Genomic DNA, 110,328 nt, shown 5'->3' with positions numbered 1-110,328 from the left:
TAAGTGCCATACAATTATTGGTGTGTGTTTGTGGTATTGGAGCAACTTCCCTTTAATTTCACTGATGCAGTGAGTAAGATTTGTCCTCAAAGCGATTAAGGAAGTGAAGAAAAATCAAGAACCTAAACCTGGAAAAAAGCAGAGTGTTTCATGATGTACCAATCTTAGATAGTTACAGTCTTAAATTAAAATTGCACTGATGAAAACACAAATTAACCAGGGATTTGGGGTGCCTCAGCTTCCGAATCTGCAGTTTGAATGCCATGAAAGGGGAGCTCATTTTCAACCAGTGTTGACTTCCCACGCTCTGGAAATAAATTTCCCATTAGGACCTCTAGCTGGGTACATAAAACTGAAGCATGTCCCTAACAGATGGCATTCTTATCACCTAAACTCATCAAAAATGGCCTGATATTTGGCACTTAGATAGCCTGGCGCTGTCACGTATCTAAAATGCATCACAAAGAAGTGCATGTATCTGCCACTATTTTATTCATGTAGTAACTGGAATGCACATTGGTCAAGTGACTTGCCTAATATGCCTGGAGTAGAGAGAAGCATACTTGGGAATAAACCTATGACTCTGTTCTTGATCCATTAAACCACAGCCTATAACAGTAGGTAGAAAATCCCAGTATGGCTGACAGAAGATTACTGCTTGGGACATATGAACTTCCTCTACAGTCAAGGGTTTTTTGTGGATCTTCTGTTGGACCAACTATGCAGTTGGGAGAGCTGTTGACGAACCCTTCAGGCATCAAGTGCCCTTGCTCAGAAACCTTCTCTAGTCATCTTTTCTCTTCTGATCAAAAACTGACTCACTTTGACTTTAACATGATAAAACTGGAAAGGGAGAAGAAAAAAAGTTCTCTGCTGCCCTCAACCCCGATCCATGTTGTTCTGAATCGCTAAAAATGCTCAACCAAGTCAGTAGCCTTACATCAGTGATCCCCAGCCCGGGTGCCCCAGCACTGTGGGGTGCCTTGAGAGCCATTCAAGAATGCTATGGGGTGCTATGTCATGTTAGCACTGTTAGATGTGCAAACATGATTCACAAGATAAATTCAGATTTCAGCAGGAAACTGTACTATAATCATTCTGACCTTTTGTGTTTTTTCTGAGTTTTCTGCAACAGAAGAATGGCTCTATTATTTTTCCACAGTCAAAAAATAAGTGTAAACTAAGACTTGGCACTTTCTAAGGGATACCCTTGAGCCTAACGAGGGGGGTTCTCAGGTCTAACAAAGCTGAGATCCACTTCCCTTACCTGTCCCCAGGCTCCAACTCCCAAGTGCTCGCTAATTTGGACAGTGATGTTGTGAGCTTGTCATATCCCCAGGAGGGTGCAAAATGTTTTAAAGGTGAAGCACAGATGAAGAAGATTCTCCATTCATTTCAATCTCACCCTTTGCTGATAGGTTGTCCCCAACATTGCCTCTCACACTGAGTGGGATAAGGGAGAACTGGAAGAATGCAATCCTCCTATTGGTCCAAAGATACAGCCACATCTACCTTTACTTTAAAAGAGGAGACAAAACGTCTGCAGGGGTAAAGTAAAAATTACGCTTGCATTTTCTGCCACTGAAACTGCATTACAAGCCTGGGCCAACATCTACTGACCACACGTAAAGGTATTTTGATTACCATTTGTAGGCTGTGTTAAAAATACATGTATTTCTCACTTAGAGTAGAACCACATTGCCTACTGCAGTGTAGTGCAGACACCTCAATACGGATAGCCGTTTATCTGTGGTAGTGCAGAGCAGCACATCAAGCCATTCGGCATGCTGAGAAGGGCACTCGGGTTGCTTCCCGTCTTTGAAGTTGTTTCGGTATCTCTATCATACATGGCAGTCTAGACATACTCTTTCCAGGTGTGATGGAAAGACAGAGGAGAAGCAGCAAGGGGTTTGCTCCTAAAGGGTTAGCACTCTTTTCTTGCTCAGGGAAGCATTATGAGCAGATAGACCATCTACTACTGTATTGAAGAAGAGTGCTCCTTTTGACCTAGTGAGCAAGAGGTGCCTAATGAAAATCTATGATCCCGGACAATGTGAAGATAGCTGTCTGATCAGATAATGGAATTGTTTTCAGTTGTAAGAATGAATCCATTACTAATGCAAATAACGCTAATAATTATAATTTGCAACACAGTAAAAGTCACCTAGTCTACCTCCTCCTCTGACAGGAAACTGCATAATAAATTATAGGCTGAGAAAAAAAATCAAAGGGATAAAGGTTAAAAGATTAAAAAAAATTGAAATTTAAATGCTTAACGCAGAAGTCAAGACCTGAAAGCAAAAATTGGTGCTATTAAATCATGCCATTGTAAAAAAAAGGAGATATTATGGAATTGATTAGCAAAGCTAAATTCAAACCTTCCTCCCATCACTCCCTCAGGTCAGAGTTTGATCATTGTGACAGAACAAACTAGTTTTACATATAATAAAGAAATGTAATTAGCTAGACACAGATGTATGCGCTAATATTGGTAGGGAAAAAAAAGGTCTCTCTTACCATATGAAGATAACAAAACCCCCAAGAAGGATAACAGCCTAACAAAACTGGGGAGCTGCAATGATCTGCTGCTGCTTTGGTTCGTTTTCCAAACACGTCCACTTCTCTGACGTGGTTCCAAGCAGGAAACGTACCAATAAATATTTGCAGACCACCCATTTTTAAGATCTAGATCCTTCTGGTCTTCTTGTCCCTCTTTAGGCGGTATCCTGATATTCTGATATTATTAACATAGCTGTTTCTGGCTGTGCAAGTGGTCAGGGGCAAGGGAAACGAGATGAAAAGGGGAAGAATTGTTGCATGTTCCCATGCGGCGCTCCAGGTCTGTGGCAGCAGCACAAAGGAGGTGGCCTGCTCCGTGGGTCACATTAGGGAAATTCACACAACCTGCCTCGCAGTTGCTAATATGGTTCAGATTCACGTGTGGGACGAAAGGTCAGGTGCAGATGTTGGTATGTGATCTCAGTATGTTGAGCTAACTTTACAAACCATATTCATTAGATCAGAACCAGACTGGTAGTGATGCCCTATAGGGCTATGTGAAGCTTTGGGTGATGATTTGATTCGGAGGCGATTCGGCCTGATTTGGTGGCTGAATCTCCAAATCCAAATTGAATCAGGGGAGCAATTAAAAGGTCCGAAACGATTCAAAGCTCTCTGAATCTCCGGAAAAGGCTCGGGGAGCTTTGATGAGTCGGGCAGTCCCCGGAGGCTGCAGCAGGGAGCTGGAGCTGGACTCGGAACTGGTAAGTAGGGGGGAGGGGACCATGGGGGGACCCCTGCCTGCTCCCCCAGCTCCCCCGACCCCTGCCTTGTCCTCCAGCCCCCCGCCCTTGAAAGAAAAGCCCTGGTGCTCACTGGGTGCTGCCGGGCATGGGGGCGATCCTCACTGCCCCACACTGCACGGGGGGCTCTGCACAAGTCCCCCAACCCCCCCACTCCCCCCATGGCTGTCCTGCCCATCTCAGTTACGGCCCTTTAAGACAAAAAAAAGGAGAAAAGCCCCTGAACTCACCCCTCCTGCAGTGGCCTTGGGGCTTCAGGGGGCTTGCGCAGAGGGGCAGCGGGGATCACCCCCCCCCCCCGCCAGCAGGAATGGTGAGTCCGGGGGTGGGGGTTGTTTTTCTTAAAGGGCTGGAACCATGGTGGGCCTGACAGCCATGGGGGGACTGGGGCAGTGGGGTGGGGGGCTCGTGCAGAGCCCCCCATGCAGTGTGCAGTGGGGAGCAGCAGGGATTGCCCCCTGCCCTGCAGCACCCACTGGGTCGGGGGGGTTTTAACAAGTGCCAGGAGCTGGGGTGGATGGGGCAGCCATTGCTGGCTGTAGGGGACGGGCCTGGGTGATTCGGAGATTTGGCCGAATTGATTCGGGACAGTGATTCAAGTCACCGAATTGAATCACTGTCCCCTGAATCAGCTGAATCTGAAGCAAATACTTGCCGCTTCGCACAGGCCTAATGCCCTGTGGCTATGAGCTGAGGAGAAAAGGAGTCTCTGATCTCTCCAAACCCACCAGTCCTGGAAATAATGACATCTACATGACTGGCTGTATCACAATCTGTTGATATCTTTTGCTTCAGCCTCCTTCTATACTCCAGCTTCCCAAAACATAGGATATGCCCACATCAAAGGACACAAAAAGTTAAGCCAGGAGGCAGGGGAACAAGTATGTGTCAATCCCATATAAATATAAATGAGGAGACTTTGATCACAAAGGGGGTGGTTGAATTACAGCAAGAATGATTCTATTTTTATGAAGTGGGGCTCAGTTGTCAGCAGTTTGGAAACGTTGGCTGAAGCAGTATTTTAAATGTTACTTGTTAAAATGCTTTAGCCCAACACACGATGCCTGCCCTCCTGTACTGAATCCCTGTCCACGGTGCAGATTTCTTGCTCTCTGGAATTTTTCGCCCTGGTAATTTTTTTACTGCAGTCCAAACACTCAGTGCCCTCCATTCAGGAAAACAGAAGTGAATTATAATGAACAAGTCTCTGAGTATTTCTGCTAAAGGACATTAAAAGAAAGCTGAGCGCTAAACGCTAGATGAGTTCATGACTCACAGAACCTGATTTTATGTTCGCCTCACAAGTGAAATTTGTCCAAAGCACGACACATCTCAAAATAATAAAGCATTAAAGGTTGGAATCAAGCCTAAAAGGCTTAGACACACGCATCACAGATAGTATTTAATTAGGTTTTTAATCAGCACTTGCCAAAGTCGAAAGCATTACGTGTCTCAGCTCTTCACGTCACATTCCCTGTTCTCCTGGTGATTCCATTCGGCACGATGTTTCTTAGTGAGATATGCGCCATAGCACGCCTCCTTGTGACTGCACGCAGAGCAGCTTCGGCACAAGTTTCCATAGGTTTTTCCAACAATAAGATGTTGATCTGCAAGAAACAAACGTCCATTGCTTAAATGCTGAATCCCCTACCCAATTTAGGGCCTCCTTGGAGTGCCTACAATGGATTCCCACTGACGTCAGAGAAAAGAGGGGTATTTGGCACAATATTCCCCATTAGTGTCTGAGACATTGGAGCTCACTTCTCTCCCTTGTTTGCTAGTCTTGAGGTTGAACTGCCAAGTTGGCCCTTTCTTCCTCCCCACTAAGGAGGTGGGTTAGCTGGTAAGCAACCGGTGAGGATTTTGTGGAAAGGCTAGTTGGTTTTTGTTACAATCGTCTTGACACAGGGTTATTTCTTACTGCTGTAAATCAACAATATTTAAACAGGTGCTTTTAAAATATTGTTAAGAGCAGCTAGAGTATTGGATGGGAAGCTTTTAATTCAAAAAGAGGGAACAACCAAAATAAATAAGTAGTAAATCAGTGCTGGAAAACAGTTTCGCAATAGTGAACTGTATGTTTTTAAAGGCAAGACATTCAAAGTCCTTACGTGGAACGTGACCAGTGTATTTTGGTATCATCCCTTCAGGCCTGTAGGATCTGTGGTACACCTTTGGAGTGTGGCTAACTTCAGCGTCGGGCTTCTCGCCTCTATAATAATATAAAATGACCATTCAGAATGAATCCTTTTAAAACCGGACTTGGATGCTTTTGGAATTTTCTTAGCCGGTACCACATTGCACATAGTTTTCAGATTTGAATTTCAACCGTCTCATCCATAGCTCGTGGAGATGTGTATTCTCCCATCTGGAAGTGCACTGCTCACCGAGCCTTCCTTGTATGTCCAAAACACACAAATGTTCCTCATATCTATTGCCCTTTATGGGAGCTTTGCAAAAGCACAGAATCAAGTGAGCAAAGGGAGAATGCTGCGGCATTGCTAGTGGAGTCATAAAATGAGTCTTAGATTGCATCTCCCATACATTTCAATGGACCAAGATTTCATTCTTTGGACCAAGGTCTGCTCTCTGACCTAAATACATGCAACTCCAATAATGCAGTGCATTTTCCTCTTTACTTTATTCCATAAAAGCTGTGTGGAAGGGGATCATGACCATAAGAAGTGTAGTATTTACTGCAGAGAAACATTCGACACACAGCGCATTAGCAGCCTCCCTAAAGCAAAACCTTAATTACAGCCTCGGCAAGGATTCACAAAGAGGCTATGGACATTGCTACACGTTCATTAAAGTGCCTTAGTTACTGAACATTTAGTCTAGTAATTGCCTAATGAAATATTAACTAAATGCACAGTAACTAAAGTTACTGCACAGTAATGCTGGTGCACGGTTATTCTGTGATGCTTGCTGTGCATTAGCCTAATGCCACTGCGCAGTAGCGTATGAGTATGGTTTTTGACCTGCCACACTACTGCTCAGTGTTATTAAGCTAAAGTGCAGTAAGTGTCTCGTGTAAATGCACCCCATGATGGCATATGTGGGGTGAGTTTGTGTTGATTGAGCACCAGTCTATGGGAAATGGATGTGCTGAATTTAATGTATTTCCTTATCAGCTGGAGGGAGAAGGAGCAGGAACTTCTACTCGGTGGCAGGAGGAAAGGAAGAACTCCCTTGCACCCGATTTAAGAATGGAGAACCTCACATCTGATGCCTTGCCACCTCTTCCAAACTGCCAAATGCTTTGCCTTTCTCAGCCATTAAATAGGAGGACCCCACTGTTAGGAGCCCTGGCCTCTTTGGCTGCTAGTCCTGTAAAGCGGCACCCTTGCCCTCCCCAGGACAAAAGACACAAATCACTTAGTTTACTCCTCTGGTTTCACTTTCCTGACAACTGCAAAGGCTTTGTTGACAGTAAGTTTTGCGCTGACTGAAGTTTTATGGCAATAAAAGTGCCAAATAAATAGAAAAAACCCTGACGTTTGAAATCATTGACAAAACAAATAAATGACATCTGTAGACATCCGACGAGTATTGCTGGATTAAAAAACCACTCTGTTCCCAGGAGTTTCTTCTCATCTCACCACTGAACTTTCAGTCTTCACCAGAGCTCACACGCAGGCACCACCAAGATCAGACTGTGCTCTTGGCTGTAAAAAAGGAGGCCCTTTCGAGACTGAGGATTCAGCTACTGCTATGTACTGTCCTGATGCGCACAACGCGCCGTGGGTGAACATCCATGAGAGAATTGTGCCAGGGTAGCAACACTGGTCATTTATTTATCCATTCATTGATTTGATTTATATGATGCCATTCCCAACAAAGGTTCAGGGAGGCTTGCAATAAGGGGACAGAATAACTTATAAAACAAGAGCACAACAACGGGACCAAAAAAACCCCCAAACCCCAAAGAACAAAACAAGCTTAAAACAGAACTAGAATAGCCACATAAAACAGAGACCCACTAAACCACATCTCAGCCAAGCTTTGGTGGCTACATGCCTGCCCATATAGGAAGGTCCTATATCCCTTCCAAATTGCTTGGATTTTGGAGGCCTCGAGAGGAAGGCAATTCTAGAGCTGAGGAGCAACTGCAGAGAAAAACCTGCCATGTTTTTGCCAAGTGGATTTGCAGTACTGGTTGTATCTGCAGGACCTTGCTCCTGGCTGACCTCAGGAATCACCATGTGGTGTAAGGGTGCTTTATGCAAGTAAGGTGTGGATCCAAGACAAGACCTTACATCCAACATGCAGCAGGAGATGCTGCAAATACTTTACAAGGGTCATCGGCAGGGTGCCCCCGGCAAGTAGGTCTTTAAGTGTCATGGTTCAAATTGACAGCAGAAAACATCAGCACATGCAAGACATGAGTTAACATGCTTCCATATACAGTGCTTCTTGTGTGCTCTTTATTGTAAGTATTAAGAACTAATAATAGAGAAGCAAGGTTTTAAAATACAAGTATTAAGGACATGCACCATGCTGCAATCTTCAGAAACCAACACAGGCTTATATGCTCTAGTGTATCAAGCCATTCATAAAATAATAACCTTATATAATGCTTTTCACCTGTATATTATCTAATATAATTCTATTGATCTAATATATATAATATAATTATTATATCTATAATATAATATAATTATATAACTCTAATATAAACTTACCTGTTTATTTTACTAGAAGGACCACACGTGACTTGATCTATTATGTTCTTAAAATCCTGGTAGCAATTCTTGGCCATCTCATGGTAGCGGACACCATCTCCAAGATCAGTGACCTTCGCCCTAGGCACAAACCCACTCCAGCCTGGAATTGGTGGCTCTAGCAAGGTTCTCCTAGTTTCCTTAGTCCCTGAAAAATCATAAGATAGCTTTTAAGTCCAAATTACATTGAGCAGCCTAAGAAAATTACCTGGTTCTGTTTTATCATAGGCAATAAGAAAATGCCTGCTTGAACAAAAAAAGTGCAGTTAATTCATATGCCAGGCCCTTACCAAGAGTAATCTCACTGGGCATCGTTACACATGCTTCGGGGTAGAGGGCACTTTAATTACAGAGGCTCCAAGAGTGACTGTAATTGAAGTGTTCACAGCATCAGATACATTTAGCATCCTGCGCTTCAAAATGGTGGCGGGGTGCTTTAACAAAAGTTCATTCAATGAGCTTTAGTTAAAGCGTGCCCACTGCCATTTTGAAGCTCAGGGACGCTGAATGCATGTTACACGGAGGCTGTTGGAGCATGCTAATTAGCACACTCTAGGAGACTCGATTAATCGAAACTGTTTAGACCTGTGCTAATTAGCACAACTTGGAGCAGACGTCCAGCGCATGTACAGGTGCCCATTATTCTGATATACACCTTAGTGGTACCTAGTTAACACTACTGTTTTCTAATGCGGGGCAGATTGTGAAGTCCTTGCTCACCTTTGAATAAGTCCTAAGTCAAAGTGTCCAATCAACCCAAGTTTTCTGGGACAGTCCTGATTTTCAGGGCAGTGCCCTGCTGACCCTGCAGATTCCCTAAAATGGGATGTTTGTCCCAAATTGGAAAAAAATTGCTCCCAGAAGGGAGGTAATGTAATACTGCTTGGCGCACACTCTCACGGGGTTCTACGAAATTCATTTCACTCAGGGCAGTGCTATTTAGGCCACCTGAAACACTGCACTAACCCAAACCAGAAGTCATATAAACGGTGTCAGAATTTACTTCACCAAGACTTGTTGCTTTACTAAAAAGAAAACACCCTCTAGACTTTGGCCAGTGGTCAATTAAACACACCCGAGTCAATAAGAGCTTTTTAATTGAACTCAGTTAGATCTAATCGGTGATCTCCAAATGCTTGTGCATGAACATTAGTACCTTAGCTCTATCCTGAGTCCAACACCAGAAATAGCATTCTGTCCCCTGCCGTTTTAATAGGAAACAACTGGAATTCCTGCTTTAAACTGCAGTGTTATATTTCTTTGCCCAGTTAAGCAGCTGCCATTTTTCAATCACTGGAGGCCGTTGCTGATCAGTGGTGGATGAAATGACATAGAGAGAAAAGCACTCATCCCAGACTGAGGAACTCCAAATTAGGAACAGTCTAGTGCATATAACGGCTGCCAAGGATCTGCAGGATCCTGTTGTGGCCATCTTTTGCAGCACGAAGGCCTTGGCAAATTATGACCCCATGCCAGAACTTTTGTGTTTCGAGATCATGGCTGAGTAGAGATATTCCAAAAGTCCTTTGGAGGAAGTGCTCTATGGCACTTAACTTAAAGTGCTGTAAGTTAGTGCAGGAATGAACCAAACAGACATTTGCCGTTCAGTGGTTGGGAGTGGGCTCAGTGCCTGCCCATACTGGCCAAGGCTAGCAGGTGGGGAGCACTCCTGCACACCTTCAAGGAGGCTGCCAGAGCTAGCCCCACTCCCTCTGCCAGCTGGCGACTATCTGCAGTGGCTTGAGGGGGATGGTTGGGGGAAGGGAGACCCCACTGCGAGGACCCCCCCACAACTTGCTGGTTGGGGTGTCAGGGGGAGGGCTAGGCTGGGTCTGCATGGCCAAGGGATCCCCTTATTCCCCCACCCCAGCCTCTTTGCAGCTGCAGCCAAGAACTATGGCACAGGGCTGCCCAGCTGGTTTTTTACCTCTTGACAACTGCAGCCAGGAGCTGCAGCGTGGGGCTGCCCGGCTGGCTTTTTGCTGTGCCAGGAATTGGGGTGGGGGGCAGCGAGGGAGCCCTCCTGCTGGACAGACACAACTTCCCTCCCAGAAGCCCCAGCCAGAAAGCTATGGTGGGTTCATTGCAGCAGGGGGCTCCCTTCTCCCCTCCCCCATCCCAGCCTGTTGACACCTCCAACCAGAAGCTACGGTGTTGCCCAGCTGGTTTTTTGGGAACTGGATCCAGTAGGGGTTGGAAACAGAGCCTCTCTGGCATGTGGACCTGGCTCAGCCCCCACCAAGACTCGAGCCTATAAGCTTGGGGGAGGGGGTCTGCACAGCGGAGGCTCCATTCTTCCCCCTTTTCCCCCCACCTGACTGTGCAGGGAGATGATAGAGAAGACAGGGCTGGGCCAGTGCTTACCCAGAGCAGATGAACCAATGCTAACAAGTGAGGGACCCCTGGGATGGCAGCAAAATGCAACTGACACTGAAGAGTGATGGGTGTGGTACAGATGTTCAAAAAGCACTTAACCTAAAGCACTTTAGTCTATTACCACATCCATCAAGGGTTAGCTTAGAGCAGGATCCACCCTTTTTAAAGTGCTTTAAGTGCTGTGAACATCTGTTTTGTTATGGCTTTGAAGTTCTTTCTATAATACACACAAAGGGTAAGATCTGCACCTAGCCTATGTTTCTCAAAGAAGAGAAGGTACTCAATAGTCTATGAATTGCGAAGTACTACAAAATAATAGGCTTGTGAGAAGTGGCTAGTATTCGCTTCTGATTCGGATTAGGCCAATTCAGGGAACAGTGATTCGATTTGCTGATTCAAGTCACTGCCCTGAATTAATTTGGCTGCTGCCGAATCAGACGAATCTCCCCATCAGACAGGCCCATCCTCCGCCCGCTCTCCTAGCCCTGTCAATAGATGCCCCACCCAGCCCCAGCTCCTGTTTCTTAAAAAAAAAAAAGACCCGAACTCACCAGCTCCTGCCAAGCAGTGGGACTGCCCCGCACTGTCCTATGCTGTGTGGGGGACTCTGCCATGAGCTCCCAGAAGCCGTGAGGCCACTGCAGGAGCCAGTGAGTGAGGGCTTTTTAAATATTTTTTAAAGAGCCAGGAGCTGAGGCCAGGCAGGGCAGCCAATGGGGCGGGGGGGAAGATTGGGGGGGGCTGGGAAAGCAGGCAGGGGTCAGGTGGCAGAGCCCGCCACACAGTGCAGGGCAGCAGGGATCATTCCCCCTCCTGGCAACAGCCAGTGAGCAGGGGCTTTTTTTTTTAAGACCTGGGAGCTAGCGCTGAGCAGGGCAGCCATGTGGGGGGCTGGGGGAGCAGGCAGGGAATGGGGCCTGGCAGGGGTCTCCCCATGGTCTCCTCTCCCCTCCTCCAGCCCCCCGTCCCCGCCCCCTACTTACCGGCATGGAGTCCAGGTCCAGCTCCCTGCAGCAGGAGTGAGGACTGCCCAAATCTCCAAAGCTCTGTGAATCTTTTCCAAATCAATTCAGAGAGCTTTGAATCAATCCAATGTGGACCTTTTTATTGGTCTCCTGATTCGATTCGGATTTGGAGATTCAGCTGCCAAATCAGGCCGAACCTACCTCCGAATTGAATCAGCACCCAAAGCTTCACACAGTCCTACAAAATAAGCTCCCTTATGCAAAGGAAGGAGTTGGAGGAAAAGGAGGTACGGCTGATGGGAGAACTGGAATCCCTGGAATACTCTGTGATCCTTACGAGAGTGAGAAGGACACGTTTTAAGGCGTTATGATGTGAGAGTAACTTCGTAGTTTCCTGTACATGTCAGAGAGGCTGGGTGATTCCCCAACCAAACCTGCAATGAAAGGTGACAATACGGTAGGACTAAAACTCTAACTATGGAACTTGTATTAACCATATCGGCACCGAACTAACACCGTTTATTATTAGAACAGAGAGTTAAATGTTTGGAAACTGAGAAACAGACGTTAGTACTTTCTGAATGAGGAAGAATTAGAAGGGACTCCTCGGCTAGAACGCAAACCTAGTGGTTCCTTTGGAAATATTTGGCGGGCTCCAGCCAGGTCAGAAGTCAGGTCCATGTAGCTGAAGACAAAAATCACAAACAGATGAGCTGAGCTATCTCCACAACTATCATTTGCTACCGGTACCATTTGGCATAGCTGGCTCAGGATTTCTATCATTTGATTTTACAAAATACCTCAGATATGCTCACATAGGATTCAGTTCCATGTGCCAAACTTCATCTGCCTAATAAAATAAATGAAGCCATTTACATGCTTAGAGGTAAGAAACTGGAAATGGGTGGCAACTACCATCACCTCTAAAAATCATAATTCACCCTAGCAGAAACAGCTTCTTGTCTCTAGTGGCTGTATGACACTCCTGCCACTGGCACTTTTAGTGTGGTAAAGCAAGACAGGTTTTGCTGCTGGAAAATGTTCTTATATACACAGTACAATTTGTGGACCAATACAGGGTCAAATGTACTTTTTTTTTTTTTGTGCTTTTACTCAAAACCTGTTTAAGTTTCCTCATTATTAAAGGGTTAAAGGCTCAGTTCTGCCCCCACGCCCCTCTGCATTTGAGTAATATTTTAGCACAGGATCACTTTCTCCACAAGGTACTTTGCTTGTGACACACAGATGGCAGGATCCAGTCCTAACGAAGCAGGCAAAAATGTCATAACTGAAATGTCTTAAGATTAGATACCAAAGTAAGAGACTCAATTTTCAGTGACAAGGAACTTCTGCAGATCCCATCACAGTTTATTTGAGCTGTCGGTGTGCAGCAGTTCAGAAACACGGGCCACTTTTCCACAAAATAAAGGAACTCCAACTCAGCCTCCCCCCGGCATTGCAGAGACGTTCAGATGAGGGTTAGGACGGTGGTTTGGAAAACAGGAGGGAGACCTCTGAGAAAGTCAGATCTCACATTCTGGAAACAGCTGTTCTTTTGGCTCATTTTATGCTTTTTTTCTGTGGTTATTAGCACCAGACTTGAAATGTCGGCTGTGGGTTTTAGAGAGTAGCTTGCTTTGTGGACATGTCGCAGGCTGAATCTGTTTGCAGTCCCATTTATGCAACACAATTAGAATTGGTGCAAGACCCATGGAAATCCTTTCACATCGAGCAGTGTGCACCTGTAAATGTACCGAATTAAGGCGACCCAAGGCTTAGAAAAGAAATAGAAGGTGAAAAGGCCAAATTTTGTCTCTGACTGGACACGTGTGCAATTCCCATTGAAATCAGGGCCATGCACTAGCAAGCCTGAAGGCAAAATCTGGTTCTTAAATGTGTCCTTGAAGACTGTAATTATATTTCACATTGTACTAGTAACATTAATTGAATGTTTAGCTGAAATCACGTTCTTTACAAGTTAAATACAGTACCTAGCATATAAGGATGGTGTTTATAATTATACTCATAAAGGGCTTGTAAAACATCTTCATTGCAGCTGATAGGTGGAAGTCGGGGTGTAGTGGCTGCTATGAGTCTTAGCTCATCCTTCTTGTCGTTGTTTCTTTGGACAGCATTGTACATGGAGGTCATACACACAAAAGAATCGTTTCCATAACTAGTGCCAACTCTATTGCATCTTTGAGGGATGTAGCCTGCAATGTTAGCAGATTTTTTTATAAATTTCCCAGGATCTAATAGAAAAGTATATAAGCATTTAAAATCAGAGGTAAATAATCAAACACTTAATTATCTGCCATGCTTAGCTCTTCAAATGATTTCTTGTATATTTATGTACTTGATAACAAGAACCGTGACCTCCTTAGTTTGGAAATATAACCTTAAGAATAAAACACATTTTGGCAAGGGCTATGTGTGTACAATCCCTTTATGACAAAGCACTTTATTATGTGAATTTCTCTAACAGTGAATAAGGCACATGTCCCATATATCAATGGGGTAAGCTGATACTATTCATTGTATTTTATAGCCCTTACTTATGATTATTTACAGATCTTTCATTCTGGACTTGCTGCAAATCAGGGTTGTATTAGAACAAAACTGCGGTATAACAATAGAAGCAATTATTTCATGCAGAAGTGCAAGTCCCAAAGCAAATTTTATCATGTACATACTTACTTTCATTATAAGGAATGGTTGTATAATGCATCAGGTAATATTTAACATTCAGCCCGAATGCTTTGACTATGTTAAACGCTAAGGAAATAGGGCTAACCTCCTGTGTGCGCGCTGCATGCTAACCCTTCAGGGGCTACGTACAATCCACAAGCTGTCAGTTGGACAGCCCTGGTCTAAACTGAAAAAATGTCTACAAAATCCTGGACCTAAACCAAAATGAACATTTGATAAAGTGGTTTGGGTCTTTATCAAACTGTTGTATATGTGTGTCCCCCATCAGCTAACTAATTAATGCAATTAAATGAATTCAAAACCAGCGCTGTCATTCTGTACCAGGTTCTCCCAACCAGCCATGCTGAGTGGTGATTTTAAACCATGCTTACGTTCCTCTCATCACAAACCCAGTCCCTGTGAAAGGAGTAGTATAGGGGTTGCTATTGCAGGTCTGTCATCAGAGGATTTCCCCTAATGCAGGCAGTTCTCCGCTGGACCGTTCAGTTGGATTTAGGGCTGAGAAAGGAGAGCCAAACAGTATTTACCTGTATATCCAGGTAGCAGAGGGTTGCACGCATCCACATATTTTCGGATTGGTTTCATGCTCCCCCTTAGTGAAACAAAAGGGACACGGATACCTAAACTCTCATCTCAAGTCATTCACTATACATCTCTTATAGCATGAAAAATAAGCAATAGCCTGTTTTAAGAGGAAGCTAATGGGCCAAAGTCAGCTTATGTATTACGTTAGTGTAAACTCAAAAGTTAATTCCACTGAAGCCACATGTCAGTAACGTCACTGCAATATAATCAAGAACAGAAATGCTGTCCTGCTGTTTTAATAGTGTTGTTTTGTATTGAACAGTCTCATGCACAAGAATATTAAAAACGTATAGAGAGCTACATAATAGATCCCCTGTTTTACGTGAAGTAATACTAGCACACATTGAACGGAGTTTTGCAGTATATCTTATGCATAAATAACATCAAGTGGGAGCAGACCAGCTAGGTAAACGTGTTATTTTTTGCACTATTCATATGTCCAAAAGTTTCTCTTACATCCAAGTCAAATATTTCAAATAATACCTTAGCTTAATAAAGTTAAGGTTTTAGATCTTGCCTCAGTACATAGATAGCACTACCTCTATACTTGTGCTATGCTTGGTACTGCCTACAAGCAACAGCTGCAAATATTGTAGTGACAGCTGTGTCTGTATAAAACACAAGTCAGCATTAAAGTGACCAGCATGCATCTGCTAGTTATGAAAATCTAGGCAGGAGTTAAATGTAATCAAATATCTGCCTATAAAACGATTCAAAGAAACTAGAGCAAATAAAATGCACTGATGTGCCACAAGACTGCATCTACGAGTATAAAGTCAGCCCTTAACGAACAAGTCGAAAATCTTGCAGGCACAAAAAGGCATGTTCTCCCAAAAAAGCAGCGAGTCTGCTGCTAAGGTGGACTGCGGTGAGGAAGCTGATATAAATGTGAGCTCGTACGGCAACAGCGTTCTCAAACCAAGCACACGCTGACAACCTTGGAAGTACTTCGAGGAAGAGCGATATGTAAAATGAAGGCTGCAATAGAGACACTCACTAGAGCAAGAGCCCTGAAAGGTAATAAATTTGCCGTAACCACTGGAGTGACAAAAGGAGCTCAAATGTTATTGCCTTGAAAACACAATTTCCAGTAGGGGGAGAAGGATATGATCACAAAGTAAAATTCAACCTTAAGGCAACGATGTGAGAGAGAAGGGAACGGCTCTAGGGAATGACAGTACGAACAGCAGCCTGAAAGTGAGGATGCTCAAGTGTCAGCTATGTATTAGGAATAAAGACAACAGGGTGAAGTATGGGCAAGGAAACTTCTGCACTGCAGTTGTTATAAAGAGCAGTTCCTACCCCCTTTACCTTTGCTGACACTTATGCCACACGCAACACTGGAGTGAAGAAAGAGGGTGCAACCAACACCACCAGCAGAACGATTTTCTTCTACAGATGCAGAAGCCAGTACTTAAGTGCAAGACCTGTGCTAGAATACTGATATCTTGGTCACACCGCTGCATTTTCACATTACATGTGTTACATACCCGACAGTGAATGCTCATAGCATAAAAATAAAAAACCCCTCACTCAAAGTACCATAAATCAGAAGTTTATTAACCCCAAAGGAAATACACTGGCATAAAAACCTGGTAAGCAAGATCATACTTGTTAACAGCCCACAGAATCATCAAAGGCTTTTGCAAACGGTGCCTGCTTGGGGCCGTTTACACTTTGCCCAGCTCTAGTTTTGGAGTGGCCCAGCAACAACACACACTTTTACCTGGGAAAAACAGCAGGTTCCCAAGGCACTTTCTGTAGGAACAGACATGTTCACATGGGTGCCTGAATGACTGTTTTTGTGGGGGAGGAAATGGCTAAATAACAATTATGGAAAAAAATGGCCCATTGTATTGGATGTGCTCTTCACCCCCAGGCCTGAGGTCCCGTATGCAGCGACATTAAGCAGCTGCTGTATCCCATTGTGCTGAACCCTAGAGCAATGTTTCTCAACCTGTGGGTCGCAACCCAGAAGAGGGTCGCAGGAATATGTGAAACAGTCGTGAACAAACTTTAGTCTTGCAGGCTGGCAGAGCTCCAGAGCTTGCAATTAAACCACCCCCCTTTTGGATGAGGAGGCACCTGCTCCCCCACCCCCTGATGGAAAGGTCCCTGGGCTGTGGAGCCTGGAGTTTCAACCTGGGACTCACCCAAAGGAGGCACAAAAATGGGAACCACCTGAGCAGGCAGGAGGCAGAGACGAAAAGCAGCGTGGAGGAGCTGCGCTGGGGGCTGCAGGCACCGGAGGGGACACGGGGGCTCCGGCAAAGCTGCTGCGGGTCAGTCCCTGTTCAGCGGAGCTGCCCGGCGGGGCCCGGGCATTGTGACCTCAGCCCCATTGTGACCCGCGGCAGGGACTGTGCGGGATGGTCACCATCGGCTGCTTCGGTGACTGAACCACCAGCTTGGGAAAGACCCAGGCGTTTCCCCAGTGTTTTTTCAAGGCAGGAAGGGCATAGCCTGGGGGTGGGGGTTGCCAACAGGTGGGGTATCTTTAACACTGAGCTGGCAGCTGCTGCTTTGCTGGGCACACACGTCCCGCAGCCACTGCTGTTTTGTTGAATGGCCCCCAGCACAAGCACAGGATCAGCCACGGTGCTAATGAGAGCAGAAATGCAGCTGCAGCGTCAAGAGCAGGAAGATGCCAGGCTTTACTGATGGGAGGTGCCGCCTGCAGCACTGGGAGTGAAACACATTTATTCATTTTCATCCTTTAATGAGACGTTCACAAGGGAAGGGTTCCCTGTGGCAACATTTTGCCCAAATTCTTTGACGGCTCCTTTGAATGTAAATTTACATTTCAGTTTGAATCCAGGTAATCCCATGGAAGGGCCAGGTGTAGGTATCTTAAAGATTTCTGTTATCTGATCCATGTCAGGCCCTACCCGGCCTCTGTCACTGAGGTGTGGGACAGAATCATTTAATAATTAGCCAAAAATGTTTTTGGCTCCACATTTTACAACATTTTTGTGTTTTCCAGTTAAATCAGTGAAGTTCTAAAATGGTAAAACATGGCTAAAACAAAAAAATAGGACAATTGTCAAGCTCCTTGCATTCAGGTAAAATTCAAGCCGAATAAATGTTTATTGCCATTCGTCATGAAGTGTTCATCCAAATGTTCCCCCCTCCCCAAATAGAACATGAACGTTGCACAAAAGACATGCTTTCCATGTCAAAAATGTTTAAATTTTCCATTAGGTTGACTCATATTGAGATGCTTCATTTTGTTGAACAAAATCTAAATGTCTTATTTCAGGTCAATTCAATATTAATCTGTTTTACTGACCAGTGTGGTGCCTCACTAGAGTTGAAGACTGCGGGCCATTGGACTCCAATTATTTTCTGTAGACGGAGCTTACTATCTGCACTTCACTTTCCATGGTGTACTGAAAGCAAGCTGCATCCCACCCTTCAAGATTAGGAGGCATGGGTATGATGGGGCAAGCTGAGAGATAAAAAGAGGTGCCCGGGATTGAGATCACACTAGGACTGGCATTTAGTAAGAAAGCTGCGGAGTTACCTGCAGTTTCCCTTCTTCATCACATCCAGTCGCAGCTTCGATCTAAACCAGAATCTCAGCCTGGATCTTTGCTTCGGTTATGGATGTTTTTACTCCTTTTTGGCAACTTGTGTAAACATTAACATTCCCAATTTTTTTGCAGGGGCAGCAAGCAGCTCAGTTCAGTGCACAGAAATATAGTATTCTGAATACATTGTTGGGTCATAAGACTCAGCTAAATAATAGACTTAAAATTCAGGATGCCTGAATTTAAGATCAGTGACTGAAACAGATTTGTAAAAGGACACAACAATGGTCGAAACAAACCCTCTGGCCCCTGAACTTGGGTACAAGTATAAATACATACACACAGCCACTGAATGTGGAGCTCTTTATAATCCTGATACGGATTCTGAGGTTTGAGGCAACCTCAAATTAGTATCTTGAGGATTTTTAATTAATGCCTTACGATGCCTACCTGTTGCTCCTTCAGTTGCACGGCCAGTGATTTCCCAGCTCTTTCGCATTGTTCGTAGTATCTTTGCTGTATATAAAATAACATAATCCAATTTTTTGGCAACTATAGTATCTGAAAGCAATTTTAGCCTCAGCAATATACTTAGGAGTGAAGCAATCCATGCAGGCCTCCTAATAATCTACAGCATATGTAGTTTGGCTGCCTTTGCTCTAATACACATATTAAGAAATAATCAAGAGCAGAAGTAGTGCATTCCTATATATATACTATATGTTAAAAAAGCACATTATAAAAAAAGGCAGCCTGAGCATTTTTAGAACTAAGTCCATGTAAAAAGCCCCAATGAACTGTAATAATAAAACAGTGTAACACATAATCCAGAGGTGTATTGTATTTTATTTGACATCTTTGAAGACACAAGAGTATTCAGATACAATCCTGACAAATTGTGAACTGCTCCAAGGGCCAGTGAAATTTGAGTTTCTCTTGCACAGAGGTGAACAAGACCACAATGGTTTTATAATATAGTTTAGGAATATTCCAAGCAGGTGAGTATTGTGACATTATGCCCAACAACTTTTATACTATTCATCCGCTCAAGCCACTTGATAGTATAAATATGCAGCATATCTCAGCTATTAAATCTCTGCATTATGTAACTAGGCTCTCTCATAATAATGCATTAAATCTCCTGTATATAAAAACTGGTATGAGAATACCAGTGTTTACTGTCCTAGCCATCATTGCACATTTACCAGCTTCAACCCCCACTAGCTGCTAACTAGAACTATGCAACTTTGGACCAAACCTGCAAATTCTTACTCAGGCAAAGCTCCCTTGAAGTTGAAGTTTTGCCTAAGGACTGCTGCAGGGTATGTCCCTGTACAATATCATCTGAAATTCCTATTGATAAACACGTCTGAGGGAACATCCTACAGAATACACCTGAATATCTATTCTAGCAACAACTGAATTTGAAACATCTGCTTCCATTAAATTTAATATTAATTTTACCATCCTAACAAAATGGTTCAACTTGTGGTGTCCAAGTGGACCGCTACATGCCACTTAGTTTTATGTTGTTTCAAAGGCCTATAAACTATACAGCACATTGTGTAACAGTCTTCTAATTCTAAGAGTTCCCATTAAACAGAAAAAATAGATTTTCTATCTTTTGTTTTGGGGGGGGGAGGGGGAGGGAAAATATAAGGAGTGGGTGGGAGTTTCCTCTGCAGTCCCCACAGCTGCAAAAATAAGTTTAACAGTGCTCCTTTCAGATTGAAAGAGGATAGTGGATGAAAAATTACAAATTCTAATTTTATAGCAACTACACTGGAGTCCATTAGGCAACAAAAAGCTGAGCACAAGTCTGACTTTTAAGAGGTGAGTATAAAAATTGCTAAGAATCACTGCCAGTCCAGTGCTACATTTCTGATGACACACAAGCTACCTTTGTTCATTGCAGGCAGGCTGAAAAAACATGACACTTAAATACTGGGCCAAATTTCAACCCTGTGGCACTCCACTGAGTGGGTGTCACAGGCATGTAGCAGAAAAAGCCACGAGGCTAAATGCAGCACTGAAAGGCCACATAAAATCTTTAACCTCAGAGGAGCTGCTCAGGGTACAAGTCCATGGAGAATCAGACCCATGTGGATTAATGCAGGATGCCAAGCAAGTAAAACCTGCTTTTCTTTTTGTAAATTGTATTTTGGCACCATCAGAAAGTCTTGGGGTCAATTCCCCAGCTAACATGAACTGCCAGCACTTGGACATGAGTGTTATCTACTTACGGAGGAGAAGGCCAGGTAAGGAGCCATCAAAATATCTAAATGCCCAGAGCAGAAGTGCTCAATGTTCACATATTTTACAGGAGAATTCACCCATTATTATGATGAACTGCTCAAAATGGTTATGAAAAAAGGAAACAAAAATCCCAGGAACAGACTAGCGTGTCTGTACCGCACGCTCAACTGGTATGACTCGCACTGCAGACCGAATGCTGTATTCTGACACACCAGCATTTCTTTCCCATTATTATAAGATCAGCCTTTTACATTTCATATCTTGCCATCTTTAAAAGCCTATAATTACGGAAGCTGATTGAGAAACTACGTTATTTAAAATTAACAGCTGAATGAAATCAACAGAGGCAAAGAGCATTTTTATACAAGAAAATAGCACTGTAGAAAGAAAGAGTCTGTACAATATTTAAATATTGTATATACATAAAATTATATTGTTCATAACTCATCTTAAAGTTTCTCTTGTTTGTAAACCGTGGAAGGCAACACACGCACACACACACGCACAAAATCTAATATTTAGCTCTTTAAGCATAGCAGGCAGCAGGAAACAGAATGCTAGCAAGCACACTTTGTAATTATATAAGAAGTATCCAGCCAGGTAATGTGACTAGCATTCTCCAGTCCCTTTTTTATATTTAATTCAGTATAATGGTTTTTTCACATCATATTTAGGGAATTCTGCAAGAGTTGCAAAGAATTCAAGGGCAAAATACATGGATCCAATCCAGCACTTATTACTCGGGCAAAACTTCCAGTTAAGTTTAATGTGCTCAGGTAAGTGGTGCAGGATTATTGAAGTGATTGAGAAAGGTTCCATTCTCAAACAATTGCAACAACGGTTTATATAGTATTAACCCATGCTGGGTTAAAAGAAGAGGGGTTGGTGAAAAAATTACTTTTTCAATGTCTGGAAAGTATAATGAATTCCAGCAGGTGAAATGGCAGCCTTGTTTAAAAAACAAAATGCTAAATGGTCTGTAGTTTTCACCCAATACTACAGATTTCTCCAAACTCTTAAACTGGGATGGGGATTTGGATTGCAATCTGAAATTCCTAGTTCATTGCTGGTACAGTTGAAGAATTGCAGAAGTGACCAATTGCCCTGGAGGTGTTGCTCCCAGCGTGCAAATGTGGGAGCTCTCTCAGGAAAACATACAATGTGGAAAGCAAAGTGACACCAGAACTAGTACTGTACTTCACTTGCATTAGAGATGTGAGACCCTGATCAGACTATGAGTAGTATCTGCTGATGTCCACTGCTGGCTTGGCGTCTTTCTCCTCTGTCTGCCTCATCATTTTGTTCGGCACACCCTCTAAATATATTTTCTTCAACAGAAGCTTGTGTTAATAATTTTAAAGTAACAATTTTGAGCTTAGAAAACTGTCCCCCTTTTCGCTCAAGTAATCTTCCACAAAAGTCCACAAATGAGCACGTTTCCAAAAAAAAAAAAAAAAAAAATCAATAGGACATTAACTATAAAAGGAAATGCAGTCAGCCTTCAGATTGCTCTAATAAATATAAATAGAAAGACCCTGAAATGGCAAGTTTCATTGTTATCAAAGAAATAGGAAATGTGGAGCCTGGATAAACAGTAGCAGTAGTTGGCCTTCTGAAAGGCCAACATTTTCGAACTTGACTACATAATGTTAGACCCCCCTAAATCCATTTTATAGTGGGAACCCAAAATAAAAAGACCTAGCTCTCAGAACGGCCAAGCACTCACCATCATTTGCAATGAAGTCGGTGGGAACTGCAGGTAGTCAGTACCTTTAAAAGTTGCCCACTTTTCTTCATATGCTTAACTATGGATTCAGGAACCTTACCTTCGGCCTACAGGCTGAAAATACTTGCTAAAAGAAAGCTGCAAGCTAAGAATTTGTTTTATTGTTAAGACTGCACTCTTCAAATAATTGATCTCCATAACAACCCTGGTAATCAGTTTGGAATATTCAGTTTAATCCTTTAGCACCTGACAGCTCATACTGTTTAATTAGGACAGGATTTTAATCTCTAGTGACTTAGGAACATTTACATCCAATAGGATATGTGCTTGTAAATCACTTGGGAGCCTTTCAAAATCCATTTTAGCTCATTCAAGGGCAAACCGCTCCCCAAAACAAAAAACCCCCACTGATCTATCCCCACCTCTTGGCTGTTCTCAGCCTGCTGAAATTCAAGTGTTATATATGAAAGTCAAAAAATGGAATAGTGAAATAATAGTGTCACAGATTGGCTGCAGGGTATGAAAGGATGGTTAGTAATTTAAGAAATCAATACCAACTTTGACACTTTTAGAGGTGGCAACATCAATGGCCATGGCTTTGATCTCAGTGTCCCCAAACTGCATGAGCGTTTTGATCTCCCTCCGATTTGGCACAGAGATATCAGTTCCTGTGAGATCCAGACGAAGAGTGCCGCACTTTTTGACTCCAGATTCACTGATGAAACTAACGTTATCTTGTTCGGAGCTGTAGATATTGATCACTATTACCAACTGGGAAGGTTTGGCAGGCGTGTAACTGCGTGTCACAGTTTCTCCGAGAGCAACAGATTGGTCAGCAGAGATAAATTTGTCAAAGACATCAGTGCACCAGCGTGTGCCGTCTTTAACCAGCAGCTTCTCTTGAGGGTGCTTTCCTTCCACAAACCGGTTGAGAACGCCAACTCCGTAAGTCAGAGGGGAACGGCGCACTTTGATGACAGCAGGGTCTAGGCCAAAGAGGACTGCTCCCTTGAGGATAGTGAGCCCTACATCCTGAGGAATGATGACACGGCACTTGGAACCGAAAGCAGTTTGGACAGCTTGTTGAAGTAAGGGGGACTCCGCAAATCCCCCCACCAGGAACAGAAACTTGACACTGGTCACTTCTGGCTTTTCAAAGACATTGCCTAGACAGAGAAACAGAGTCCATTCTGAACTGCTCCACGGTCATGCGCGATTGCCCCCAACGGGGAATATGTCCCTGAACAGGGAATATCACTCAAAACAAAAGAAATGTTTAAAGCATATATGCATTCGAAAGCTGGCTTTGCATTCCTGTGCAAAACAATCCACAGGCAGGAAACTACCAGGTAAAAATCTTCCTCCTACTCTCCTGACACGCAAAATAGCAGCCAGGTATCCCCAATAAGAGCCTTTTTTATTGAATTCTACACAATCACCCCATTTTAAATAATATTACTATTCCTGACCCCAGAATCTCAACTGACAGGCATTCCAGCTGAAAAACAGTGCTTCCTTAAATTCTTACAGATGTAACCTCCCCAGGTCTGGCCTTGCTATAAATTTCAGGTAGTCTAATTTTATCATCACCCAGCTAGTTTACATACTTCAGTCACGTTGCCTCACTTACCTGTCAAGGCTATATAATTTTAGTTTTCTCCCCTTTTACTTGCACATAAACTACTTTGTATTAGCTGCCTTATGCTATGCCATTTCTAAATTAACTATTTTTTCATATAGGATGATCAAATTGGATACTACGCCCCAAATATACAGCCTACACAGTGCTTAGTAATAGAAAAATGTTCTTATGCTTATACTTTATATATTATATCCCACTGGGTTCAAGCATATTTAACTGAGAATTTAAATACTGGGCAAAGCAATAAAGAATACATTGAAAGGACAGTCCTGTACTGTCCTAATAAGTTTTTTTTAATCTTCCTGCCATTAATTTGTAATTTGTATACTTTCTGAGCCAAAAAAAAAAATAAAAAAATGAGGAACTGGGGTAATCGGTACATTTCAGTCCTCTAACGCTTTGTATTTGTGAAAACTCAAGTGAATAATAAATACTGGGCGCATCTACGTGGGATGCTTACTGTGCATTAGCCTAATAACACTGGGCAGTAGTGTGTCACAGCACAAACCATGCTAATAGCCTACTGCACAGTGTTATTAGGTTAATACGCTGGTGCTACTGTGCAGTAACTTTAGGTACTGCACATTCAGTCATTACTTTATTAAGGAAGTACTAAACTAAATGTGCAGCATCTAAAGCGCATTAATTAACTTGTGGACATGGCCGCAGCTACAGAACAGCTAAAAAAGTATCGATTAAAGATGTTACCTGACTTCAAGCAACCCTTCCCAGGCATCTTCGGAAACTGAATTCCTTGCCACCATTTGTGGCATGCTAGGTGGGACTCACCACCCTATTAAGCCTAATTCCCACTTATTAGGCTAGTATAGGTGGGTGTTTAAATAATCTAGGCCGCAGTCTCAACCCAATCAAGAAACAATTGCACCTTGATACGTACTAAGATGTTGAACAATCTGGTCAATTGTAGGTTTGAAAAGGGCATTCATGGCATCTGGACTCATCCTTAGCATTCCTTGAGAAGACCATTTCACAAAATCCACGCTGCAAAAAAAGGAAGGTAGTTTTCATTTTAACAGCAAACCGTGAAATGCAGTGCCATAACATGACTTCATCAGAAATTCAGATTACAACATCAGCCTGCCCACAGCACACTGAGTCTGCTTTCCTATTGCAGTGTAACAATTAGCAGGAAGAATGTATTTTTTGCCTTCTGTTTACCAGTGATGTTCCTTGCCGCCTCCTTGCAGCATCCCTAACATTCAGCTGCCTCCCGAGTCTGTTTTCTATCCAGTCTGCTCATCCGGATTCATGTTAATGCAACCCCCCAAAAATGTGACTATTTTAGTATTTCAGTAACAGTAGCAGCCAACCTTGATGCCACTGCAAGCATACAAGAAAAATAAAATGGGCCCAGGAGATCTACAGATGCAAACAACATCAGGCTGGCATAGAAGGCAATTCTGTTCTTGGAGTAACTTGTGAGGTGTAGGCAGGATGCCCAGAAAATGTTTGTTAAATCAATACAAGAGTGAGTTAATTGTATTTCTGACTCACTTGCATGAGCTGGTTACAGCTCAGTAAATGTTATCCTTCTCACTGATGTATTTTTAAGTGTCACCTTTGTAAGTTGCTTTCTTTCCCCTGGTACTGCCCTGCTAACAGGGCCGTCCCTAGGAGGATGTGACTTGGGGTAACCATCCCGGGCTCTGAGGAGCTGGGTGGAGTGGCTGTGGTGACTCTGTGCCACTGCCACCAGCTTCATGTCCAGCCACTCGGCACCCCCACCAAATCTGCTGCTGCCGATGACGGTGGCAGCTTCTTCGGGTCCTGGGTGCATGGGATCAGAGTGGACGTGGGGTCCCGTACGGGCTGATTTGCCCTGGGCCCTAGGAAGCAAGATCCAGGTCATCTCTGCTTCCTAGGGAGATGCCCTGAACACTAAGTTACAAAGTCAAGGCTCCCTCTTGTGCTGTCTTTCTGGCCCAGTGAATGCACTCTTTACTGCCCAGTTTCAGTAGGAGGGATGGAGCACTATTCTGCCTAAAGTAGCCTACTGCTGGTGGTTAGGACACTCTCTTGGGCAGTAGAAGATGCATGTTCAAAGCCCCTCAGGAGAATTACACCTGGATTTTCCACTGCTCATCAAAATGCGCTAAGCATTGGTTACTAGGCATATGCAAAGTGGCTAGTATTCATTTCAGATTCAGCCATTCTGGGGGACAGTGACTCAATTCGGTGATTTGAATCACTGTCCCAAACTGATTTGGCCAAATCTGATTTGGAGATTTGGCTGTTGCCAAATTGGCCAAATCTCTGAATCAGACAGGCCCCATCCCCCGCCCGCTTTTCCAGCCCCGTTAATGGCTGCCCTGCCTGGCCCCAGCTCCTGGCTCTTAAAAAAAAAAAAAAAAAAAAAAAAAAAGCCCTGCACTCACTGGCTCCTGCCAGGCAAAGGGGTAATCCCCAGTGCCCCCCACTGCATGGGGGGCTCTGCCACAAGCCCCCAGAAGCCCCGAGGCCACTTCTGGGGTGGGCAGGGCAGCCATGGGGGGGCTGGGATAGTGGGCAGGGGTTGGGGGGTGCTCAGAGGGGCTGGCGGAGCAGGTAGGGGATGGGGCCTGGTGGGGGTCCCTATGGTCCCCTCCCCTCTCCTCCAGCCCCCACTTCTCCACCCTCTACTTATCAGCACGGAGTTCAGGTCCAGCTCCCTGCGGCAGCAAGCAGGGACTGCCTGAATCACCAGAGTGCTCCGAACTGATTTGCAGAGCTTCAAATCAATTTGGAACTTTTTATTGGTCTTCTGATTCAATTTGGATTTGGAGATTTGGCTGCCGTATCAGGCCAAATTCCTCTGAATCGAATCAGCACCTGAAGTTTTGTACAGCCCTAGTTGTTACAGAAAAAGCAGTGAGGGGAGGAGGGTACCCCCAGCATCATGCTAAGAGAAAAGAATGAGACTAACCAGTTCTTTGAAAAAAGAGATTAAGCACTACAATCAGCAGGAGATCATAGGCAAGAGATGCAATCTTGAATGAGGTGCCTGAGGGACGGGATGTTAGGGCTGCTCTGTCCACAGTGCTTCCCTGCTCTACACAACAGTATGCTTTGCTTGCTGCCTTTTGATAGCTCCCTGCTAAGCCTGGTAGCTGTTCTGGGTTGCATCCCTTCGGTGCTGTACAGAGAACCTAGGTGCCCAACACAAGGTTCCACATTCAACCCAGGAGCTAGCCACCTAAGTTGGGTACTATTTCCCCTAACATTGGGGTGTGAAAGCCCTTTACTGGATCTAGCCCTTGGCAAAATGGAACTCAGGTTTAAACAAATAAGCAACAAAATAATACTGCTGTGGTGGGGCTTAAAAATGATTTGATTTAGAAAAATAATTTAGTATTAAAATCTAAAATCATCAGAAAAGTCTTAGTGTGGAATCTGAAAAAGTCATCACATACAGGAGTATGAGTAATGCAGATCAGAATCAGCAAACTTTGGTAGAATGAAAGCCTTCTGGAGAAAAAAATTAAAAAGGGCTGTAACTTTCCATTCTGGTAACTGCACATGGGGCAGTATGATTTTTTTCTACCATTACATTACATTTTCCCTGTGATCAATTCATCTACATGTAATTAGTATTTTTAAATTATTATTCCTTGCAGTACCGAGTGGTTAATTTTGCAACTATATACTTACTTGCTTTTCCTTAAGGCATGTTCTACGCTGTGACCTCGAAATTTCTTATAATAGTCAATGAAGGAAAATGGCAATGTGATATTCAATGGATTGGTCCTGTCTGGGGCTGCTGCCCTTTTACGAGACTCAAAGGCTATCATCAGATCTACCCAGGCAGCAGGGCGCTTGATCTTAAATTGTTCAATAAAATCCTCTCCAAATATTTTACAAAGGAGTTTCTCAAACTCGTAGTCCACGCCTAAAGAACCATGCGGCCCACCTGTGTTGCAAACAAAACATATGGTTAACAATCAGCATTGTCCAGTAGAACACAAGTTCTTCACATACCTATGCAGATCACACTGTTGCTACTAAACAGATGCTAAATACATTGTTAGAAACAGAAAGAACATAATGATGGTGTCCATCTTGATTATAAGATACAGCGACTACTAAAAGCAGGTATCCAGGTCACCTAGGCTTAGAGATGACCATGAAGTTTAAATGGGAAATAAACTGCTCCAGGGTTAGCGATGGAAGGCAGAACCATGCTGTGGCTCAACAAGAGATGAGGAAGGGTCTGGCGTGGTTTCTTATCTTCACAAAGGAGGATTAATTTTTCTCAAAGCAAATTTAAACATAAAATAATTTAACCTGAAAATAACAAGAACTCTTTAAACGCTGGCCGTAACAGAGAAAGAATTATTAATTAATCTATGTAGATAATAAAGCAGCACAGCATCATTATTGCCAGTTAGGATAAAAGGTCATAATATTTCACAAGGGAAGTGAGTTGTGAAGCATGTAATTTTACCAGTTGCCTTGTACAGTTCCTTCAAGTGTCCTTCAGGTAGCCTGATCTGATGGACAGTCAGATCCACTGTGCCTCCTCCACTGTCAACCACTATGTAACGGTCACCTATTTGGCAACAGGAACAAGCATGCATCACTTGCACCAGTGTAAATACAACAGTCTAATGCTACTTAAGGTTCTTGTGGGCAACAACGTCATCATGACTAGAAGCACATGAACATCTGCACTGACGGCTTGATAATCAGTAGTTCATAGCGATATAATTGGCAGTGATAACACATGTGAAGCTTGCATGCTGAATGTGCTACATGTTTAAGCAGCGACATGGGAAGAATGCGACTTCAGGATAGGTGGAATTGTGCATGCCACCTGAGTACATTCCTTTGGGTTAGTAGAAAAATAGGCCAGTTCATTTATACAGTCTATTCTGAGCACACTGGGCTCTGGCTTGTATTCTGAAAAGCCTCGATTCCTTGATTAACCCATTTCCTTAATAAAATCTATTTTTCTGTAGCATGCAAAGTGGTAACTCAGCCTTGCAGACTAGGAGCAGTGCATGCACTTGCGTGTTCCTTCAATTACAATTACTTGGAGAATGCTAAAAGGGCACAGCAAATTTGCAGGAAATGCATTTTTTGCCAGCAATATAAAACCAGCAAGAGCAAAGTTCATTCAGGAAAGGACGCTACCTTCCTCCAATTCGGACCAGATCTCTCCTATGACATTTTCCACCAAAAAGGTGCGGCTCTGCCGATTACGACGTATGTGTTCCTTAGCTAGTCGTTGACAGAGAGAAAATGACTAAGTATAAGAAAGCATGAATAAGCTAATAGCATACAACGCAGGAAGTGAATGCAAGCAGGATGAGAGCTTTGTATGCATCATTTAGTAACAAAACAGATAAACAAAAATTGCTGCATTGGAACTAGAAACTTTATAAAATTGGTATTGGAAAGACCCCCACCCCAGCAACTTTTCAGATATTCCACTCTTTACTTACAATAATTGGATTCCAAATAATAATCTAGTTTTAAATCGCTTTATGGTATATATTTACTACATCTTAATGAACAGAATGTGATGTAAAGGAAAGACATCCCTTGGTTTTGCAAAGTTTCAAACTAAATTTTTGCCACTAGGTGGCACGCTTGATTAACAACAGAATCAAAAATTGGTTTAAGGTTTGTCTAGGAATTGAAGATACCTTAGCCAGGATTATTAAAAGTGACTAGTGGTTTGGGCTGCTCAACTTGAGCGGTTTTGAAGAGTCCCAGTTTTCAAAAGTGGAAGGGAATATTCAGTATATTGCATCTCCCCCCCCCCCCGCCAACAAGTCTCAAACTGACGAACCCAAATCATTAGTTTATAGATCTCCTAGATTTTTAGGGCCAGAAAGGCACATGTGAACAAGAAGCTTGACCTTCAGAACAATCTACACAGGAGAATTTCACACATAAATTACAGGAGCAGATTAAGAACTCTCTTTTGGTTATTAATTCTCAAAATCTTGTTCCTTGTCAGCTTTATGAAACTACACAGTGGGACCTACTCCTGCTGTCCTGACTTGGGCAAAACTCCCACCAGGGTCCATTCAGAGTTTAGCTTGATGGAAGACTGTACGACTGGGCCCACTGTGGACATGCGCCTGCTAGCACAGAGGAATACACAGGAAGCACTGTATAATCTAGTAGCATATTGCCATAGCATTCATTTCTCTTAGGGAAATTAATTTCTATGTAGACATCTAAAATATGCAATATGGTTTGTTAAGAAAATACAGAGCAAAAAAGGAGTCTCTACTCCTGAATTTCTAAATCTAAACCTATTTCTAACTTGCTCAGCCAGGCACCTACAAAATAAATTTCATGGGCATTTTTCACATAACCTTAAAGGTCAGCTATGTAAAATAACACAGGAGAATGGAAATGCAAACCGTGATATATAAAATACAATGTCATCTAAAGAAAAGAAATAGCATATGAAACTAGCTATAACCCATAAGATGCCAATTACATTTTAGTAGCTAATAACTCTTCCTGTTTCTACAGCGTCTTTCACCTGACCAATACCAAGGGGCTCAGACAGGCAAAAGAACGACGCCTCAGCATTTCTGTGACCGAGACAAATAGCTTTATCTTCATTGTACAGGCTGGAGAGCACATGCGTGTGCACAAGCACACACTCACACACACACACACACACACACACGAGACACGGCGGTCAATGACAGAACACAGAACAGCATCCACAGCTGGGGCCTGATCCACACCTCACGTCAAGTCTTCCAGCTGACTTCAGTGGACACCAAAGGGGGCACCAGACCCCTCCTCCTCTTTACCACTAGACTTGGCTTCCTCTCCTAAAGCAAATTTATTCTCACTTCTATGAGTAGCAAAACTTTTGTTTTGACTGCACAGCACTAACATGGTCCTTGGAGTGCTCCTCTCTGTTTATGTTGAAAGGGCTTTCCTTCTTGATCTCTTCTCAGCTTTTCTTGGGTCCCTGCCATGCCTTTATTAAATTTTAGATTGAAACCCCAAATTAATTCACTCAAAGCTTTGTTTTCATTACATCTGACTGCATTAAATCCTTTTTTTAAAAATCTACAATAGTTTTTACCTTATTAAGGCAAGAAAGAGGTCCGTAAAAGTAATTCTGACAATTTAATAGAATACCACTACTTTGTGAACAGATTTTGCCTTGCCTTAAGGCTCCTTCTGACCAACCACAGGAAGTACTTTTGTTGGATAAGATATTTTCACAGGGACAAATCCACTGTCAGCCTAAGTAAGGGGAGTTCCCCTGCTCGCCGGGAACTGGAGCAGCCCTGCTATGCAGAGGAGGACTGAATGTGGCGAGTCCACGCAGGCGGTCGTGTCCTACATGCAGCAACAGCTGCACTCTGCATGGCTGCACAAGCCTGAACATAGATAGGGGGCAAGGGTAGCTGCAAAGACACAATCCAGCCTTCAGCCTAGCTGCAGCAGCCAAAATCCCTTCCCCAGTGGTGCACAGCAACTCAGGCTTCAATGCCCTATGGAGGTCTTTAGCCAAAACACTGTAATGAGGATTCTGCCTTGCCGGTCCATCAAGAGGTACCCCCGAGCAAAGCAACTGATACAGGATTTCTGAAGGGGCTGGTTTTGACTTGCAGTGCTACTGAACAAAATCCCAATCCAACCAACCCACAGGCCTAGTAAATTCCTTCCCAATTCCCATACCAGGTACTCAGCATGAATCCTGCGACTGAGAGGAGTCTTGCTCTAATCAGAGAGGCAGCTCCAGTAGCAGTCTCTTGGAAGCGCCAAAGAAAATGGGCGAGTTGGGATGTGTTCAGGGAACACACAGTTACAAGACAAGAAAGCACAGGAGGAAAGAAGCCCAAGTAAAGGAGAGGGAGGATCACGATTAAAGACATAGGAGAAACAGAGAGGAAAATAAACACAATAAAATATAATTTTTCAGTTGCTGTAAAATTTTGTTTTGCAAATGTCTCCTTACAGTCCCCATTGGGCTCTAAACTGCACAGACATAATTAAACTCTGAGATGGTGAAATTACCATCTACATTGCTGAAATCTGCTATTTTATTACAAAGGATTCTGAATTTTAATAAATTTTTGAAATTCTAGGGACAAATTGGGGCATACACAATTTTCACTAAAGAAGTGTCTTTCAATAAATATAGAGAGAAACACAATCTCTCTAAAAAGTTTATTAGCCGATTCCTTTACTGATCTGCAGTGGAAAATACAGTCTGTTGGCAAATTCTCTGCTGAGGTGAATTCCCCGATTCCACTGCTGTGAATGCAGCTGCATCCATTTCCATCAGCAGAGAATTGCTTTGCGTGGTAAATCAGCCTGCAGCAAACCCACCGTGGCACCTAGTAAAAAGCTAGTGTATGCAGTTTACGTACAAACATATCCCCCACCAGGATAAGTGAGAGCTTCCCTATTTACATTCTCTGTACACAGGAACGCTGATCTGTATGAAACATCACTGTTTGTTAACGATCGGCAAATGCTGCTTCAAGCTGACCAATGTTATTATGAACCAAAAGAATTCACCAACTGCCCAACTCCTAGTAAAACATTTTGGAAGTTTCAAGGGTCTAATTACAAATTCAGTCCCAACACTTTAATATGACATCTAATTTAATGCAAATCAGTTTACTCACAATGGCAAACTATTTATCTGCACTTGGAAACCTTAACATTAATCAGTTCTGCTAACACTGTGCCTCTACTGCACCTTAAACCAGGGGTGGGCAAAATACAGCCTGCAGGCCAGATCCAGCCTGAGAGGCCATTCTATCCAGCCTGCGGGGCCCCTAAAAAAATTTAGAAAATTATTATTTCTCAGTCTTTGGTTCCTATCAAAAAAGACAGGAACCAGGGGCAGTAGGACCCAGGAGAAGCCTAGCGGGCTCCCGCAACAGCAGGACCTGCCTGACCCCGCCCCCCAGCCAGAAGTCCCAACAGGGGCTTGTGGCCTGGGACTATGTGGCTGCCCCAGTGGGGGAAGCTCAGGTAAGGCGGGGTTGGGGGACGGACAGGGAAGGAGCCTGGAGAAAAGCAGCCCCTTCCCTGCCCCATGGTTGGTGCTCCCTGCTGCAGCCGCTCGCAGCCCACACGGGACTGTCCTGAGCAGGCACAAGCAGGGCACCCTGCCATGTACCCCCTGCCCTCATTTTGTTTTGAGCAGACACAGGGAGCCCCACATGGGCTGTGAGCAGCTGCAGTGCGAGGCACCGGCCACGGGGCGGGTGAGGGGCCGCTTTTTCTGCACTCAGCCCCAGCTTGTAACCCGGGCCTGTGCCGGCTCCGGGCTCGCCCGTCAGGGCTGCACATGGTGGCAGCAGCTGCGGCAACCCCCACTTGCCACGCTGGGCAGTGTTTGCTGCTGCTGCTGCCTGCCCAGAGCTCATGCATTGGGCAGCACAGTGCAGTGGCAAACGCTGCCTGACACTGCAAGCGGGGGGGGCCACAGCTGCTCCTGCTGAGGCACAGCCCCGACAGGCGAGCCCGGAGCCGGCGTGGGGCCTAGGCTGGCAGTGGGGGTGGGTTACAAGCTGGTGCTGAGCATGGGAAAAGCAGCCCCTTGCCCACCCCATGCCTGGCATCCCACGCTGCAGCCACTCGCAGCCTGCCTGGGGTTGCCTGTGCCTGCTCAAAACAGAGTGAGGGCAGGGGGTACATGGCAGGATGCCCTGCTTGTGCCCCTTGCCCCCCAGCCCTGCTGCCCTGTGCCCCCCACCCAAAGCCCCTGCCTCCCAGCCTGGGCTCTGTAGCTGTCAGCAGCTACCCAGAACCTGGGCCAGCTGCCTCTCTGCCCTGGGCCCCACCTGTGCCTGCTCAAGACAGCCCCACGTGGGCTGCGACCGGCTGCAGCAGGGAGTGCAGCCCACAGGGCAAGGGAAGGGCTTCTTTTCAGGGTGTCGGGGCTGCACACTTCCCCCTGCCTGTAGTGCGGGCCTGGGAGGGCATTGGCAGTGAGCGGGTGCATGGGGCCCACACCCATGTCCCAGGGCCAGTGCCGGCAGGGCCCAGAGCAGGGCGGCAGGAGTACAGGGTCCCGGCTGGCAGGAGCTCTAGCCCCCTGCTCTCCCTGCTGGTGCAGCCCAACCCAGCTTCACAGACCTCTGCCAGCCTGTGCCCTGCTCTGGACCCCATCGGCGCTGGCCCTGAGACATTGGTCCCAAGATGGCGCCCAGGGGACGGGGCACCTGTCAAGGGGCGTGGCTACCTATGCGGCCCTCAACAGCTTGCCAAAACTGGGTAAACGGCCCTTCGCCCGAAACAATTGCCCGCCCCTGCCTTAAAACCCTGGGTAGTCCCCCCCACCCCAGGTCCCAATGAAGTCAACAAGGCTGAACATTGAACCTGCGCACTAACGTTTCTTAATCAGTGCTGAAACTTGTCAAATTAAAGTAAAATATATGTCAAATACTGTATTGAGCAAAATAATGCTGGCCTCACACATTGCGATAATGCAACAAAGTGAAGATAGCCTACAGAATCTGGTAGGTAGACAGCCCTAATGACCAAGAACAGCCAAAAGGCAGCAGACTGAATCCAGTTAATAGAAGAGGTACCCTGTGTAAATCCAGCTCCAACAGTGTCACTCGGGTTGTAACCGTTGACAGGGGCTCTGCTGCTCAGGTCTATCATCTGGTGCAGGCGGAGCTTTCTGCAGTAGATGGAGGCAGCCTCCGGTTCCAGGGCAATTATCAGCTGCTCAGGGTTGTCCGGACTCGCCATTCCTGCCTGGGAGAAAATCAGTCAGAGAAATGGGGTCGGAAAGAATGGAACCAAACAACGTTCACCTCTGACCATTTTAGCCAGACTGCAAACATTTAAACAGCTTTCCAGGCACTGCATTTTTTCAAGTTCAATGCCACTAAAAAGCGACTTATCATTTGCTAAGTATTTTGGTGTGGAAAAAATATTGTGTCTGCTCAATTATCTTCTGACTTCACAAGCTTTAACTGGAGAAGATGCATGCACTTTACTATGCTCAACATCTAGTGCATGTGATGCACTAGAGCGATCTATCCAAACCCAGAGTAATTTGCCATCCACCTGAGCTCCTAATTAAGCTAGCTGAATCTAAACATCTCAAAAAGGGGCCCACCTTTCTGTCAAGAAAAGGAGAACCACTTTTACTCTATCACTTTTACCCTATTTTCTCTGCAGGGATAGGATGCCCCTGCTTTACTTTATATCCTGGCACTGTATAGACTGAGCAGATGATGATGTGGTGATTGTATCAGCCCAGCTCATTTTGTTCATGTATGCACTGGGGGCTCAGATGATGGTGCTCCATACTGCAAAAAACCAGCAAGTTCGGGACTCCACACCTCATTATTATGAGCCAATCTTTTAGCTCAAAATTTAGTTTTCTTATTCCTGTACATATAAAACTCTTACAGATACCCAGATTCCACATTAGTCTCAAGGTGCTCAGCACTGCCACCCTAAGTATTCAAAAAGCATGAACCAGGCCTCGTAAAATATCAGGAGCTTGGCTTAAAAATAGTAGAGAATTAAAAAAAAAACCAAAAAAGCATTTGCAGGTCTTTTTAGTTGCTTTCTGAGTTTCATTCTTTCACAGATCATATGTTCACATTTTCTTCTTCCATCACAAAGGCATTCTATTTTCCACAAAACCTTAGACTGTCATTGTAATCACTTGACTCCTGGAATTAGCACTTTAGGGAAAACAAAAATACTGCCAGAGCTGGCAACTGTGTGTTGTAGTCCTGTTTCTATTGGTTTCCTGCAAGCTCCAGTACTGCCATCCTAGATGCTGATTTTCTCTTACAAGAGATAACACTGACATTTTCCAAGTTCCTCCAGGTCCCCACCAAGTTGAGATTTTCCTTCTAAAAGTTGTTTACTGGTAAACCGAGTTCCTCGGTGCTAAATCATGTTGGTGAGCAGGAGAATGGGTTGGGTTATTTGCTTTCAATGTCCGTCTCCCAGGAAACTTTCAGATGCCTGGTTCACGCACATGCACTGCTATCACTTCAGAGCCTCCTGGAAAAGGCCAGCCATTACCTAAGATGGGAGCCTTACAATACACACAGACAAACAAAAAGTGACTCAGTCAGACAAGCTATGGACGTGAAATGGATCCCAATGTGCAAGCAACCTCATTCGGCACATTCAAAGTGTAGTTTATCCTCATTTGGTCACCTTATTCCCTCTTATTAACTTCCAATGTAAGCATCACCTTCCTCACCATCACTGGGAATAGTGGAGAAGAATAATGGGATAGGAAGTAAATTCACAATCCAGGGAACGGACTGTTCCTTATTTCAAAAGCATGCTAACCATATGTGTTTGGGGACTACGCTCAGGTCATTCTGGATCATGTGAGGATGATTTTATTCATGCTGAGTTGCACGTCACTCTACAAATAGTCCCACTGAATTCAAAAGGGCTATTTTAATGTTCAACCTCAAGGACAGGCCTGAATCTGAACAGGTATACTAAAAATATATTCAAAGTACGTTATTTTGGTTGCAGTCAAACACCTATGTGGTTAGGACATGAGAGAGTCGGTTCTCCATGCAGTCTCAGTGTTGTTTCTTTGCACATCCAACCTATCCATGAAATGAGACAAACACCTGAGAATAGAAGCACGTGATAATGGTGGTGTTGGTGATGAAGTGATGTTGTTGCCACGATGGTCCAGAAAATATGCAAGAGGCAAGAATCCTAGAGGGCAGTATCTTTTATTAGGCTACCTGCACGCTTGGGGTAGATATGATAATGTCATTACAAGCTGTACTGTAATGCATATGCAGATAGTCAGAATTAGGTTTGCATGGACAACTGTCACTTGAGCACTTTCTAAGTTTCCGTGTTTGAATTTACAATCAAATTAATATTGTTCCATGCAGTTCTTATGTGTGCAATCTCAAGGTTTATTTTGGGGGGGAAAAGGGGCAACAATTCTATTATGTACAATTGTAATAACCTCCCATTAATGGTTCAGATTTAGCAAGCATTTATTTCTGGATTTGATCTCAGTACATCTACGTTCTCATCATATCCAGAGAACTCTGTAGTCCTTTAAAGAGTATTATCAACACTGCACTTTAGAGAATGGCACTTTTTCACCTGAGCCAGCATCCCACATTATGAGACGCCATGGAAATACTGGTTCACATTTGAGCTCTTAAACATGCAATAAGACTTTAGAGGCAGGACTACAGAGAAAACTTCTTTGTAATTTGAGCTTTGAAAAAGAACCGCCTATAAAGCTAAGAGCCAGCTCTGTGTGAATGACCTTTTAACCAAAAGCCATCATAATTAGCATCATCAGTCCTTAATGTACTTCACTTCTGGATTTCACAAAGCCCTGTAGAATTCAATCACTCACTTCACTGTTAGGCTTTGTGTTCTATGCAGTGGTCTACTCCAAATGAATGCTGTATCAGAAAATGCACCATCTATCACCCTGCACAAAACAGTTCCTACTACAGTATAACCTCACAAATCCCGTATTCTCAGGACTGAGCACCTGCCAGAAATTTGAAAATTCTGGATTTTTTTAAACTGGAGTGGCGGCTGGTCATGAGGAGGGAGTGGGGAGGGCGTAGTGGCGGCTGCATGCGGAGCAGCAAGACAGGGTGGTGGATGGTGGCGGCAGCTGCCGCGTGCAAGCTTTCCCCCACTGCTCCAGGACTGGCCACCGCTACTCCCCAATGTAGTGTATTTTTAAAAAGTGCCAGATTTTTGATATCCGGATTTATGAGGTTATACTGTTTGACCTAAACTACTGCAGGCCAAAGTGATGCTTCTTTTGTCAGAAGGGCACATTAGACATCTTTCTTCAGGCAGATAACCAATGGCCATAGCACTGTAATCCAAAATGCAAAAGAACATGGCTTATCCATGAACTGCACCAGTTTCTTTGAACTGCAAAGCTGATTAGAAGAGTTGGCATGGATGGTTCAATGTGAATGAAAAAAAAATAAAGCACAAAAAATTGTGCTCCATCTGTTGAATTTGCTACCCTGATTTATTAATAGAATTAGCTGCCAAATGGAGTCAGTTTGTTGTAATTTATATTTATTTCCCCCTTTCTGCCCCTTAGATACATGGATGAGCAAAGCTGCCTGAGTATGCTGTTAGCTCCCCACACACCCACCAAAAATGGGCAAATAGTCAGTGCTCAAATACAAAAGAAGAAAACTACCACAGAGGTGAGAACCAACAGCCTCACTGTCTTGGGCAGATCTCCCAAGAACTCTTCCCACTCAATAGGAAAGCATGTAGATAAACCCAAACTCAAAATCCAAAGGTTGCAAAGTATTGTGTCTTGAGACAGCTTGCACAAAAGATAGCCTAGTGCACAAAGCACTGGGACTTTAATTCTAGGAGTGTCTCATTCTGGGTTGTCAGACTGTGAAAACTGGACAAGTCATGTAGGGCTTGTCTACACCATCACTGTGATACCCTGCTCACTTGCTCCCACTCCACATGTGCATTAAATCCAAGAAATGAGGCAACAGCATCCTTAGAGCTGTCCTGAGTACGTGCATTGGGCAAAGTGATTGGTACATGGCACAGGGCTGCTTGTGGGTTTTGGGATTTGGCACATTGTGCAGGAGTAGATGAAACACAGAAGTGGTATTGGAAACTGTAAAGGGTTTGTCTATATGTAAAAATAAGGTAACTTTCCCTACATCAGGAACATCCAGAGAGTAAACTCAAATCACAGTCGTGTGGCAGTAGTATCCAAGTGCTTCATGACTCAAAACCTGGCTGAGGCATATATAAATGTTAGATAAAAACTAGTGAGAAGTCAATGCGCTGTCTTCTGATTAACACTGTCATTTAATACCCTCCGAGATCTGGTGATCTTCAACAGTATAAAGATGTGCTCAGAGAGCGTTAAGGAGGCTATGTTACCTCATTTCTTGGATTTATTTAATAAATGACCAAACAGCTACTTTGCTAGATGGAATTAATGATGGGCATGTTGCCCCCCAAAGACTTCTTGTACCCATTTGTAAACGGGCCTCTAAAATGAGATGGCTGTAGGGTCCAAATGAAGGTTTCAGCTGTAGGAGTAGTAGTAGTACCATATTTGCTTGAATACACAATTGGCAAGGGGAATAAAGCCCTTCATCTTATAATCACATACAAGGAAATCTCACCAAATGCATTGCCTAACATTAAACTGCTGCCAAAAACAGCATGTGTTCAGCAGTGGAAACAAACTACCAAGTTGGTTAAATGCAGCCAATACTGAGCACAACTATAAAAAACATGGCCCATAAGATTGAGCAAGGACAGGTTAGTGCCACCCATCTGAATAAGACACATGTCCCTTATAATGCCCCTTAAGTGCAGCTCCTTTCAGTGCCAAGACTTCTCCCAAGTCATGGTGAGCCACAGCATTGCATACATTTGGATTTCCTCTTCATTCCCAGAGCTGTACTATGCCTTTCTTTCCCATTTCCAAGTATTCCCGTTTCTTCCCCAGCTTTAAATACCTGGCAAACTTCATGAAATAGGGCCCCAAACAGTTCCACCAGAAGCCCTTTGTCACCCCCTCTTTGAGCCTGGTGCATATGATTAGTGTGGCCCCATCCACCATGAGATGAAACATGTCAGCTACACAAATTTTTGGAGAAAACCCAGGACTTGTGACCAGAACATCTGGTTCCAGTCATAAATAGGAGATAATTAGCACATGGATCCTTTGTGAGGAGTATCTGGACTCTGCTAGGGCCCAGCCCAATGAACTCTGTGTTAATCACAAGCCTTTGGCTTTGGACTAATATCATGCATAGTTTGCACTGCATATAAGTATGTACCAAAGTGCTGTTCAAAAGTGTGTTTATGGAGTGCCTGTGCTAAAAACTGTAGCAGTTTCAAGACAGATAACATGCATCGACTCTGGATGAACTAAGTCTATGGGTAGTATATACAAATTACTATAGCCATGTTTAATTTTAAAGTGATTGTTTTCATATTTGCTCCTCACTTCCATATGCTGAGAAAGAGCAAGGTCTGACAGTAAAAAGAGAGGGAAGAGCCTGCCAGGGGAAAAAAGAGTCTGCACGGAAGCAGAGAGCAAAGGGGCTGCCTGACCCACGAGATTTATTTTCCCTGCTGTAGCAGTGGGAGGGGGACAAATCCAAAGCAAACCTCCAAAAATTAGATTCTATGCCTGGAAAATTATAAGACATTTATAAAATGTTCCATATATAAAATCTAATTATTGGAGGGCACATCTTATAATCAGGGTTGTCTTTATCTGAGTAAATATGGTATTGCATCAGTGATTGCAAGCTCCTACACATGTGCTTTACTGTGGAGTAGACTAATTAGCTCTACAGCAAAGCATCACATCTACAGCTCTACAGCAAAGCATCAGAGTCTACATGTGCACCAGTCTTAGGGAGCAGTAAACTAATCAACTCTGCCATAAGATAGTACTGTCAGGGACGGTACTACCTCATAACAGATTCATTAAGTGAGATTAGATGCACGTGTAGATGGCGATTGCCGGGCACAAATTGCACCTGGTGAGCCCAGTCAGCTGGGGGCCAGACTCCTGGCTCCTGCCAGCCCCTCCACCACCTGATGCCACCACATGGAGCCCAGGGCTGACACTTCTTGCCTCCTGCCAGCCCAGAGCTACTTCGCCCTGGCTCAAATTCCTGCTGTCCTGGGTGCACGCATAGGTGCTGGAGCCAGGGGCAGCTAGCTCTGGCTCAAGCTACTCTGTAGTGCTGTCAACACACTTAGTAAGAGAATACTCCTAGCCCTAAATAACTTGTTTTAAATAGGTAGGGCAGACAAAGGATGGGGAAAAGAAGCATTATTATTCCTACTTGACATCAGGAACAGACACATAAGTTAGCTAAGTTCATATAAGAATCTGACAGAGCTAAGATTTCTAATTCCAGCACTCTTGAGTACCAATTCAATTCCTAACCATAGCTTCAACCTTCCCCTTGCAACTAATGAGGCAGCTATTTCATTTGTGCATGTAAGAGCCCATTCATATGTGCAAAACTTGCAGGGGAAGTTACAGAGGAAAGTTCTGAACACTGATCCCGTATAACCAACATCTGCAAAAAGGTGACATGGGCTTGTTAAGGAACTGAGCACTACAGGTTGGTATAATTTAGCCAACTGTTATGTCAAATAAATAGTAGCTGTGAATAAATGGCAAATGTTGTGGTTACCAGAATATTTACTGTAATTACTAACAACAAGAAAGCTGTGATTGCAAAAAATGCACAGCACAAAATCTGTAGGATATGTTCTGGATAAAAGAACTGAGAAAGCAACAACAGCAGCTGGAAATTGTGTCTTGTGAAAGTTACACAGTTCAAGCTAATCAGTTCATTGTGTTAACAGTTTTGTGATATGGCCATCCACTTATCAGTGAGCTTCTCTTTAATCCTCCTTCTTGTTTGCTAGCAAGCACTTTCTCCAGTCCCCGGGCATCCAATCAGGATGTCATAAATAAATGACACCGATCTAATTAGACAGCTGAGTTTGCCAGCAAAGAAGATGAACAGCAAGGGAAAAGACTCATAGAATTAGCACACAGAAGCTTGGTAAAGGGGTAAAAAAAAAAAGGAAGCTAAACAGCAGATGTTATTTTGCTTGATCTTTAGTTGTAATAGTTAAGAAAACTTAAACATAATTGTTCAGACTTCACTACACTCTCATACATAGTTGTGCTCAGCCATTAGTCCTCATGATAATGCAAGTAGCACAGTACAATAAGTAACACAGGCATTAACAGAACATAATGAGGTCAGATAGCCTTTGCCATTCAGTCCACTTCTCTGTTTAAGACCACATTCTCAAAACTGTTCAGCACTTGCAACAGAAGCTGGATTTCCAAAGAGTCCAAATCCCATTTAGGGAGCATTTTCAAACAAGTATGACAGGGAGCTGCTGGGGGCCAAGATCTTTTGAAAATGCAACCACGTTATTGGACTGAATGGGAACTGACAGGTGATGGATGTTTTGACAACATGGCCCTTAGTACTTCCTTCATGGTGCTGAGCTCCTCAACCTCACTGAAGTAAAAAGAAGTTGATAGTATTAAGCACCTTACAGGATCCAGGGCTCATTTCAAGTCAGTTTTTAAATATGTCCCCGGCTGCACCTTCAATTGCTGCCTTTATACAAGTCCGTACCAGAGTTGTCAGATGTCTGTAAATTTATGGACCGTCTCAAAAAAAAAGCAGGCTAAAAAGGGCCGTTCATAAAGTCCATTAAAAAAAAAGTGGAGCCATCTGTAAAAAACTAAGAAACCACGAGCTTATTTGATGATCCATTATAACTATCAGAATGAGGCTAGAATCAAGTGTCGATAGACAACTCGAGCAAACTAGTGCTGCCTGGTGTCTAATTAGGAGTGCAGCTCAGCACTTTGCAGGGATTTGTCTGTCAGGGATTGCTGGCCCATGGGAACCTTTGTAGCCCCTTCCTTGCTTCCACCCCAGCCATGTGCTGCTGCCATATGGCCCAGCTGTCATCTGCCTGTAACGGCTGCTCAGAATTCATCATAAAAGTATGCAGAGTTGCACAGGTAGGACCTGGAGGGTAGGCAGTGCAGCTGCAGGGCTGAGAAGGGAGGAAAGGCAGTAGTTTGGCCTCAATGCCAGGACAGGGGGAGCAGAAATCAGGTTGAGGAGTGCAGGGGGAGGGGTAGCACACTGTAGGGTGCAGTCAAGGGTGTCAGGGTATGGGGGTGAGGAGGAGATCCCTGGAGTGGAGGCAGCACAGTGTAAAACCATTCCTGCAGACAAGGAGGGTTGGCAGGGTTGCCAACCCAAGATTTTTTTGTTTTTACAAAATCTTTTTACTATGGTTGGAGATAAACCTCTAAATCTGAACTGAGCCCTTCTAACTGTTATCCCAAGGCCTATGTTACATTTACATTATGTAAAACATATATTAGTAAAACGTGTCAGTTAAAATTTTGGTTTTCTATAAAAAGTTTGAAGATTGTCAGTAAAAAGAAAAAAAAATGTCTTGGGATGGCAAACCTGGTCCATACCACGAATTACTTGCTCTCAACAACAGGTTTTCCTGTGTTCCTCAAAACAGCATCTGAACACTCAAGGAAGCAAATAATGAAGTTAACTGCAAATCTGTGAAGAATAAAACCTCTGTCCTCAACTGAAATATCTAAAAGTCAACAAGAAAAACTTTAATAGGAAGGAAAATTTCTCTAAAGAATGTCCTGCTATCTGTAAGGCTGAACACTAAGATCTCTGCCTTCTGAATTTAAGGGCCCTTCCCTGACTACTCCTTGCCTTGCTGGTCCCACAGGCCAGGGTGAAAATAAGCAGATTCGTCGCTAGGTTCGGGTAGATGGCACAAATCCCTTATGCTCCAGGAACACTGAATGCACTCAAGATAGTGAAATACGTGAAGGGAAAGGACCGTGCTGTGTTTGCTGGCTTTTCCATGAGCAAATAAATTACAAATCCATTTCTGGAAGATGGAACTTGTGCAAAAGTGTCAAGAACTGACGGCAGTAACTCCCTCGCTTTGGCACCTACTCAAAGAACCGTGGATTGATTTTTCTTGTATACCGACTTTGAGCTATGCAGACCAGATGCTCCGTATTATCAGATGAATTGCCACTGAGGATGAATCTCATTTGGTTCAGATGGTATGGCTTCAAATGCTAGCATTCTCTCTCAAACCTCAATGAAAAGGTTTCCCATCATTCACCAATGGTATTTCGACACAGCTATTATTCTAAGGGGGCAGACGCATTATACACTACCACTGGTGTAATTTATATTGGTTTCATACATTGGTACAAGTTACACCGGTGTCTAGAGCAGACAGACAATCAATAGGTGCTATTTCAGTACCCTGTCACTAACCTCCAAACACATTCTCCCATTCCTCTAACTCACTATTTTTCTCTGTATTTAATCAGCTTTAACCACTTCATACAAGTAATTTTCCCTCTTCACCAACAGGCATTCCCTATCTTCCTTTTCCTAAACAATTGTTCTGAGTCTTGTCTCAACCCTTTCTTGGCATCCTGGGGAGGAAATGCTTCTTACTATGTTCACAAAGCCCTGTGATGGTATAGTTACAGTTTAATAGTACAAGGAAAGACTACAGGACCTGGGATGAAGTGCTGGCTGCTCAGTAACCTAGAACTTGAACTTCAAATTTCTGCCTTTCTACTTCCTGCCATGCCACTAACTCATAGCACCGCATAAAGGGAGGCAGCCTCTCTGTACCCTACCACGTCCTTTTTGTAACAGCATAGCAATACTTCACTGCAGAATTAACATGAGCCATCAGCTTTTGAGTTAACTCCTCTTAAATAAGCCTGAACCAAGTTAGAGCAGACACACAGAAGCTGTGCTAACAGCTGAGGAGTTGTGCTAACCCAGGCTGTAGCTTATATCCTCAAGGGTCAAACCGCTTGAGCTAAGAGCACACGCTGCCCTTAAAATAAGTGTTTTTGTGTGTTGATGGGACCCAACTTGTGGGCAACATTTGAAATGTAACTCCAGCTAATTGTAGTGAAGAAAATCCCTTGGGCACCCATCTCATGAAACTGTCTTCGTGTCTAACTCATTTCTAACACTTTTGAAAGGGTAGGATGTAAGATGTTATTGAAGTGTTAACTATTATTGTTGTTGTTGTTTGTTTCCAAAGGAATCACAAGAGGTACTGAAGGTCTTTTCTACAACTCTTACACTGAACAGTACTTATCCCAGTAATCCCTACTACTGTTACTACTTCTTGTGAATAAGGGTTGTGGAATGGGCCCTGAGTCAGTACAGATGATATCGCAGGTCAACAAAAAGAATGGCAAACTATTATATACAAGGCCAATAAGAAAACTGTTGTTATGCAGTCTTTCCCACCGTGCCAAATGCATATGCAGCCCTTAATCTCTTCCCTTTCTGACTTTGGTGTCAAGTGCCTGTCTCCCCCTATCAGAGAGAAGTAGATTACCTATAACAGTGTGACAACAGCATGAGATTAGCTGTCAATAGCCTGAAGTTATTAAAGAGCTACAGGACTATTTGGAGTTCAATAGTCTTTTCAGTTAGAATTTCCACTCAAGGCTTTCAATTTAAGGAACTATATTCCTTGAGTTGCTTTTTTATTTAATCTGAAAGGTTAAAAAAAAAAAAAAAAGATAGGAAATCTTGGGAAGCATGAGCAATGTGAGAAATCTAGAAGACCTTTTGCAGCATAAGCCACCAGTCTCAAGTAAGATGCAATTTAACGTAGGGAAAAAAACCAATCAGTTCTGTGCAAGCATGGGTGTTTTGGTACTTGTGTTAAATATACTATCAATCTGAATATTTCAAAGGTGTCTCACCACAGGCTAAGTTTAAAAACAGAAACAATCTTCAGGCAAAATTTCTACCTAAATGTGAAGATGCACTGGGGAAAAAATGTCCCATACCTATTAAATTCATTTTCCTGCTTTTGTTCAGAAAGAAAGATGGATTTTATGGTTAAAACATGGGACTGCAAGTAGGGGACCATGGTTCTAGTCCATAAATTTGAGCGTTTTAGTTTTTGCTACAAACCCCTTCCATAACATCTGGGCAAGCCACACTCAGGCTTAAAATCTGCAGTAAAACTCAAGCTCAAGCACATGCTTCAAGTTCTGAGTATACAACTTGAGACACATAGAGATTGATTTAGAGAGATGGACTAGGGACAGGCATGATACATAAACTGGTTTAAGTGATCAGCAACTGGTTTAAACCTGTAACAGAACAGATGTTCTGTTCACGTGAACCAGTTTGAAAATGGCCAAAACCGGTCTGAGATAAGCCTGGTTGAATGTAGTATCAGGCTTACCTGATTTGGGTCAAACCAGTCTACGCAATGTCTGTCCCAGACCCCTTCCTGGTATAAGTTACAGAGTCCCTCAGTATCCCAGCATGCTCTTTGGGCAGGGCTCTGATCTCTTCTCCAGAGAGCAGGGCTGGCCCTGCCCCTCCGCTCTCTAGCTGGGGGTGGGAGCATGGCCAGAAGCCAACAGGCATGGCCGCCTAAGGCAAGGGAGTAGGGAAGGGGTTTATTCCCCCTGTCCCACTGGGACACCACCGCTGAGGTCTGCCTGGCTGGGGTGTAACAGCCCATCAGACATTCACCCCACTCCCCACTCCAGCGGCAGGGACAGGGGCATCAACATTAAACCTGCCTCTCCCGTAGCTGCCGAGCTAGAGATGTGGGGTTGAGTTGGGTCAGCTGTGGGGACCAGGCCCTTGGCTTGGGCTGGAGAGCACAGGCAGAGACTGGCTGAGCAGCGGGCTGCCTGGGTCAGCTTGGAGGCACTCTTGGGCCCAGAGCCTGGCAACTGCCTGCCACTGGGGCTCGCAGCCGCGGCCGTGCCCCTGTCCCGCGGCGCGCTGGCCGAGGCCGGCGGGGCTCTTCTGCCTCCTTTGCTGGCAGCTGCCACTGCCACCACCATGTGGCTCGGGGTGTGTGGGTGGAAGCTTCAGCCCAGCCGCTTCTGCCCCAGGCGTGCACAGAGCTCTGGCTCCAGCTTTCTTCCTCCACCCGCCTGGTGTGATGAGCAGCCCCTGAACGGGCGGAAAGCAGCTGGAGCTGAAGCCAGAGCTCCATGCTCCAAGCAGTAGCCGCCAGGCTAAACCTACTCCCTCCCTCGCTGCTCGGAGTGGCCCGGCAAGAGCAGGAGGGGAAGGGGGAGTAGCTGCCAGAGGCAAGGGGAGGCTGGCTTCTGTCTGGGCTCGGCAGGGCTGTTCTCTTCCCCTCACTTCCAGCTGAGGCTCTTGCCCTGCCATGCAGCACCACTTGGGGTGGAGGGAGCTTCTGCCCGGTGCCTGGAGCTCCACCCACTCCTTGCAATGAGCAGCCCGGGGGAGCAGGGGCTGAAAAGCAGCCGGAGCTGAAGCCAGACCTGTGTGCTGGGCCGAGCTTGCATCCACCCCTAGGACACCACTGAGAGGGGCTGCAGCCCCCGTCAGGTTTGCTCCCCACTTGCTGCTCCAGTGGCAGGGTAGGGGCATGGCCAGACACTGGCCAGCAGGGCCCCTTAGATGAGTGGGAAGGGAAGGAGTTTATCCGGCCACTCGCCCATGCAGGGAGCGATCGGCGATGGCCCGGGCGGGCAGACCCTGGCTGCAGTCCCCTGAGGGGGTGGGGAATAACCCCCCTCCCTGCCCCCATGCTGGCTGACACCCCCACCACTGCTACAGTGAGGGAGAAGCACCCAGGGGACCCTGCTCGGGTCCTTGCCAGTGGGACAGGGAGGAGGGAACTGAACCCCTCCCTGGCCAGTTTACTCAGGGCTAGTGCCTGGGCTGGCTATACCCCCTCCCCCACATAACAGCTTCCCTGCAGCGGAGGGTGTGCGCTAGTGTCCTCCTGGCCTGAGCCACTGCAGGCACGTGCCTGCATTTCCTGAATGTCTATCCACTTGCTAATTGGTTTATACTAGGCAGGTTAGATGAACCTGCAAAGATTGAATCAATTCAGGCTCTGGCTTTTTGAATGTCTGTCCCTAGCCATGATAACAACTAAAATCACTCAGTATTATATATAATCCTTGGGGGCGGGACGGACACAAGCAGATCTCAGACTACATATCTGTTATATTCATGCCTGCTTATACTACCCAACTGTTTACTTTGGATCAAAGTGGGATCTGTTATTTTACTTCTGTCTAATAAATCTGTTTTTGGTGCAGAAAGTACAACCGATAATTGAGGCTATTCAAAAGCAGTGTTACTACTCTACTCAGAAAAATAAGACGTTACACCTTCATCCCATGCATACAATTAGTGACACCTAGCATTTTAATGAATGGTGGCATATGCTTGCAGCTTCTTTTTAAATAATGAAATATGTGGGTCTGAAACATGGCTGGAGTTAGGAATACTAAATTCTGTGGTCACTGATTAGATGAACCAGTTTGTCACAGATAGTTAGGTTGTCTCACCGAAACAAATCTCTTTGTTACGTATGGCTGGGTTCTCTCTTCATTGTCTTCAGGTTACTGTTACGTAACTAAGAGCGCCTGTTGTCTAGCACTGTGCCTGCATTAGGTGACATTGCTCATATAACTACTGAAGCCAAGAACAGATATAGGAGACTGCACCAGGAACTAATATTCTTTCCTATGATGAGGAGGCAGGGGAAAAGGTAAAGATGCCAGAAACAGTGGGTAAGTTATGAACAGTAGTACCTAATTATGGGCAGAGCAGTGTTAAAGCAATGTTCTTGCTATGTGTAGAGTCAGGTATGCCTTTTATCCGCAGTTTTTTTTTACAAAGTAACTGTGGAGAAATGGTAAGGGACTTCACTTTGCTATCTTAAAGTCAGCTACAATCTGTCTGGGTCATTCTGACAAATGGACGCAGGGGAATCCCTGTGTCTTGGCAGAACTGTGATGACCATTTGCTAGCTTTAACAAGGTATTTCCACCAACTTAGTGAGCCTGAGTATGATAAGACCCTAATATTTTATAGACATTCAACTGGCAACAATATTAGGAAAAGGATACCGCACACTATGCTTAAAAATGTAACAGGATAGATATAGCGATAGCAAACTTCTGTGATTTTATTACAGGCCTCACAGTATTTGCTATTTTTTGTTAAAGTCTCAGCTTGCATGCCATTGGAAACTTAAATCTGACATACCATCATGTAAGAATAAAACATTCCAGCCCCTTCGGTAGCAACAGAAAAGCTTGAAAATGTTATCTCCAAGTCCCAAAGAGCAGAAGGCAAGTTAAAAAAAGAGGGACCCCCCCCCAGACTTATTATTTTGTAAAATACTCCAAGTTTTAAGCCAATGTCTTGATTTTGAATGCCCCACTCCTGATTTATGAATATTTGGATTGGCAATATGGACCTCTGCAAACATTTGTGTTTGCAATACATAAGACACACATTATGCCAACTGATTGCAACTGGAAAGACTGTAGTGGGCCCACAGGCAGGAGTGTGTGGTACAGCAAAAAAAGCCATTATATGACCAGTATAAGCACCCATCATGCACTCTGGAAAAGCCCGTGGATAGCTTCCTTGTTCTGTTCCAGGACACTCAGTGCTCCCAAAGGGGAACAAGCATAAGACTGAAGAAATACCATCACGATCGTTCTCTCTACCCATGTCAATGAGTAAATGCCACATTTAGCACAACATCATCTTTGCTCCTTTGAATTCCACATACATTCTAAAACTAGAATAAGATTTTTTGTTAATAATCTAGGGCAGAAGTAACAGCAAAATGACAGAGAGATAGGATTAATCCTTAGCATTTGTGCTGCACTCAGCATCCTGCATGAAGACTCTGCCCCTTGCAATATTTATTACCTCTAATTTTAAAGGAGCAGGAGAGCATGAAACCTGTCCATGAAACAAATATGATTTCCTTAGTCATCACTCAGCTCCCTTTCCTTGCTCTAAGCTCTCAAGCACATTCAGATTACTCTGGTTAAGGTTAATGCATGCACTGCAGATTAAACACCTGCCAAGGTGAAGACCCGAGCTGGCAATTCTCTGAGGAGAAAAAAAGGACTGTGCTAGCGCAGATCCTGTTCCTACTACAGTAATTCTGCAGTAGCTCGCTCCCAAATCCCTGGTGCGGCAGAATACATTTATGCAGTAGATGAAGTCATAGCAGTGTTAGTGCCACTGCCACCAATTAGTGCATTTCAGAGGGCACAGAAGAGCACACAGTTGGCACTTGCAATGTTTATGACCAGCACTCTCATTTTTATAAGCTATTAAGAGTCTCATAAATTTTTCTTATAGGTCATATTTTTACAGAAGTGCTCTTTGAACCCCAACCAAAATGCAGAGAGAGGAGTGCTTCTTGCTATTTGAGTACCTTCTCAAACAGCCGGCTCACCAGGTTTTCATTTTAACTTCTAATTTCAGCATCCTCCACAACAGCTTCCTGTGGTCCAAGCTACTTTTGTAAGCAAAACCATGTGAACCTTGCTATGAACATTTTCTGTGGGGAAAAATACTAGGTTTTTTCCCCAAGAAATGGCTCCAACTGTTCCACTGGGAAAAAATAACAGATCTATTTTGTTTTGGGAGGATAAGAGGTACAACATAACTAGGGACATTTTAAGCTTGCTGCACCAAATTAAAATATTTTGCTTGTGGTCAGTTTGACCTCATTTCTATCTGCTTGCACAGGTGCAGCAATGCATCAGGAGAACTGTTGTTTTAGTCCATAAGGCAATCTCCTCCATCGGTCGGAATAGCTGGATGGACTGAATGACCCATGAGGTATGGCACTCTCTCTGGCAGGACAGAAATTTTGATTTTTCAAACCAACTCTACCATTGCCTTATAAATCTTTCCATGCCAAGTCAGAGATCCTCCTGCAGAATCCCATTCCTCACCTTTCTGCAACACAGCACATTAGTCTACTGGACTCTGCCCATTGCTAAAGAAGATGCTTCGTATACAGAAACGCAATTCAAAGTAGTTACATGCAGACTCATCCCTGTAAAGTCATTGTGCAAATTTGTAAGCCAGGATCAGAATCGATTCACCTGTTCTTACCGGAGTGCAGTGAAAGTCCTTACGCTTTACTTGCCTGTCAAAAAAGGGTGCTGGCAACTGAATGGGTAATTTTTGAAAAACAGGTTAATGGATCACCTCTCCATGCCTGGTGTTTCTTGTAAACATGGTTGCAGCAATTAGTAGGGGTACATTCAGGTTTATTAGCCTACATTTTTTACTCTACACATTTTCACTACATGATTAGTCTGGCATCCCTAATTAATCACGGCTGCAAAATGATGTAATCTTCGTACAGTATCACATTACAAACATTTGGATGACTATAAAAGTAAAATTATAGACTGAGCATGTTAATCTTACTAGCCTTTGATAAACCAGGACAACCAATTCATTTACAAGATTCTGGCTTTATTAGCAAGTACTATTTGTAAGAAATCTTCTGCTTCTCTAATCCTGCTAATATGTTGAAATGCCCACTGCCTTATCCATGTGATTTATCTCAAAACCTTGCACCAATGCATTTGGCTGCACTACAGTATAAATATTTCACAAGCTCATCACATTCTCTTCCTTTACAACAATACAAGATTATCAAATACAAGATCCATGCTTAAAAGGGGAAAAAAGGATTATTGTGACCACTCCTAAGAGGAAATGAGCCCAGCGAGACAATTTCCCTCAGCTAAGGCAGACTAGATTTTTAGAAAACGACGGGGGGTTACACGTTCAGTAGGACTGGGGGGAGGTCTATACTGCCTCTGCCAAGAAGTGCACCCCGTCACTGCTCTCAACCACAACCACAACCACACACGGGAACGTCCAGAGGGGTTGTGAGGTGCAGAGCCCCCGGAGTGATTGCCCAGCCTCACGTCTGGGTTTGGCACGTGCAGAGCGATGGGGATGCGATTCCTGGCAGCAGTCTCAGGAGTGCCGTGGAAACGGTGTGGACGTACCTGTAGGCTCCTAAAGGCCAGACTTCCAAAAGCATTTCGATGATTCAAGACACAGATCTGCGGTGCAGAATTATAGGGGTGTTAGAGACTTGGAGGTTCACCTACTGCAACTCCCAGCAGGAATGGGGGATGTGCAATTCCTAAAACATATCCCAGACAGATGCTTCCGCAACCTTTTCTTCAAAACTTCCCATGAAGGAGTTCTCACGACTTCCCAGGGCAGCCTGCTGCATTCTTCTACTGGTCTTGCCGGTAGGAAGCTCTTTCTGAGACTTCACTGACATCTACTTAGCTCCACCTTAAACTCATTGCTTCATGTCCTGCTTTCTTGGCAACGAAAAACAGTTGCTCTCCCTCTTCATTATGGCACCCTTTCAAGTATTTGAAGATTACCACTGGGGCCTCCTTAATTTCTTTTTCTGCAAACCAAACATACCTAATTCTCAACCATTCAATGTGTGGCTTGGATCCCAACACTTGTATCATGGCTACTGTTCACCTCTGGATTAGCTCCGATTTCTGCACATCCTTCCTAAGATGCAGAGCTTAAAACTGCAAGAATGCTCCAGCTAAGGCCTAATGCATGCTAAGTGGAGTGGCTGAATGACCTCCTGTCTTACACCACCCCTGCAGTTGTGTGACTGCATCATAGTGCTGACTCCCACATCTTTCTCAGCACAGCTCTTGCCTCCCCAGTTATGACCCATTTGTACATTTGTTTTTTCTTCCCTAAGGATCGTGTCTTACATTTGTCTTTATTGAGATCAGGCAGTGAGGTTAGAAGTCAATCCACATGGAAAGCTTTCTACTTTGATCCCAATGTAACTATATTGCACTGATAGTGAGAGCATTTTTACTTCTTCTTATTGCCCTTGAACAAAATTACTGATTTTCTATTTGTGGTTCTGCTTTATGCTGCTGATGTTTTCAGTAATTACAACCTAATTCTGTTGGAATACCCTTCTTCCTGACACCTCTATTGTTTTTCACTTCCTGTCTGAATGTCCCTTTTCTGTCCAAGGGAAAACCCCAGATCATGATCCGTTCTGGCAGGAGAATACAAATTTAATTGCTTTCACTTAAAAAAAAAAAAAAAAAAAAAAAATTCTGTGCCTTCCAAAACGTAGGCTTCATTTCTGGTGGAAAATGTGTGACAATAGAACAGATGTGCATGTCTGAGACGAGACAGAGAATAATGGCATACTGCACTATTTTAATCACAGAGGGTAAGTGTTGAAATCTCCCTCCAGAGAGTTGCAAAACAGCTCGCTTACCAAACGGTCCCATCTATACCAGTGTGTCTCACTGAAAACCACTGCTCTTTAAAATCTGTTTATTGATAGTGGAAATCCAAACATCCATTCCCGCTCCCCCATACTTATTTCAGCGAAATCCAGATCACTTGTCCCTGGGTAGTTCACCACCCACTCAATCTGTAGTGGGTTGCTAAATCAAGGATGATCTGTGGAGAGGTTTGCTGCAGCTTTTACTACAAAGGGGTCAGCTTCTCCACTGAGCTAAGCCTCATCAGCAATCTCATGCAGAGAAGCAACACCCTTTAAAATAAAACCTTTTACACAGCTGAAGCACCTCAGTGGTCCCATGCAGCCACTTGCTGCAGCTGTATAACCGGTTGCTTCACAAACCTGCATTTTTGTGCGTGTTATGGATCACAACCTATAAGCTATCAAGGCTCTACAATCTATACGGACAGGCGCAGCTAACAAACCACGCAGTGCTTTACAATCTGTTAGATAAAGGTTATTATTCCTATTCAACAGATGGAAAAAACTGAGGCACACCTGACCGTAATGTCAGTGAAGGAGCTAAATTTAAAAAAAAAAAAAATTTACATTTCTGACCCAGTGCTCAATTATTTTCATCAGGCCTACCTTCCTGTGGATGTATATGATATTATTCACAAATGCACACTCAGATCTTGTCTGTTGTTTGTCTCCAAAAATTACAACTATAGACAGAGCTTTGCATATACAGTATCTAAATTGACAAAACATATCTAGAAACAATTCTTACAATATCTCTAAGTAGTCAGTCAGTTAACTGACATTTCTAAGTCTTTAAGATATATTTAATAAGGTTATGAAAACAGGCTTCCTCCTCCTCTCACTTTCCTCAACACTGAGCATGTTTGGCAGGCTAAGCTCAACTTTCTTACTTTACAGCCTTGACATCCGCATACCCTTGTCACATCCCAACCCCTTCCCTGCCCCTTATTTCTGTTGGCGTGTCAAAGAAATTCCAGCCTGTGGATCCCACTTTGCATTTTACTGAGGCTTAAAGAATTCATAGTGTAACGTGAGCTGCAAGAATGCCACTCCTAAAAAGAAACATCCCGCCAGGATTATTAAATCTCTGTTTTCCTGAGAAATTTAGCTATTGCACCCAAAGTTTATTTGAATGAGAGGGTCATAGTAAGAGGTTACAGAAAATGTCACTCATAGCAGTACGGTACAGAAGTAAATGATTTCACACTTAACTACATGTCACTAGAAATGTACTGTAAGAGTCGCTGAATGGTTTGGATACTTTTCATCTTTTCACCGGGATACTTTTACTGTAGCATAACAACAGCTCTCTTCCTTTTCCTCCTACTATAAACAGCATAAGACTGACAAGGGCACTGAAAAAGCTTACTTCATGTTACTCCCACACTTCAAATCTAGCCTTACTCTCACTGAAGTTAACAGCAAACTTATTGATTTCAGGTGCAGCAACACAAAATCCCTTTAATGCACAGAAAAAAGAACCTAGAACAGACCTTGGCTTTGTAGACAGCATTCTTATGCTCACAGTATCCTAAATATGCCTATAAGTATGGCATTGAGTATAAAAACCATTACAGACATACACCATCCAACAAATGTTGAATGTGTTTGAGACCGGAGGCTTGGAGGCAGTGAGCTGTTCCCTCCGCGGAGGAAGTCCCACCAAGGTATACACTCAGTGTTGGGCACACAGCACTTTTTGGAAGCATCCACATTTCTGCAGCCAGCACTTCAACGTAATACAGAATCTTTGGGGAGGAAAGAATAAAACAGGAAGGTGAGAGGCCTCTGTGGACATGTCCTCAGAAAGGAAACAAGGTTGGACTTGGTGCAGAAGACTTATTTGTACTACTGTAATGCCTGGGAGCCCTAAACATGGATCTGGACCTCATTGTGCCACGTGCTGTACAACCACAGACAAAAAGGACAGCTCTTTCCCAAGTAGCTCGCAATCTATGTATAAAACAAGGAACCACCAATGGATACAGGCAGAGAGGGAAGTATAACACAGCAATGAGACTATACTGGTGATAGGCAATAGTATCAGCACATCCTAACAGCTGTCAAGTTGTTTGCAAGTATTATAGAACAATAGGGTTAAAGAGGGTTTTAAAAGACGAAAATGAGCAAGGTTTGTGGATGTTTATAGGGAGCCTCCCCCACTCCACAGCATGGGAGAAAGCACGAAGAAACTTTTAGAAAATATGACACAGAAAAATGGTGTCATAGGTGAACAAGAGGCAGGAATCAACATATGCACAGTGGATGAGAGGTGACAGGCAGGGTGGATATACGTTTCACTTCAAAACCCTTCACAGCCTAGTAGCTTATGTTCTCTGTCACAGAGGTGCAGAAGCCAGTGCAGGGTGACGAGGTCAAAGTGACAGGCTAGGAAAATGGTCTTTGCAATGTTGTGGATGGACACGAGTGGAGCAGGACTGTACTTGTCAAGGCCAGGAAAAAAAGGCAGCTGTTGGAACTGAGATGCAAGATGCAACTGAGAGCCTGGATGGGACATTTTGCTGGGTAGATGGATGGGAAAGACCACCACATTATGAAGAAAGAACTGGCAAAATGTAGACCTAGACCAGATGCAGCAATCTAGAAAAAGTTACACACCAAAGATAATGCCCAGGTTATGGGTTTGAGTAATACACAGGGTAGCATTACTTTCCAAACTGGTTAAGACACATTGCAGTATGGAGGGCTTGGAGGTGCGAGGGAATGGAAGGAGGACTGAAAACTCCATTAAAGCTATACTGTGCATGAGCTGACAACTAAACCACCCAGGAGCAGATGTCAGAGAGCCAGGTTGAAACTTCAGTTTGAACAGTACAAGACGTGTTTGGAGGAGAGAGGCAGAGCTGTAATTTTTCTCTTCTTAGTTCGAATACTTCCGTGGGATATTTAGCTTCTGCATGGATACCCACCTAAAGTGGGCAGAAAAGCCCTGTCACCACAGACTGTAAACTCTCTCCCATTATTTTATCAGACAGACTACATAGTCTGAATCAATGGCTGAATATCATTATACTTCACTCAAATTATTCTTACTTTTTCCACTTACCCCCAACCCCCACAGACAGATTTCTCCTTAGTGCTCACTGAAGTGAGCCACCATCACATCATAGATTTCATAGACATCAGGGCTGGAAGGGACCTCGGGAGATCATTGAGTCCAGCCGCCTGCCCAAATGGCAGGAAGTCAGCTGGGGTCATAGGATCCCAGCAAGATAAGCATCCAATTTACTCTTGAAGGTGTTCAATGTTCACCTTAAACTAACTATTATCCTAGAAGCATAGAAAATTAGGGTGGGAACGGACCTCAGGAGGTCTTCTACTCCAACCCCCTGATCAAAGCAGGACCAACCCCAACTAGATCATCCCAGTCAAGCCTTTGTCTGGCCTGGTCTTAAAAACCTCCAAGGATGGAGGTGCCACCACCTCTCTGGGTAAGTGTTCCAGTGCTTTACTGCCCTCCTAGTGAGAAAGTTTTTCATAATATCCAACCCACACTTCCCTTGCTGCAACTTCAGACTATTGCTCTGATCTGTAGTCCCCCTTTTCCAGCTTCTGCTTCAACTCCAGTACTACCCTTGCAGAAGCATACCCATGTTTTTAAAATGTTTGCACATTCTGAAAGTTAGTAGAAAAGGCTCAATTTTTTAATCCATTTCTGCATATCCGTTTGCTTACCAGGGTGGATATGGGACCTAGAATACACACGATCACATGGCAATTGCAAGCCAGAAAAATCATTTTTCTTCTTTTATTACTCCCTCCCCAATATTTTAAAAATCAAATGCCTCTTGCAAGTAAGCATTCAATTACTTATGCATTTCCTTTCATTTTCCATCAGCTGAATACACATCCTCATTTAAAAGCCTTAGCCGTCCTCCCTTTTTATCTAGTTTCCTGATAAACACAGCCACAGACAATACCACGGACACGGACACTATCCAACAATGTTCAATTGTGCCACACACAGGAGATGTCAAGAGAGCGATCTTACTCTGTGCTATCCCTTAAGCAGCTTCCATTTGACGAGCACGCATGCACACAGACGGCAGGCAGACAACACCACAGCAAGATAACGAATGGGTCTCTAGTATTTCAGATTTACCTACAACCGTGTGCTTCCATCAGAACTTTATGTGTGTTTTGCTTCTGGCACTATCATTAGCAATCCCACAATAAAGACTGTTAAGAAAAATGTTGCTCAACATTAGAGATGGGTAGAAAAAGCGTTAGAAAAATCTGGGTGCTACCAAATAACAAGATGCGGATTATCTGAGTACCCCTCACAGTCTACAAATTGTGCATCTGTTGGCAGTGGGTCAAGAACTATCTAGGGGCAAAAAAAAAAATTAAACAAAATGAACATCCCAGTGAAAAGAACGGTAGTGTACATCAAACATCAAAGACATACAGCAGGTCTAAAACAAAGGACAGATACAAGCTCAGTACATTGTGTGTATATTCACACGATTTCAGGCTGGTTTTTTTTAATGCATATAATCTGTCTCTCATTAAATTAGTTTTTAATTTATTTTTATAACCATGCTGCCTGACTCATAATCATTTCTACTGTTGGAAAACAGACACAGGAGAAGTATTTCTGCTTTCTTTTTTCTTATTCTATTCAGTTTAAGATGCCAGAGATGAACATTATAAAAAAATATGGACAGATAAGGCGTCTAGTAGGGTGAACATGCCTGTTTTGACACAAGCTGCATGTACACAGACCACTCTTCAGTGTTTTAAGCCAATCCAAATAATTTTTCCCTGGCTTGTTTGCAAAACAGAATATATTCCTTGGCTAATGGTAGCAGAACAAGATTAGCATAATTTGTAAGGACTGACAGGGAGCATTTCTCATCCTCCAGACTTACCTTGTATGCAGCTTGCCTCATAAACTGCTTTGCAGGCTGCTTCCATATAGCAGGCACAGTAATGACCCATCTTACTTCAGAGTTTTCAAACTCTGAGCCTGCTTGATCACTGAGCTCCTAAACCAAAAGGAAAACATAAAAGATGGATGTTAAACTGACACCAGCCATTTGACAAGGGCACATTGTTTTCTGCTGGCTCCACTAAAAATAACTTCCTCTTTTCCTAATTTTTAAATGTTATGTCTGTGCTGCAAGTCAGAACAGTTAAATCACTGCTCAGTGTGCCAGGACTAAGGGTTACTGAACACCTTCTCAAGGAGGCCTTCAGAAAAACTCTGGGGCTGTTTCTTAACGTGGAATAGGAACAGTTCCTTTTCCAATGCAAAGCTCATGCTCTGCTGAGCATAAGAGCATGTTCACAGTACTTGAAGTCTGGGATCTGTTGCTAGTTTAAAGAATTCACACTTTGACCCCAATTAGTATATATATATAAATATTTCCTGCATCATTGACAAACACTGCAGTTTATAAGCTGTTTCTCAATGGCTGCTTTGTGTCACTCCTCTTTAAATCAAACCTTTAAAAACCTAACGTGGAGGCTTTCTAAAACCTCCACGTTAACTGCAAGTACTTCTTCCTAAAAATCTGAAAACACTTGACTGTTCATTGCTTGAAAAATGTTTGCTTTGAGCAAGCAGTCATTAGGAGTTTAGCTCTCCGCTTTTTCTTTTTTTAAAGAAAAGTCTGTATTGAATTTGCAAATTAGGTAATATTTGTGATACATTTTAGGAAAGATTCCAAGTAAAATGCTATTACCATATGTCCTATTTTAAATCTCCATTCAAACAGGGAGAGGGTTCAGAGAGGTGAACAACAGCCTCCTTTAGAATGGAAAACATTTTTCTGCATGCAAGTGCCACAGGGTTATGTTTGCTTAGCTATACTGCAATTAAAAGCTTGTGGCCAAAACAGAGCATGCTCCCGCAAGGGCACTTTGGTCGACTATTATAGACTAAAGGTAGCAGTACTTCTTTACTGATCATTTAATTATTGAACACACACACACACAGAATTGCAGCACTCTGCATACTAACAACAATTGAGGATCTAGCCTAAAACAGGGAATGCTAAAAACAGTATTTGCCACTGTTCAGCATTCTCCCATAATATGTACATTTGCCTTAGGATTTCCTCAAATTGTGCTTTGTTATGGCCCTGTCTCATTAACATTCCACTCTGAAGCCTAAGCAAAGCATAAATTCCCCCCAGGTACAAAGATCTGAAAGCGTAGTGATAGGCTGGTTTTTGTTGTTGTTGTTGCAGCTGTAAGGAGGTGATAATCAAAAGAGAATAAATTAACCCCACTTAAAGACATGGGGTCAGATTTCTAGTAAGGAAGCTCAAGGAACAAATTCTTCCTTAGTTTCACTGAAGTTGTATTAATGCATATTGGCTAGGGATAGAAGTTACACAAACTGGTTCAAGTTATCACAAACTGGTTTAAACTTGGAACAGAACAGAAGTTCAGTGCACATAAACCAGCTTCAAAATGGCTGAAACTGGGTTAAGATAAACCTGGTTGAAAGTAGTATCAGTCTTAACTGATTTGGGTCAAACCAGTTTCTGAAACTTCTGTACCAAACTCTTTCCTGGTTCAGGTTAAACACAGTCCCTCAGCATCCCAGCATGTTTTCCAGCCCTGGGCTGAGCTGTGCTGTCTGCTCCAGCAGGCAAGGGTTGGGGAGGGGCGGGGAGCAGGAATTGCCCTCCCCCCAGGCAAACCTCAGCTGGGATCTGGGGCCATGAAGAGGGGTTAAACTTCTCTTCCCCTAAGTACAGAGCTGCCCAGCCATGCTAAAAACTTCCTGCTGGCTGCGACTGGATTACAAATCCAAGAGGCACCTGGGAACAGGAACAGGAAATGATGAGAAACCCTGCAGAGTTCAGCTGCTGTCACTCTGGACTGCAAGTCCCAGAGACCTCGGGGACAGCAGGAAAAGAAAGTGAACACACAGCCCATGCTGGCTGTGAGCCAGAGAGCCATGCTCTAGTGCCCCCTGGCTTCTGGCCTGAGCCACTGTAGGCAGGTGGCTGCATTTCCTGAATCAAGTGAATGTCTGTTCAGTTGTTTCTCAGCTTAATCTCTGCATTTTAGACTAACTTGCAAAAAGACTGAATCAATTCAACCTCGTGCTTTTTGATTTAACTCTGGCAAATGCTGTGCTGTTCCTGCCTGTGGCCTAGGATGCACCTTACAGCTGGGACAGACATTAAACATAAACCAGTTTAAGTGATCAGAAACTGCTTTAAACCTGTAACAGAAGTTCAGTGCACATAAACCAGTTTCAAAATGGCTACAACTGGTTTAAGATAAACCTGGCTGAATGTAGTATCAGACTTAACTGATTTGGGTCATACAGGTTTATGAAACATCTGTCCCAGACCCCTTCCTGGTTCAAGTTAAATCATAGTTCCCTAGCATCCGGAGAGCAGGGCTGGCCCTGCCCCTCTGATCCCTAGCTGGAGCAGTGAGGGCTGGCTGATGGGGGGGGCAGGGCAAGCCTAACTGGGAATGCAGCCCAGTTTACGGGGGGGACTGCCTCCCCATAGGCAAACTCTGGTTGGGGACAGGGAGGGGGGTTAAACACCCTTTCCTTGACTCAAACTTACTGCTGGCTGCAACTGTGGACTACAAATCCACATGTATCACTTACAAGTTGCAGAGTCCTGCTGCTGTAATTCTGGACTGCAAATCCTAGCGACCGTGGAGACAGTAGGAAGAGGAAGTGAACACACAGCCAGAGAGCTGTGTTGTAGCGCTCCCAGCTCCTGGTCTGAGCCACTGCATGCATGTAGCTGCATTTCCTGAATCAAAGGCAAATGTCTATTCACTTCTGTTTCAATTTAATCTCTGCAGTTTAGACTAACCTGCAAAGACTGAGTTGATTCAGCCTTGAGCTTTCTGACTACCTGTTCCTAGCCTACAGGAAGCATGAAATATTGCAGGCTTAGGAATGTGTTAAGGGGCCCACATAATTCTATTTTCTTTAACTTCCAATGCTCAGATTAGGAATTTCATTTTCTTTAGTGCAAAGAAATCATGCAGCTTTCCTCTCTTTCCTTTCATCAACCACATTATTAAAAAAGTGAAGAGAAAACCCGGGAGAACTTATATTTGATGTGGCAGTAGGGCAATAGATGAAAGACACCACAGTATTGTTTGAATACAACCCCCAACGGAGGTTGCAGTTAGTGGATATCTTCCCCAATGCTTGTTAGATTTTTATAAACAAACATTAAGCTTAAGGGCAACAATAACATCCGCTTCCTGCTCACAACAGGGTGAAGTTCGTTCCTGTGAAAAGCCAATATATGACCAAGCCATCCCTAATAGGCCCTAAATGTTCCTTGTGTGTTATCTGCACAGATGTTTAGCTGTGTGAATCTAATGGGCTGTCTACAACGCAGGAGTGAGCAGAGGTTGTTTTAGAGTTAGTTTGGCCCTGGAAGCAATATAGATCATTAGCATAACTCTCCATTTGAACTCAAGCAAATTAGGATCAGTGCAGAGCAGTGCTAAAGCACATACACTGTTTCCAGTTCCCAAGCTAATTTATTCAGAGGTTAATTAGCTGTATGTTTAACATCCCCCAATATTATTTCAGTCAGGACCAGCTTTGAAATTTTATAATTGAGGAACAAACGTGGCTCACTGGACTCCCTTCCTCTTACTAACTGCAATCAGTGGAAGCTCTGCATGAGCAGAGATGACCAAAAGTTGGCCGTCAAAGGTTAGACTACCATCCCCTCAACACAGGAAAACCTTTAAATGGGCACAGAACATACAATGCCCCAGCAGCAGCATAATCATAGGGATGATGGCTAGAAGTATCTCTCAGATATTACTCCTGGATTGCTTCACAAAGAAATAGCCAAATACTGAGTTTTGGTTGTTACATTTTCAGCCACTCTTTACTTGAGCAAACTCCAAATGGAAAGAGATTGACCAAGAAGAGATGGGCTGAAGAATAAGAACATTCAGATACAGTTTCCCAGTAATATATCTGCTAAAACATCAGCTTGTGCCCAGTGTAAGAAAGAAAATCACTTAAGGCTACCCTGGACCCACCCACCGCCTTCCTGGAGTTTCTAGACCTGTCTTTCTTTGTCAACATCAAATATCAAATGGAGCAGAAGCTTGGCAAGGTTAAAACTACGAGGCCTGCCTTTGCACTAGGTATAAATATAGAAAGCTGGATAAGGCAGTGTTTTCTTTACCTTTAAAGCCTGTTCCTTAAAGAACTGCAGGGCGTAAGCAAATATTTCAAGTGCCTTGACTTTTTTGCCATTTGCAGCTGTCAGGTCTGTTTCCATGGTGAGATTCTACATGGAAGAAAATAATGAAAAGTTATTAAAAGGAAGAGGTAAATGTTAATTTCCTGTCACTCAAGAGAAAGAAATTCTTCCTTACTGAGACTCACCAGCTTAAACCTGCCACATACAGTTTTGGAAAGAGTCTATCCAATCACTGAGATTTCCCACTCAGGACATTTTGCTGTTTACTAAAAGTATAATCTTTGCACCTATCAGTCCTGCTAATGAAGAGCTGCCATGTGGATGTTTAAGTATCCAATATGCATAACCAGGACCTGCAACTGACTGTGCCAAGAAACTGTGCATACAAAAAATGAGATCCGTGCTTTCTATTTAGCTCAGAAGTGAAAAATATATATTTTGGCTTTGTATCAAATTATAAAGCTGCAAAATGCCCCAGTACAAAAAGTACCAACTAAGCCCCAAGAAATCTAGAATGATTAAGTTAAAGATAAACAGTAATGTGATTTTCTTTTATAACATATCCCAAAGAATTAAGAGAGAATACATTCCCAAGAAGAGGTCAGCATTAGGTTTATGTAGCTCTTAGGTTCAGGTGGCATATAGGCCCTGCATGGGGTGCATTTAATCTAATGTAAATGGACCACACAAGATACTTCAGGAAAGACAAATGGAGCAAACCCATCTAGAGCAACTTTCATCAAAATACAGAAGAATGTTTCTTGTTGGCAAGGGTGGGCAAAATAAAGCAGAAGAAATTAAGTTACAAGTTGCACATCACTTACAAGTTGCTTATTTATTTTACAACTGCAAATACTTATGCTGTCACACATTTTAATAAAACCTTTAAAGGCCCACCGAAAGATGGTTTTAAGCACAAAAAGAAAACTACCAGGCAGAGTCCAGTTGTTACTTACACCAGTGGTATGTAGCTTCATCTTAAACTTTTCAAAGTACAACCAATGCTTTGATTCATTGGGATCCAAGTCATGGTAGAAATCTCGTGCTGCGTAACCAAAGCTATGAAACTTTCTTTCAGGTGTTAAGAGGATAGTAGTTGGAGTCTTCTGATTGGATACACCTGGGTCTCCACCTTCCCATCGCCTATGAAATAGGTGAACCAGCTTCAAACCAGTGATACTAACATTTGTAATGGCATGCTCATTAGTGCATTATGGAAGAAAACTGGATTGTGCAATAGTTACACATGCAGTGAGTTCACTTCTGGACACCTGAAGTTGATTCCTGTTTAGGTACAAAGTGAGTCTTTATTCACAGCCAAGAAAGCAGAGTTGTCACAGTTGGTTTTAGGTAACTCTTAACAGTCTTCACATGAATTCAGGAATATTTTGTGAATGGTTATATTGTTCTCTTGGTGGCAACTAGGGTGGTGCAGGTGCCAAGCTGCACGGTTGACAGCCCAAAGGTTGAAGTTTGAGGCCATAGTAGAAGTGCTTACGGCACAGCCCATCGGATCCCAGCAAATCTGCAAATTCTGCTAAATACCTTGTCACAAGGACATGAAAAAGGAAAGGATTCTCCTGGTAAGTATATAGCTCTGATAATCCAAGTCACCCAGGAGAAATTAGAGGACAGTATTACCTGTCAAATATTGGAAGTCAATAAGATGAACAAATAAACAGAAAGACAACCAAATGGAATATATCAACTGAGTACAACCCCCCCGACTAAACTAAACCAAAAGAAACCTTACGTTTAAAAATGAATGCCACACATTCAAAAATTAGGAACCGTCAAAGGTGTTGTTAGTCTTAAATCAGCCTCTTGTAACAATTACATGATGACATGCAAGGTTGTTATATGATTTTTTTCCTGGAAAAGATCCCATCCAGAAAAATTGAACCCCCACACAGAAATGTGGATGTTACCCTTTCCTCTGCCACAGAGTTCTTTGTGATGCCGCACTGGTCAGTTAAAATAAAGTTTTAACAGCTGATTACTAATTGAGTATTCCTCAGTTTTGGGGCATAAGGCTTGAGAGTCTGGGGGCAGACCTGGAGAAATGCTCAATAGCCACAACTGAAGTGGGTGGGAACTGTGCTTCAAACACGCAGGGCCAGATTCAACTCCACCTATTAAGTGTGAAAGGGACTTAGGTGCCTGAGTGCAATTCCATTCCACCTGCTCAAGTCCCTGAAAAGCATTTAGTACAAAATGTAAGTGGATTACCACCTCCTTGCTGTTTTTGGTGACTTAAAGGTGAGATGGTATGTTAGAAAACTAGAAGCCTTGATGGATTTCCAGAACTTGAACAGGATGGAAAGGAATTGCCCTTATGTGGATGTGTCCACTTAGATGACTAATAGCTGGTATGAAGTCTGGCTCAAAGTGGATAATAAGGACCCTGAAAAAAATCATACATTTCAAATCAGGCACTCAGTGTTAGTGTATGCAATGTTAGCCTTCATCTCTAGCTTCCTAAGCTTCCCCATTAATTAAAAAAGGGGGAAGCACCCTTCTTCAAATGGTGCTTGTCAAGATCAATTCATAAAGATCTGGGAGACATTCAGATACTGTGGGCCACAGACTAACCCTTTAGGAAATTCATAATTTTCTAGTCAGTGAAGATTTGGATGGTGCTGGGTAAACACACTACATAATAAGGATAAATAGAAAGACTGAATTAATCCCTATCTATGCAAGCAGTGTCTTTCTTCTGCAATGAATGAGGCAGAGATCCGGGGGGGGATGACACACCAACAACAAAAAGAGTTGCATCACACTTAGAGCTGTCCCTCTCCCATAACAGAAAAGTTCAACCATTTGGTGGGAAACTGAGTGCCAACAATTTTGCAATGGAAATGCCACTAAGAGAACTGTATTTTAGGAGTCTCATGCTCAAAATCTCTTCAGAAAGTAAGCTCCATGACTGGACTATGCATCTTTCAAGATATAACATATATGCGTGTGCGCACGCTGCTTTGTTTTTACCTGTGATATAAATATATATATATATTTTTTTTACCAATTACAGTACTGTCCTTGGGTAAATAACTTAATATTTTGATAGCTACCATTAAAAAAAATGCACCATGCAGACCATTTCCTGTTGAAGTATCATGTTCTAAGCAGTACAGGCAAAACCAGCATCATTACACACAGAGAAACATCAAATGCATGTCAGTATACTACGATGTTCAAGGGACACCCTCAGTTTTGAAAGAAAGAGTTACATGGGGCAATGGAAGACTTTCTGTCCGCATCTGTTAAGGAAGACTGCTCAACCCGTTTGACCTGCCACTCTGCTGATCAGCTCTGGCACTGGAAAACAATGAATGACAGCAAATCTTAATGCAGCTACTCTGATTTTTCATTTATCATTTCTGATTTGCCACCTGGGGTTTATCTGGCTAACTTCAAAACCTTTGAGCAGAGGTTATGGTGGGTATTCAACTCCATGCCCCTGGGAACAGAGCAGGTAGTGCACTGTGTAGCAGACGAACAGAAAACAGTGCTTATTCAACCAAAATGTTAAGTCCCAAACACCAGCTGCAAATTCAGTGAGAGGGGAATGACATCATTTTGATCAGGAATCCTTAATGATTCATTCTGACTCATTTGTGGGACGTTCTGTTAACAGAGACTCTGAACTGAGGATAATGGCAAAGCAGGATAATGACAACACCTGCTTATTTTTCGCTCCAGCCAGGTGTATGATGGCTCTTTCTGAAATATATACATTTAAGCTGCACCTAATCTGGCAACACAACAGACTGGTGGTCAATATTACTGCTGAAGCTTTCAAAACTACCTAGGGGGTTTAGATGCTCAATTTCTAGTAGCTCCTTTGGAAATTTCCGCCTATATCTCTAGTGAGAAGCAGCTATTCTTTGGAGAGGAAGCTGTTGTCTACTGCAGCAGTTGTTAACATTTCCTGGCAGCAGATCACAATGCCACAGCTTGGGTCTCCGATGGGCTGCGGCTGAGACCTACCCGCTGCCTCCGTTTCTCCCCAGCACAGCACCAGCGAAGCTGCCCACCGCTTGGCCACAGCACAGGCAAAGCCCCCCAGCACTAAAGCCCCCCTGGTTCCACAGATCCAATGCCTCCGCAAGCCAAATCTGGCCCTTGGGCCATAGATTGCCAACCCATGATCTAGCACAGGGGTGCCCAGCCTCTAGCCCATGGGCCAAATGCAGCCTACGGAGGCATGGCATCTGGCCTGTGGGGCTCCTTATGGGCTGGGAAATGTGGTGATGGGGGAGAAGTGGCCATTAGTACAGCCACCCTCTCCTGCTGCCAAATTCCCATTCCGCCTCTTCCTGAAAAGCCAGACTGCAGCTGGGTCACACCCCCTCCCCTTGCACGGCTGAATTGGGTCCAGGCTGCTCCTGTCCCCCTCCATGTAGTTGGATGGGTTCCCACTACATCTGCCCTGGGCACCGGATTGGGGCCACCAGCTGGATCCAGCCCGCAGCTGGACCGGGAATTGCCTAGTCAGCCGACCAGGCAAAAAAAGGTTGAGTACCCTAGTCTAGCAGACTGAGTCAGGCTACTTGTATTTTACTCTTAACTGCTAAGTGAAATCCTAGTTTCAGTGCAGGCAATGAGGAGTTTGTCAGCAACTTCCATGGGGACAGGATTTCAAACTCTTGGGGCCTGTAATTTATTCTTCTTTTCCCTTAAGTCATCCTACCTGCAAAACAAAGGTAATAATACCCCCTTTCTATATAGCATGGTTGGAGATCTACGAATAAAACATCTCATGTAAGTGCAAGGCAGTATTATTCCACCTGTGCACATGGAACGCCCCTTGGTGCCACAGGAGCTACGAGAGCAGATCGGGACCCAAGCACACACAAGCTCATTGCAGCTATGTCACTTTAATTTAGGCATCAGGGGCTGGATCTTTAGCTCAAGAGTATCAAACGTGTGGCCCATGGAGCTTCTCTATCCAGCCTGCTGAGCCATCAGTGGGCGCCACAAGTTGTGGGATGTTGCCTGCTGCAGAATCCAGGGCCCTTTGGCCCTGATGGGCATTGCCATCAATGGCAAGCCCGGCTCGACGCTCCTGCTCTTGTACTTGCTCCCCTAGATCCTTCACTACCGTGGCTAAACACCTTGCTGCTGCTGCAGTGACACTGTAGCAGTCCTGATGTCCAAAGCTGGATCCAGCTTGCAAGGAGTCCCGTGATCTGGATCTGGCCGGGGGCCCTAGGCAACTTTGACACCTCTGCTTAAGCTTATATAAACTGGTGTAATTCAACTGATTAAAATAGAGTCAGGGGGGTCAAACTCAATTCAGACCCACAGGCCAGTTGAGGGCCTCTGGGCTGGATTGGTTTGTGCCACAGCCAGCATGCAGGGCTGTTCTGGCACAGCACTGCTTGCGGCATGCCCCCCATGCTGGCCCCTCTCCAGGGCTTGCACTGCCCATGCGCTGGCTCCACCATGGTCCAATCCAGACTAGCCCTGGAGTCAGCACACAAGGTTGGTTAGCACAGGTGCCACATGCAGCATGTGCCCTGAACCGACCCGATGCCATGCATAGCACATGGCATGAGGTTCAGCTCATGTGCCAGACCAGCTCCACACATCACCTGCAGTATGCAGGGTTGGTCCAAGACCCATGGGCTGGATCCAGTACATGGGCTGTATGTTCGACCTCTGCTCTACATGATGAGTGACAGCAACAGACAAAGGGGCAGGATGGGGGCCTGGTGTGAAGAGGGAGAACAGGGGCCCATGGGGTAATGGGACTGCCTTTTCTCTCCAAGACACAGAGGCCATGGGGTCACCTAACGCAGTTGGAAGACTTTAAGAGGAAGAGAAGAGAGAAGAAGAAAAGGAAAGCATGTCAGAAACTGCAGTGACAGCAGCACGTTGTGAAAAGCAAGAGGAAAGGCGAGCATAGGATGTGCCAGCAGACCTGCACTAGCTTGATCTAGCTAGCAGGAGTAACCACAACGATGAAAGCACGGCAGTGCGGTCTTTAGCACACATCAGGAACCCGAGTGCCAACTCCCCTGGGAGCCCAGGTGTACTAGCATCTGCTATATTCATCCCTTCATGTTGCTGCCTACATAAACACTTCAAGGCAAGAAAGCATTTTCCCCTCCTCCTGCAGGTGGGAATTTACAGATGCTGATGGAAGCTCCAGCTATGGGAGAACATGCCTCTACTATGTTTCAGAACTGTACACATATTTCAGGGCATTTTTGTATGAGCCTCTGCAAAATCCTCTGCTTGTTTAACTAGCAGCCTAAACATTTACAACCTCATGTAAATAACTGCAAATCCCCAGGAGGTTTGAAGAGTGGTTTGAATACATCAGGTTTGCCCTGAATGGAGAAACTACTAACTAGCTCTGTGGTATGGCACTGCATTCCCTAATGGTCCCAACATTTCTTTGCTTCTTAAAGCATCCCTACCACCATGAACAGGATGCTCACATATATATTGGAGTTTAAATATTTTCAGGAAGTGGAGTTCATTTGATTGTGAAAATGCAATGAGGAACTTACATATATTGTTACAGAGACACCAATGGGTTCAAAAGCATGAACTACTATAATGGATAAAACTGGAACTAAAACAGTGAAATCAAAGTAAATGACAGTTGTCACTGATTTAGAGAAGCACTTAAGCACATACTCAGCTCCAAACATATGGCTTAGTCCCACTGAATTCAGCAGAACCATTCATAAAGTTAAGCACATGCTTAGAGCATTTTAAGTGCCAAAAAACATCTCTTGGTTAATAAATTCTGGGCTTCGTAGTAAACAAACAGGTACAGTAAAAAAAATCTGGTTTGCCTCTAAATTACATTTTCCATGCATACAGCCATAGCACTGATGATTCAACAGGCCAGTCTATATCACTGAAGTCTTGTGTGCAACCCCAGCACAAGAGTAGGGCTCATTAACTTAAAGTCAGAATAAACTACTTTGAATCATTTTGCAGAAAAGCAGCTTTGTCAAAAGTTAGCCAGAAATCCAAATGTCTGAAAAGGATCAATGTTTAACAGGAAAGGGGCAAAAAATTCTTAGCAAAGAAGACAGACAACGTCTCACTGGCACGTTTCATTTTTATGTAAACACACTCAAGAATGGTCCAGTTGGAAGTGACATTTCCTTTGCTTAAATATTTGTAAATTATCTTGCATGTAACCCTAACTATATAAATATTTGAACTTCTTAATGCCCTCTGAGCTACTGGCTCTCAAACTTTTGAAACTTTTAAATTTACAACTCATTTTCATTTAACTTCAAGGAAGCATGACTCCATTACAGTTGGAACAAGATTGTGAAATAATTCTCCGTAATAATTAGCACAATCCAAGTAGAAGAAGTCTTTGGCAGTGTTCATTGCCAGAAACATGCTTTATGTGTTTCCTGAACACATCTTCATACTTGAAAACACAGTTAGTATTTTTAAAGCATTCTTGTTATTAAACTTATAATGCTAATATTACAATATTAATATGAAAATGATGCAATACTAAGCTTGAAATCTGACACAACATTGATTTTTGCTGCACATTTTGTCCTTTCCATTTGATAAACTTTTACATTCTCTCTTTCTGGAAAGAAAGAAAGAAAGAAGCCATGCTTCTCGTCTCACAGAAGCATCTTACGTAATGTCCAAACAGATGCAAGAATATTACCATGTTTCCATAATTATAAAATAATTCTTGAGCAAATGGTGGCAAAGTGATATTCAGGATCTGGAGCATCTTCTCCATGAGTTGTACAGCAGCTACTTTTTAATTTCTGAACCTTGCCATAACATCCTCTTAAATGTGAAAGGAGCCCTATGTTTTGAATTAGTTTCTATACAAGCACAAGTTATGAATCCAACCGCAGAATCAGGACCCATGATAAAGCTAGTCAAAATTGGAGCCCAAACAGCCAGATACCAAATCCTACCTACAATCTCCATGGTATGTGACAACTATTACTAAACATGCCAAGACCTTATAAGAATGGCACTGTACTTGGCATAATTACGGATCATTAAGGTACAGCCTCAGGGCTGCCTTTTCCTGCTACTACTTCATCCAAAATGCCTAGTTTAAAATTTAAATTATTTTTATTTTCCCATGTTAAAGTAATTTATGGTCAAAACTGAATTTGGAGACTAGCTGCTACATATGAGCCTGATTCTGCATGCCTCCATTACCCAGCATCTAACTACCTCTGGCTCCTGGCATAAGGTAGCTTTTTTATGAATTGTGCAGTGGGATTTCTAGTAGGACCATTCATGGTTGGGGAATAAAGACTTGGAGCAGGGCTATTAAACTCACAAAGTCCCCACAATATACTTTCCAATAATACTTTTGTAACTGTAATTTGGCTGATTGCAATCTCACAATATCCTTCCCTTTATATTTTATCCAGTGTTACCCCTTTGTGTCAGACCACTCTGAAATCCCTTGCAGTTTTATACAAGATGACCACACAAGTTGACAGCGCAACTGCCATTGTCTGTAGATATCTGAATAGTTATATTCAGCTGGTTTCTTTGCTTTGAAGAATTACAGTACGTCACATTTGGCTAATGGCAAGTTGGGCTTTTCTTCTCTAATTCTCAACCACACAGAAGGATGAATAGAGAGTTGCCTAATGCTATCACAGCAATTGTGCTAAGAGCTACTCCTATAAGTTAAGCTTTTCACAAGCACTTTACTTCCCAATGCAGTCATTTCTATGGTTGAAATTTCCCATAGTTTAATCTCTACCCAAGAATGCAGTTAATTTTTCCCCGGTAGTCTTAGTTAAGATTAAGTCAATTTTGGGTTATAGGAAATAATTTAAAAAAAAAAAAAATCACTTTTTCTGTGCACTTTTCCTTTTGCATAGCCATCAGCATAATCTTTATACTTCTAGTACCGTCATTAGATTTAGATGTATCAAATTTAACATGAAATATTATATTGCAGTCTCTTGGTTAAGAAATACTATGCGCCTGCATAACTAAGAACCGCATGGCATTGCACACGTGGCAGAGACAGAACTAAGGCCGTGCGTTCAACCTGCATTTTCATATTTCTGGACTCTGCTTGCTTCACTACCCCACCCCAGCATTATAGTACCTGGGGTTTTAGCACATTCAAATGTAAAAAGCTTCAACAGAGAATCAAAAACTGCTCTCTGGTTCTGAATCATCAGTTTCTCAGCACAAAAAAACCTGAACAAAAATGTTGTGTGCACAACTGAATGAGGGTATAATTTAAATTTCTGACCATTTTAGATGCCTAAATTACTCAGTTTAGGAATGCAGCATTAGATGGCAAAGGTCTAACTCCTTTGTCCTGTTCCAGATGAACTGCTAGCTTCGCAGGATTACCACAGGCTCACATGATACTGGGAAATCCCTGACATTGTACAGGGAAACAACTGCTTTGGATATGAGGGACACATTGGGGATTTGAGGACATCCCTATTAGTTATCACCATTATTCTTCCATCTCTTTTCCCCATTATTCTCATATTAAGTCTATTATAATTGTGTATTCCCCCTTGCATTACTGTAGCTATGAGAGTCCGGGCCTCTGTAATTACCACTGCTCTCTGCATGTGTCTGAATACTCGCTGAGCAGATTCCTCATTTAATCTGCAGTATTTCACAAACAGCAATAACACACAGCAAAGCTTGCGTATGTTTATTATCAAAGCAACTCAAATATGATAAGACACGAAAGACAAATTTACGGTAGAAAGGGGGTTTTGACTGTGTCAGCTGTAAAGAAACCCAGCCACTGCAAACTCATGCTGAAATCAAGTGTAGCAACTGCAGATTATATATAGTGTCCCTCAGCTAAATGCTGCAATGCAGCCCTTACCTCATTACATGAATGCATTCTGGCTCCTTGGTGAAGCTGTAGGCGTAGCCGCTGGATGTCGTGCCAAAATCAATAGCCACAACAACAAGAAATGATTGCTCCTCAGCCTCATTCGCATCAGGGTCCTTCTGTTAAGATAATAGGAGCAGAACAGATTGAGTCACTGTTCAGAGAAGGAACGAGAATTTCCCTTCTCTTTCAGTGGCTTGGTACTGCTGCAGTATGGCATTCGGCCATCTCCTACAGAAAATCAGACCTCCCCAGAATCATGCTCCTGACTGAAACTACTCACTCTCGACTATCTATCGCTTCTTTTGGTTAATGGACATGGAAATCCAATGTACAGGCAAATTAATGTTCAGTTCTGGTGTCTTGTACACACATCCAGATGAAGGGGAATTGCTTTCATATTCCTTTCCTGCAACAAATGAGATCTGCATGGCTAGTGACTGATCCTTTATAAATGTAATACCTGAAAACATTATTTCTGTGTGTGTGGGCAACAAATGGCAAGCTGCAAAATATTCCAGGGCCTGAACCAGTTGCCTACTAAGAGAAGTTAAAGTTTGGAAAGAAGGCTAAGGGGGGATATGCTATAAAATCGTGAAGGGTGTGGACCAAGTGAACCAGGAGCTGTTGTTCAACATGTCCCACAGAATTAGCACCCCACCGCCCCTGCTGAAATTAATAGATGATAGATTTAAAACTAACAAGAGAAAGTACTTTTTTCACGCAACGCATAGTTCAACTTGTAGAATTCATTGCCACAGGATGTAGTGGAGGCAGACAGCATAGCCAGGTTCAAAAAGGGACTGAATACATTCACAGACGATAGACTTATTAATGGCTATTTAACTGAATATACGGAGATGTTTCCTCTGGTTAAATAAATGGTGGATACTAGGGAGAGTACTGAATAGGTGATCAATCACTCTAGAGATACCCAGTTCAGTGCTTTCCCCCTGTAGCATCCACTTCTGCCAGTCTTGGAGACCAAATACTGGGCTAGGTGAACCATTTGTCTGACCCAGCATGGCCCTTCTTGTCTTCTTCTACTAGCATAATTGATAACACCATTCAAAACCTAGGGGTAAATTTCATAGATTTCATAGACATTAGGGCTGGAAAGGACCCCAGAGGATCATCGAGTCCAGCGCCCTGCCCCAGGGGCAGGAAGTCAGCAGGGATCATAGGATCCCATCAAGATAAGCATCCAAATGTGTCTTGAAGGCGTTCAAGGTAGGTGCTTGAACCGCCTCCGGCGGCAGTCTGTTCCAGACCTCGGGGGCTTGGATAGTTAAGTTCTTTCTTATGTCCAGCCTGAATTGGTTGCAGCGGAGTTTGTGACCGTTCGATCTTGTCATCCCTTGGGGCGCTCTGGTGAACAAATGTTCCCCCAGATACTGGTGGTCACCCTGGTAAATTTATAGGTGGCCACCAGATCACCCCTGAGCCTGTGCTTTTCCAGGCTGAAGAGTCCCATTCCTCTCAGCCTCTCATCATAAGGTCTGTTTTCCTGACCTCTGATCATGCACGTGGCTCTCCTCTGCACCCTCTCAAGCTTCTCCACATCCTTTTTGAATTGTGGAGCCCAAAACTGGATGCCGTACTCCAGCCGCAGCCTCACCGAAGCCGAGTACAGTGGGAGAATGACGTCCCTGGATTGCTTGAGAAGCATCTATGGATGCAAGCCAGAGTTTTGCTTGCTTTACTAGCTGCAGCATCACACTGAAGGCTCATGTTCATCTTGTGGTCAGCCATGACCCCCAAGTCCCTTTCATCTGTAGTGCTAACCAGTGTAGCACTGCCGAGCCTATAAGCATGCTGCAGGTTTTTCCTCCCAACGTGGAGAACCTTGCATTTTTCAGTGTTGAACACCAGCAGGTTCTCGTCCACACATTTCACGAACCTGTCAAGACCTGCCTGGATCAATCTCCTGTCCTCCGATGTGGATGCTTTACCCCGGAGTTTGGTGTCATTGGCAAACTTGGCCAGTCCACTTCTGACACCAATGTCCACATCATTGATGAAGATGTTCAATAGTATAGGCCCTAGGACAGAGCCTTGAGGGACCCTAGCGGTCACAGCACACCAAGATGATTGGTTGGCCCCCAGAGATTATGACAAAGCTTTTTACTACATACCTCACTCCAAATCTTAATGCATTTTAGCAATAATGCAGTTTAGAAATGCCTTAGCATTTTCCTCAAACTGTATAGGTACTAATTCAAGTTACAATCTGACAGGACTCTGAGGACTGAGAATGTTTAACAACTCACTCAAAAACCTTTTAAAACAACGTTAAACGTAGAAAGATGCAAGTGCTGAGGACCCGACCTGAAAACCTGGAGTCACTTTTCTTATAAGAATGCACAAAACAACACTCATTCCCAGCTCTGTGAAATTATGAAATAGCAGGACTTTAACTTATTACTGGCATGAGACTGAATCTTACCTATTCTAGGCCTTGGGTCCCAAGCTTTTGACTGGGAAAGGAAAGAAATATTTTCATGGCAGTTTTTGGGGGGTTTTTAAATTTTTAAAAGGCAGCTGGTATGTGAAGCTGTTTAGGGGTTGGGATGATTCAGTCAATCCCAGCATCAGTCAATCCCAGCACAGATGTAATGGTGAACAGAGTGCAAGTGAGGGTCGTGATACTCTTTTACTCACTTTGTGGCGTCACTGCTCACCAAAGGGCTTCACAATTTATCCAAGAATTGGGACACGCACCACATACATGGTAAGACACTGTTAAGTACAAAGCTTCACTCAGCCTCAACTACCCAGCTGCAAATAATGCCTGAATAATACACATACAAACTTTGCACTTCTGAGTGCCTTCCTGCAGGGATATCACAATGCTTTACAGACATAGGCCAAGGTTTTATAAAATCTGAAAGAGACATTTGGGTATTTTGTTCAGATGAAAAAACCTGGCAGGTGACCAGCCACAGAAGTTCTTGTCCTGAATTTTTAAAAGTAACTAGCAGCTTTGGATGTACAACTGCAGACTCCTTGAAGGGGGCTGGCTGTCAAAAAGTTCTCCACACCCAGTCTCTGAACACCAGCCCCCTCTGAGGGATCTCAAATTGGTCATCTAAAATGATTTTTGCAAACTGACCCCTTTTTGTCCATGTATTTTCTTCCCTCACACTTCAAAACAGCTTGCATTGAGTGTCAAAGTAAACACGTTGCCACATATGCAGTGTTCATGTATTCATTACCCATTTGAGTACCGTGAGCCTCGCAATTTACCATCATTTCCTAATGTGCAGAGCTGACTGCATGAAGCAAGGCAACCGGCTCAATGAATTATGGCTTTATTTATAATTCGCTAATAAAAAAAAAAAATGGTTAAACAGAACTAAAGGGGCCAATTGGTTTTTCATTCACTTCCAGCACATTAAATTCAGCAAAATAAAAGCCAGGAAATAAAGAGCTAAACGTACAACCCTAACTCTGTCTCCCACAGCTGGCAGTAGTCACTGACAATTATCTGCCCGCACGCCATTTACTGCATTAGATGTCGCAACGGTGAATGGTGGAGGGATCTGTTAGGAGGACAAGGTAGAGGGAGGACTGCAATGAGATCTGGGGGACCTTCCCACCGGGGAGGGGGTGCCTCAGCCACTGCCACCCATTTCCCATGAACGTGATCAAAGGAAAGAGGTGCGCATGCACCTAGAGAGATACCGTGAACCAAACCTAAGAAACCGTGTGGAAGAAGGTACAAAGAACAGAGGCAAAGGGAACTTGTAGGAGACTTGGAGCAAGTGAAAACAGTGGGAAATGAAGAAGAATTCAAAGGAAAGAAGGCAGAAATGTGAAAGGCCTTGGAGTGGGAGGTTGAGCTGTTCTGACCTTGAGAAAAGCGAGGGGAAGCCAGGAAAAGGGTTCCTGCACTGGCAGTCATGTTCTGAGCTCCAGGTTTTTCTATCATGAGAAATGCAGTGTGCACTATAGATACACAGCACTTAGGTACACAGCAGCGGAGTACGTTGACAAAATGAACAGACGAGTGTGAGAGTTACATCCGTCTTTGATGGAACATTTTTTTGTTTCTAGAAGTTCATAAAAATGAATGTTCCCTGGAGGAAACGTCAGCTGTTTTTGTTCTCTGCGTGTAGAATGATATTTTTATCCTATGTTAAAGTAGACATGACCTGAATATGCAGAGGAAGTATATGAAATGCTACTTTTCAGGGAAGCTTTCTACTCCAATAAAGGACTCGGATTTTAGGGATCACACTGAAGATCGGACAGCAAGTCACCGAGAAAGAGGAGGACAGACTCCACCTTTCTGACCCTCCAATCTACCAGTTATTGTGTGCTTTATAATAAAAGAGCTGAAAGCACCTTTCTATGAGCTCAGCACGCAAACATATCAATTCCTGGCCCCTTTGAACTAAAATGGAAGCTTTGCCATAGACTCCAAAGGGAACAGATTTTCAATTAACAGAAGAAATGAAACTCAGAGAGCAGGAAAAGACACCTTTTGTAGCAGCCAGTCCATTACTACAGCCTGAAATGTTATTCCTTACAGGTAGAACAAGCAGGAGAAAATAATGTCAATATATAGTCAACATGTTGTACATTATATTTCTTACCACAATATGTGATGGGGATAGTGGCGTTATTCCTGGGTCTCCCAAACTTTTAGCTGGGGATGAATAAGCAGATGTGGAAACTGCATCTGAAAAAAAAAACAAGACACATCAACATCTGGAATACACAAACGCTGTGTGGCAGGCTAAATCTGATACTACTGGAGTCGTTTGCTTTTTACATAATTTGTCTATTGTGACAAGCCTACTACTAAAACAGAAAAAGCAAATTCTGCATCTCCAGGCTATTTTATAACGCATGAGATTTCATATTGGTTTTCTTAAAGAACTATTGTGGTATGCAGTGCTGTGATTTGGGTTTTGGATGATTGTTTCAACTCCACTATTAACTTTGCTCCTTTGTCTCCAGACCACAGATCATTCTAAACCTTCTTACCAAGTGCTCAGAAGCCCCAGAAAACAAACACAAGATGCAAGATCAAAATAGACAAATTTTACATAGTAAGAGAGCAGTTAATATGCGTTTGACAATTCTATAAGAGCAAGTTGCAATTACTGTCATGAACATTTATTCTCTAACTGTCCTAATGCTCAGGTTTACATTTCTTTATTACACTCCACAGTGAAATACATATTACAGCTGCTAGAAATGCTGCAGGAAGGGACAGGACCCAGCTGGGGAAGTGGAAAGAACCACTAATGTATGATTAAAGGATACTCTGGTTTTGCATACCATAATTAAATTCCATTTACAAAAGCAGCATTACTGACATTTTGCATAAATGTTGAAATGTGCCATTTCTAAACATCATTAAATAACTTTACCCTTACCCTCAGAGCAATACAAAGCAATTTGTAAAAATAATTTAGCGTGGATTATTGAAACGATGGATTTACAGATAATAAACCCTGCTAAATAGACTGGAATAATTTATTACAGTTTTGTTTCTAAACATCTTTTTTTTTTCCTTTAATGTGAGGCCTTGAGCACTTCCTGCATGTTCTGGTATAGAAGGCAACCAAACTGACTGTAAAACATTATCATTAGTCTGTAAGAGTCCCTGACAACAACTAAATGCAAAAAAAAAAAAAGTCAGAGTACTGTTATCTACTTTGAAGTCCCAGACATAGATATTTTAAAAGGAAAGAGAATGTAAATGATAAACGTATAAGACTGCAAGCTCTGTGGGTAAGGGTTTGCCTCTTACTACATGCTTGTACAGGGCCTGACCATGGTGTTCTGATCCTTTTAGTTATCTCTGGGCACTACTCCAAGAGGAACACTGACTGCCATGCTGAATCAGATGTGTGGTCTATGGAGTCCAGTATCCTGTACCCAGTGATAGCTAATAATGCTTTGGGAGGAAGGTGTAGGACCTCCTTGCCCAGCTGGAAGGTAGTTAAAGGCCCTGAAGCAAATGATCATACCCAGGTACGGAATACAGTAGGTTAAAGTGTATATAACTTTATTATATCAAGCTAGATATCTAATATGTATTATACTCAAATGTGCAACTTTCATTATATGATGTACTATACATTTGCTCTACTTCTACACAGACATGTACAAATATGAGTACACAAATATCCACCCACGTGCACATACACTGCTGGTAGCACCATCCATTTAGCTCGTCTGACACTTTCCATGATTCATCTTCAGTGGCTCGCAATTTCTCATGCCAGGTGTTTGCCTCTGGCAAATGCCAGCCAGAAGAGGTCAGCCAATGCCATGTCTCAGAATTAAGTTAGGAGATAATAATTTATTTTGTCCGTATTAGCAGCCTTTTCTTCGAGACATTCTACAACCTCTGTGTTTTGGAACCAGGACTGGAAATTTGACAAAGTGGGAGAACCTGGGAGGGGGGGAGACATAAGGAATTATGTCATCAATGTAGATTTTCGCAGGCTTCCAAATGCCCAGCTTACAAGCTTCTGATAAATCTCAGAGTATAGCCTCAGTAGAAATGTCTAAAAATTGAGCAGGGACAAGGATTTTTTGTGGGTGATATCTTTTACTGGACCAACTGCATAAAGCAGCACAATACAAGCCATGTCACAGATAGCAGGCCTACAATCCAGGGGACAATCCATGCAATTGGTCTAATAGACGAGATCACCCACAAAAATCCTTGCTTCTCGCACGTTTCCTGGAACATCGCAGCTACATCACCCCAACACTGTCAGACATGGAGGATATCAGAATCTGCCACTTACAAGGGGATCCACAACCTGAAAAAAAAGAAGCCAGACTACAAAACAACATCTTCCTCCTTAGCCTGTAGAAGAAACATAACATACCCCGGGGGGACTGATCAGCAAATCAGCCCTCCAGCGCACAACTCCAAATACAGTATACACCTACGCAAGAAATATCAGAAAAATGGAAAAACCATCTTCTTCACTTAACTCTCTCCAAAAGAGTTCAACTTCAAACAGGACATACTTACTTATGGTACTAAACTTAAAGATACTAGCCTGGAGACATACCTTGGTATTAATGCAGAAGAACCAAACCCACTTCCAAAAAAAGGACTAGTGATAGCCATCTAACATAAGAAGAAAAAGTGGAATCAGCTATACTGCAACTAGAGTCATCTCAGGCATTGTGCCAAGAAAAACCCCACCGTGCAGCTGGTCCAACAGAAGATATCACCCACAAAAATCCTTGCCTCTTGCATATTCCTGGACCGTGACAGCTACAACCTCACTCCATCGCTACTAAAATGTTAGCAGTTATGTTCACCTGGGCAAGGAGACTATCTAGTCCACATGCACTGACACATGCTTCACTCCAGGGTGCAGCGGGACACTCCCTGCCAAAGCAATTCTGTTCAGAGCCAGGCACCAGAACCTGACTCTCCTGCTTTCTCCCCATCTCCCCTGGAAGGGCCCAGGCAAAATGGATGATAAAGGTTTCAGAGGGGCAACAGCCAACACAGGGAACAGTGACGTATACTGGGACAAATAACTTGGGAAAGTCTGAGACTGGTACCTGGTGGGGGGAGGAAGAAATTAAAATGAAAAGTCCAGGGCAGAGACAAGGACTGGAAGTCAAGGAGGGAAATGGGAGTCTGGTGGACTCTGAACTGCTGGGTCATCAGCTAGGAGTCAGACTGGAAAAGGAACTAGAAGGGGAGGCTAACACTGACTGGGCAAGGAGACAAACTGGGATGAGAAGCGAATAGCCGGACTGTCCCGAAGTGTGTGACAGGAGGGAACCAAAGAGGCAGAGATGCAGAGAGGAATAAGACAGTTAGGAGGGAGCAGTCTGAAGACTACGCAGCACACTCCCCTCCAGAGCCTAAAATGGAAACAAGACCCCCATGTCTCATCATTCCTCAGCTATTAGGAGCATCTATCCTATTTTCAAAGTCTCACCTCATTGATTCTGCTCCAACCTACTACTGTTGATGAGTATGTTTATTCAGGAGTGTCCGGCCCTTTACAGCCTGTGGAGCCCTAAAATCCAGCCTATGGGTCCCCAGACTGACCCCTCATACTGCATGTGGCACATAGTGGCCCTGGCCCATTCAGTGTATGAAACCTGTGGAGCCAGTCTGCCATGCAGCACCCGCTGGACCAGCCCCGCTTGCTTGCTTTGGGACCAGTCCAAATCGGGTCCACAGACTGGCCCCACACCCTGGAGCCAGTGCACAGGGCTTGTCTGAATCAGGCACCTCCTGCAGCGCACCCCTGTGCCAGCTCCATACATGAGCCCTGGACCAGTGCCAGTGCACATTGGACACAGGTCTGATCCAGGGTGTGTGCTGCATGAGCTGCCCACACTGGACCAGCCTTGTACACTGGCTCTGGTGCATAAGGCCAGTATGTGGGTCTGATCCAGCTCATAGACCAGCCATAAACCTCTCATCTGGCTTAAACCTGCCTTCTGATGGTCCATGTATTTCAGTATGATGCCACAGGGTAGAAATTTTCAGATAAATAAAAATTGCAAATGCTGCAAAAAAACCAAACCAAAACAAAAAACATTACATTGAAAGGAATGTTATTCAGAATTAAGGTTGCCTGTGTCTCCTTAACTCTTCCCTTTTCTGTGTACATGGGCAACTGGTGCCACCTTAGTAAGGGGGGGCACATGCCCCCCCACCGTGGGCAATCTCACTGACCGGGAGGTCACCCTCATGGCCTTTCTCACTGATGGGCGTCCCACTCCTGGTCAGGCGCTTGCGGGGGGAGGGGCACCAGCACTCCTGCCTGCCACCCCTGCCTGTCATCTAAGTGGTGAGGACAGCCAGTCAGGGGGTATACTGGCGTCCTCAGGGCATGCACGTGCACCCCTGCACACCCCCTACGCGTTGCCACTGTCTGCATATAAATTATGATAAAATCTTTTATTACATTATCACATGCTACTTTCCTACAGGATCACTGCCACATTCAGTGCATAAGGTAAACCTATTATGAGGAGGAATTGGAGATATTTGGTACAGAACACCATTGGAGTCCTTAACTTGTTACAGAAGCTATAAAGTACACTGTGAATGAGGAGATGGAAGGAGGAGAAAGACTAATATCATAATCAAAGCAATTGAACACTGTCCTGGATAACTACAGTCTATCCCTGCCTTTGTCATAGAGCTCCTATGCACTGATAAATAAAGCAAACTTTTCACAGCAGGTCCCCAGTTGTAAATTAATCATTTTCTAGGTCCTTGACTTCAGATCCTGGGGCCTCATTTGTCCACGTGCAGAGCATTCACAGCTGTAACTGAAGTCAATGGGAATGTGTGTGCTTCTAGCACATGAAATGCTTTGCATTGCTAAGTATTCTGAAAAATATAGTACTAGATTTCTCACTTTGGGAAAGCAAAATGAATGGAACTTTTTATCTTAATGTCTTAGCACCTCAATCCACTGTACATATATACATATAGGGAACTGATATGCAAAGAAATTAAGATTACTGTATATAGAAAACAGAAGTTAGCAATATTCCCTTTGCTTACATGGACATTATTAAATTAATTTTATTAATGTTTTTGAGGCATGCAGATACTAGACTGACATGTGCCACAGAAAAGCCCATGAAAAAATAATTTTCTCTGCAGAGTAGGGTTAAGAATAGTGTTCAGTAAATATGGAACTCAACATCAGGAAAAAATACTGAAGAGCTTCTCATTATGTGAGCACTGTTTACTTTACACTGACTCTAGCAGAGAATACATGGAAAAATAATACAGGATAGCAGAAATAAAGAATATTTCACAATGTATTTACACTATGGCTAGGAACAGAAATTACACATAAACTGGTTTAAGTGATCATAAACCGGTTTAAATCTGTAACACAACAGAAGATCAGTGCACATGAACCACTTTCAAAATGGCTAAAACCAGTTTAAGATGAACCTGTATGGATGCAGTATCAGACTTAACTAATCTAGGTGAAATTGGTTTATTGAACTTCTGTCCCAGATCCCCTCCAGATTCAAGTTAACTCACAGTTCCTCAGCATCCCACAATGCTTTGCATCTCCCCCACAATGCCCACCCCCACCCCGCCAGGGTGCGTGGCCTAGCTTTGGCCCAAGCTGTCTGCTCCAGCTGAGCAGGGAGATGTGCTCTAGCACCCCCTGGCTTCTGGCCTGGGCCACTGCAGGCATGTGGCTGCATTTCCAGAATCAAAAGTGAATGTCTGTTCGCTTGCTTATCAGTTCAATCTATGCAGTATAGACTAACCTGCAAAAATTTAAATCAATTCACCTTGCAGCCTTCTGACTATCTGTATGTAGCCTATTGAGTTGAATTAAGGTTTCCAATCTAACTTTTTGAATGTTTGGCTTTGCAACCTTAATAATGTTCTTTCCCATGCTGTTTTGTGCATAACCTGCATTATAAGACACGATTTTGATTGTAACACAAGCAAAAGTCTTCATATTTTATATTCAAGGTCTCCAAGCTAAAAATGTAGTCTATCAGCCTGCTTGCGAGGAGTACGAAAGAATATGCCAGAGGCCAAATTTCTGGTCTCAGATAAGCTTCATCTGTCTCCATCTGGTTAAAATTTATGCAGATTAGATACTTTTATTAGCTTGTTCACTCATCCGCATAAGCTCTCTCTTCTTCAAAAAATATGTGCATCTTGCAGTACGCATTTTGATGTAGTCTTGTTTAATCAGAAAAAGGGGACTTCTTATGCAAAAGAGAGAAGCAATCAACAATTAGCACACTCTTCCTATACAAACGTCTTTCCAAAATTTGGACACTTCAAGCCTGGTCCGATACTCGATTTTAAGTCACTGAGAATCTTTCCATAATTTGGGCAGCTCTGTGAATGTTGACACAATAAAAATTAATTTTCTTTTAAGTCTCTACCTACGTGGCTCTAATGTTAGTCTTTGTTGCTACATCCTCTCCTTACCTGTTTCAGTTCTTTCATGTCAGTTATTTTCAGTTAACAAAATGATTAAAGGAAACTGCCCATTGGGCTCAGTCATGCACAACTCTTTTGAAAACATATTTGTAAGGGCTGGATCTACAGATGTGCAGAGTACACGACTTGTAGTCAAATCAATGGAAGTCGCAGATGTCCTGCTCAGATTTAAAAAGAAAAAAAAAAAGATCAGGCACCTGAGGCAGCTGGTCATCTACCAGTCCATTTGGGAACACCTGCAGGGGTTGTGGGTGGAGGGGAATCTACAGCAAAATCCTGTTGACATACCAGTGCAGTCCCTCACCAGGGTTACTATCTTAGTTCATCCATTTCCATCCTGCACCTGCAAATAACTTAGCAAATAAGAGACTGTTAGCCTGAGCCCTGAAGATCAATAAGGCTGGTCTTTGCTAATGAAGAGAGGGAGAGAATCCCAGAGCAGGGAAAATATGCAATAGGAGGATGCTCCAGACCTTGGAAATTTTTGTCAAAATCTACTGTTATGGTATTGCCGAAGCACAAACACCTATTCCCATTTTTTTTTTAAATCAGCAACTGCTTCATTATGTCACTTAAATCACTTGATGCCCTTCTCTGGTACTTCTGGCAAGCCATCTGCAATAATGAGGGAAGCTTTAATATTGCCTCTGAATTATAGAACAACTACAAGGCACTGGCATTCCCAGAGAATTTGAGATGCAAAAAATGCAGTTCATGATTCTTAGGAGTCACAAAGTCACTTACACAAAAGAAGCTGCAGGAATACTAATAATCTCTGAATTACCGGTAAGTGTTTTCATTCTAAGTAAGGAAATTGTTTATTAACCAGTGCTTAACCCATCTAGGAACATCCCTGCATTGCATTTTATCTATCTAAAAGGCTGTCCCAATTTTTTGAAATCTATGTATGTTAGGTCCGTTTGCACTTTTTAACCTAATGTTATTCTGGGGAAAAGACTGTGACATAATTTTATATGTCTTGTTCCAAACAGTAGAAAATACAATGAGAAGGAAGGAAGGCTCCAGGGTTTGTGAATCTGCTTAATTTCCAAAGAACTCCAAGCGGCTATCCCGAACGACGGCCACTGCAGGAATGCAGCAGCTGTCTTTACTTTTTAACCCCAAGCCCCTGACTGGTAAAACAGCAGTGCATACCAGTGCTAAAATTTGAATGGTTTTTCTTCCAAATCAAAACCAATTTGTTTTTTAACTTCCAACTTTCTAGTTAGAACATGCTTCTGGGCCAGTGATGATATCTAACTCTGTGCATCTCATTATGCCTAATTCAGAAGGCAGGCAGTAAATAGCACAGACCACTGACATTACACACCTCCTGAGAGATGTGTGTCACCCCTTGGGAACATGAGCAGCCACATTTTCCACAGGCTGGAGCCCTGACACCACATCCCTGTTCAGCCCTGGGCATTTGGGGTCCCAGCAGTCCTCTCCAACTGGCAGACAGATGGAACAATGTGGCCAGATCCTCATCTGGGGGTTGAAGAAAGATTTGCCTAGCCAGCTGCAAAAGGGGAAAAGGCTAACTCCTAATGCTGTCTGAGCATGCAGGCTAAGCAATGACTAAAACAGGATACAGAGGCTTTGACATCTCATGAATGGCAAGGAAGATGGACAGGGAGGACACCATGAAAACTAAATAGTCACCTCTACACCATCATCTCCTCTGTCTTGCCTCAGCTGGGTTTGTGTTTTCTGTTCAGCATCCAAAAGCTGACCTATTGCTAGCGCTCCAATAGCCACGCAATGAGACTACCTAGTTCTGTGAACTGAGGAAACTGTAGCCTTTCTCCAGCTCTCCTTAGTCCTGATGTAGAGGTTGACAGTGAAGGGAGATAGGGTGGAATTTAATTTTAAAATATATCCTTTCTACCGGCTTTTAGAAGCATGCTACAGAATTCAACCATGGTGACACAGAGTTGCAGTTTTGTAGTAAAATCTATAGAAAGGTCAGATCCAAAATGAATAAATCTAATATTATAAAAGCCTTAGTCTGTCTGTCTGTAATGCTTTATTCGCACTCCAACTGGCTGACTGAAACATCCAATCACAGTGCTCCACAAGTGTTCGACAGGAGACGGCACCATGACAGCAAAGTGGCAGTGAGGACCGTTGGGAGCATGGGGGAGGCGAGACCGGCACCGCTGGCCTCGGCTCCCCTGCCCCGCTCCATTCAAGCAACGCCAAGGATGAGAAGCGGGGCTGGGGCCAGACGTGGGGGGACGCGGAGCCACTAGGACCCAACAACAGCCAACAGGGATGGAGAAGGAGGCAGGGGAGAGGGAGGGCGGCCTGGGGAAGGGGGGTGTGAATGAGCCCCAGACTGGGGACGGGGGAGCAGGGCCAGACCCAAAACGCGGGGGCCCTGCATTCTATTAATGAAGCTGCAGAGAAATTAATGTTTTTTTCACTATGACAGATCCCATTTATCATAAGCTCTAGAGTCTTTAGCAATTTTATTCTTGATGACTAGTTTAAAATAGTAAGCTTAAAAATGCCTAAGGAAAAAAATTACTTCTAACTTGACAGGCAAAAGTAATGGCAATGACACAAATGTTAGGTATGCATTCTTTAACCAAACGCACAGAATTTCCTCTCCTTTATTAGATTTATTTTTATCTTGTTTTTCCCTTTTTTTCATTTTCTTGGTATATGCTAGGCCACCAGCAATAAATTTTCTGCTTCGCATACAAGGAGAACTGCTCGTTTCAAACAGCAAAGTACCATGCACTTCTTCAATGCTGGCAGGGGGTTCCCTCAACCCCAAATAAGAGCATTCAGTCTTCTAAGGAAAATTTTGACCAGACAAATGAAAGAAATAGCTCATCTGGCAAGGTGTGCTGCTGAACAACACACAGAAAAGGTTCCAGGGGGAGTCACTGAATGCATCTCACGTCACAAGCTTTCAAAGGAAGAAAGCAGCAACTTAAAAAAAAAAGAAGATAAAAAGGGAATTGTTAGATAAGACTGACAGCCTTGTTTTTTTGATCAGGTCAGTAGTTTGGAGCTGATAGAGATACACTTGCTTTAGCGATACAATTTCAACAAGGAAAGATCCCAATCATGGAAAGAGCAGACTCTTCCACAACCTAGGATGATGGTCCTACCTACTGTTGGCAAACGGAGGGTGAATGAAAGACTGTGAACTCTTGGGATTACCCTTGTAGCATGGAGACCAGAGGAGGTGTTACTGTGAAATAATCCCCCCAAAGGATGAAGTAAAACTAGCTCCTAGAAACTGACTGCGGTGTTGTACCCAAATACTTGAATATCAAAGTCAGCTGACTCACCATGATTTTTTTTGTATGTGCATATAGACAGAGAGAGAGAGCGCGAGCGAGCGAGAGATCAGTTGGGCAATGTTTTCTTGATATATTTACAAGTGTAAAGCAACTTGGAAGCCTACCAGTGCCTCTATCATCGTAATAAAACATATTCTAATTCTCTATACAGTTTGGTATTTACTTGGGGCTTCTCTGTCATAAAAGAATCAGAGCTGCCCCTACCCCCTTCACTCAGCAGGATGTGCAGTGTTGAGCAGCACTGATATGCCACTGCCCTGCCCCTGCCCCTCGCTCTCAACCCACAACTTACCCCACACCCCATTCCTCTCACTGCTGCCCCACAGGGCCAGGAATATGGGTGAGGGGTTTTTGGGGGTGGCTTGGGGGAGTGGGGTTTGTGGTTGAATTGTGTGGGGAGTGTGGGTGTGGAGGGGGTTATGGGGGGGATGCTCAGGAGGGGTGGATCCCCTGTCTTTGCAGGGAGCAGCCCCCCAGCACACCTCATGGACTGCCCCTCCACAGGGGCCAAATGCTCCCCACAGGGGTCACAGTGACTGGGACCTGGGCTCTGTGCCAGGTAAGTATGGGGTGGGAAGAGCGGAGAGGACTCCTGAGGGTGTGGGGGACCATAGAGGGGGCAGCTCAGGAGGGGTGGGTCTGCCAGCCACCCCCCACCACAAGCTCCCTGCCTGCCTGCAGCCCTATGCATGCCCCCCACCCACCTGCAGCCTCCTTGCTCACCTCCCACCTGGCTGCAGCCTCCCCACATGCTCCCTTCCCGCCTGCAGCCTCCTCACTTGTCCCTGCCCAGCTCCAAACCCCCCACAGCTTACCAGCAACAGCAGCTGCGCTCTTGGCCACATTGGCACAGCCCCCTGCATGGCGGTGGGCAACACGGCTCAGCCCCAGCCAGCAGGTATCCACGTGGCCTCTGCCACACTGCAGTGCTACAGCCCAGTTCAGCGTGGTGCGGGGCCATGTGCTTTTGAGCACCTCCAGGCTGTCACCCAGGGCTACGCACCACTTGTGGGAACCCCCAGCCACACTGGCCCAGGTCCTGCATGCACAGAAGTGGCCCAGCTGGATGGTGCAGGGTTCGTGCATGCAGGACCCAGGCCGGTGCGGCTAGCGGTCCCCGCGAGTGGCGTGCAGCCTCAGATGACAGCCCAGAACTACCCAAAAGCACATGGTCCCATGCCATGCCTTGCAGAGCCAGGCCACAGAAGCGCACTGTGGCAGAGGCTGTAGGGATACCTGGCAGCTGGAGGGGGGTGCAGCCAGGTGGGGAGCACACGGGGGGGGGGCCTGCAAGCACACGGGGGGGGGCTGGAGCCAAGCAAGGAGGCTGCAGCTGAGCAGGGAGTCAAGCAGGGGGTGAGCAGGGGGCATGGTCTAAAGCCATATGAGGGAGGGCAGCCAGCAGACCTATCCCTCCTGAGCTGTGCCCCCATGGTCCCCCACACCTTCCATAGTCCCCCTAGCTCCTCCAGCTCCCTTCATCCCCTGCTTACCTGGCGCAAAGCCCAGGTCCTGGTTGCTGCAGGCCGTGTGCTTCAGCACTGGGGAAAGGGCCAACCAAAGAGATGTACTGGCAGGCTACCAGAGAGACTCTGTGGAGGACCGAACCTTCGGTTGCCTCAGAACACAGCCTGGGACCATGCCCTGCCTCACTTTTTTCCAACGCATTTTTTTTTTTGCCCTAATTTTGCCCCCACACTGCAAATCTGCAGCATGGGGAACACTTTCTCATTTCCACACATGCCTCTTTCAGTGTCTCAAAGAGCTCTGAGATGCTGCAAGATGCCCATGTGTGCTTGTGTAGATGACCCCGCTGTGTGCTGAACTTCTGTTCCATTATGGGCATAGACCAGTTCACTTATCTGATCACTTATACCAATAAAAGTGTAATGTCCATACCTGGCCAAGGAGGCAAGTTTAACAATGGACAGGAAAGGAACCAGAGGCACAAGGGACTGACATGATTTGAGTAAGTGACACAGCTGGTCAGTGGCAGCTCTAAGATGTACCTCTACCCAGCCAGCTACCTGATTTCAGAGTACCATGGCAAACTACCTCCCTCTGCCGCTAGGAACAGCACTCAGACTTCCAACTCAGGCCAAGCTGTCTGACATTAAAGTAAGTATAAAATATAACATATTTTAGACTCATTTTAAGTATCATTAAGGGTTGTCCTGGAAACAAAGTTTGGTGCTCATTAGGGCTGTGTGAAGCTTTGGGTGCTGATTCAATTCAGAAGAGATTTGGCCCGATTTGGTGGCCGAATCTCCAAATCCAAATCGAATCAGGGGACCAATTAAAAGTTCCAAATCGATTCAAAGCTCTCCAAAATGATTCAGAAAAGATTCAGGGAGTTTCGGCAATTCGGGCAATCCCCGTCTGCTGCAGCAGGGAGCTGGACCTGGACTCCATGCTGTTAAGTAGGGAGCCGGGGAGGGAGGGCTGGAAGAGTGGGGAGGGAACCATGGGGGAACCCTTGCCAGGCCCCATCTCCTGCCTGCTCCCTCAGTCCCCCTGAGCTCCCAGCACTCCCCATGGCTGTCCTGCCCTGATTCCTGGCCCTTTAAAAAAATAAAGCCTCCATTCACTGTGTGCTGCTCGGCAAGGATGCGATCCTTGCTGTCCCCCACTGCCCCATGCTGTTTGGGGGCTCTGTCATGAGCCCCCTGACACCTCCCCCCACCCCACGGCTGCCCTGCCCACCCCAGCTGCTGGCCCTTTAAGAAAAAAAACACCAGAAAACCCGTCCGAACTCACCAGCTCCTGCAGTGGCATTGGGGCTTCTGGCCACTTGTGCAGACCCCCCCACGCAGCGTGGAGCAGTGAGGGGCAGCAGGGATGGCCCCCCACTGTTGGGCTGGAGCCGGTGAGTTCAGGACTTTTTTTTGAAGGGCTGGAGCTAGGGCAGCCATGGCGGGGCTGGGAGAGCAGGCAGGGATTGAGCTAATGGCAGAGCTGCATATGGCACAGTGCAGTGCAGGGCAGCAGGGATAACTCCCCCTGCCAGGCAGCTGGCGAGTGCAGGTTTGTTTTTTTTTCAAAAAGCAGGGAGCTGAGGCAGGTAGTGATTCGAATCACCAAATTGAATCAAATTGGACCAATCTGAATCCGAAGTGAATACTAGCCACTTTGCACAGGCGTAGTACTCATCATTATTTCATCTCGCTAGTGGTGAAATGCACAAGAGAAAATGCAGGATCTGTTTTGCAAGCATCCACGCAGTAAACAGCTAGCAACAAGTTGTATTGATGTTCAACATCTTCATCAGCGATTTGGATGAGGGGGTAAAAAGCACCCTGTTCAAATTTGCGGATGACACTAAGATGTGGGGGGACGTGGGCACACTGGAAGGATGCAACAGGCTACAATCAGACCTAGACAGGTTACAAGGGTGGGCGGACGAGAATAGGATGGGATTCAACACAGACAAGTGCAAGGTGATGCACCTGGGGAGGAACAACCGGCACCATACCTACAGGTTGGGGAACTCCCTCTTGTCAGCACGGAGGCGGAAAGGGATCTGGGGGTCATCATTGACTCCAAGATGAACATGGGCCGGCAGCGTGGGGATGCAGTCAGGAAGGCCAACCGCACCTTGTCATGCATTCACAGATGCATCTTGAGCAGGTCCAAGGAGGTGATCCTCCCCCTCTATGAGGCACTGGTCAGGCCACAGCTGGAGTACTGCGTCCAGTTCTGGGCGCCACACTTCAAGAGGGATGTCGACAGCATGGAGAGGGTCCAGAGGAGGGCCACTCGTATGATCAGGGGACAACAGGGCAGGCCCTATGAGGAGAGGCTACGGGACCTGAACCTGTTCAGCCTCCAAAAGAGAAGACTGAGGGGTGATCTTGTGGCCTGTTATAAACTAGTCAGGGGGGATCAGCAGGCATTGGGGGAGTCACTGCTCCTCCGAGCACCGCCAGGAGTGACCAGGAATAACGGTCACAAGCTGGCAGAGGGTAGGTTTAGGTTAGATATCAGGAGGCACTACTTCACTGTCAGGGCGGCTAGGATCTGGAACCAGCTTCCAAGAGAAGTGGTGCAGGCTCCTACCCTGGGGGTGTTTAAGAGGAGGTTAGATGAACATCTTGCTGGGGTCATTTGACCCCAGTACTCTTTCCTACCATGGCAGGGGGTCGGACTTGATGATCTGCTCAGGTCCCTTCTGACCCTAGAAACTATGAAACTATGAGAAAAACTATAATATTCTGTTGCATTTAGGCAAACTGTTCTCATTACTGAAACGCTGCCTCACCTTGAGTACAAGGCTCAAAGTAAAATATCAGGGCTTCCAGAAGCATCATGACAAGCTGGTGGCAGTACACTGTCTGGGATATTTTGGTCCAAATTAAAAAATGGGTCTTGGAAAATACTTTTACCAGGAAAAAAAGACAGACCCCAAAAGCCCTTCTGTTAAAGCATTTCAACTAATATCAATATTTTTTAGCAGAACAGCTTTTATATATAAATTCACACACACACACACACACCCCATCTATATTTTGCATAGGAAATGAAGCCATTAGAAGCATGCCATCTACTTCAGAGGCAGGAGATAAAGTAGGGTTGCATCTTAGAGCGGTGATTCTCAACTAGGGTGCTGCAGGCTTGTATGGTAACAAACTAATGATTGATATTATTGACAAGCTAGGAAATAGTGATGCTGCACAGTAGTATGTGTTGGTGTGCTGCTGTACCTTTTGGGCACGTTCAAGTATTTTTATACAGTAACAGGAGCTAGAGTTCCCATCTGCATCAGGGACTCGGTAACAGCATTTGAAAAGCACCATACATTTTGACAGTGTAACAGAAGCTGGGGTTAAATTTTCTTTACCAAACTTACCTTGATGCCCTTCTGAACCGTGTTAAATAGCCAGGAGTTAAACACAACTCACATCCATTAGGGAACTTGCCCATTTCCAGAAATCAGTACAGATGAATCAATTCTTAAGACAGGTTAACTGTGAGAAGTGACCCTAGTTTCTTTGAACCTAAAATAGCAGCCGAATCACATTCAGCACTTGCTCATTTTCACCCATGACAATATGCAATAAGAGAAATTCAGCAAAAAGCAGTTTTCTTTGTGTGGGTTGATCTATGCCGACTGAAGGGAGGATGTGAGCAGGCTTGGGGACAGAGGCTTTGCTGGCTCTGGTCAGTGACAGCGCAGGGGACAGGGCCAGCCCAGCGCTTGGGCAGACCAGACAAGCTCTGGCTGAGGCCACAAAGCCCCATGGGACGCAATGCCACGAAGCCCCATGGGTTGCCAGCAGAATGCGCCCTAACACAAGTTGCGAAGCGATCTAGTACAGATGTTAATCACAATGCTCTAACCTACAGCACTGAACTCTGATACCACATCCATTCAGAGTTATCGTAGAGCAGGATCCACCATTTTTACAGTGCTCTATGTGCCTTGACTACCTATTTAGTTACGGCTATAGCTTTCTGTGCACTTACCACTCAAGAAGTATAACAACTGTTCCTGGCCATACATACAAAGCAAGAGCATTTGGGGTCTGGAGAAAGAAAAATATACCTAGTGAACAGAAACAGAACAGTGCTCCGAGTATATTGCTTATTCTTTTGGTTACCCAGCTGTCAACAAGCTTGCTAGACTTGTACCAAAAAAAATGATGCAGGAAATAGGCTAATCCCAGTGACTATAGTTTCTTAAATATGTACATTTGTTAGGAACTCCTGGAAACTGTATCAAGACTACTTTGGGCTATCCTTAGGGATACCAAGGTCTTGAGACCAGACCAAAAATACAACAATCATAGGAAATAGGGAAGTGGACTGAGTCCCACAGTGATACAGCCTGGCTGTGAGAAAGCAGTAAAATACACAAGCAACAAACTGTCTGCCCCATGATACATGGCATTAGACTTGGTATTTTCTCCCAAGCTATACAGTAGGGCTGTGCGAAACAGCACCATTCCATTTTGACTTCTGTTTCACCGTTTCGACAGGACAGCATTTCATTCAGTTTTGAAAACACTGCTCCATTTAGTTTTGTTGAAACTGTTTCACTGTTTCGACGTTTCGCCCACAGGCTATAATAGGAAAGCACAAAACAGCCTATAACGTTGTCATTTCTTCCTGATTTGGATGAAACTTTCAGAGATGGTAGCCCCTGCTCAGGCCATGAAGCCTGCCACGTTTCAACGAGATAGGTGCAGGGGTATCTGGCAAATTGCACTTCAAATTCTTGAAAGCAAAACTCATGCCATGTGTGTATTAAGGCACAGCAGGGTGAAAACTGCAGGGGTGCTAGCCCCTGCTGAGGCTATAAAGCCTGCCAGCTTTCAAGGAGATAGTTGCGGGGGTTTCTGGGAACCTGCACCTCAGGCTGCTGACAAGCAAAACTCGTGACATGTGACTTTGTGTGCGTGTTAAGGCTCAGTAGGGTGAAAACTGCAGGGATGCTAGCCCCCGCTGAGGCCACGAAGTCTTCCATGTTTCAAGGATATAGGTGCTGGGGTTTCTGAGAAACTGCACCTCAAACTGTTCAGAGTAAAACTTGTATCACTTGAAAGTGTGAAGGCACAGAGAAAGCTCAGTTTAAACAATGCTGCCTTTTATGCTGTTTTTCCATCCCTCCCCCAGAGCACTGGGATTGGAGGGGGCCTCAGGGAAGGATGACAGTCACTGGTCAGCTGCACAGTCACTATCAGAGTAGTCCTGCCCCCTCTTCCCCCTCCCTCTCCTTACTTTCTGTTTCCCTACAAGCAAACCCAGCTTCAAAACTTGAAACTTTTTGAATGCCCTTGTTTTGTTCGGAGGCTGTTTCAAAGCCTTTTGTTTCATTTCGATTTTGCTGTTTCAAGCTCAAAACAAGTCGAAACAGAGCTGGAATGAAACAGCCAGGGAAATTTCACACAGCCCTAGTATACAGCTTATATTTGCTTGAAGACGGGAACTAAGAGAGGCATGAGTAGTAGCAGAACTGCAAGGATGGCATCAAATTTATGAATTCATTAGTAGAGCCAGCAGAGACTAGGACTGGCAGTTTAGGATCTGAATAACATCTCATAGTGAAAGTAAGAGCTACACGATGTTTTCTTTATTCTATACTGTTTACTGTACTAATATTTTTCAGCAATTGGGAGATTCTGGAAACGAGTGCTATTTTGGTTACACCTGGTATTAATAATCCCAGACCACAGAAGAAAGGGGGTTATTAAAATGCACAGTGCACTGGCATAGGATAGCAGATTTTAAGGCACACAGCAGAATATTCTAGGAATTAAAGCTGCTGAATGTCATTGACCAAAATCTAGGTTCTCAGATTGGTACCCTCCACCATTGAATGAAAGTACCTTAGCTGCATGAACACAACACATGGAGACCCAAACCTATCAACCAAATATTGAGTACTTGGATGAAAGTTACACCTTTATAGTTGGAAACAGACATTGCACAGTCCCCAGAAGATGCACATAGTCCTAAAAGCATAAAGGGAACAGGGCTGACTAAGTGGGGGAGCTATTAAGAAGGGTTATTTCTTATTCCATTATGACAATACTGGAAGCCTTTGTAAACTGTACTCCCTACTGTTTTGATTAAAATGTGTGTGCTCTACTAAGGTATCCATGGAAACTTAAGAAAGAGGTGTTAGATTTGTTAGATCTATTTGGTACAGGGAAACAGGGCTATTTTCCAGTCAGCCTGGCCTACCCACAGAAATTCTGATTTTTAAGACAGAAAATCAAAAATCCTTGAGCTCAGTTGAAATACAAAAAAAAAAAAAAAAATGGTCAGCAGACAAAGTAAGAATGTGTTTTCCATCCAAGTAGTTGGGGATTTCAAGGACACACCTTATTTTAAGCTCTCTGGTGGTACAGAAAACCAGATGAGCCCTAAGCATGAGCTGGAAAAACCCAATGCTCTGCATTTTCCCAGGTCTCCATCAAATTGGCCGGGAAGCGTGGAGGGGAGAAATGGAGGATGTAGATGCATAGGATCATGTGACAATGCATCAGTAAGGCGAGCCAGGTGCATTCTGGGAGACATAAGCTGCTAAAGAATCCCCCCTTGCCCATTCCTCGATGGCACGGGAAGCTGGGAGAAGGCCACAAGGGAGAGAAGGAAAAGGCAGGGGGTGTACCCCCTACTCCAAAGGAAAGGCATGATGTTCCCAGAAGACTGTGGGTTGCAATGGATATCCTCAGGCTGGTTTCTTTAGTGGGAGGGAACAGCAGGAGGCCTCTACCACTCCTGCCCCAAGAACACTTCTGCAAGAAGGGCAGCTGATGGCAGGAGAGGGCTGTCTGAGCACAGAGAAGTGTGGGACTTGGTGGGTGCAGTAAAGACATCCTTAGTTTCAACTAAGCAGCCACACTTCTGGCTGCCCATCAGAACTCTGCATCAGTTAAAGGTCCATCTAGCAATTTTAGACGTAACTTTAAAAATCACCAAGATATACAAAACAACTCATTAGGAGCTGAGACCAGGCTCTGTAGGAAATTACTTCTGGAAGGTATAGTAGGGATAGGCAAAAGTCTTTTAACTGGCAAGGACTCGCTCTTAAAGAGAGCTCTGAGTAAGGTGTTTTCAGTAGCTTTGTGTAAACTGTACAGTGTGTTGTCTTGAAGTCAAGGTAATCTGTGCAATGCAGTCTAGTGATAACACAATGGGTGTGCGGGAATCAGGATTCTCCCCCAGATCTACCAAAAGGCTTGGAGCATGGCACAGGTTGCATGCTATCCCCTGCTGGGACGAAGAGAGGTAGGCAGCATCTTGTGTGACTGTCAAATGTCCTCGCTCCACAAACAATGCTCTGGCAGGGTAGACTTCCAGTTCTTCCTTGACAAAAAGAAACAGGTGAGCCCAAAAGAAGGATTTTGAAGACTAAAACACTGGGAAGTGTTGGAGAGGTGTTTTGCAAACATCCCCTCATCACGTATTGCGAAGACTTAGTGATGTACCACACAAAGGCAGAAGTGTAGTTTACTGAGCAAAGTGACTACTAGGAACTTGTAAAATATCCAGTATAACATGTTATGTATTAGAACCTTACCCCAAATACACAAATTTTGTACTGTTCCAGCAGCTCTAAAGGCCCTTGTAGTTGACTTCTTGGCCATCTGAGGTTTCCCCTGGCATAACTGTCTGGCAGGAAACAAATGAGATAATACTTTGTGCGTTTAACAAGTTCCATCTGGGGTTTCAAAGTATTACTGCATATTTTTCTTGCTCCATTGAATAGTATACAGACTGGACATCTTACGATTCTTACATCAGCAAAAAAAAGAAGGTTATTATACCTTTCGTTCCTTTTAGTCACTAAACAAGGCAAAAATGTGCAAAAATTTCTGTACAGAAATAAGAATGGAATAGTTAAACTTAGCTGCAGTTAAAGTACTTGGTGAACCCGCATCCCTGCAGCATAGGAAACTTTAGCCAAATTCTAGACCTGATACAATTTTGTAAGACGCTTGGTCTTGATTCGTCACTGCCTTACCCTCTGCACATAGTAATTTTCACCTGTGCAAAGTGTGTCATAACTTCTACAGCAGCTAAAATATGTTTACTGCTGAGGAGACAGCAAGCTCAATAGTCCAAGTCACATTTGTGGCCCTTGGATCCTGGAAACTTCAAGAAACTGGTCTGGTCCCTGGTATAATTTCATAGATTTAATAGATTTTTAGGTTCAGAAGGGATCTTGGAAGATCATCGAGTCTGATCCCCTGCCTCTGGGCAGGAAAGAGCACTGGGGTCAGATGACCCAGCCAGGTGTTTTCCAGTCTCCTCTTAAAAACCTCCAAGGTGAGGCAGAGCACCACCTCCCCTGGAAGCCCATTCCAGATTCTGGCAGCCCTTACCATAAAGAAGTTCTTCCTAATGTCTAATCTGAAGCTGCTCTCTGCCAGTTTGTGACTATTGTTTCTAGTTAATCCAAAGGGCACCTTGGTAAACAGGTATCTCCTATTTCTTGCTACCCACCCTCCTCTCCCCCCAACACATTTGTAGACAGCCACCAGATCCCCTCTTAGCCTTGTCTTACAGAGGCTGAAGAGATCCAGGTCTCTCAATCACTCCTCGTAGGAACTTTCCTGCAGGCCCCTAACCATATGAGAGCCCCCCTCCCATGAACCCTCTCAAGGTTATCCACATCCCTCCGGAAGTGCGGCGCCCAGAACTGGATGCAGTACTCTACCTGCAGCCTCACCAATGCCACACAGAGAGAAGTCTCACCTCCTTAGACCTGTTTGTGATGTACCTGCTAATGCATGACACTGTCGACTCATATTCATCTTTGAGTCAACTGCGACACTGAGATGAATATGAGTTTATCGCAATGCCGTAGCTGCCTGAAGTTATTTCCAGAGGCTCAGAGGAGCTGATTGGAAAGCCAAGGATTGTTGGAGTATACAGTCAACTACCTCCCCCATCCCCAGCTATACCCTCCTGTGTGGATAACCAAAAGGGGAAGTGTTGGTTGTAACTATTTTGGTCTAAGGACACAGGTAGACAAGGTTCTTTGGGTAGATGTGAGATCTTTTATTAGACCAACTATCTGGCTTCTATCTTATCCAGGAGAGCACAATACAACTGTAGACTCTCCCTCTGCCTGAAGAAGGGTGTTTGTACCCAAAAGCTTGCAAAGAACAATTTTTCCACTACTTAGCTGACCTAATAAAAGATATCATGTTTACCCAAAGAACCTTGTCTGCCAGAAGGGGAGGTGGCAGGATGACTTCTCTACTTGCCATTCAGATGGGCTTTTGAGCTGCCTTGAGCCACCACAGGAGTGCAATCAGCTACTGCAAGGCCAAAGGTCTGAGCCACTGAGTATAAAGTGGCTATCACTACTATCAGACCACAATAGTACACGGGGTGCCTGGCATTGGAGGCCAGGACTCAATAACTTCAAAAAGCAATGCTCAGATGTCCTTGACCCAACCTTACATAGTCCTAAATAATGGCACTTGGCAGACACAGACAAAAGGCTTTCTATGCTGAGGACTCTCTTTCATCTGGTTAGAGTCATTTTTGTAAAGGGAGAAAAGGAGTATTTTACTGCCTACTTTTTTTAGAACTGACAGCGTTTTACTTTTTGCTCATAACATTTTTTTTTAAAATCCCTCTGAACCAAACTGTGGAGGAATTTCCTGTTGCATTATCCATTCAACCAGTTCACAGTGGCCAACCTAATTCTAAACTATTGCCTTCTCTGTTATAAAGGGATCTTATAGCATAATTAAAACTTCTGTTGATATATACATTTATGTATAATGCTATGATACTCACTACCACAGAAAGGATGCCATATTTACTATATTATGTGCCACTCGGGTTGTGTATAGATCCTTTCTGACCAAAGCATGAGACTGATTGTTGATTCTTCTCCTGAGTGTCTATAGAACTGGATGAATAATTCCACTTGCTTCAACTGGATTGTTTGTCCAAGTAAGATTTACTCTTGTGAATAGAGTTTATGGGAACAGACTCTTTCAGTGAGAAACTCAACTGTGGAAGAAGACTGCTAGGCATATTGAGAAATGCAAACACCAAAGATACCCATGGTATCCCTTTTCACCCTGAAACTGCTCTGGTCCCCTATCACGGGGTAGGGAAGCTTGGAGGACCCGCAGGTTTATGTGAGGTGGTGACAAGTAGGGAGCATGGACACCCCTACACCACTCACAGGAGTCTCACAGAAGCTTTATAAGACTTAATGTTCTCCAAAGTCATGACCCCACTACTTAGGGCCCACGACTGTGGTCATACAAAGCAGCTGTATCGTGTACAGTTCAGGGTTAGAGCTTGTATATTTGTCAGCCTTACCATCCTCTCATTACTAATGCCACGCAACACCTTTACGCCCTTGACTTGATGAATTTGAGCTTGAGTGTTCATCAGTGATTTAGATTCTTTCCAATTACTTCCAACACTTTTTTACCGTAGCAAAACTTTCACGTGGAAAAGTGACGAGCGCCAAACAAGCAAGACAACAAAAATCACCCATGGATGGACCAAAACTTTGTTAAATACAGAGGGCCACAAGGTACTTACCAAAAGATGCACAGCAATTGTTAAATTAAATAAGACATAAAAAAACCCCACAGCCAACAGCTTCCCCACAACGTTGCTGGTGCATGCTTCATTAAGCTCATTGCTCTTCTAATCAAATACAGCATCCTTAAACTACTTTACTTCCATTACTATTTATTGAATATCAACTCAGCCCTGTCAAAACATCCATAGTCATGGCTCCTGAAGGACATACAGTTTGGGACAGAACCACTACTTCTCACTGAAGTCAACGGTAGAAATCCCATAGCTGGAGTTAGTCCAATGCTGGTTTTGGAAACAAAACTACTGATCTGAATTCATGCCTCCTGCACTTCCACTGCAGTCCAAGTAGCGTCAGGGAGGATTCTCCTTACCCTGTACACACACAATGTAGGCACAGATGCCGCATTTGGGATTGTGAAGTTATTTTAACCTATGGCTGGAAGGTGCATGGTCCTCTTCTTTAGATCGCTTGAACATAATTTAACAAACGACTACCTGTTCTTACAGTGGCAGGACATTGACACCGTCCTTGTTACCCTATTTTAGCTGTGGCAAGTTAAAGGAGTGTTTCTGATGTTTCAGGCATCATGCCTGGGAGTTGTGCATAAGGGTGTTTTCCTAACGTATTAAGAACAGGTTGGGTAAACAGTCATATAGTATAGTCTAGACAGGGATGATCCTGCTACATGACCACCTGAGGTTCCTTCCAGCCTTCCTTTTCCATGATGCTACCATGGATGCCGCTGCAATAATGAGGTGACAATGGTTATTCTGAAAGCCTCTGCAGAGCTGTGTGTTGAGGGTTGATTTTAATAAGAGGATGGTAGTTTGGTGCATAGGAGGGAGAGTGGGCTAAGAGGGAAGGGGGAGAAATAGGTTGTTAAGAGGCTTGGTAGTACACAGGGAGCTGGTAAACATTAAATCTGGTGCAGGGTCAGAAGAGGACTTGGCAAACTCTTGGTGGAAAGGACAAGAAGCTTGAACATAATGCAGCAGGAGTGCCAAGCCATTAAAGGAATGCAGAGATAAGAGGAACGTGCTGAAAATGATGTGGGTAAGATGACCTTCTGACAGGTCAGATGATACACACACAAAACAGAAGCAACAGAAAAAGATCAAGTGATGTAGAAGACTTTTTAAATGCATGACCCGAACTTGAATTAAAATGACACTGCTCTAGAATGGAATGAAATCAAATCCTACTGCCTACACCTAGGGGACCAGACCGTCCGCAGCTGAGACAACAGTCCTGTCCCCCGGCACAAAGCTGAGCAGCACAAAGGCTGTTCCAAGATGTGCGGGCTGGCCACAAGGGGCCAAGCCAGCTGCTGCTGCAGCAAGCCACGGCGTCAGAGTATCCTGGCCACACCCTTTCACTGGCGCAAGGAGGGTGGCAGCCCAGGAGCTGTTACACCAGACACGTCCCACCCCAATGCCTCTACGTAGATCAGCTCCTCTGAGCCCAGCAAGCTGGAAGGAAGCTACTGCCTAAGGCTGCCTCGGCGTAGTACAACGCAGAGCCTGGTCCGTGCACCGTACACTCAGCCGAAAAGCTGACCTGACGGTCGGCTCTAAAGGAAACCCCATCTGCTGAATCAGTGACGCTCAAATATGAGCCAATAGCTTGCATTTCCTTATAGCAGCATTAATAGAGGCTTTCACACAACAGCTTCCCTCTAGGAATAAAATGAGGCTGGTTCGTCCCAGCTGGCTGCACATACCGCAGTGCTGCGCTACATGTAGCCATAAAGATGATGAGCAACGTATGCAACGTTTTTGGTACGCGCACTGCATTTCTGCAGCCTTCACGCTGCTACGACACACAGCTCCCCCCAGACACCTTTATTTATTGCTCGCTGCCTGAAAGACCAGAAAGGACATTAGTATTTGTGCTATGACAACCTGGGCTTTTGCTTCATGGTATAGCCTCTCTTCCAGCAGACGCCTTCCTGCACAGCTTCTTCCTAGCAGTATGTTATTGAAGAAAACAAAATCACAAGCCACCAGACTTGAAACACACTGTGCATGAAGGCAAAAAAAAATTTAAAAAGCAGCGTAACCTCCCGTCGTCTCACACAAGGGCAAATCCACCTTTCTGATGCCACTCGGTTTTCGGGAAAACCGTCGCTGACGAAGGATGCCGCAGAGGCAGCCCGAAAACGACCTCGCCTGCACAAACCCCCGCGGGTCTGACCGGGGGGAGAGGCCGGCCGCCACCGCTCGTGCAAAGCGCAGCCAGTCAACTTGACGACTCGAGGGATTTCTTCTTCTTCTTCTTTTTCCCCCAGACTTTCCAAAATGGATGCTCCCTGACTTTTTTTCTGCGCCTGGACGGAGGCGGCGGGTCCCAGGAGGCCCCTGGCTGATACTCCCCCAGCCCAGCCCAGCCTTGCCCCTCTTTGGCAAGAGTTTTATTGGGGGGGGAGGGGGGTAAAAAAAAAAAAAAAAAAAAGGGTTTTCTCTGCCCTCTGCTGCACCCAATGCCTGGGGCTGCGAAACAAACCAGCCCCTCCATCCCTCGCCCCAGGGGCCGGGGCACTGCCTCACCTGCGGGGCCGCTCTCCGGCTCGGACATGGCTGCACCGCGCGGCTCCTGCTCCGGGCTGGGGCTGCTCACTGCTGCCCGGGGGCCATGGGCCGGCGCCTCGTCCTCCGGCCGCGCCCGCCCCGCCTGCCCGAGCCCAAGGCAGGGCGGCGCGCTCCTCCCTGCCGCTTAAAAGCCGTGCGGCAGCCGGCGGGGCCGGGCCGGGCCCCTCCCTCCCCGTCCTCCTCCTCCTCCTCCTCCTCCTCCCGCCGCAGGGATGCGGGATGCGCGCCGGGCATGCCCCAGCCCCCTCTGCTGCGTGTCTGCGGGGGGCTCTCAGCCTCCCTCCGACGCACCCCGTGCTGGGCACTGGGGTGTCCCCCACCCCACCCCACCCAGCCCTGGCCCCTCGCGAACCTCTAGTGTCGCCTCAGAAATTATGATAATAATCGTGAGCAAAATGATGATAGAAAATATGATAACAGTTGTGTCCGGGGACCCCTCTGTGGCAAACCGGGCCGCCTAGGGTGCCCGTCGTAGAGGGCAGTGCGGCTGTCCTCTGTCCAGACAAAACCGGACACCTTTATGTCCTCTCTTGAATAAAGAGGAAAAATATTTTTTTCTCTTAAATATTTTATGTCCTCTGGGGTTTTTTTTTTCTAAATAGGGGACATAAAGGCTCCGGGTTTCGTAGGTATTTGGGCTGGAAGGGGCCCCGGAGGATCATCGAGTCCAGCCCCCCGCCCCAGGGCAGGAAGTCGGCAGGGAGCAGAGGATAGCGGAGCAGAAAACCAGAATGTCCTCTGTGACGGCTCCCACACTTCAGGGGGCCCCAAAATCTTGCAAGATGTCCGACTGACTTATAAGTCATCAAAATTGAGCCTCTAAGGGGCCCCAAATGATCCCCTTGCTTTGGGGGGGGGGGCAAAATGTTGCAACAGATGTCTGGCTTATAAATTGTCAAAATTAAGCCCCCAACGGGGCCCCAAATGCCTCTCTTGCCCAGGGCCCCAACAAGGCCACCGCTGCTGTCTAGGCCCCAGGTGGCCGTTTGGTTTACCCATGTCTGTGCCTGGCCCTGGCTCAGGGTCAGACTGATCATCATATTTGGGGTCAGGGAGAAATTTTATCCCACAGTCAGACTGGTACCAACTGTGGGGGTGAGGGGAAGGCTTGCCTTACACTGCAGCAAGGATGTGGCCCTTCGCCAGGGACCTCTTGACAACATTTTGTCGAAGCTGGGCATTGGCTGCCGTGGTCCCCTTGCTTTACCGGCGGCAGGTTAGGGTGTTAGATCAGTGTTGTGTGCGGGTTGAGGGTAGTCTTATGTAAAGTTTAGATTATGGGCTGTATGGGCTGGTTTGGATTGTGGGGATCCTTTCTCAGGCAAGGGGTTGGACTAGATGCGACTTCTGGAGGGTACTTCCAGCATCGTTTCTCTATGGGTGCCTGTATGCAAACACGGAGGCTGCTCTGAATTTCAGAGCATCAGAGAAGACTCAATTAATTGAGTCTGCTGAAGCACGGTAATTACCACACTCCAGCAGCCTCCGCATCTCATGTATCAGGGTCCCCACACTTCCAAATGGTGATGGGGGCCCTTCATTTAAAGCTCGTCAAATGAGCTTTAGTTCAAGCACCCCAACTATCATTCTGAAGCACGGGGACACTGATACACAAGACGCTGCAGTGTTTTAAAGAGTGACTCTCAGACCCGCTCTAATTAAAGCACCACCACTCTCACCCCCCGCGCATGTGTATAAGTGCCCTGTGATTTTATTTGCAAAAGATGCATTGGTTATTTGCATTTTCTGTGCTGAGCAGTAGGGCTAACCCTGCTCGTTTGAAGATTGCTCCCATTCAAAGCCTGTCCTCCCTCAAAATCATGAGTTGGAACAAAAAATAAGTCTTTTGGATTTGTATTCATCTTCTGAATCTATAGGGTGCATTTGCCTCAAGCTCTTCTCTGCAACCCTGAGAGCTGGAAATCTACTTTTATCAAATGAAAACTGAGTTTTGTGTAATCATAGTAATCCTAGAGAAGTTGGGCTGGAAGGGACCTCCAGAGGTCATCTAGTCCAAACCCCTGCTTGAGACAGGATCACCTCTATCCAAACCATCCTATACAATCCATAATCTAAATTCTTCATCAAAGTAACATGAACCCTGACACAACACAATGTCTTGACTCCAGGAGCTGGGGATTTAATAAGCCCCAAATATCATGTATTTCATGACATGGCCACAAGAGTTGTCAATGCTGGATAAGCATCCCTTAGAAACAAGAAAATAAATTAGGGCTAATCTCATCTGCAAATAAATTTGCAGGTCAAGGAAGAGTTCTAAGTTTTCAGGAGCCTCCACTACTTTACACCCCATTTACACCCAGATAAAATAAAATGCAAAGTTTCTGTTGAACGTTCCCCACTCCAATGAGTAGTATTTATGTCCACTTTGCACAGATATTGCTGACCACGCAAGATGCCAATCAATGGAGAGCTTAGAGCTATATTTTCAAAAGAACTGAGTCTAAGGGCTGGTTGGACAGGAGGTCAGTGTGGAATAAGATGGGATGTGACTTTAAAGCACTATTTTGATTCCCCATTAACTACCTGCATAGACACACTGCTTCCTCACTAAAGCCACATCCCTTACTCCAGGGTGCCCTCATAGATCCTGCTTCAAATAGGCTGTGTCCTAAACCAGTCCTGTTAGCAGTGCTAACTACCCCACTCAAAACGCTATGCAGAGGTGGCTACGCTACTTCCAGTTTTGGAGGCAGCTGGCCCAGAGCAACACATCATGCTGGAGGACACCGTTCCAAATCCTGTAAATGTACTATGTAGCTAACTATGGCCTAAGAGTACCATTATGTGGTTTAGGTTATAGATCCAGGTAAATCCTCCCAAAGCTGCCACTTGGAGAAAGCAGTGTTCATGCAAGCTCTGGACACAGAGCATCCTTAGACATGCTCACATTGCCTTCTCTCTTTGGCCAAGCCTCCTGTTCCCCCCTGATCCCATGCTTCTCCCACCAGCCTTGGTACTAATGCTTCTGTGGGATGTGGCTCTACAAGGGCTTCCTTACATGCAAGCAGTGTGGCTGTCAGAGGCAGGGAGAAAAGCAGTTCCTCTTACCTCTGGTGTGGTTCCAAGTCTCAGACATGGCAGAAGTGGTCTCTTGTGCCTCTTTTCTTCCAAACACAAGCTGGGACAGAAGAGTTAATACTATAATGACCAACTGACTATAAATGTGTGCATCTGGCCTGGACCTGACAGCAACGACCACCTTAACAATCACCCAGAAAGACAGACTTCTGCTTAAAATGCCAGTGCTGCCAGGGGAATGTGCTGTGCATTTGGGTGACTCGGCTCTACATTTCCAAGGAGCAGCAACAAGGAGCAGTCTGTCTGTGCCAGCAGGAAGAAGGAAGGAAATGAAAGAGGCTATCCTCTCCTTGGCAAAGGGTAGATAGACAGGAGCTGAAGAGAACCTAACCCCAGCACTTGTATTACCCATCAGCTGATCCTTTTGTAGAGCCTCAACTGTACAAGCCTCATTCATCCCAAAAAGGCAGAGACATCATGCCGAGCGGCTGATACTTCCCCTCTCATCCTCTCTGTTCCACCACATGCAGAAGAGAACTTCTGGCCTCCAGTTTGCTTTCATGCTATATTTAGACAGACTGAAAATTTGCACTGTTATGAAGCAGCAGAGAAAATAGGAACCCACACACCTTTCATCGATGTTATGGTAAGAGACAAAAGACTCAAACAGCGCGAACATTCACATGAAATTAAGCTGATCCAGGGCTTTAAAAATTATTCATCTAGATATTCTAAAAAAAAAAAAAAAGCGATGTCAATGTAAAGGAAATATTACATTAAGACTAATTTCCTTTGATCCTTGAAGGAACAAAAATGCCCATGTAAAAATAACATGTGTTGGATACAAGTATCTTGCTGAATGTCAAGGCAGTGACAACACTATTCACCATCAAGCCAGGCTGCCTGAGTTACGCAGGTAGTTGTAGGTGTTGTGAATAATGGAGGAGGAGCCTCCTCGACTGTGTTGCAGCTGATTACAGAATTAAAACCTAACCCTTGAAGGCTTAGCATCTCTTTTTAAAATCTACTGAGTGGAACCAAATTACGACATCTCTTTCCAATAAAGCATAGGTCCTTAATCTACACTACATAAACCTACATTACATTGTGGCATCTACTTTTCTGCTGAAGTTTTATGTCTAGATAAATCTAGATTTTAAGAAAATAAAGGCATAGGGGAAATATCTTTTCCCTTTGTCTCCCTTGGGGGAAAAAAATAAAAACAAATTTCACATGGTAAAACTAACTTCCTCAAAAGGCCATTGAGTCAAATGAATCTGCTTTGGGGTGAAAAGGTTTTGCTTCATTCATTTATTTCTTTCGGTCTGTCATTGTTATGGTCATTTTGCTGGGTTGTTCGGAATTTGTAGTTTTAGTAGCAGAAATTCTAACAAGCAGAACAGGAAATAAGTGCATGGGAAATGAATAAAAATAAATACTGTGAAAAGATATTGAAAAGGACTGTATGGCTAGCAATGCCCTCTGTAGTTGCAAGGACTCAAACAGAATAATCTGTTTATGCCTTGATGCATAAAGTTTGATCACTGCATGGGTTGGAAAGGATTTCCCATCTCTTCTCATACAGGCTTCAGGAATTATGGGGTTGCTGGAATGGAGAGGGAAGAGAACTTTGTTGCCCCAAAATGTCAGGTGTTAGGCACTACCAGAGACATGATTCTGCTTAGATGAACAAATGCTGTTGCTAAAGCACCCACCTGTGTAGCATGTAGGCACAATTTTAGTTATGATTTACACTGAGCAGATAATACCAGATGTACCATCACTGCAGCACGTAGGCGTATGGCCAAGTCTATATTCCATCTCCACTCCCAACCTAGAACTGTAATTCAGTCTATCATATTTTGCATTTACGGAACACTTTCACCCCAAATCTTTCCAAAGTGCTTTGCAAGCTTACACCAATGCAAAAACCTGCCACGCAGACATGCATCTACCTCTAGGGTAAAACATGGCAGCTACTTTAACAATGGACTGATATACTACACAGCACTGGGCATAAAGAACATCGTATCAGCTCAAACTGCAAAGGAACTTAACTTACTTGTCATTCATGGAGCTGCGTTATAAGTTATCGCTTCCAACTCCACGTTCATTTCAGTCAACCTGAAACATTAGTAAGCCTACCTTTCAGTATTGCTGCAGCAAGCCAGTTTTAAAGTGTCTAATTTTAGCATATGTTTACACTATACCAGGGGTATCAAAGATACAGCTTGCAGAGCCCCATCATCTGGCCCTGGTGCTGCCCTTGGGGCTTGAGTTGACCCACATGCCACACTGGTCAGTCTGGGACCCATGCCACACATAGGACATGGACAGGCTTGAGAGTCCAAGAAAAGAGCCACCCATGAGATCAGAGTCTTACACGGCAAGCCATATGAGATAGGGCTGAGTGATCTGGGTCTCTTCAGCCTGGGGAGAGGAGAGCTGGGGAGGGGGGCGTGGAGCTGGTAGCAGCTTACCGCTACACTAGGCGACTACATCAAGGGCTTGGTGAGCAACTGTTTACCAGAGCACCTGAGGGAAAAACTAGGAGTAATGGCCACAAAGTCCTGGAAGACTGATTCAGGTTTAACATTAGGAAAAACTTCTTCACAGTCAGGGTGCCCACACTGTGGAATAAGCTCCCTCCAGAGATGGTGCAATCACCGACCCTGGAAATCTTCAAGAGGAGACTAGACAGTCATCTGACGCTCAGTTGTCTTTCCTGCTTTGTGTAGGGGGCTGGACCCTATGATCTTCTAAGGTCCTTTCTGGCCTTACAATCTATGAATCTACGAACATAGTGCGAGTCCTAGACAAGCCAGAGCCGGCACTGTGTGTGGCATAGTCCTAGACCGGCCAGAATCGGAGCCATGTGCACTGGGCCAGCCCTAGGCCATTCTTCCAGACTATGGGGCCAGGTGAGTTTGAAACCCCTGTGCTATACTTTTTGCTCCAAATTAATCCCCATTACTACTGGAGCTTTGCTCCACTGGTGGCAGCAGTGATCAGAACACTAGTTCTGGGGAGTGCTAATGCTCCCGCTGGGGACTTAAAAAATCCTCCAGAGCTTCCAGGCTGGAAGGCCTTGCTCCTCCACCCAGGGTCAGACTAATTGCCACGTTTGGGATTAGGAAGGAATTTAAGAGTGCTAAGACCTGTGGGGCCTTTTGCTTGCCTTTGTAGCAGGGCGGCATGGTCTTCTTCCTTGGCTCTCTTGAACATATTTTAACAATCTGCTTCCTATCCTTGCAAGTGTCTTCAAACCCTACTTCACCTGGGGAGAAATGCCAGACAGCTATGGGAGGAAGAGGGATAACGGTTGTGCTGAGCACTGGAGAGTACAGAAGGCAATGTGCCAGGTGCTGAAGTCTTACCTGACACTGGTGGCTGCTGCTGCAACATTGAGCTCCCTGCACCCTGGCTGCTGCAGCTGTGGCATGGGTACCCTGCCATTCTGGTACCCCCTCTAATTGCCTGGGGATAGTGCCCTGCTTATCCACCTCTAGTTATGTTACTGGGTAGTTGTGTGTGAGGGATGTTCCCCGAATTTTCAAGAACAGGTTAGATCAAGGCATGGCCCAATCCAGAAGTTTGAAAAGGGGGGTGGAGGATGATGAGATGCATCACCACATACAAAAACAATACATATTTTTCTCTAGTTAAAAATAAACTAGACGCTTTACTAATATGCTAGGGGCCCAGGGCTGTATTATTCATTTTAAGACTGAAATGAAAACAGAAAGAACGTCATTGGAATGAGTTAAAAACAGTCTGCAGGGCTGTGAAATAGGAGCTTCCTTGGCATCAGGAACAGCTAAGAGACAGCAGACTTGCAGAAAAAAGGACAGCTTGATTGATGGAACATCAGCACTGCCTAAATGTTGCTGTCACTGACAGGCAGTTGGTGTCAGTGGGCCAGGAATCAAGGGGAGTACAAGTGCTCCCCTTAACCCCCGACTCCAGATCTGGCCCTAGACTAAAGCTGCCCAACTGGCAGCCCATGTGTAAGTTAACATGTGGCCTGTGGGCCCCAGCAGCCACAGCTCCTGGGGAAGGCCCAGGGGTCTGTGTGCCACCAGTGTGGCCTGTATGGCAGGGAATGGGGGGCGGGGACCATATGTTGCCAGCACAACCCAGAAGGGAAGGCAGGGATCCTGGTACAGGGGCACCTCCACAGTGTGCAGCCCATGGGCCACTTGCTGGCACCTTCTGCAGCTCCTGGCCACACCAAAGTTGAATAGCCTTGAGTTAGACAAACACTTGTCTAGAATGGTTTAAGCACAGAATGCCTTGAGCACAGGGTTGGGCTAGACCAGCATTTTGCAAACTGTGGGTTGTGACCCAAAAATGGGTTGCAAGAATATTTCTAAGGGTCTCACGGCTGCGCCAGAAAAATGCTCAAAAGCACAGGTTTCCCCTTGTAGGCTGGAAGGCTGCCGCTCGCAAGGGGAAACCTGCACTTTTGCAGCGTTCCAGCCTGCAAGCGGCTGCTGGGGGCATGGCCAGTCCACAGCCAGGTAGGGTTGTGGGAGCAGCCCCAGCAGCTAGATGAAGGTAAGCATATGGGGACTAGGGGGGTTGGAGGGCCAGGGTTTGGGGACTGTCGGGGTGGGAGAGGCAGTGGGAGCATGCGTGTGTGCATGTGTGTGTGGGGGGGGATGAGTGTTGGGGGGAAGTGTCTGCCAGCACTGGGGGAAGGTGGCCGGATGCAAGCTTGCAGCAGGGCAGGGCGGGTGGGGGACTGTGGGTCGCGCACTGGCAGGGCCAGAGGAATGCGAGTTGGGACAAGCCATTGATCTTGGTAAATGGATCTCGGTAGGGAAAAGTTTGAGAACCACTGGACTAGATGACCTCCTAAGGTCCCGTGTAGCCCTACTTTTCTATGTACTGGATTCTGTATACAGCATCCCAGTTGGATACTGCCCTTTTAAGTATTCTGTCACTAATCCTTCCCAGAATATGTCCAATTTACATGATATTTAAATCATTAGAGGACACCAGTCCATTGTTTAAGTTAACACGCTCACTGTTGTTACCATGAGTTAGTGTAAAAAGAATAGCTCTGTCTCGGACAGGTCTGCCTCTAACAGTTTGAACACTGCAGGCAATATATACCCTCCAATCCACACATACAACTCCCATTATCATCAGTAGAAATTGCATGAGGAAATGAAGGACAGTATATTGCCTTTTGAGTGTTTTAGTGTTTCTGACAGCATGACTGACAGTTCTTATTACAGTCAGAAACTAGATACTTGCCCTGGAGTCCTCCACATAGCTCCTACTGGCATTCATGGGAGTTGAACATGCAGAGCCCTATAAAAACAAGGAATTTAAACCAAGATGAAAGAAAGTTGCAAAAGTGAACCTGTCAAAAATAACGAGCACCTGACAACACCTAACCGAAGGCTTTGCCTGCCCACTCTATGGGTAGCCTTTGAGCAGTGGTTACACAGTCTCCAGAGCCTTTCTTACACCTTCTGGAGCACACGAAGCTTTCCGTGTCTGATTTTTTGCTGGCATTTCCACAGCAATTATTTCAGCCTCCATGCTTCAAACTGATTGTATAGATTGCTTCTAGCTCTTAAGACTTTTTAACCTCCTCAGCTCTATGCGCCTCACATAAACACAGTTTTTGTTATATAGACAACTTCTACTGTTTACCCCTTTGAAACAACCAGATATTATGGTGTTCTCCTCCTGTCCTAAAATCATTTATTTTGATTGCAGCTCAGTCGCCAGCAGTTAGTTCTTAATGTTTGTTATTTGTATTCTAGTAAGGCCTATAATTCCCTAAGACTCTGGCTCTACTTTTGCAGGGTGCTATACAAAACACAGAGCAAGAAGATGCACCTGCCCCAGAGAGCTTGCAATCACACTCTACCAGATCCATGGAAAAGGGCCTTTCCTTGATGTCTTTTTTTCTGGGCTGTTGATCGAATCCATTGCCTTTTGTCAACACTAGACTTACTTACAAATTAAAATAAACAGAGATATAAAGGCTCAATTCGCATACATTATATAACTTACTGTGAACATTTTGTTCTTTGGACATCCCACATACATTACCATATGCATAGTGACACGTTCAGCAGACTGTTCATATTATCAGGAAAAGAAATTGGATTGTGCCTCCACAGTGGCCACTTTATATAACACATATCTACCTCTACTGCCTCAGAGAAGCAAAGCCATGTATGTATTGCATATAGTAAATGAACATGGATTGGGTTATTGGGTATTTAAGATGCACAGCAATTTATAGGCTCACTAAGTGTTGAATATTGCAGCTTTTACCAAAGAGGCTTACCTGCTCATCACCTCGGGTTATTTGCCACTCCCTATAGCCTTCACTGAGGAAAACACCTATGTGCATGAGAAAGTCTTATCCTTCTGCTTCTTTCGTATGGTGTCAGATATTAACTTCCAAATCTATAAACCAATGTCTGCTATTATTGCTCAATGTGCAGATTCCATTTACCCCGCCTGGGCATTTGTAAAGTTGGCAGCTTCTGATTAAATACTATGCTGTTTGGTGGACACCACATTTACACAGGGGGCTGTCCAACATGTTCATCTTGTGAAGTGTTGTTTTGAAGCGCCTGTATCCATAATCTTAATCTGTTCAGCTTGACCTATGCTTCTCTGTCAAGTCATGCCCAGTGGGGGGCATGACTTGACAGAGTCATTTGGTGTTGGTATAGTCTGACCTTTTCCAGTGGTTGGCCCACTTTGTTACCCCCCATTGGTTTAATTCAGCATTCTCAGAGTCTTCTAGGAGCTCGTGGGCTTCATGTAAAAATAATTTACAACTTTTAAGCCTCTTACGCTTCCTCAGTTAACAGTTGATGGAGAAG

General features: G+C 44.5%; 2 protein-coding genes across 3 annotated transcripts; both read right to left on the bottom strand.

The window, feature by feature from the left end:
* Positions 1-4,752: 4,752 nt before the first annotated feature.
* SPMIP5 (sperm microtubule inner protein 5) lies at positions 4,753-14,719 on the bottom strand. The gene is made up of 5 exons (XM_090057836.1): positions 14,604-14,719; positions 13,359-13,580; positions 7,988-8,174; positions 5,414-5,514; positions 4,753-4,909 (listed from the first exon to the last, which is right to left on the bottom strand). The coding sequence occupies exons 1-5, from the start codon at positions 14,659-14,661 to the stop codon at positions 4,755-4,757; spliced, it is 723 nt and encodes a 240-aa protein (XP_089913962.1). The 5' UTR covers positions 14,662-14,719; the 3' UTR covers positions 4,753-4,754.
* Positions 14,720-19,019: 4,300 nt separating this feature from the next.
* HSPA12A (heat shock protein family A (Hsp70) member 12A) lies at positions 19,020-100,577 on the bottom strand. Of its 2 annotated transcripts, XM_090057820.1 has the most exons (12): positions 100,385-100,577; positions 76,141-76,226; positions 71,534-71,661; positions 62,646-62,832; positions 61,672-61,776; positions 57,394-57,510; positions 34,351-34,522; positions 28,946-29,032; positions 28,257-28,361; positions 27,464-27,722; positions 24,714-24,817; positions 19,020-23,339 (listed from the first exon to the last, which is right to left on the bottom strand). In XM_090057820.1, the coding sequence occupies exons 1-12, from the start codon at positions 100,410-100,412 to the stop codon at positions 22,705-22,707; spliced, it is 2,013 nt and encodes a 670-aa protein (XP_089913946.1). In that variant the 5' UTR covers positions 100,413-100,577; the 3' UTR covers positions 19,020-22,704. The 2 variants fall into 2 exon arrangements, with proteins under 2 accessions (XP_089913946.1, XP_089913947.1); XM_090057821.1 differs by lacking the exon at positions 28,946-29,032.
* Positions 100,578-110,328: the final 9,751 nt, after the last annotated feature.

Source organism: Crocodylus siamensis, chromosome 7, assembly GCF_052110815.1.
Source record: "Crocodylus siamensis isolate JL-2025a chromosome 7, ASM5211081v1, whole genome shotgun sequence".
Taxonomy (NCBI): domain Eukaryota; kingdom Metazoa; phylum Chordata; order Crocodylia; family Crocodylidae; genus Crocodylus; species Crocodylus siamensis.
The sequence above is the reverse complement of the archived record's forward strand: the minus strand, read 5'-3'. Positions and strand labels throughout refer to the sequence as shown.

Bases quoted from the DNA above. Each gene is read 5' to 3' on its own strand.
- SPMIP5 (XM_090057836.1), bottom strand. From the start codon at position 14,661: ATGAAACCAATCCGAAAATATGTGGATGCGTGCAACCCTCTGCTACCT. The intron at 5,515-7,987 runs GTAAGTTTATAT...ATATTATTATAG, and splicing joins CCTTCTAGTAAAATAAACAG to AGGCGAGAAGCCCGACGCTG. The intron at 4,910-5,413 runs GTAAGGACTTTG...TGTTTCTTGCAG, and splicing joins ATACACTGGTCACGTTCCAC to ATCAACATCTTATTGTTGGA.
- HSPA12A (XM_090057820.1), bottom strand. From the start codon at position 100,412: ATGTCCGAGCCGGAGAGCGGCCCCGCAG. The intron at 27,723-28,256 runs GTAAAATTACAT...TTTGCAACACAG, and splicing joins GGAACTGTACAAGGCAACTG to GTGGGCCGCATGGTTCTTTA. The intron at 23,340-24,713 runs GTACGTATCAAG...TTCTCTGTCTAG, and splicing joins CCAGATTGTTCAACATCTTA to GCAATGTCTTTGAAAAGCCA.